The following is a 121,896-nucleotide window of genomic DNA, read 5'->3' on the forward strand; positions in this document are numbered from 1 at the left end:
TAGACCTGCTCCTCAGCGACTGCAGCTCTAGGAACCTCTGAACAGAAGCAAGTGAGCTCAACTGAGTCTTGTCAGCTCTGTCTTTAGCCACTGTAGAGGGGAGAGTCAAATACTGTCTAGGGCTCTTTAGGCAGAATCTGCAGCATGGAAGAACTTCTGCACACACCACCCTCCCACCTTCAGTGGGATCTGACATCTGCTTAGCAAGTGGGGTTCAGGTGAGGGTGACCCCCTCAATCAGGACACAGTTCTGCTGCCCTTTGCTCCTACAGTCAGGATAACATCACTCCCCCTGTGCTCAATGCTAAAATGATTTATAACTCAACACCAGCCAAAGTTGATCACTTTGGCAGCTGAGCGCCTAGGTGTGTCCATTGCAAGTCCAGTCTGCTCCTGACCTCTCTACTCCCAGGGCTCACTAGATGTCAGGGGAGAGCTCATCCTGACCCTGAGTGGGTTTGCTTTCAGATTTAGAATAATCCCCAGCACTAGATCTGAGTGGGGGATGGTCTATTTTAAGAGAATCCCATATGCAACAAAATCTAGTTCTCCGAGGCAGCCCCTCCCTATGCAGGTTGGCATGGAAGTGCAGTCAAAGTTACCAGTAGAGATTATAAATCCAGATTCTAAAGTGAATCCAGATTAAAGGCTCGTGCTCCTGGAATTTCTTTCTAGAATGGCTCCAGGGGATATTTCACTGCAGTTTAGGGTGACCAAGTGTCCAGTTTTGGACCAGAACACCTGGTCAAAAAGGGATCCTGGCAACTCTCATCAGCACCGTTGACTGTCCAGTTGTCGGCTCCGCCGCACAGCGGGGCTGGCAGGCTCCCAGGTTGGGAAGCAGCTGGCCTGTCTGGTACAGCTCCCATTGGCTGAGCCAGGCCAGGGGAGAACTAGCGCAAGCACGACTCGAGTGCTCAGCAGGCGGCTGTTGAGGGGTTGCATGGCTTGCACTTCTCTCGCTGCTGCCTGGCCCTCTTCTCCTTGCGCACCTCCCTTGTATGGCTGGGCTCGAGCTGCAGCCAGGGGCGGCTCTAGTAATTTCGCCGCCCCAAGCATGGCGGCATGCCGCGGGGGGCACTCTGGCGGTCACCGGTCCCACGGCTCCAGTGGACCTCCTACAGACATGCCTGCGGAGGGTTCGCTGGTCCCGCGGCTCTGATGGAGCATCCGCAGGCATGGCTGCAGGAGGTCCACCGGAGTCGCGGACCAGCAGACCCTCTGCAGGCACGCCTGTGGGAGGTCCACCGGAGCCGCCTGCCGCCCTCCTGGCGACAGGCAGAGCGCCCCCCACGGCATGCCGCCCCAAGCGCGTGCTTGGCATGCTGGGGTCTGGAGCCGGCCCTGGCTGCGGCACATGCCCTGTCTCTGGCCCCATTGCCAGCACCCAGGAGTTTGAGGTATGTGTATCCTCATCTCCAAGTGCTGGGAATGGGGCTGCACCGCCATCTCCCTCACTGCATCCTTCCTCATCCCAGCCCTTCCCCTTCATCCCCCTCACTGCATCCATCCCATCCTGTCCTGCCCCCCACACCTACCCATCCCAGCTCTGTACCGCTTAGAGTGCTCTCCCACACATCCTCTCCACCTCCCAGAGCCGCCACCCCCATGGCCCTCTTCCTCCACAGCCCTGCACCCCATTCACCTCCATACACTGCTGCACTCCCATTATGTCCCTATACACCCCTGTGCCCCCCACATCCTCATGCACCTGTAGCCTTCTGCCTCCCCCTGCATCTCCATCTACCCCACATGTCCCCCACACCCCTCCTCTCTCCTTCCCTGCCCCCTCTCACCCCTACCCTGCTCTCATCTTTGGCCTCTTTGTCTCCCCATCTCCTCTCTCCTCCACCCCCAACCCCCCAACTTTTCCCTTCCAGCCCACCCTCCTCCATTCCCGGCTGGGTGATTTAGGCAGCCCCTGGAAAAGTGTATGAAAAATTGTCTCTGTGTAGGCAAGTGTGTGCCTGCGTGCATTGTATGTGTGTAATAGACTGTGTGTCTTTGTGTAGGGAGGTGTGTGTATTGCCATGTGTATATACCTGTGTGAATAAAATTTGCAGCCTAACTCTTTGACTTTTATTCCTTTTGCTGGCTTGTGCACAAAAAAACCTGATGACATAAAAAATGTATAGATGTTATTTATTTGATCTCTAGCTCTAGGGCTCAAGCTGGGATGTTCGGTCAAGGGAAATGTAACTGCGTATGGAATAAAAATTTTACTTTTAGTTAATCTTCATATTTCACATAATGGACCAGATCCACAGTTGGTGTCAATGGGCATCGCTCCGTTAGAGTCAATGGGGCCAGATTCCCAGCTGGTGTCAATGGGCTGTAGCTTTTTTTTAATCAATGGGGCCAGACCCCCAGAAAGTCTCAATTAGCTATAGCTCCATTGGGGTCAATAGACCAGGTCCCCAGCTGGTGTGAATCGACATTTCTCCATTGGATTTATTGGTACAAGCACATTTTATAGCAGCTGAGATTTCAGCCCAATTTTTTTTCCAGTTGTCTCTTCAGTTCCCAGAATTTTACCTTGTTGCTTCCCTGGCTCTGATAGCAGATTCTCTAGAGGAAAGAAAGAGTGAAAGATGTGACATCCCATTGTATGTGTGTTATCAGACCTAGGGTTTTGTTAATAAGAACATGAGAATGGCCGTACCAGGTTGGGCCAATGGTCCATCTAGCCCAGTATCCTGTCTACTGACAGTGGCCAATGCCAGGTGCCCCAGAGGGACTGAGCAGAACAGGCAATGATCCAGTGATCCAGCCCCTGTTGTCTGCTGCCAGCCTCTGGCAAATAGAAGCTAGGGACACCCAGAGCATGAGGTTGCATCCCTGCCTATCCTGGCTAATAGCCTTTGATGGACCTAACCTCCATGAACTGATCTAATTATTTTTTAACCCTGTTATAGTCTTGGCCTTCACAACATCCCCTGGCAATGAGTTCCACAGGTTGACAGTGTGTTATGTGAAGAAATACTTCCTTTTGTTAGTTTGAAATCTGCTGCCTATTAATTTGATCAGGTGATCCCCCTGGTTCTTGTGTTATTGGAAGGAGTAAATAACACTTCTTTACTTTCGCCACACCAGTCATGATTTTATAGACCTCAGTCATATCCCCCCTTAGTTGTCTCTTTTCCAAGCTGAAAAGTCCCAGTCTTTTTAATCTCTCCTCATATTGAAGCTGTTTCATACCCCTAATCATTTTTGTTTCCCTTCTCTGTACCTTTTCCAATTCCAATGTATCTTCTTTGAGATAGGGCAAATAGAACTGTGCACAGTAGTCAAACATGCCATTATGATATTTGCATTATGATATTTATCCCTTTCCTAAAGGTTCCTGACATCTTGTTAGCTTTTTTGACTGCCACTGCACATTGAGTGGATGTTTTCAGAGAACTATCCACAATGAACGCCAAGATCTCTCTCTTGAGTGGTAGCAGATAATTTAGACTCCCATCATTGTATATGTATAGTTGGGATTATGTTTTCCAATGTGCATTACTTTGCATTTATCAACACTGAATTTCATCTGCCATTTTGTTGCCCAGTCACTCAGTTTTGTGAGATCCCTTTGTAGCTCTTTGCAGTCTGCTGTGGACTTAACTATCGTGATTAATTTTATATCGTCTGCAAATTTTGCCATGTTGCTGTTTAATTCTTTTTCCAGATCATTTATGAATATGATGAACAGTACTGGTTGCAGTACAGACCCCTGGGGGAAACCACTACTTACCTCTCTTCATTCTGAAAACTGAAAAAAAATTCCTACCCGTTGTTTCCTGTCTTTTAAGCAGTTGTTGATCAAGGAGAGGACCTTCCCTCTTACCTCATGACAGTTTACTTTGCTTAAGAGCCATTGGTGAGGGACCTTGTCAAAGGCTTTCTGCAAGTCTAAGTACACTATATCTGCTGGATCACCCTTGTCCACATGCTTGTTGACCCCCCTCAAAGAATTCTACTAGACTGGTGAGGCGCAATTTCCCCAACAAATCGTGTTCATCTATGTGTCTGATAATTCTGTTCTTCACTATAGTTTCAACAAATTTGCCTGGTACTGAGGTTAGGCTTCCTGGCCTGTAATTGCCAGGATTGACTCTGAAGCCTTTTAAAAATATATATGTTTATAAGCTATCTTTCATTCATTCACAGAAGCAGATTTAAATGATAGGTTACATACCACAGTTAGTAGTTCTGCAATTTCACATTTGCGTTCCTTCAGAACTCTTGGGTGAATACAATCTGGTCCTGGTGACTTATTATTGTTTAATTTATCAATTAAATATAATAAATACAATAATAAAATAATAATAATAAACAATAATAATATCTCTTTTACTTTCATTCCTGAGAAAGAAAGGACTGAGTTTTATAGATTGATAGAGTCCAAGACCAAAAGGGACCATTGTGATCATTTAGTCTGATCTCCTCTATAACACAGTCATAGAAACTTAATCAGTGAGTCCTACACCTAGCCCATAGTTTGTGACTGAGCTAACGCTTATCTTTTGGAAAGAGACCTCCAACCTCAATTCATGCTGGGATTTTAAAAATTTGCCCAGCTTCCTTAGAAATCCCAGGCTTCAAATGAATCCAAATTGGATGTCTTTCTAAGGCCTTGTCTACACACAAATATTGTACTACCTAAACTACACCCGCATAGTGAAAGTGACACACCACTCCTCTAGTGTGGAAACAGTTAAATCAATAGTTTATTCGTGTATTTGATGAGGATAAAGCAGTACTCATCTAACTGTGTCTACACTAGGGGTTGAGATGATATAACTAGAAAAATCATACTCTTAACTGAAATAGTTAAACCCATACAAAACCTGTGTGATCAGACCTAAGAAATACAATAAAGAGAGCCAGAGTCCGATCTTTCTAGTGTCTAGTTTGCAACTGGTAAGTTTCCAGAGCTTGCCAAAGATTATTAGTTTGGTGTCACCTTTAACCATCATTTTTTTTCTGCTGACTGGGAAAGACATGTATGGAGAGACTGCAGCTCTCCACTGGTTGCAGTTTGTTTGGGGTATTGTTTTACTTATTAAAAAGCAGCATTCTGGGTGATTTAGGTTGGCGTAGATTGGAGAGCAACAACACATGCTCCGTTGCCAGTGTTTCATTGTTCCTTATGTAGGAAAAAAAGAAGTTTGTTAGAATAAGCAAAAATGTATTTATGGGTGATAATTTGATAATTGTCCTGTTCTATTCATTCCCTCTGGGGCACCTGGCATTGGCCACTGTCGGAAGACAAGGACATTGGGCTAGGTGGACCTTTGGTCTGACCCAGTATGGCCGTTCTTATGTTCTCAACCATGAAAACTTAAAAAAATTTCAAACGCTTTCCATTTCCAAAGTAGATTCATTTTTTCCCTGAAGTTTTCTGTAGATTTTGTTTTCACTCAAATGTTGTTCTTTTCCAACACTAGTCAATCACAGAAACTGAAAATATTTCCATTTTGGGAATAACCCAACAAACGATGTGACTGAGCTAGCCAATTGAAACTGGCAATCTGAAAACCAGAAATGGCTGTAGATAGCCAAAGAATAGCCAGAGTTATGCCAGCTGGTGCTACCAGCCATTTTTGGAAGGGATATTGAACCTCTTGCTCCAGAGTTTGGGCCGATCTTTAGCTATTAGAGACCAGGATGAGATCTAAATCGGGGGGCAAATTATCCCATGTCTGCCACTGTGGAGTTCTTACACTTTCCTCTGAAGCAGCTGCCGCTGGTCATTATCAGAGATGGGATATGGGGCTAAATGGGTTGTGGTTCTCATCCAGTCTGGTGCCAGATACCTATGTTTCTATGCCAAATCCTTCGCCCATCCAGAAAGGGGGGGAAAAGTCAAGGAAATCTTAGTGGGTTTTGCCAAAACATAATTCCTTTTTTTGGGAGGGGAGGGGAATGCAGCCTTTCCCCCCCAAATTTTTTAATACAAACTTTCAACCACCTCGTCTTGCCAATTTTTCTCACAAGTGTCATGACACTTGGTGTTTTCTTAAGCCCCTTTCCCATTCACCTCCTCCCTGAACTCCAGGTGTCAGGTGAGAAGCTTTAGGAAAGTAGTTTGTTTCATGCTGTGCAGGGGCAGAAAAAAGTTTCACAGCACAACTGTTACAGGCTCACAACCTGGAAGATAACTAAACAGAATCCAACATTAATTATTTTGAAAATGTCTTGATCTCTAAGCCAATGTCATGATTTTTGCGGGAGCTGGCTCATGACTTTTGACTGCTTGGGGTTAGCAGTATTGCAGCTCTGCTACTGATATGTACCTAGGCCTGGCTCACCCCTTCCAATGGAAATTGCAATAGGAGCAGGTGGACAACTCCTGGAGGCTCTCCTTGCAGAGTTGTCCTCTGAGCATTCTGTTGGAGGTGCACTCTTTGATGGTGCCAATCTTCAAGGAAATTCTGTATGGACACAAGAGTGACTCTGAATCCATTCAAGGGTTTCATCAAGGAAGCTATGACCTTGATTCCGTCGCAAAAGGCCAGTGATATGTCATTTAATATTAGGACTGGCCCCAAACTTCAAATTAACCTTAACCAAGAATTTCACATGCAACAAAAAACTTTTCTTTGGTTTGAAATTTGTTGTGAAGCTTTTTAAAAAAAAATGGGAAAAACATGGAAACAAAATGAATGCTTTGGGTTTGCCTCAAATTTTTCTATTTATAATAATCCACACACACAAAAATACAAACAAAACAAAACTTGTTCACTTTGTTTCACATTGAAAAGGTTTGGTGCTGCTTTCAATTTGCAGAACAGGCTTATTCCTGGTTTACACCAGGGTGAGAGAGGAATTGGCCCCAGTGACATTACTCCTGCTTTACACCAGGGCGATTGAGAAGAGAATGGGGCCCAGTGATTCCAGTGGGGTTACTCCTGATTTACACCAGGGTGAGGGGAGGGGAATAAGCCCCAGTGACTCCAGTGGGGTTACTCCTGATTTACACCAGGGGGAGGGGAGGGGAATAAGCCCCAGCGACTCCAGTGGGGTTACTCCTGGTTTACATGAGGGTGAGCAGGAGAGGAATTGGCCCTGGTGACTCCAATGGGATTACTCCTGATTTATACCAGATGAGTGAGGGGGAATTGGCCCTGGTGACGCTAATGGGAGTTACTCCTGATTTACACCAGGGTTAATTAGAGGGGAGTCGGTCCCTACATCTGCACACAGATACTGCGTCTGCCAGGCTGAGCTGCCCAACTCTGTGAAAGACAATGCTTTAGCTGCGGCCTAGTTACCCAGGTAGGGTTGGGCCCGCTGGAGAGCAGGTTAAATGACCCATTGGAAGTGCGACACTGCAGGGTCATTCCCTACAACTCCACCCCCCTGGCTGGGGACCACGGTGAGAGCCCTGTGATCCCTGCAGCTGACATTGATGGGGGCTTGATCCTCCTTGGAGAATAGCTTCAACCCCTCTCTGTATCTATCTCACACACTCTTCCCTCGGGCTTTTCTGCTGCTGGCTACTCACTAGCTCCAGCATGCTCGCCAGCTGCCTGTCGGGCCTCAGCTGTCTATGCTGGGTGGTTTCGCCACACTGGGGACATTTGTCTCCCACTCCTCCCAGCACTGGCTGATGCAGGAGCAGCAGAGGATGTGGCCACACTGTCTAAAATGACCGGATCTTGGAAATACTCCAGACAGACGGCGCATGTAGCCTCGTCTTGGAGACAACCTGACAGGCCGACAGCAGCATCACTCCTTTCCTAAGGGCAGCACGCAGCTGATGTTCAATTTCTTACTCGGAGGCAGGGGGGAGTCGGCACATGCTCTAAGCCAGTGTCTCTCAACCTTTCCAGACAACTGGCCCCCTTTCAGGAGGCTGATTTGTCTTGCGTTCCCCTAAGGTTCACCTCACTTAAAAACTTCAGCTTTGGCCCCGGGTGGCGGGGTTCGGTCTTTGGCTTGTTGCCCTGGGCCCCAGCGAGTGTAACGCTGGCCCGGGCGAACCCGTTACACAAACTCGCTGACAGTTTGAGAACCGCTGATCTAGTACATAGAGCAGTGTAAACAAATCATTGTCTGGATGAAATGTTAGTTTGTACTCACTTCGCTAGTGCTTTTCAGGTAGCCTGCTGTAAAACTAGGCAAATATCTAGATGAGCTGATGTACCCCTGGAACACCTCCTGGGTTCTCTCTCTAGCTCTGGGAGGGGAGCGGGATCTAGTGGGTTGAGGAGGGGCTGGGAGCTAGGACTCCTGGATTCTATCCCTGGCTCGGAGAGAGGAGTGGGGTCTAGTGGGATAGAGGTGGGGGGGCTGGGAATCAGGACTCCTGGATTGTGTTCCTGGCTCTGGGGGAGGGGAATGGCATCTAGTGGGTTAGAGCAGGAGGGGCTGGGAGCCAGGACTCCTGGGTTCTATCGGTGGGATGGGGGGGGGGGAAGGAATGTGAGCTAGTTAATAAAAGTGGGGGAAGGAGATGAAGAAGCCTGGGTTTCTCTATCACTGAGCATCACCTAGACCCTTATTTTCAATAGCCAGAGAGCGGCTCTCATTGCACCAGCGAGCTCCCCAGTACGTTGCTATAGTCACACCAGTGCAAATGCCCCTAGGGTAGCCAAGCCCAAATAGAGCAGGTACTGGCTTAGCTTCTCCAGGGTCCAAGGACGTCTCCTTTAGCTCTGTTCTCTTCTTTGGCACGTGGCAACAAGGGGCTCCAATAAAGCTGCCTCCACAAGGTTGGGGACAAACAGATAAAAAGGTCAAGTTTATTTATTTACAGGCTCTAACGCTACCGCTTGGGCTATTTACAGAGGATACAAAAGCAGAGCAAAATGGAAACAGGCTCAGAAAACAAACAGCAACACTCATAAAAACACTCCAAAGGGCCGACATGTAAGTAAAATACAGGACTATCAAAATGAAACTCGTTTGCTTCTATAACCATCAACCAGCTCCGCATCTAGGATCCTAGTCCTGGAGATAGGTTGTTCCCAGGTAAATACACAACCCGGCCTGCCTCTGCTGTCCAGGAGGGGCACATGAGAGCATTTAGGGCGAATACTGAGACCATGTTGACATGGGAGAGATTTCCTGGCATGGCTATTCCACTCTGGTCTAGTTTAGCTATTCCATCCTAACTCCCCCAGGTGGAATAATTTCAGAATAATTACATGGAGTCCTGACTCCAGAGTAAAGTCACTTTTTATTTCCCAATAGTGTGTCCACACTGGAAAGTTATTCTAGAAAAGCTATTGTACAATAGTTATAGCACTACAGCTATGCTGGTCATTTCCCCTCCCCCATAGACAAACCCTCTGCTGGGCCAGTCCTTCAGCCTTCAGCAAAGATGATGCCCAGACGAACCATTAAGTGCAGTATTGCTCTCAAGAGCAGCTTTTCAGGGAGCAAGGATGGCCCAGTGGTTAGATCACTGACTTGGGACTCCCCAGCTCTTGGTTCAGGTCCCTTCTCTACCACCACCTTTCTGCATGATCTTGGGAAAATCACTTAGGCCTGGGCTATGCTACCAATTTTTCCAGCAAAGCTTTGTCAGTTGGGAGAGAAACAAAATCATGTGCCGGCAAAACCCCCATGTAGCTACAGCTTACCCTGGCCAATGAGCCCTTTTGTTGGCATAGCTTATGTCATTCGGGGAAGTGGTTTAACTATACCAGGAAAACAGCTGCGTCTCCACGGGGTGGTGGGGACTCAGTGGGATACTAGAGAGATGTATGTAGTGTGGTCTGTGCCCTAGCGTCTCTGTGCCTCTGTTCTCCATCTGTAACATGGGCATGTTAGCATTTACCTACCTCACAGGGGCGTGTGAGATGCTACAATGACAAAAGGATTAGACAGAGTTTAAACAGGCCTCTTCTTACTGCATCATCCTATTCCCCATGTATGTCTTTACTTTTTCCCCACTTTATACTCCTGATAACACGACGAAGGGATATAGCGATTTACAGGCTCAAAGTGCAGGGCAGATGTTATGCAATTCACCCTCACAGCCCCAATGCAAGGTGAGTGGGTAGCACTGTTATCCCCCCCATGTTACAGATGGGGAAACTGAGGCACAAGAGGGCAACAATGACTAACCCCACCTGAGACAGAGATTTCCAGCAGAGTGAGGATTGGAAACTAGGGCTTCCCCAGGCTCAGCCCTGTGCTCAGTCCCCTCCAGCCCACCCCTCTCCCATACTTCTCATCTGGCTTGTGCGTCATCTCCAGAACTGAGTCCAGTTGCAGACTCACTGTCAGTGTTGACGATACAAAAAGAGCCCAGCTCCACACTCAGTTCCCAAGCTGAGTTTGCGGGGCTGGCATTTCAAAGCAGGATCTTTCGACTTCTCCATTGAGGAGTCACTGAGAGACAACAAACCCAATACAATTTTGCAATCACGTCCCCAAGTTAGAACCGCACTTCAGCTGCCTCTTTGTTCCCCTCGAGAGAACGGGCATAGTGCATTTCTTTGGCAGTGCACGTGGCCAGAAATCTTTGTCACCCGCCTATCCATTTTCATCCCTCCGTTTTTGTTTCCATGGCCCCACTGGCTTAGATTTCCTATGGCCCCAGGACATATTTACAGCGCTGCCAATCCCAAGATGTTAAAAAATCAAGAGCCAAGCTCCAAAAATCATCAGACTGATTTAAAAAATCAAGAGCTTCTGTTTAAAAAAATAATCAATTTAGGGATTTTTATTTTGCTTTCGGTTCACATTCGGGTCCAATTTTCAAGTTTTTCTCTTCAACCACAAAGGCTAGAAACTGTTTTAAATGAAAGCTCAGATTCACCCCTAATCACATGCCTCCAGGAGCTGGGGCTTAAAGGAAAACATCAAATGTCACAAGACTCATACTAAACTTGTGAGAGTTGGCAACCCTATGTTTAGTATCATTCAGCCCCATTTTCACAGCAACTCATCGGTGTGCGAAGTCATTGTATTATCTTGGAATAGCAATGCTACAAGGACCCTGACACCAGCTCTGCTGAAAAGGTTTAACTAGGGAATAGGGCTTTTTGGTCTTGACACGGTATTTCAGTAATGTTGCCTACAGAGGTGTCACAATCTCTGCCATTCACTTTAGTGAGTTAAAACCTGCTCATGCCCTAGAAATGGAGGAATTGCCACACTGGATTAGGCTCCACATAGTCCCGTACCCAGTCTCTCACAGTGACCAATGTCAGCAACTTTAGATGAAGGTGCATTTATACAATTCCCTTCCCCAGGGGGAATTTTGTTCCTTACCTCCATCAGCCAGTGACTGGTTCATGCCCGGTAGCAGGAGCATTATAACATGCCCACATTTTTCGCCTTGGTCGTGGAATGGCAGAGCTTGTTACCTGCAGCAGGCCTGACTTTTCTGAAGTGACTATTGATTTTGGTTGCCTCCATTTTTGGAAGCATGACTTGAGACCCTTTCTGGGGACTGCTTTTCAGAGAGTGGGGGCTCAGCACCTTTCTGAAAACCAGGCCACTTTCAAAGGCGTCTTAAGCCACTTTGGAAAATGTAGCCCATTCAAGACTAAAGTTTTTATGAAACACTTACTACTCAGCCCATTGCCACAGTAATACCAATGGGAATGAGTTCCACAGGTTAATTACACACTGGGTGCAACTACTTTTTTTCTTTTATCATCTTTAAATAGGTGGCTTTTAAATTCCACCGTGTGCTCCCTATAGTGGTTGTGTTATGGGAATGGCATGAAGGGGAGCACCCACTGTACTGTTCATTCTCTCCATCATGCCACCTCCCCTCTACACTAAGTCCTGACCTTTATAAATCTATCCAAGACCCTGATATTCTTCTTTGCTCTTCTGCATCACATCTCTATTTGTGCCGTATCCTTTCTCCTGTGCGTAGAAGACAGTTGGCTGCAGTACCCAAGATGAGGGGTGGGTTGACCCTTTAGGGCGTGGCCTTAGAGGCTGGCATTTTCAAAGGCAAGTGGCGTTGACCGAGCTTCCTAGTCTTCCCATTAATTTCAGCAAGAGCAGACTCAGGGAATCATTTCAGAAACCACCCCCATTCTGTTTCCAGTGATACTCTCAGTACAGCCTTCGGCTGGATGCGGTTCAACGCATGCTGTTCTGTGTCAGGTGCTCCCAATGGTACTGCAGCAGTAACCCCCCTGCTCCCAAAAAGCCTTCTTCATAGTGTACCAGTCTTTAGTACACCCCACCCTAACAGGCTCACCCCCACCTTGCCCACTTTAGCACCCCAGCAACAGGTCTGCTGCTCTAGGTAGCAGCCTCGTAGACAGAGTTGGTTCATGGTTTGGGCATACCTCACACCTCTTGCTGCAGACAAATGTATTCCCATTCAGACCTGGTGCCTCTTTGTTGCCCATCCTTTGAAATGTCACTGGAGCATTTATCATTCCAAAGGGAAGCACCAGCAGGCAAACTGGCCGGCGTTTCCAAGGGCTGACTGTGCCACGGAGCCCTTGGCAGATATGATACCAATCTACCATCCCATCGGCCTTTCCGATTGGTTCAGCTTTCAGACTCTCAGATCCCTGTGACATGCCCTCAAACTGTCCACGAAGAGATACATCTCACAGTTTTTCTAGGGAGACGCCTCTGACGGCTTCTCAGAGTCACTGGCATGGAAACCCTGCATACAATTTGTACCAGCCCCTTTACTGAGCAGGCAGAAGCATCTGCACTATGCTTCCATCACCAGCAGAACAGCGCTCATTGTAGCACAAGAGCTTGTTCTAGCATCAGCCTTATGCGCTTCCCCAGAAACAGTGGTGACAGGTGAAAAACTCCTGTTTCTTCTTTCAATTTGCACCATTCACAAACTTCCTAGAAGGCACATAACAACCCCACCCCAGATCAGGCATCCTTCAGCAGTGTGTTTACAGAATAACTGTTTAAAGCTGTGGAGGTTATTCTTCATCTTTCACCATCACCCTCAGGTGAAAGACCAACAGCTGCTGTAACAGTCTCTATGCTCATGACTGCGACAGCCCTGTGGCTCTTCCTGACAATGCCATCCCTTGAGATCTTGCTCCTTGTCAATGTAACATTCCTCCTGGAACTTCTCTGGTTCCTGCGGGTTCACTCCATGTGTAACATTTCGAGTTCCAGCTGCAATACCACACACTGGTCTCCCACCAAAAAATACCCCATCCTTATTGCTGAACAAGATCATGAGTCTGAATCTTTTGGTCTTCTAGTTCACAAATGAGGTTGAGTCTCAGGTTGCACAAAGGCCTCTGTTATGTAGGCTATACCTCTCCCGATGCAGTTCCTTCTTGATATCCCATGTCTTTCCACCTGTCTTTCTATTTAACAGGTCTAAGTATCTGTCTTCAAAGCATCCTGTCATCGTGGAACCTAAGGTGCTAGCACAAAATTAAAGGCTGCAAATAATTTAACATCTAAGTTTAATGTTTGTCACTTAATCAGGTTAATTGATTTTATGGTTCCTCACAGTATGCATGAAATCAAACTTCAAACCAAAAACAACAAAGGTTTTCTTCTGTCACTTCAAGTGTCTATTTCTTTAAGAACAAGGAACCTCCTGGACCAAGTAACTCTGAATATTCAAATGGAACTCTGGATCAGCTGACACTTGCATTCCGGTTCCAAGTTTCCCATCCTGATGATGCAAAACCCATTCATAGACTTCATGGGAAGATTGTTTTTTTCACTGGGCTGTGGGGTGTTTATACTCTGAAGCGCCAAGCCCCACTCTGTCAGAAACAGACGCTCCAAGCCAAAACCCAAATTTGAAAATGCTTGGGGATTCCAAATCTCATTTTCCTTTTCTTTCATGACCCAAGAAAAAGCTAGGATCATTCCAAAACACAAGAGTCCAAATGAAGCCTGGTTCTTTAGTCAGCTGTACAGTACAGTTTTCTGGGTCTTTTTATGGGAGGGTTAAAAACATATATTTAAGCCCGAATTGTTAGACCTCGGTGCCTAAACTTTTAGATATTAGACAGATGTTTAATGCACTACTGGAAGGCACTCAGATGCTACGGTGATGAAAGTGGTATAAAAAACACTCGGATAGAATAGTATCAGAGGGGTAGCCGTGTTAGTCTGTATCCACAAAAACAACGAGGAGTCCGGTGGCACCTTAAAGACTACCAGATTTATTTGGGCATAAGATTTTGTGGGTAAAAAACCCACTTTACTAGAATAGAATTCTCAGTTGGAGTTTTTCACTGCCTTCAGGTCAATGACACATTGACGCATCTAAATGAAATCTGCCTTGTTCTCAGGGGCACTGGGCAGCCATAAAGACTATCCATGTCAAGGAGAAGCAGCAGTATTTCATTTATTACTATCAGGGGTGTAATACTTGGAGCCCCAGTCATGGGCCAGGAGCACAGCAGCTCTGAAAAATTAGGCCACTCATTTAGGCTGGAGTTTTCCAAAGATGTAATGATGTATGCAGTGTTTTTGTAGCCGTGTCGGTCCCAGGATGTTAGAAAGACAAGGTGGGTGAGGTAATATCTTTTATTGGACAAACTTCTGCTGGGGAGAGAGACAAGCTTTCGAGCCACATGGAGCTCTCCTTCAGGTGTGTGAAAGGTACTCAGGGAAAGTCTACACTTAAAACTCTGCATTGGCACAGCAGTAATGCGTCAATGAAGACGTTCTACTCTGACAAGAGAGAACTCTCTCAGTGGCACAGTTAATCCACGACGCCAACATAGCACTGTCTACACTGGCACTTAGGTCAGTGTAACACCACTTGGGGTGTGAGCGATGTAGTTATACCGAAGTAATTCTGTGGTGTAGACCGGGCTCAGAGTGTCACAGCTAAATACAAGATTGAACAGATAGTTCAGCATAAGTAATAAGCCCTTATTCTAAGGGACCATTCAAGGCAGAGTGTAGCTAACACCCTTGTAGTCACAGAACAAAAAGGGGGTTAGTGGGTTACATAAATATAATAAGTCATAAATCCAGTGTCTTTATTAAGACCATGATTTTAAGTGTCTAGCAAAGTTATGAATTTAAACTCCCAGGCTCATGTTTTGAAGGTGTTCAGCAGGTCAGATATGGGGGGATTACTTTGTGACAAGTGTTCACACATTGGTGATAGAGTTGTTGTCTTTTATCATTTTTCTGTGTGAGTTCATTCGAGAACAAAGTGATTGTCTGGCCAGTACAACTATGTCGCTTAGGGGTGTGGATCATTCACACCCGAGTGATGTAGTTGATATCAAGTAATACTGCAGTGTAGACCCGGTCTAAGTTTCTCAGATCTGAAGACGGGCTCTATGTAGTTTATAAGCATGTCTCTCTGACCAACAGAAGTTGGTCCAATAAAAGATATTACCTCCCCCACCTTGGCTCTCTAATGATTTAATAAGTTAATCTGCATGCTTGCAACCACTTTGCATGTCATCATAAACTGCAGCTTCTGGCGAACAGAATCTTGGGGATCATTAAAAAAGGGATAGATAATAAGACAGAAAATATCATATTGCCGCTATATAAATACATGATACGCCCACATCTTGAATACTGCGTGCAGATGTGGTCGCCTCATCTCAAAAAAGATATATTGGAAATGGAAAAGATTCAGAAAAATGATTAGGGGTATGGAACGGCTGCCATACAAGGAGAGATTAATAAAACTGGGACTTTTCAGCTTGGAAAAGAGATGACTAAGGGGGGATATGATAGAGGTCTATAAAATCATGACTGATGTAGAGAAAGTAAATAAGAAAGTGTTATTTACTCCTTCTCATAACACAAGAACTAGGGGTCACCAAATGAAATAAATAGGCAGCAGGTTTAAAACAAACAAAAGGAAGTATTTTTTCACACAACGCACAGTCAACCTGTGGAACTCTTTGCCAGAGGATGTTGTGAAGGCCAAGACTATAACAGGGTTCAAAAAAGAACTAAATAAATTCATGGAGGATAGGTCCATCAATGGCTATTGGCCAGGATGGACAGGGATGGTGTCCCTAGCCTCTGTTTACCGGAAGCTGGGAATGGGCAACCAGGGGATGGATCATTTGATGATTACCTGTTCTGTTCATTCCCTCTGAGGCACCTGGCATTGGCCACTGTTGGAAGACAGGATACTGGGCTAGAGGGACCATTGGTCTGACCCAGTATGGCCATTCTTATGTTCTTATCTTCTGACACTGCTGTGCCCCCAGCAATGATGGGGCAGGACATGGGGCTACACAAACCTTGGAAAGCTGCAGGGAGATGGGTGGAGTGTGTTGTTGAGTGTGGCGAGAGTGTCTCCGTGCTGTCTGAAGGGCGCTGAAAATGCTGGGGAGGATGGATGCTGCAGTGTCAGGGCTGCTGTCTGCGAGGCAGCCAGGGGATCATGTGGCTTGTACGGAATCTCCTCATATTCCATCCCTGCCAGCTGGGCCCACTGCTGCTGCCTTCTGCTTTTCCCATGCATTCCTTCCCTGCTGGGATCCAGTGCCAGGGGGCAGCGAAAGGCAAGTCAGGGAGGCGCCTTGCCTGCTCACATGTGGCAGAAAGAGGGAGCTGAAGGCAAACACTTGGGGGTGGGTGTGTGTGCATGAAATTCCAGCTGGGATGTGGGAATATGTGACAGCAGTTGCAAAATGCAAGGGTGATTTGGGATATGCTGGACACTTGGCGTTTGGATACATCAGCCTAAATATGGATTTAAGTAGCCTCAAGTATTTGCTGCTACCTGCTACCACACCGACTCTTTCATTTCTTAAATGGTCTGGGACTGAAGGGGAATCTCTCTTTGGGTATCAAGTAGTGTGCTGGGAGGGCGGCTAAGTCTGGATCAGTCCTCCCAGACTCCCTCCTTCTTCATTAAAGTACAGCAGGTGTTTAAAACACAGCATTCTCCTCTACGAGTAACAGGAAAATAGATTTTTAAAAAATATTTACAGAGTCTAAAACTATCACCAGTCTATTTACAAGGTTACAAAAATTTTAAAAAAGAAAAATCGAAACAGACTTGGAAAACAGAGTCGCAAGAGCAGTCAGAGATAGTAATTGATCCAAGATGGAAGCAGAAATACGGGACAAGCCAAATGAAATTAGTTTGAGTGATAACTGTTACCTAGCTTTTCACTGATGATCCTAACTAGAGGCAGTTGAAAAACAGGGTGGAAGGGGAGGGGAAGCAAAAAAATAAAAATAAAAATGTCAGGTCCAGTTTTCAAAATTCTAAAATTTGCCCAGAAGTTTTGAAAGTCCAGACAATGTTGGCCATGCTCTAGAGATGTTCAAAAAGAAGAAGGAAAAAAAAAAGGGGGGGGGGGAGATTCACAATCAATGTTGGAAAATTAAATTCTTGTCTTTTCTTTTTCATCAAAATTCAAAAGGTCAACATAATTTTTCATCAAAATGTGACAAATGTTGACCAGCTCTAACTCTAACCTTCCCCCACCAACCTATGCTTGGTCTACAGGTACGGAGATGCCAGCCCTCCAGTAGCCCACGCAGTCAGAGGCTTGGCTTGCTAGGCAGTTGTGTCTCTGGACACTTGAACTCTGCAGGGTAGGGATTTAATTGTTCATTCCACTCACCAGAGGAGCATGGGACTTTGCTGCTGCTCTCAGCACAGGATGCTTCCAGTCTCGGCCTATCTGCCTTTCCATTCTGGCCTGGGCCTCCTAAGATTCCTTTTACAACAGCACCGTGATCCCTGTGGGGATCACACAGAGTGAAGACGGAGAGCATCAGAGATGGAGAGGGCTCAGCAACCGCCTTGCCCAGAGAGGGGCCAAAGCTGGTGACAAGCCAGGGAGGGGATCTGGTCCAGCCCTGCAGGGCTGAACAAGGATGTCGTGCGGCAGAATCGGAGGGGCCACTGGTACAGGCATTGGGGACATGGAAGGGAGAAGTGGAGGAACCAGAAGTGCCTGGGGGAAAGGCCAAAAGGATGGTAAGGAGAGAGAAGGTTGATGGCGTGAATGCCGAAGGAAGAGAAGGACTGGGGAAAGGAGAAAGACAAGACCATAGCCATGGCCCCATTGCAGTATCACCAACCCCACGCCTTTGCAGGCCCCAAAACAATCAGGAAGTTGGCTTAAAAATACTAAATTCAGCATTGGGATTATTTGCCTTCTGGTGTCTGAGTCGCCAGGGATCATGTTTTCCTGCCTTTCTCTACAACCAGGAGGACGAGAAACTTTCAAAGCTGAGAGTCTCATGAAAATCCCCTGACTCCAGGAACTGAGGCTTTAGGGAAAACGTCAAATATCACGAGACTCACCATGAAACTGCAAGAGACTTGGCAGTGCTGGTGGGGATGGGGGAGGGGAGGAGTGGGGACAATGGGAGTGTTGGAGAGAAATGCGAGATTCATGGGGTACCAGGAGGGGGAGAGTTGAGATTATGTGGTGCCAGGTGGGAGATTGGAGGGGAAGAGGCAAGATTCATGGGGAGTAAGGAGGGATGCAGGCAAGAATTAGGGGGAGCGAGGGGGAACAGTGAAGCTGCGGGGGGCGGTTAGTTTATCAGTGATGAGGCTGGGGCCCCGGATGGAGCAGGCGAGGGGAAGGAAGGGTGGGGGAAGCCACGGGATGGGAAGGACAGGGCCCAGGGCAAATCCAGCGGGTTGCTGGAGAGGGCGGGGATGGAGATGGGGGAGGGGGAGGAAGGGAAAGAGGGTAGAGCGGGGAGGGGGGCAGAGGAGGTGCCCAGCGGGGAGGAGAAGGAGGCAGAGGAGAAGGCAGAGGAGGCCTGCAGGGGGTTGCTGGTGGCAGCGGTGGAGTTCTTGGTGGTGGAGAGCAGTGAGGGCTTGTCGCCGGCGTGGGTGCGCTGGTGCCGGTTGAGGTGGGAGCTACGGCTGAAGCACTTCCCGCACTCGGGGCACTTGTAGGGTTTCTCGCCAGTATGCACACGCTGGTGGATGGTGAGCTCCGAGCGCTGGATGAAGCTCTTGCCGCACTCAGAGCACTGGTAGGGCTTCTCGCCCAGGTGGGTGCGCTGGTGGGTGATGAGGTTGGAGCTGACACTGAAGCACTTCCCGCACTCAGGGCAGCGGTAGGGCTTCTCCCCGGTGTGCATGCGACGGTGGATGGTCAGGTCCGACTTCTGGATGAAGCCCTTTCCACAGTCGGGGCAGGCGTAGGGCTTCTCACCCGTGTGGATCCGCTGGTGTTTCACCAGGGCCGAGCGCTGCCCGAAGCCCTTCCCGCAGTCTGTGCACTTGAATGGCTTCTCCGCCGGTGGTGGTGGGGGCTTCCCCGCTGCCAGGCTCTTCCCGCAGTCCATGCACTGCTGGGCGCGCAGTCTGGGGTGCAGCACAGGGGGTGAGATGCCACCCAGGCTCTTTCCGCAGTCGGAGCATTTGTGGGGCTTCCCTCCAGCTGCTGCCTGGGCCTTGGGGCCAGCGCCGCAGGCCACATAGCTCTTCCCGCAGTCCGTGCACTGGTGGGGCCTCTCGCTGGCATGCACCCGCTGGTGTTTGATCAGTGCCGCGCTCTGGCTGAAGCAGCGTCCACAGTCGGAGCACTTGAAGAGTTTGCCATGCTGGTGGGCGGCCAGGAAGCCCTTGAGGTGCTCAGGGCAGCGGTAGGAGGCCTGCTCAGCAGCATGGATCTTCTGGTGCCGGTCCAGGTGGGAGCTGACACTGAAACTCTTGCCGCAGTCGGGGCAGGTGTAGGGCCGCTCGCCGGTATGGACGCGCTGGTGCCGCTCCAGGTCGGAGCGCTGGATGAAGCGCTTGCCGCAGTCGCCACACTGGAAGGGGCGCTCGCCGGTGTGGATGCGCTGGTGCTGGGTCAGGTTGGAGCTGCGGCTGAAGCGCTTGCCACAGTCACCACACTGGTAGGGCCGCTCGCCGCTATGGGTCTTGCGGTGCTTGGAGAGTGAGGCCCGCTGGGCAAAGCACTTCCCGCACTCGGGACACTGGTGGGCAGCCACTGCCTCCTCCTCCTCTTCCTCCTCAGCCTGGCAGGCCCGGTGCCGGGCTGACGGGCCGCCGCTGCAGCCCTTGCTTCCTCCGCAGGCATGGTGGCGGCGCTGTTCCCCCAGGTGGGTGCGCCGGTGCCGGTCCAGGTGGGAACTGACACTGAAGCACTTGCCACACTGGCCGCACTGGTAGGGGCGCTCGCCGGTGTGGACACGCTGGTGCCGCTCCAGGTCCGACTTCTGGATGAAGCTCTTGCCGCAGTCGCCGCAGTGGAAGGGGCGCTCGCCGGTGTGGATACGCTGGTGCTGTGTCAGGTTGGAGCCGCGGCTAAAGCACTTGCCGCAATCGTCGCAGCGGTAGGGCTTCTCCCCCGTGTGGATCTTCTGGTGCTTGGCCAGGATGGAGCGCTGGCGGAAGCAGCGCCCACACTCCCCGCACTGGTGCGGCTTCTCCGGCGTCTGCACCCGCTGTGCTGCCCGCCCGCAGCCGTAGTCCTTCCCGCACTCGGTGCAGACGCCTGCCCCCCGCTGCTGCTGCGACAGTGGGGGCTCTTTCCCCTTCTTGAGGCCGGCGCGGCGAGTGGCTTTGCCCTCTTGCTTCCCCAGCGCGGGGCTCTTCTGCTGCGGTGGCTGCCCTTCCGACCGGCACTGGCTCCCGCTGGCTTTACCCTGATCAGGGCCCTCGGTTTTTCCTGGCAAGGCCTCAGGTGACTCCGCCTTCTCAGAGCCTTCCTGTGGGGGAGTCTCCTCCTCATTGTCACTTGGTGCCCCGTCACCTGCTGGAGAACCCAGACACAAGTCAGTCCCTGCACCGAGGGGGAAGGGAGATCAGCCAAGGTGGGGATCAGCCCAGAGAGCTGCTGGGGAGATGGAAAAATCAGGAGCTGAATCCCACCCCTCCCCAGTGGAGAGAGAGGAGGGGACCTACTCTGCATCCACACCCCATACGAGCTCTCAAGGGGAGGGGACTACTCCCAGGTGTTGTGGGAAACTGTGAGTGATGGCTGCCAGGAGGATCCAACAGCTGCTGGAAACAATCCTGACCTGGGTGAGATGTGGCAGAACTGGTGGTGGTGGTAGGAGGGTGATGGGGGAACCACCCATTCTGCCTTCGTTTATTCTGCACCTCAGTTGTCTACAGCTGCCTGCTCACTCTCGCTTAAAACCATCTCTCCCTGTCTTGAGCTGGGACGGTGCCCACCCGCTTCTCTGTGCTGTCTCCAATCCCCACTCACCTTCTCCAGGTCTGCAGGACTGCCCAACCCAGCCCCTGCCCTCATCTCGCTTCATACGACCCCATTCCCCTAGTCAGAGCTGCACGGACACCAAACCTTCCACCTTCCACAGTGGTTTAAAGCAAAGGTGGAGATTCCAGGCTAAGAATGGTTGCAACAAGGTTTTGATTTCAAACTAATTCTCAAACCACTCTGAAATCCAGACGAACAGCGAGATCAGCTTGAAAACTGGCATGCGAGCTAGGGTTGCCACCTGTCTAATTGCTGGTAACTGGACTCCTGAGGCCCTGCCTCTGCCCCACCCATTCCCCACAAGGCCCCCCCCCTTGCTCCACTCATCCCTCGTGGCCCCACCCCCTTCTCTGCCTCATTCCCCAAGGCCCTGCCCCCATCTCTCCCTCTCCCCTGTCGCTTGCTGGATCATTGCCACCTCTCACGCCAGCTGGGCTCCCTCTGCTTCGAGGCTAGGACAGGAGCTGCTGCATCCTGACAGGGAGCTTGCCTGCAGGTAGGAGGCAGCCCCAGCTGAACAGGAGTTGGCACAGGTTAATCATAGAATATCAGGGTTGGAAGGGACCTCAGGAGATCATCTAGTCTAACCCCCTGCTCAAAGCAGGACCAATCCCCAGATTTTTACCCCAGTTCCCCAAATGGCCCCCTCATGGAGGAAACTCACAACCCTGGGTTTAGCAGGCCACTGAGCTATCCTTCCCCCTATCCCTCCAGTCAGTACATCTGACCAGACACTGCCAGGTCCCTTTTTCTCGACCAGACTTTCAGGCACCTGACAACCCTAATATGGCACCTGGACACAGAAGCCAAAAACCAGACTGTCCAGGTAAAACCTGAACGGGTACCAACCCTAATGGCAGCTCAGGGTTGAGGGTAGAATCTGTGACAAATTTGGAGTCATTTGGTCCAAGGGTTCCCAAGAGAGAGAGCTCCCCCGGAATTCCCTGTTTGTCAAACATCACCTTTCTCAGAACAGGCACAACAGAAATGCAGCACAACGAACAAGCCGCCAAAACCAGTTGCTACAAAGCTCTTAGCCAGTGGCTCTCAAACTTTTGTACTGGTGACCCCTTTCATATAGCAAGCCTCTGAGTGCAACCCCCCTTATACATTCAAATCACTTTTTAATATATTTAACACCATTATAAATGTTGGAGGCAAAGCGGGGTTTGGGCTGGAGGCTGACAGCTCACGACCCACCATGTAATAACCTCATGACCCCCTGAGGGGTCTCAACCCCGTTTCAGAAAACCTGCTGTTAGCTATGCCTCCAGGAGGGGAGGACTGAACCACTGCAGAGCTCACAGAAAGAGAAGCTACTTTACAGAGGAGCCTGTAGCCTAAGGGGAGGGGTTACGGGCTAAGAGCCGGAAGGCTAGGAGGTCAAGTTAATATTTCTGTGTGCTTCAGAGCTCTTATTGCCAAGGGCTCACAACCTTAATCAGAGATGGCGGAAGCTTCCTAACAGTGGAGGGGGTTTCCCCTTCCCCCAGCCCTGCCCCCAAACCGCCTCTTCCCCCCAAAACCCTGCCCCCTCCCTGCATCCTTGTCCTTACACAGTCAAGAGTGGTTGCAACAAGGTTTTGATTTCAAACTAATTCTCAAACTGGTAAAAAGTGGGAGGGCTATTAAAAGGGCTTTTTAAAGTGCAGGGGGGGGGCATAGCCCCTGACCTTAACCCGAGGGGAGATAACAATCGTTCCCCTAATTTTACAGCTATGATTGCTGAGTTTGCACAAGGTCACTTCAAGCAGAGTTGGGAACAGAACCTAGGTCTCTAATACAGCAGCCTCCCCGACTCGGGGCCTGTCTACATGGCGCTGCAGGGCAGACTACGGGGATGTCAACTGCAGAGCGCATCAAAATGTTGCGTTCTAACTGCCCCACTAACTAAGAAGTGCCCAGCGTGCGCTGATGTAATCCTGTTCCAGAACAGACGACGTTAATGCGGACTAGGTACCTTTTAGCTCGCACCAGCATAGGGCGCAGTGCAACATTTCAGTGCCCTCTGCAACTTGCACCCCTGTAATCAGGACTGTGGCCCGTGTAGACAGGCCCTCAGACACACTGCCTTTTAGAATGAATATGCCAAATCTATGTGCTGTTCTATTCTCTCTGTAGCCACTTCTCTCCCGACTAGTTCACACCCTCTGCCGGAGCCCAGAGCTCCTGACTCCCAGCCCTGCAGCACTGCCTGGCACGCACCCAGTAAGCCTGTCAGCACATCTGGAGATGCCACGCAAATTATGTAATTAACTGATTTGAATATTTGATTAATGTACTTGAATCCTATCACCACCAAAGCCATCAACTCTATGCTTCTACTGTCTCTGAAATGTCCATTTCTTCCCAGCTCTAAATACATAAATTCTATCAATAAAATAATTCCTCCTCAGTTCAGAAAGCTCTCAGCCACCCCTCCCTGACCCCCCCAACCCCGTCACAACTCTCCTCAAATCCCTCCTTGTTCCGCTGCCCCTCCCCTCGCATCCCCACAAATCTCCTCAAATCCCCCCTTGTTCCCCTGTCCCTCCCCTCGCATCCCCACAAATCTCCTCAAATCCCTCCTTGTTCCGCTGCCCCTCCCCTCGCATCCCCACAAATCTCCTCAAATCCCCCCTTGTTCCCCTGTCCCTCCCCTCGCATCCCCACAAATCTCCTCAAATCCCCCCTTCTTCCCCTGCCCCTCCCCTCATATCCCCTGAAATCTCCTCACACCCCCTTTGTTCCCCTGCCCCTCTTCTCAGACCCCCAAATCTCCTCAAATCCCCACTTGTTCCCCCTCCCCTCCCTCATACCTCCCAAATCTCCTCAAATCCCCCTTGTCCTCCCTCCTCCCCTCATACCCCCCAAATCTCCTCAAATCCCCCGTCTCTGCTCCAGACCCTGCCTGCGATAGTCCCGAGACTGCAGCTTCTGACTCTGGTTTGTCCTGAACTTTGCTACTGGGTGGCTGATGCCTGACCCTGATCTCCTGGTAACCTGGCCCCGTCTGCCTCCTGACACCTGACTCTCGGTTTGCTCTGTGGCCCGTCTCAGACTCTGACCTTCCAGTAGCTGACTTGGCCTGACTACTGCTCTGTCCACTAGGCCTGACTGCCCTCATCCCTGTCATGACAGTATGCTCAGACCATTTTTGCTTCTCCCCAACATCCATCCAACCCCTCCACAGATGATGAGAGGGGCTGGCCACCCTCCAATCAGCCGCTCCCCCCCGATGGCCTGGGACCTGCAGGATCAAGGCACCTCTCTGCAGGCGGAGGACCTCGCACTACAGACCCACGCTGTGCAGCGTGCCCTCAATGCACAGACCCTAGGTGAGCAGCTAGCGCACTCACAGGGAGAAGCAGTGACACTCTGTGCCCAAACAAACCACCCACCACTTGAACCAGGCCCCACGGCGCCACTGCGCGAACGGTTTGATGGGGATCTTCGGAAATTCTGGGATTTTCTAGACCAATGCAGGCTGCTTTTCCTGATCTGCCCCCGAGTGTACCCACAGACCAGACTAAGGTGAGGCTAGTCTTCAGCCTGCTTTCTAGCAAAGTGCTCCATTGGGTTTCCCCACTGTTGGTGCGGAACAGCCCTGCACTCTCCGACTGGGATGCCTTCTTGCAAGCCTTCGTGGCCCTCTTTGATCTGCACAGCACAGTCTGCCCTCAAGCTTTGCCAGGGGCAAGAGCTGGCCACCTCCTACACCTCCCATTTCCGACGGCTCATGGCTGATGTTGAATGGAAGGAGACAGCCCAACTTTACTAGTTCCATTGTGGACTCAATGATGGGGTCAAAGACTAACTAGCCCATGTCGAAAACTGACGCACCTAGGTGCCTTTATTGACCTAGCCAGTCTTTGTTTAAAGGTCTAAATAGAAATAGATTCAATTGGTGTAAATAGAAATAGATTCAATTGGTGTAATGACCCAACCATTCCCAGTCTTTGTTTAGAGGTCTAAACAAAGACTGGGAATGGTTGGGTCATTACACCAATTGAATCTATTTCCCTATGTTAAGTTCTCCTCACACCTTCTATGGGCCATCTTAATTATCACTTCAAAAAGTTTTTTTTCCTCCTGCTAACGATAGCTCATCTCAATTGATTAGACTCTGCCTGTTGGTATGCATACTTCCACCTTTTCATGTTCTCTGTATGTATAAATATCTCCTGTCTGTGTGTTCCATTCTATGCATCCGAAGAAGTGAGCTTTAGCTCACGAAAGCTCATGCTAAAATAAATTTGTTAGTCTTTAAGGTGCCACAAGTACTCCTGTTTTGTTTTTTTTTTTGTTACAGACTAGGGACCGAATGGCTAGGAAGCAGTGCTGCAGAAAATGACCTAGGGGTTACAGTGGATGAGAAGCTAGATATGAGTCAACAGTGTGCCCTTGTTGCCAAGAAGGCTAATGGCATTTTGGGCTGTATAAGTAGGGGCATTGCCAGCAGATCGAGGGACATGATCATTCCCCTCTATTCAGCATTGGTGAGGCCTCATCTGGAGTACTGTGTCCAGTTTTGGGCCCCACACTACAAGAAAAATGTGGAAAAATTGGAAAGAATCCAGCAGAGGGCAACAAAAATGATTAGGGGGCTGGAGCACGTGACTTATGAGGAGAGGCTGAGGGAACTGGGATTATTTAGTCTGCAGAAGAGAAAAGAGTGAGGGGGGATTTGATAGCTGCTTTCAATAACCTGAAAGGGGGTTCCAAAGAGGATGGATCTAGACTGTTCTCAGTGGTACCTGATGACAGAACAAGGAGTAATGGGCTCAAGTTGCAGTGGGGGAGGTTTAGGTTGGATATTAGGAAAAACTTTTTCACTAGGAGGGTGGTGAAGCACTGGAATGGGTTATCTAGGGAGGTGGTGGAATCTTCTTCCTTAGAGGTTTTTAAGGTCAGGCTTGACAAAGCCCTGGCTGGGATGATTTAGTTGGGGATTGGTCCTGCTTTGAGCAGGTGGTTGGACTAGATGACCTCCTGAGATCCCTTCCAACTCTGATATTCTATGATTCTATGAAAGGTATGTGGCCCGACACCCCGCACCCGCCCTCCACACCGAGGCCTGAAGAACTGAGTCCTGAACCCTTGTAGGTTGACCTAAGTCGCCGACGTCTGATACCGGAGGAGTGAGTGTCAACAACAGCTGAACCTCTGTTTTCACTTGTGGGGAGGGTGGGGAACGACCAGGACACACCTTTGCCTCCTGCCCAGCTCAGAATAACTTGGGAAATGGACCAGCCCAGGCCCAGTGTGTGTGTGTGAACTCCATGATCCAGAACCAACCCCACCCTCTAGTAGAACCCCACCTGGGAATCATGGTGCCTCTCTGTATTTCCAGTTGCTACTGAAGTTGCAGGTCTTGGGGCAAGCACAGTAGATCTCCCCATAGCTAGCGATGATAGACTCCGGGGCTGCTGCCAACTTTATAGCTGCTGAGGCAGCCAAAACCCTCTAGGTCTGGCCAAAACCCACACCAGACCTTGTGGAGATGATTGATGGGTCACCTTGATTGTTGGGCCCAGTGATTCAAGAGACCATCCGTAGTGGAAAGGCACCAAGCAACAATATGCTTTGATGTGATCTGCTCCCCATTCTTCCCGATAATACTTGGCATTCCTTGGTTGGAGCAGCATGACCCATGTATCTCCTGGTGGTGGAGGAACATTAGCTTCTCCTTCGAATATAGTCAGAAAGCATGTCTCCAATGATGCAACCAACCCCAAAATGACCCGTACCTAGGCCTTAGGATGGGAGGAGACTCTCAGAAGCAGAACACTGGATGGTGGGGTCTACCCAGATATGAGTGGCAACAGGCCAGAACCTCAGCCTCCCTGACAAGTACTGCAACTACCTGGATGTGTTCGAAAAGAAAAATGCAGACTCACTACCCCCACACAGAGACTTTGACTGCCTGATAGACCTACATGCCAGGGTAAAGGTGCCCTACTGGCAGATATACTCCATGTCTGATCCAGAGCTGGAGTTGCTATGTGTGTATATCCAGGAAAACCTCACCAATGGCTTCATTTGGCGATCCACCTCTCCAGTGGGGGCATCAGCCCTCTTTGTGAAGAAGGATGGGTCACTACACCTCTCCGTAGACTATTGTGCATTGAACCAAGTGACTATTCATAACCAGTACCCCTTACCCCTTATTCTGGAATTGCTGGACTGCCTGAGGACCACCAGGATCTTCACAAAACTAGACCTTGGAGGAGGGGGCATACAATCTAGAGCACATAAGACCTGGAGCCGAATGGAAGACCACTTTTTGTACCCAATATGGGCACTTTGAATACTTGGTGATACCATTTGGCTTAACCAGTGCTCCTACAACATTTCAGCATTTTGTGAATGATGTGTTCAGGGATCTCCTAGACCAGTATGTGATTACCTACCTCATCCATAAACTGGTATTTCCTGAGAACCTGGAGCAGAACTGCCACCATGTCCTGGGGAGACTATGGAAGTATGGTTTGTATGCCAAACTGGAAAAGTGCACCTTCAACCAAACCACCAAATGATTTTTGCAATGCATCATCTTTCCAGAGGGAATTAGGATGGATCCGCAGAAGGTGGAAGCCATTTGCAACTGGAGAGCACCCCGAACTCTCTGGGAACTTCGGCGCTTCCTGGGCTTTGCAAATTTTTATAGGAGATTCATCACTAACGTCTCTTCTCACTTAACTTCCCTCCTCCGCAAAGCTGTGTGATTTGCTTGGTCGCCCAAAGCCCAGCTCGTTTTTGACCAGCTAAAGGCTGCCTTCACCATGGTCCCAATCCCAACACACCCTGACCCAATTCATCCATCGGTAGTGAAAACATGCATCCAACGTGGTGCATGGGGTGAATCTTAGAATATTAGGGTTGGAAGGGACCTCAGGAGGTCATCTAGTCCAACTCGCTGCTCAAAGCAGGACCAATCCCCAGATTTTTACCCCAGTTCCCTAAATGGCTCCCTGAAGGATTGAACTCACAACCCTGGGTTTAGCAGGCCAATGCTCAAACCATTGAGCTATCCCTCCCACACAGCAACTCAGACCCCCGTCAGTTCTGCACAGTTGTGCAATCTATTCCTGAAAATTTACCCCTGCTGAGATGAAGTATGGACAAATAGCTGCTTACCATAAAAACTATTTGAAGAATGGCATCACCACCTGTAGGGAGCTCAGCACCCAGTACAGGTCTTCACCGACCATAAGAACCTCGAGCACCTTCCCAACGCCCAAACATTGAACCAGAGGCAGTTAAGTTGGGCCTTGTTCTTTTCTTGGTTTGAATTTACAATCATCTACTGCCAGGAAAGCAAAATGAGAAAGCCGATGCTCTGTCACAGAAGGGGGAATTCTACCGGGGAAGTGAAGAACTGACTTCTGAGCCTCCCTACCTCCTCAAGCCCGGTAACTTTGGTAATGCCACAATTCAGCAAGACCTGCTCTCTCTCATCCAGTCCTTCGTGAAAGAAGACCTGCTTGCCCAAGGGACACAGCCCATGCCACTGTGGCTAAGGTGCACCATGCGGGATGAGATAACGTACTTCGACAAGCACATATATGTGCCCCCAAAACACCCCTGACTGAAGTTGTAATGGCTGTGCCATGACACTCCAATGGCAGCTCATTCCGCATGGTTGCCCATTTTTTCTGGTAGCCCTGCACGTGGATTGAGGTCTAAGCAAACGTGGACTCCTGTGAGTGCTGTGCACGTACCAAGATACCCTGAACCAGAGCCCTTGGTGCCTTAGTACCCCTGGAGACTCCAGCTAGTCTTTGGTCTGCCATCCGCCCAGGTTTTACTGTGGAGTTCCCACTGTCAGATGGCACACCATAGTCTTAACGGGTGTGGACCGCCTGACCAAAATGGCCCACTTCATCTCCTGCAACCAGCTGCCCTCTGCTGAGGCTATGGCCCAAATCCTACTCCACGGACTCCGAGCCACATAGTTTCCGATCAATGCCCACAGTTCCCCACTTGCTTCTGGTGTGAATCGTTCAGGCTACTGGACATCCGCATATCCACCTCCACTGCATACCACCCCCAAATAGAAGGAAAAACTGAACAGGTGAACTAAATACTGGAGGATTACTTGAGGTGCTTTGTAAATTATCATCAAGATAACTGGTCTATGCTCCTGGCTTATGCAGAGTGTTCTTACAAAAATGCTGACATGCCTCCATAGGTTGGAGCCCCTTCTTCGCTAATTACAGGTTCCAATCCAGCGTTACCCAGCAGCCTCCCCAACCCCAGTCACCACCAACTGGGTCCAACAGATCCATCTCATTCAGGAAGAGCTCAAGAACCACCTAGAAGTGGCTAAGGCGGCCTACAAGAGGCATGCAGACCATCAGTGACAAGAAGCTCCAGTATTTACGGGAGGCCAGAAGGTGTGGCTTGCCACCATACACCTCCAGACCAGGCAACCCACTTGAAAATTGGACCACCAGCTCCTTGGACCCTTCCCAACATGCCAGCAAATTAAACCCCGTTACCTTCAAACTCCAGCTTCCTCAGTCTCTCAAAATACACCCAGTTTTCCATGTTCTCTTCTGAAGCCCTACATTGAGCTTGAACCACACCACTGCTTTCACCAGTTAAAATCCAGGGTCATGAGGAATGCGAAGTACATGCCTTCCTCAGCTCCCAATGGACACCTGTATTATCTGGAATGGCTATGGCCCCGGAGAATGCATTTGGGATCCTGCCTCCCATGTCTACAGACCTGATGCGATAGAAGAAATCCACAAGGCTCACCCAGACATGCCTGTGACGGCACCATAGTAAAGGGTTGGAATCTGGGCCCAGGGGGTTCTGGGCCTCTGACACCTCTGTGTCATCACAGGAGGCTTAGGCAGGGCTCCCATGTGAGGACCGTGTGAGGCTGTGCTCAGCGGTACATACCGCCCAGCAGGATGGCAGTGGGGGCCCCTCACAACTCCCTCGCTGGCTGATAACCAGTACTTAAACTAGGAAGCCATGAAGGGGAGCTGTCTGAGCAACCACACAGACTGCCTGTCTGTCTCTGCTCTAGACCATGCCTGCGATAGACCCTAGACTCCGGTTTCTGACCCTGTCTTGTCCTTGACTTTGCTACTCGATGGCTGTCTGTAACCTGGTGCCTGACCCCAATCTCCTGGTAGCCTGACCAGGTCTGCCTCCTGACACCTGACTCTGTTTGCTCTCTGGCCCGTCTTGGACTCTGACCTCCTGACTCTGCCTGACGCTTGCTCTGACCACTAGGTCTGACTGCCCTCTTTCAAGTCATGACAAGTCCCTTCTGGCCTTGCACTCTATGAATTTAAAGCTATTCCAAAATAACTCCATTTACACATAAGCCCAGAGCGTGTCTGCATAGGGGTTTACATTGGTTTAATTAAACCAGTTTAAAAACCAATTTAGTGCAACTTTGCTGTTTTGATATGGCTTAATTTTTGCCACATGGGCTCATTTTAGAGCACTGGATCTCAGAAATCCCTTGATCAATTGTCTTCAAATTTTCCCCACTCACCCAACAATTTTCAAGCTCATCTGACTTTATTTGTATGGAGATTTTACAGAGAGAGACAAAATTCTGGCCAGATCCTCTGCTGGTAGAAATCAGTGTAGACTCACATCCAGTCAAGGGAGGTATGCCAGCTGGGGATCTGTCCTTAAAACAGGGACTTAGCTACAGGTTAAATATTTAATAACCACACACCTCAATGCTGGAGGAATAGGGTCATGAACCCAGGTCATTCTGCTCCACAAACACAGGCCTTGCCTCCGTGAACTAAAGGGGAACTCCCACTAGCTGTAGCAGTAGTAGGTCTCTTATTTTCTCTGTCGGCCCAGCCTCTAGAGCAGTGGTTCCCAAACTTTAACAACGTGTGAACCCCTTTCACTAAAATGTCAAGTCTCGTGAACCCCCTCCTAAGAATAAATATTTCAAGGGATTTTCTCCTTTACCTGAGTATAAGTTATAAAAGCAGTGATCTTGGAAATATTAAATTTGTTTTTATGACATGCTTATTACACACTTTATTATTAATTGTTATTTATCATTACAATATTTGTATTACATTATGAAAACGGCAACACTCTTCCAAGATCTCCCTTTTGTAGCTTGTATCACTTTGAATAAGCCTGTTATAAGACAAGGCTCCTATGTTTCATCAAGGAGTATCAGATGTGAAACAGCAGGAAGGTATTTAAGAAGCCAACTCAAAGAGTTCCTCCTACACAAGCATTCAGGTCTTGAGAAGTCCAGGCAAACAACACACCTTACAACAAAGCTTAAACTTGTTCTTCATAATAATTTTAAAAACAGTACTAGCTGCCTATTTAATCTTAAAAACAGCAAAAAATATCCACCTCCCTTTCCATTACATATAAGGAGTCTTGAAGTTTAAATCTCCTCAGTGTGATAGATACGCTTGCTTTGAGCTGCTTAGCTCTTGGAAGTCCAGGGGCTCTGGGCTGCTGGCCCCATGCTGCCTGGGGTCCCTAGGGACAGCTCTGTCCACCATTAGGGAATTTTTCCCTGAGAACCCCCTGTAATATTTCACAAACCCCCAGGGGTTCACAAACCCCAGTTTGGGAACCACTGCACTAGAGTATAACACCACTCAGGTACAAATGCACATACACAGCATCTTTCTGCTCTCCACGCCACAGGCACCTCCCTCCCTCCTCTCCATTAATGCCCCCTGCCCTCCCATCTGCCACTGACCTCCATCCTTGGGACTCCTTGTGGCTTTCTTGCGAGCCTTGCGCTTGCCCTCCTGGCTCTGCTCCCTCACCAGCTCCCGCAGCATCTTCTCCACCTGGCTCCGGCCGGCGGTCTGCAGGATGAGACCCAGCTGCCGACGCAAGTCAGGGGTCATCCCTCCTTCGCTGGGCCCAGCCGTGGCTGAGTTCTGCACCTGGGCTGGCTCCAGCTGGCCCTGCTCTGACTCCATCTCTATACCTGAAAGGGAACCAGGCTATCAGCATGTTGCTCTGATGTGAGGGAAAGTGAAGGTAGCCTAGAGGGATCTGTGGGCTAAATTAGGAGTAATGCACTTGGGTTGCTGAAACAGATTCCCTGTGTGAATGAGGAGTGTTCTCCATGGGCCGCCCCTTGATTTACCCTGAGGAGCACTTCTGTAGTGTGAAGAATCCACAGGCATGTTTCTACCCTACCCAGAACAACTTACCGGACACCAATCCTCTCCTCCTGTGGGACTCGGCAAAAGCAGTTATCCGGGGCCAGCTGATCGCAATCTCCTCCGCTAAGGGAAACACAGATTGGACTAGCATTAGAAGGACAGCACAGACATCAGAAGTGCTTAGATACAAGGGCGAAAACCCAAACCCAGATTAATAGATGACATGGGTAAAGGAGACAGAGACAGGTGATTAGGTTAGATTTTCATGATTTTAAGGCCAGACGAGACCTTTATGGCCATCTAGTCTGACCTCCTATATCACACAGGCCAGAAAACCCCTCATATCTTGAGAGAGCCCATATCTTGTGGATGAGCTAGAATAACTCTTTAGAAAGAGAGCTAAGGTACTTACACAGCCTCCATTATCAGAATATCTGAGCATCCCTCAGCCTTCGCTGCTCTCATCCTCACAACACCCCTGTGAGGTAACACAATGCTATTATCCCCATGTTATAAATGGGAAACTAAGGCACAGAGAGAATAAGTCCCTAGGAAAAAATCTGTAGGAGAGCAGGGAACTGAATATGGGTCTTCAGAGTCCCAGGCTAACACCCTGCCTGCTGGACCATAAACAGACAGCCAAGCTTCATTCACAGACCCCAAGAAGTGGAGACTTCACCCCAGCCCTGTGTTACTATTCCAGTGGTTAATTCCCTTCTCTGTTGAAAACACGCCCCTTATTTTCCATTCGGACTTATCTAGCCTCAGTTTCCAGCTGCTGGATCTCTGCCTGCCTTTGTCTCCTAGATCAAGGAGCCCGTCCGCTATCAGAAATCTCCTTCTCAGATTGGTATTGATAAACCATGATCAAGTGACCCTCTTCACTTTGGTTATCAGCTACATAGAGGGAGCTCTAGAAAGCTGAGTAGGGAGCTCAGCATGGCAGGATCTAAGCTTAATCCTGTGCTCTCTGAATTCGTTGGAAAAATCCCCACTGATGCAAGAACAGACTTCTAGAAAATATGAGAGTCTGAAGAACTTAGCCCAGCTACTTGGATTCCTCCATGGCTTCCTACCAGTTATGCTAATGGAGGAAGCTGATGTAGCACCCTTTTTCCAGAAGCAGGAAAATCAAGAGGCTCCCTTCTGGCCCTGGAATCTGTGAGTCTAGGATGAATGGGCTGGTTACAGGCTGATCACATCCATTAACCCTGGTTTTATCATGCAGGCCAGGACAGCTGCTCCTAGTGAGTGTAATAAGCAGTGTGGCTGCCTAATGGATAGTCCACTGGTCTGGGACTCAGGAGACCTGGGTTCTATGCACAACTCCAGCCGACTGGCTGACCTTGAGTGAGTCACTGCCTTGTTCCATGCCTCGGTTTCCGCAATTGATAAAGGGGGATAAAAATAGTGGCCTCCTTTGGCAAGTGCTTTGAGAACTCCTGTTGAAAAGTGTGTGGTATTGAGTGACATTAATATTCCCTGCTCTCTCTGGTTGCTTGGTGGCTCTCATACAACATCCTCTGCGACGCTGAACAGTCATCGGCTCAGGTGGAGTAGCCATGCTCAGAGCTATGCAGCACAGGCACCTTGGGCCTGGTCTACACTACCCGTGTAAACCGATTTTAGGAGCATTAAACCGATTCAACGCCACACCCGTCCACACTAAGAGGCCCTTTATATCGATATAAAGGGCTCTTTAAACCGGTTTCTGTACTCCTCCCCAACGAGAGGAGTAGCGCTAATATCGGTATTGCCATATCGGATTAGGGTTAGTGTGGCCGCAAATCGACGGTATTGGCCTCCGGGTGGTATCCCACAGTGCACCACTGACCGCTCTGGACAGCAATCTGAACTCGGATGCACTGGCCAGGTAGACAGGAAAAGCCCCGCGAACTTTTGAATATCATTTCCTGTTTGCCCAGCGTGGAGCTCCTATCAGCATGGCTGGCGATGCAGTCCGAAAACAAAATCCAAAAAGAGCTCCAGCATGGACCGTACGGATGTGATCGCTGTATGGGCAGGCAAATCTGCTCTATCAGAGCTCCGTTACAGAAGACGAAAGTCCAAAGTATTTTTAAAAAATCTCCAGACAGACGCCATAGCAGAGACTCAGCACGCTGCTGAGTGACAAGCGTAACGGAAAGCCAAAGAATCAAATGGATGCTCATGGAGGGAGGGAGGGGGGACTGAGGACGCAAGCTATCCCACACTTCCTGCAGTCTCCGAAAAGCGTTTGCATTCTTGGCTGAGCTCCCAATACCTGTAGGGTCAAAACACATTGTCCGCGGTGGTTCAGGGCATAGCTCGTCAATGTACCCCCACCCCCACCCCCAGAAGGAAAAGGGAAAAAAATTGTCTCTTGACTCTTTTAAATGTCACCCTATGTGTACTGAATGCTGCTGGTAGACGCGATGCTGCGGCACTGTACTGTAGCATCCTCGCCCCCCCTCCTTGGTGGCTGACGGTACAATATGGCTGATATCTGTCGTCATCATCAGCCTTGTGGCAGATGGTGTAGTGCAATAGGACTGCTATCCATCCTCATCATCAGCCCATGAGTGCTACTGCTTCCCAGTAGATGGTACAGAACGGCTGGTAACCATCTTCATCATAGCAACAGGGGGCTGAGCTCTATCAGCCCCCGCCCTTCATGTGTAAAGAAAAGATTCTGTACTGCCTGGACTATCATAGCAGCAGGATGCTGGTCTCCTCTCCCCCACACTGCTTAATGTCCTGTCTGGACTATCATAGCAGCTGGAGGCTGCCTTCCTCTCATTTCATTTCACTAACAAGTCACGGTTTCTTATTCCTGCATTCTTTATTACTTCAGCACACAAATGGGGGGACACTGCAACGGTAGCCCAGGAAGGCTGGGGGAGGAGGGAGGCAACAGGTGGGGTTGTTGCAGGAGCACCCCCTGTGAATGGCATGCAGCTCATCATTCCTGCATGATCTGACACAGAGCAGCTGTGTTCTCTAGTTCTCTGATACACTGGATCTCTAGTACACTTGCCCCATATTCTAGGCAGGACTGATTCTATTTTTAGATACCATAAAGGAGGGATTGACTCGGGGAGTCATTCCCATTTTTGTCTTTTGCGTCCCCAGCTGATCTCAACCAGGGGCACCTATGACAGCAGCAGAAGGTATAGTGCAATAGGACTGGTAATCGTCATCTCATTGCCAATTTACAATGGCATGGTAGACGGTACAGAACGGCTGCTAACCATCTCTGCTGTCATGCAAAAGCAAATGAATGCTGCTGTGTAGCGCTGCTGAATCGCCTCTGTCAGCGGCATCCAGTACACATATGGTGACAGTGACAAAAGGCAAAACAGGCTCCATGGTTGCCATGCTATGGCGTCTGCCAGGGCAATCCAGGGAAAAAGGGTGCGAAATGATTGTCTGCCGTTGCTTACCTAGAGGAAGGAATGACTGATGACACTTACCCAGAACCACCCGTGACAATGATTTTTGCCCCATCAGGCACTGGGATCTCAACCCAGAATTCCAAGGGGCGGGAGAGACTGCGGGAACTATGGGATAGCTACAGAATAGCTACCCACAGTGCAACGCTCCAGAAATCGACGCTAGCCTCAGACCGTGGACACACACCACCGAATTAATGTGCTTAGTGTGGCCGCGTGAACTCGATTTTATACAATCTGTTTTACTAAATCGGTTTATGTAAATTCGGAATAATCCCGTAGTGTAGACGTACCGGACGCGGCAATACCCTTTTCCTTATGTAATTTGGCTCCTGAGCGGTTAACCCAAATGGTCCATTCCCTCTCCCGCCACCACGGCTGTCAAAATAGCCAAAAGTGACATCAGTGGGCCATCCCAGACCTAAAAGTCCTCACGGCAGCTGAAGAAACCGGCTCTAGCTTTTAGGACCCAGGTCAGCAAGGCACTTAAGTAGGTGCCAAACTTTAAGCGCATGAGTAGGATTCCAATGGGACTACTCATGTTCTGAGAACCACGCACACGCTTAAACACCTGGCCTTACTTAGGTGCTTCAACAAGGATTTAGGGGCTGAATTTTAACCTGGTGATTTTAAAGAGGTGGGGGGTGTTATCGCCTATCTCCAAATACTAAAATTTAATGGCAGGCGAATATCATTCCCAAACAAACAGCCTCAGATCTGGACTCACAGCTCAGTATGTTCATTGGTTTGCTAGGACATATGACCACCTCTGAGATGGCCTTCATTCCCTAGCTCCCTTTACTTATCCCTCCTTCTGTAGGGTACAGGAATTGGGTGATATCCCTTTAAATTGCTTGTGAGTGCTCACAAACATGACACTGGATTAATGACACACATGGCTATTTCATGGTGTTGCTAGAGGGCAGAGTTAAGGTTGTTTGGGTGACTTAACTGTGCATATCCATACCTCAATGTGTGTGCTGGATTTCTTTTTAAGTTTAACCTTAACAGAACCTCCTGGAATTATAATGTTTGGTTTTTGGGATAACATCCTTGTAATGCATCTTACCCTCAATTACTGGTATGTACTATTATCAACCATAACTTCATCTGGATGTAGTTTTTAATCACACCTTGACACAGAATTGTGGTTCAGAATCTCAGTGTTCATTTAGATAAAAACAAGTATTGAGTTCCTTATGATTGCGGAGAGCCCGGAGCAAATGAGCTCTCAGCTACTTCACTCATTTGGATCAGGGCCGGGTGGACTCCTTCATTCCATGGCTGTGAATATGGTATTTTCTCCAAGACAGCACAGAGTTCAGCATCTGGCTGCAGCTGGATACTGTTTTCTGTTTCCCTCCCCTGCCGGGACCTGTCGGCAGCTGCCTCTTGCTCTCTAGTTTTCACTGCAAAAGACAGTGAATTGGGTTACAGCACAGGAGACTGGGAACCGGAGCTGGAGTCCTTCTTGCAGCCATGAAGAGGAGGGAGACTGAAAATTGAAGGCTAGTAAGCGAGGCAGCTGGGAGAGAGATGCCTCTGAAGCTGTCGGCACCTCCCTCTTTCCCAGGCGCAGGTGGGGAAGAAGGGGTCTCTTAATTGCATTATCTAGATAACATCATGGGAGTGGAGCTGGGCTGCTTGGAGAGCACAGCAAAGAAATCCATCCTTGGAAATTACTGTCAAAAATAACCAATGGTCTCACTGACTTTAGTCTCACCTCGGTTGCTGGGTTGAGTGTGCAAGTGCTGGCAGCCAGTGATACACGTAAGAACATAAGAAAGGCGGTACCGGGTCAGACCAAAGGTCCATCTAGCCCAGTATCTGGCTACTGACAGTGGCCAATGCCAGGTGCCCCAGAGGGAGTGAATCTAACAGGCAATGATCAAGTGATCTCTCTCCTGACATCCACCTCCATCCTCTGACGAACAGAGGCTAGGGACACCATTCTTACCCATTCTGGCTAATAGCCATTTATGGACCTAGCCACCATGAATTTATCCAGTCCCCTTTTAAACATTCTTATAGTCCTAGCCTTCACAACCTCCTCAGGTAAGGAGTTCCACAAGTTGGCTGTGCGCTGCGTGAAGAAGAACTTCCTTTCATTTGTTTTAAACCTGCTGCCTATTAATTTCATTTGGTGACCCCTAGTTCTTGTATTATGGGAATAAGTAAATAACTTTTCCTTATCCACTTTCTCAACATCACTTATGATTTTATATACCTCTATCATGTCCCCCCTTAGTCTCCTCTTTTCCAAGCTGAAGAGTCCTAGCCTCTTTAATCTTTCCTCGTATGGGACCCTCTCTAAACCCCTAATCATTTTAGTTGCCCTTTTCTGAACCTTTTCTAGTGCTAGAATATCTTTCTTGAGGTGAGGAGACCACATCTGTACACAGTATTCGAGATGTGGGCGTACCATGGATTTATATAAGGGCAATAATATATTCTCAGTCTTATTCTCTATCCCCTTTTTAATGATTCCTAACATCCTGTTTGCTTTTTTGACCACCTCTGCACACTGCGTGGACATCTTCAGAGAACTATCCACGAAGACGCCAAGATCTTTTTCCTGACTCGTTGTAGCTAAATTAGCCCCCATCATGTTGTATGTATAGTTGGGGTTATTTTTTCCAATGTGCATTACTTTACATTTATCCACATTAAATTTCATTTGCCATTTTGTTGCCCAATCACTTAGTTTTGTGAGATCTTTTTGAAGTTCTTCACAATCTGCTTTGGTCTTAACTATCTTGAGAAGTTTAGTATCATCTGCAAACTTGGCCACCTCACTGTTTACCCCTTTCTCCAGATCATTTATGAATAAACTGAATAGGATTGGTCCGAGGACTGACCCTTGGGGAACACCACTAATTACCCCTCTCCATTCTGAGAATTTACCATTAATTCCTACCCTTTGTTCCCTGTCCTTTAACCAGTTCTCAGTCCATGAAAGGACCTACCCTTTTATCCCATGACAGCTTAATTTACGTAAGAGCCTTTGGTGAGGGACCTTGTCAAAGGCTTTCTGGAAATCCAAGTACACTATGTCCACCGTACATAGTCCCCTTGTCCACATGTTTGTTGACCCCTTCAAAGAACTCTAATAGATTAGTAAGACACGATTTCCCTTTACAGAAACCATGTTGACTATTGCTCAAGAGTTTATGTTTTTCTATGTGTCTGACAATTTTATTCTTTACTATTGTTTCAACTAATTTGCCCGGTACCGACGTTAGTCTTACCGGTCTGTAATTGCCGGGATCACCCCTAGAGCCCTTTTTAAATATTGGCGTTACATTAGCTAACTTCCAGTCATTGGGTACCGAAGCCGATTTAAAGGACAGGTTACAAACCTTAGTTAATAGTTCCACAACTTCACATTTGAGTTCTTTCAGAACTCTTGGGTGAATGCCATCTGGTCCCGGTGACTTGTTAATGTTGAGTTTATCAATTAATTCCAAAACCTCCTCTAGTGACACTTCAATCTGTGACAGTTCCTCAGATTTGTCACCTACAAAAGCCAGCTCAGGTTTGGGAATCTCCCTAACATCCTCAGCCGTGAAGACTGAAGCAAAGAATCCATTTAGTTTCTCCGCAATGACTTTATCGTCTTTAAGCGCTCCTTTTGTATTTTGATCATCAAGGGGCCCCACTGGTTGTTTAGCAGGCTTCCTGCTTCTGATGTACTTAAAAAACATTTTGTTATTACCTTTGGAGTTTTTGGCTAGCCGTTCTTCAAACTCCTCTTTGGCTTTTCTTATTACACTCTTGCACTTAAGTTGGCAGTGTTTGTGCTCCTTTCTATTTGCCTCACTAGGATTTGACTTCCACTTTTTAAAGGAAGTCTTTATCTCTCATTGCTTCTTTTACATGGTTGTTAAGCCACAGTGGCTCTTTTTTAGTTCTTTTACTGTTTTTCTTAATTTGGGGTATACATTGAAGTTGGGCCTCTATTATGGTGTCTTTAAAAAGGGCCCATGCAACTTGCAGGGATTTCACTATAGTCACTTTACCTTTTAACTTTTGTCTAACTAACCCCCTCATTTTTGTATAGTTCCCCCTTTTGAAATTAAATGCCACAGTGTTGGGCAGTTGTGTTCTTCCCACCACAGGGATGTTGAATGCTATTGTATTATGGTCACTATTTCCAAGCGGTCCTGCTATAGTTACCTCTTGGACCAGCTCCTACGCTCCACTCAGGATTAAATCTAGAGTTGCCTCTCCCCTTGTGGGTTCCTGTACCAGCTGCTCCATGAAGCAGTCATTTAAAGTATTGAGAAATTTTATCTCTGCATTTCGTCCTGAAGTGAAATGTTCCCAGTCAATATGGGGATAATTGAAATCCCCCACTATTATTGTGTTCTTAATTTTGATAGCCTCTCTAATTTCCCTTAGCATTTCATCATCACTATTACTGTCCTGGTCAGGTGGTTGATAATAGATCCCTAATGTTATATTTTTACTAGCGCATGAAATTTCTATCCATAGAGACTCTATGGAACATGTGGATTCACTTACGATTTTTACTTCATTTGAATCTACACTTTCTTTCACATATAGTGCCACTCCTCCCCCTGCACGACCTGTTCTGTCCTTCCGATATATTTTGTACCCCGGAATGATTGTGTCCCATTGGTTGCTCTCAGTCCACCAGGTTTCTGTGATGCCTATTATATCTATATCCTCCTTTATCACAAGGCACTCTAGTTCACCCATCTTATTATTTAGACTTCTGGCATTTGTGTACAAGCACTTTAAAAACTTGTCCCTGTTTATTAGCCTGCCTTTTTCTGATGTGCCAGATTCTTTTTTATGTGACTGTTTATCATCTGATCCAGCCCTTACATTATACTTTTCAGTCCTCTGCTCCTGACTATAACCTGGAGATTCTCTATCATCAGACTCTCCCCTAAGAGAAGTCTGTGTCCGATCCACACGCTCCTCTGCAGCAGTCGGCTTTCCCCCATCTCCTAGTTTAAAAACTGCTCTACAACCTTTTTAATGTTTAGTGCCAGCAGTTTGGTTCCACTTTGGTTTAGGTGGAGCCCATCTCTCCTGTATAGGCTCCTCCCATCCCAGAAGTTTCCCCAGTTCCTAATGAACGTGAACCCCTCCTCTCTACACCATCGTCTCATCCACGCATTGAGACTCTGAAGCTCTGCCTGCCTACCTGGCCCTGCGCGTGGAACTGGAAGCATTTCTGAAAATGCCACCATAGAGGTCCTGGATTTCAGTCTCTTCCCTAGCAGCCTAAATTTGGCTTCCAGGACATCTCTCCTACCCTTCCCTATGTCATTGGTACCTACATGTACCACGACCACCGGCTCCTCCCCAGCACTACACATAAGTCTATCTAGATGCCTCGAGAGATCCTCAACCTTCGCACCAGGCAGGCAAGTCACCATACGGTTCTCCCAGTCATCACAGACCCAGCTATCTACATTTCTAATAATCGAATCTCCCATTACTAACACCTCCCATTACTAACACAGGAGCTCAAACTACGATCTGATGGTCCCATCTGGTCTTAAACTCTGTGACTCTAAAGGGATACCACCCAGTTCCTAGCCACTTCCCCTTCTGACTGAATAGCCCCATGATTTTTTGTTAGAGTTGAAAGAAAGTGAATGATTTTATAAGGCAGACAAGGAGACGTAGGCTAGCTTTATGTTTAAAGGCATTTGCTGCAATTCCAGAGAGCAGGGTTTTGTTCCCAGCTCTGCCTCTGACCCCTTCTATAAATTGCCTTACCGCTTGGTGCCTCAGTTTTCCCATTTGATAATAATTCTTGTCTATTTAGCTCTTCAGGGAGGGACTACCTCTTATTGTGTGTCTGTGCAGCGCCCAGCATGACAGGGCCCTGACCTCAGTCACAGTGTGTCTGTGCAGTGCCTGGTGCAACGGGAACCTGACTTCGGTCACTGTGTGTCTGTGCAGCGCCCAGCATGACAGGGCCCTGACCTCAGTCACAGTGTGTCTGTGCAGTGCCTGGTGCAACGGGAACCTGACCTCGGTCACTGTGTGTCTGTGCAGCACCCAGCATGACCGGGCCCTGACCTCAGTAGTCTCTGTGTGTCTGTGTAGTGCCCAGCGTGACAGGGCCTCAATCTTGGTTACTACGTGTCTGTTCAGCGCCCGGCGCAACGGGGCCCTGATCTCGGTCACTATGTGTCTGTGCAGCGCCCAGCGCAACGGGGCCCTGATTATGAGCCTCTGTACTATAAAAAATAATGATGTGGGTATAAAAAGCCTTGGGTAGGATTTGAAATAAACACCTCTGCCGGCTCACACCTGCATAAAACTACAGCTGCCAAACGTGGAGAGGTTAAAATCTGCAGCTTGAGAAAGGGCTGTTGGTATCCGGGGTAAGGTCACGGAAAGCCACAGTCTTCCAGGAGGCCCCTGGCTCTCAGCCCCTGTTGAGAATGAAGGTTTAATGAAAAGCAGCTGGGTCTGGAATCTGGCTAGAAGGCTGAATTGGAGCAGCTGCCCTTTTGTCTTGACCTACATTTCGGCCTCTTCAGAAGTGTCATGCTGCTCCTATGCAGGTCGGACAGCTCCAGGCTGCTCTCTGGGGCTACACAAATGCAACTTCAAGAGGCCAGATCCCCAGCTGGTGTGACTTAAAACAGCTCCATTGAAGTCAAAGGCCTGATGCTGATTTACACCTGAGGAGTATGTGGCGTCAGTGGCTTACTCCTGATATACCCCAGGGTGAGCAAGAGGGGAAATGAAGCCCAGTGGGAATTTTCTGTAATATTTTTATGAAGCCTCAGCATGCCTCAGTGTCCCTCTGCACATTGCATCGCTCCCCAATGGGTGCCAAAGGGTTAATACTGCTCCTGGAATGGCATAGAAGGCATGTGCGTGTCACCACCCAGTCTGGGGGGGAAATGCGTATGGTCATTAAAGAACAGTCTGAAACCGACCCAAATCAGAGGATCCAGCAAGACAAAGGAATGCCCCAACCACTGAACAATGAACAGCAGGAAAACCCAGCCCAACGGAGCAGGAGAACATGGTGTCAGGTGACTGGAAGGAGGCAGCTTTTTGGGGGGACAGGAGAAGGAGCCAGGAGTGGGGTCCATCACAGCTTGGCTGGCCCATCATGGCACTGCTTTGGCCAGCATGGACACAGCTCTTTGTGCTGCCCTAAGGACTTCCACATTCTGTAGCCAGGGGATTAATAAATTGGTACCTCGCTTTGCAAAGGCTGCTTGTGTTGCTGCCAATATTCACTGAGCTTTGCATCCTGAAGGCATGACCAGTGTGACCTGGGAGTGCTTTGTTCCAGCTGGGCCTGACTGTTATAAAAAGGCAGTTAGCTGCAAACCAGCTGAGAAGTGAACAGCAGAGAGGCAAACAGAAGGAGTTTGCCTGGGAGTTCGCCTGGAGAGAGCCTGGTGAGGCCCCCCCTCGCAGGTTTCTCTGAGTAGCGTCTGCCACAAGTAAGGAAGCTCTTAGAAGGAAGAGACCATGGATGCTGAGCGATCCGCTGTTGTGACCTGCACAGGATGCTCCATGTTCGTCTTCCTTCCACAGGATAGAAGCGACTTTGTCTGTACAAAGTGTAAGCTGATCTCCATATTGGAAGAGAAGATTCAAGGTCTGGAGAAACGAATGTCAACCCTGCGTTCCATAAAAGAAAATGAGGATTTCCTGGATAGACGTCAGGATCAGCTTCAGCGGGCACAATGTTCTGAAGATTCAGAGCAGGCTATGCAGCGGGGACAGAAGGCCAGCGAGGATAATTGGCGGCATGTGACTTCCAGAAGAGGAAAGAGTACCAGAAACGTCCATGTACCAGTAACACAGATGCAGGTGAGCAACCGTTTTCATGTTCTCTCCGCAGGTACTAGTGCAGAGGGTGGAGTGGATGATACATCTGAGGGAACAGAGCAGAAGGAGACTCCACTGATTGGAAGGCATGAGATGCACCGTCCTAGGGATGGGGGTTCCACGACCACCACTCCCAAGAGGAGGAGGAGGAGGGTGGTGGTGGTCGGGGACTCTCTCCTCAGGGGGACTAGTCATCTATCTGCCGCCCTGACCGGGAAAACAGAGGTGTGCTGCTTGCCAGGGGCTAGGATTCATGATGTGACGGAGAGACTGCTGAGACTCATCAAGCCCTCAGATCGCTACCCCTTCCTGCTTCTCCACGTGGGCACCAATGATACTGCCAAGAATGACCTTGAGCATATCACTGCAGACTACGTGGCTCTGGGAAGAAGGATAAAGGAGTTTGAGGCGCAAGTGGTGTTCTCGTCTATCCTCCCTGTGGCAGGAAAAGGCCAGGGTAGAGACCGTCAAATCGTGGAAATCAACGAATGGCTACGCAGATGGTGTCGGAGAGAAGGGTTTGGATTCTTTGACCATGGGATGGTCTTCCAAGAAGAAGGATTGCTAGGCAGAGACGGGCTCCACCTCACGAAGAGAGGGAAGAGCATCTTTGCAAGCAGGCTGGCTAACCTAGTGAGGAGGGCTTTAAACTAGGTTCACCGGGGGAAGGAGACCAAAGCCCCGAGGTAAGTGGGGAAGTGGGATATCGGGAGAAAGCACAAATAGGTGAGTGCAAGAGGGGAGGGCTCCAGCCCCATACTGGGACACCAGGATGATCAGTGAGTTATTTTACATGCCTATACACAAATGCAAGAAGCCTGGGGAACAAGCAGGGAGAACTAGAAGTCCTGGCACAGTCAAGGAATTATGATGTAATTGGAATAACAGAGACTTGGTGGGATAACTCACATGATTGGAGTACTGTCATGGATGGATATAAACTGTTCAGGAAGGATAGGCAGGGCAGAAAAGGTGGGGGAGTTGCGTTGTATGTAAGAGAGCAGTATGACTGCTCAGAGCTCCAGTATGAAACTGCAGAAAAACCTGAGAGTCTCTGGATTAAATTTAGAAGTATGAACAACAAGGGTGATGTCGTGGTGGGAGTCTGCTACAGACCACCAGACCAGGGGGATGAGGTGGACGAGGCTTTCTTCCAGCAACTAACAGAAGTTGCTAGATCACAGGCCCTGGTTCTCATGGGTGACTTTAATCACCCTGATATCTGCTGGGAGAGCAATACAGCAGTGCACAGGCAATCCAGGAAGTTTCTGGAAAGTGTAGGGGACAATTTCCTGGTGCAAGTGCTGGAGGAACCAACTAGGGGCAGAGCTCTTCTTGACCTGCTGCTCACAAACAGGGAAGAAATAGTAGAGGAAGCAATAGTGGATGGGAACCTGGGAGGCAGTGACCATGAGATGGTCGAGTTCAGGATCCTGATACAAGGAAGAAAGGAGAGCAGTAGAACAGAGACCCTGGACTTCAGAAAAGCAGACTTTGACTCCCTCAGAGAACTGATGGGCAAGGTCCCCTGGGAGAATAACATGACGGGGAAATGAGTCGAGGAAAGCTGGCTGTATTTTAAAGAATCCTTATTGAGGTTGCAGGAACAAACCATCCCGATGTGTAGGAAGAAAAGTAAATATGGCAGGCAACCAGCTTGGCTTAACAGTGAAATCCTTGCTCGTCTTAAACACAAAAGAACAGCTTACAAGAAGTGGAAGATTGGACAAATAACCAGGGAGGAGTATAAAAGTATTGCTCAGGCATGCAGGAGTGAAATTAGGAAGGCCAAATCATGCTTGGAGTTGCAGCTAGCCGAAGATGTTAGGAGTAACAAGAAGGGTTTCTTCAGGTATGTTAGCAACAATAAAAAAGTCAAGGAAAGTGTGGGCCCCTTGCTGAATGAGGGAGGGAACCTAGTGACAGAGGATGTGGAGAAAGCTAGTGTACTCAATGCTTTTTTTGCCTCTGTCTTCACAGACAAGGTCAGCTCCCAGACAGCTGCACTGTGCAGCACGGTATGGGGAGGAGGTGACCAGCTCTCTGTGGAGAAAGAAGTAGTTCGGGACTATTTAGAAAAGCTGGACGAGCACAAGTCCATGGGGCCGGATGCACTGCATCCGAGGGTGCTAAAGGAGTTGGCCGATGAGATTGCAGAGCCATTGGCCATTATCTTTGAAAAATCGTGGCGATCGGGGGAGGTCCCGGATGACTGGAAAAAAGCTAATGTAGTGCCCATCTTTAAAAAAGGGAAGAAGGAAGATCCAGGGAACTACAGGCCAGTCAGTCTCACCTCAGTCCCTGTAAAAATCATGGAACAGGTCCTCAAGGAATCAATTTTGAACCACTTAAAGGAGGGGAAAGTGATCAGGAACAGTCAGCATGGATTCACCAAGGGCAAGTCATGCCTGACTAACCTAATTGCCTTCTATGATGAGATAACCGGCTCTGTGGATGAGGGGAAAGCAGTGGATGTGCTATTTCTGGACTTTAGCAAAGCTTTTGATACAGTCTGCCACAATATTCTTGCCAGCAAGTTAAAGAAGTATGGGCTGGATAAATGGACGGTAAGGTGGATAGAAAACTGGCTAGATGGTCGGGCTCAACGGGTAGTGATCAATGGTTCCACTGGCAGCCGGTATCAAGTGGAGTGCCCCAAGGGTCGGTGCTGGGGCCGGTTTTGTTCAATATCTTCATTAACGATCTGGAGGATGGTGTGGACTGCACCCTTAGCAAGTTTGCGGATGACACTAAACTGGGAGGAGTGGTAGATATGCTGGAGGGTAGGGATAGGATACAGAGGGACCTAGACAAATTAGAGGATTGGGCCTAAAGAAATATGATGAGGTTCAACAAGGACAAGTGCAGAGTCCTGCACTTAGGACGGAAGAATCCCATGCACTGCTACAGACTAGGGACCAAATGGCTGGGAAGCAGTTCTGCAGAAAAGGACCTAAGGGTTACGGTGGACGAAAAGCTGAATATGAGTCAACAGTGTGCCCTTGTTGCCAAGAAGGCTAATGGCATTTTGGGTTGTATAAGTAGGGGCATTTCCAGCAGATCGAGGGATGTGATCATTCCCCTCTATTCAGCACTGGTGAGGCCTCATTTGGAGTACTGTGTCCAGTTTTGGGCCCCACACTACAAGAAGGATGTGGATAAATTGGAGAGAGTCCAGCGGAGGGCAACAAAAATGATTTGGGGGCTGGAGCACATGACTTATGAAGAGAGGCTGAGGGAACTGGGATTGTTTAGCCTGCAGAAGAGAAGAATGAGGGGGGATTTGATAGCTGCTTTCAACTACCTGAAAGGGGGTTCCAAAGAGGATGAATCTAGACTGTTCTCAGTGGTAGAAGATGACAGAACAAGGAGTAATGGTCTCAAGTTGCAGAGGGGGAGGTTTAGGTTGGACATTAGGAAAAACTTTTTCACTAGTAGGGTGGTGAAGAACTGGAATGGGTTACCTAGGGAGGTGGTGGAATCTCCTTCCTTAGAGGTTTTTAAGGTCAGGCTTGACAAAGCCCTGGCTGGGATGATTTAGTTGGGTTTGGTCCTGCTTTGAGCAGGGGGTTGGACTAGATGACCTCCTGAGGTCCTTTCCAACCTTGAGATTCTATGATTCTATGATTCTAAGGTGTACTGTACAGGCCTCCTGCAGGAATCTGGCTGGGCTGGATTCACTGCCAGGAGCCCTGGAGAGAGACAGGGAGCACTCGTGCCAATGCTCCAGTCTGGGAGTCTTGGAGGACCCGGTGGCGCTGTGCAGGTCCTTGGGGCCCAGCCCACTAATGGGGTCACTCCCAGGGGACTGGTGAGAGGCTGGGGCATAGACCAGACTGTGTGATAGCAGGGGACGTGATGGCGGTCATAGACGTGGGGGCGGGGGGGATGATAGCAGGCTTCAAATACTTGAAAGGCTGCCCCGAAAGGATGGAGGAAAAGTTGTTCTCTCTTGCCACAGAGGGCAGGAAAAGAGACATTAAATCATATAATATCAGGGTTGGAAGGGATCTTAGGAGGTCATCTAGTCCAACCCCCTGCTCAAAGCAGGACCAATCCCCAGACAGATTTTTGCCCCAGATCCCTAAATGGCCCCTCAAGGATTGAACTCACAAGCCTAGGTTTAGCAGGCCAATGCTCAAACCACTGAGACCCTCCCCACAATAGGTTCAAACTGCAGCAAGGCAGATTTACATTAAATCTCTGGACAAACTTCCTCGCTGTAAGAACAGAAGGACAATGGCACAGACTGCCTAGGGAGGTTGTGGAAGCTCCTTCGCTGGAGGTTTTCAAATGGAGGCTGGATAGTCATCTCTCTTGGATGGTTTAGATACAACAAATCCTGCATCTTGGCAAGGGGTTAGACTGGATGACCCTTGTGGTCCCTTCTGACCATATGGCTCTATGATTCTATGACACCAAGTGACTCCAATGCAGGTACCCCAGGGTGGGGGAGAGGCGAGCCAGGCTCAGGAGATGATCAGACGTTCTTATCTGCTGACATCTGCACAAAATGCTCCATTCTTTGGTTGTCACCGTACGGACTGTGGCTGCACCATGTTTGGCGAAGGGCCTGAGTCTGTTGACACTCTTCACGCTGGCTGCCTGTTCACTGCTACGGACATTTGTCTGCTTTAGTACATGCAATTACATGCTCTGTCCTACTTGGGAGCCTAACATCAGGCTCCTAAATCCCTATTTTGGGTCCTGAATGGGCAGCCTTATTGTCACTCACTTCTCTTTCTCTTGCCCAGCCCCAAATCCAGACAGGTGTGTTTAGAGTCCACATGGATTTAGAAGCCTCACTTTATGTCTCCGGGTTTCAACATTAAGGCTAAAGTGCTGCTCTTACACCTTGTGGGCCAGCTCCCCAGCTGGGATTAATGGGCCAGAGCTCCACTGGAGTCAATGGGGCCAGATTCCCAGCTGCCGTCCCTCAGCCAAAGCTCTGTTAGAGTCAGTGGGGCCAGACCCCAGCTGGGGTCAATGGGCCATAGCTCCATTGGGTCAATGGGGCCAGATCCCCAACTGGTGTAAATCAGTGTTGCCTTGTTGACTTGAATGGATTATGCTAATTTGCACAAACTGTGTGTATTGGGTGTCTGGTCATGGCTTATCCACTGGGAACGCCAGGCGTCTGTGGTACTGTGCCCCCTATAGGAGAATCAGGGATTTACAACCCAGAGATGAAACAACAGCTAAGGTAAAGAACAAATAATAAGCCACTACTAGCCTACTGATTGTTAGTGTGTTCTAGTATAATGTCGATCCCCCAGCTGCAATCAGGACCACATCGTGCAGGATGCTGCCTAGACACAGACACACGGTGAGACACAGTCCCTGCCCAGAAGAGTGGATCCTCTAATTAGAGAAGACAAAGGATGGCAGAAGAAACAGAGTCACAGAGAAGGATCAGGATGTGCCCAGAGTCCCACAGCAGGGCCCAGAAAAGAATCCAGGTGCCCTCAACCCCAGCCTCTCTCCTCGGGGCCCAGGTCCTCTCTGAAGAGGCAGCTTGTTCTGGGAAGATGTGTATAAAAATGAACCTGGAAATGCAGCTCTGCTGCCCCATGGAAGGCCCTGGGCATGCAGAGCTCAGCACCGCTGATGTGGGAGGACATGCGGAGGGGACCACCTCCCCTACACAGGTTCTGGAGACGATGGGGCTGACCAAGGGACCAGGGAAGGGCCATGATCAGAAGCTGAGCCGGGCACTTCCCATGCCTCCTGGAAAGCAGCATGGGCAGGATCCTTACCCAGCGAGATCACGTTCTCGTAGTTCTCCTGCATGGCGAACCTGCAGGGGGCCCTGCGGTGAGATGTGCCTCTCGGTGGAATACACAGCCGCCTCCTCAAAGGTCACCAGCTCCTGAAACAGTCAGAGACCTCCCTGAGTCAGAACCTGCTGCCCCAGCCACAATCTCCCCAGCCCAGTCACAGCTCTCCTCTACTAGAGGCGATCCCCACTGCACAGTGACACGGCGGCATGACCACATTCATTCCTCTGCCAAACCGCTGCCTCGTCCATGTCCCCGGTCTGCTCCTTTGCGTTGTGTTTCCCCCACCCCGGGGGTGAATTGGCCCCAGCTGCTACACTGGGACACAGTGAAAGGGAAAGGCATGCACAGACTGACAGCGATGAAATGGGAATGTTCTGCGAGATTTTCATGGCTCAGTTTCCCTCTGTACTTTGCATCACTTCTCAGCTGTGGGGAGGGGATGAAGTTTGCTCTCAGGGCAGGACTAAGAGACTCAGGTGTTAGTGTGAGTCGTCATGGACTGCATGGGTCATTAAAAGGCCGACCCATCACAATGGAAAACACAAGAAAACGATGGAAAACCCTAATGGGCTGCACATCGACACCTCACAACCAGCCACCCAGAGAAAAGAGTTGGACCGAGCCTCGCAGCAGGACTAGGAGTTGACCAGCAGGGCATGGAGCAGGATATTCTGGGAGAAGTTACCTTTGCTTCTCCGTGCTAACTTCAGGACTTCCAGGGCTGTGTTCAGGAGAATAACCAACCCTGCTCCGGTTTGAAAATACTGCTTGGGTGTCACTGCAAATCCTGCATGAGGTGCGCTGGGCCCTGCTGAGTGGACAGAGACGAAGCCCTGGCTGGGATGATTTAGTTGGGGATTGGTCCTGCTTTGAGCAGGGAGTTGGACTAGATGACCTCCTGAGGTCCCTTCCAACCCTGATCTTCTATGATTCTATGACAGGTCTCTGCCCAGGAGCCTGGCTCATCTGCACTCGGATGTGCAGCAGGGAGGCTGGAGCCCAGAGGCTCAGCCTGGGAGGAAGTGAGACTCTGAAGGATGAGTGGGACCCCCTGGGGGTCTGGCCACTGAAGGGCTCCTACAAGGAACTGTTGAAAAGCTGGGGCGTAGCACCGGTCCCGTAGATCTGTGACACCGAGTACAGCAGCTAAGGCACTAGGGCGTATGGCAGGGCCGAGGGGTGGCGCTCGGGATGCAGCAAAGGGAAGCTGTGGAGGCAGCCAGCTGTAATTGTAGGGGAAAGAGGAGGCTGGTAAGAGGCAAGGGCTGCCCTATAGAGCTGCCTCCAGTGAGGCAGAGGGCTGGCTCCAAATAGCAGCTACAAATGTGAATTCCCCCATTGGCTGCAGTTCAGCTCTCTCCAGCTCAGCTGGAAGCAAATTTGGATCCCTCGCACCTCCATGAAGCATGGGGAAGAGGGCGGATGGAGTAGGTTCCAGGAAGGACTTTGGTCCATTTCTCACCCCAGTTCCCCCAGGGCCTTTCCCTGCAGACAGACCGGCTAGACTCTGATGCTGGGAAAACCCTGGCTCACTTTATTCCAGCACAGATCCAGCCCCTTCCACCGGGACCAAACCACCCAGACATGGGTACCCCCCTCCCAGGCACAGAGCCTCCTAGCCAAGTGCAGAACCAAAGGAGCCGGTCTGGGGGATCCCCCGACACTGTCCCCAGGGCAGCGCATCCCCCCAGCAGCGCCGGCACCAGGCAGAGGCGGGAACTGGCTTTTCCTCTCCCTGCCCCTCCCCTTCTCCCCAGGAAAGTCCATGTGCCCCGGGGTGCTGCAGGGAATGGGGCTGGGCAGGGCTGGGAGCCGGGAACCTCCCTCCCCACTGATCGCTCCTGCTGCCCCTGCCAGGCTCTGCCCCTGTCTCCCTCCCGCCCCCTCCCCTCGGGCTGGGAGACTCGGTCCCTGGCCCGGCCCGTTCGCTCGGCTCCTGCAGGCGCTCAGGGGGGCAGAGCCGGGGGGTGGGGAGGGTCAGGGCGGGCAGCAGCTCTGGGACTCGCAGACCCCCTGGGAGCAGAGCTGGGGCGGGGGGGGGGGGGCTTTGGTGCAGAGTCACTTTCCTGCCCGGCCCCAGCCCTTCCCCCGGGTCTCTCCCCTCACCTGCAGGCTCCGGCTCAGGGGCTGGTGGCGGCAGAGCCCGGGGCTGCCCCAGGGGCTGGTTCCAGCCCCCGCAGAGAGTACCCCCGGCTGGGCACCGAGGGCGGTTAGTGCAGGTCTCTCCCCGCATACACCCCGCTGGGGAGCAGCAGCGGCACAACCTGGGCTCCCGGCTCACTATGGATGCAGCAGCCACAGTGCGACCTGGGAAGTGCAACCCCGGATACAATGAGCAGAAAGAGAGACAGAGAACAGCTTCCCCTCCCGCGCCACATCCAGAGCCCTCTGCTGGTAACAGCTGATGGAATCCAGGCCCTCCCCCCCACTCCTTCCCGAGGAAGAAATTGGGCACACGAACCAAGCCGCTTTTTAAAAGTGCAACAGCAGGGGGTTGTGGGGGGAACTAGGCAGAACTCTAACAGAGAGGCAGAGAGAGCCGCTGTGGGATTAATGCTGCTCCTCTGACTGTACCAAAGCCCCTGGTTCAGTGTTAGACAAAAGCCTTTCCTAGCACTCTTTGCCCTGGTCGCAGGACAGTACCAAAAATTGCTGCACCCTAAGTACAGCTAGCATGACCCAGCAGCAGGTCCAAGAAAGAAACCAACAGGACTCCACTGGCCATCACATACAATCCCCAGCTAAAATCCCTCCAACGCATCATCAGGGATCTACAACCCATCCTGGACAATGATCCCACACTTTCACAGGCCTTGGGTGGCAGGCCAGTCCTCGCCCACAGACAACCTGCCAACCTGAAGCATATTCTCACCAGTAACTGCACACCGCACCATAGTAACTCAAACTCAGGAACCAATCCATGCAACAAACCTCGATGCCAACTCTGCCCACATATCTACACCAGCGACACCATCACAGGACCTAACCAGATCAGCCACACCATCACCGGTTCATTCACCTGCACGTCCACCAATGTAATATATGCCATCATATGCCAGCAATGCCCCTCTGCTATGTACATCGGCCAAACTGGACAGTCTCTACGGAACAGGATAAATGGACACAAATCAGATATTAGGAATGGCAATATACAAAAACCTGTAGGAGAACACTTCAACCTCCCTGGCCACACAATAGCAGATCTTAAGGTGGCCATCCTGCAGCAAAAAAATGTCAGGACCAGACTTCAAAGAGAAACTGCTGAGCTTCAGTTCATCTGCAAATTTGACACCATCAGCTCAGGATTAAACAAAGACTGTGAATGGCTTGCCAACTACAGAACCAGTTTCTCCTCTCTTGGTTTTCACACCTCAGCTGCTAGAAGAGGGCCTCATCCTCCCTGATTGAACTAACCTCATTATCTCTAGCCTGCTTCTTGCTTGCTTATATATACCTGCCCCTGGAAATTTCCACTACATGCATCCAGGGGCGGCTCTACGATTTGCGCTGCCCCAAGCAGGGTGGTCGCCTGCGGATGCTCCACCGAAGCCACGGGACCAGCAGACCTTCCGCAGGCACGTCTGCGGGAGGTCCAGCGGAGCCACGGGACCAGCGGCCCCTCTGCAGGCATGCCTGCGGGAGGTCCAGCGGAGCCACCTGCCGCCCTCCCGCTGGGACGCCGCCCCAAGCGCGCGCTTGGCGCGCTGGGGTCTGGAGCCGGCCCTGCATGCATTTGACGAAGTGGGTATTCACCCACGAAAGCTCATGCTCCAAAACATCTGTTAGTCTATAAGGTGCCACAAGACTCTTTGCTGCTTTTACAGATCCAGACTAACACGGCTACCCCTCTGATACCAGCAGCAGGTGTGAGAAATTGGGACACTTTTTTTGCAGAGGCTGGGGTGGATATAGTTGCAAAGCCCCTAATATCGGGTCGGTCCCGATAATTACAGCCCTGCACGGATACACAATTTGTATCCACATCTGATCTGCAAATATGGTCCTCGGATATAAAGCGGATAGCCTCAGATTTGCAGGGCTCTATTGATACTATCAGGACGTCTGCTCACCCCGTGGCTAAAGGAGGGTTTGCATGCACAAGCAGCAGGAAGCCTCTTAGGGTTGCCAGTTGTGGTTGAACGTATTTCTGGAGGTTCCATCACACAGGGCCGGATTAACCTTTTGTGGGGCTGGCACCAAACATATTTGTGGGGTCCCATGTGGGCAAAGGAGCATGGTGTGGGGAGGTCTGTCGGTCCCCAGAGCAAGGGGCCAGCCAGGGGCAATGAGGCATAGCATGGTGGGGCCAGCCCTGCTTCACCCAGCCCAGTGCAAGGGCATTGTACAAATCGGCAGTTGCCAGATGCACACTGGCCTGCCCAGCCCTGTGCTGCCAGCGTGCCCCTTCCCCTCAGGGCTGAGCCCATGCCGTGCCACACAGCCCCCAACTCCCTATGCCCAGCATCCCCCGAAACTGCTATGCCCAGGAGCCCCACACACAGACCTTCCACCACAAATGCACGTGGCCTGCACACCACCACCCCTGCCCAGCACCCCCACACACAGCCGCACCACTACTGTCCAATGCACTTCCCCACAGCCCACCACCACAACTACACAGCACTCACTCAGATCCCCCACTGCCCCGCATCCCAGCACACAGACCTCCCCCACTGTCCCCCAAGAGACCCCCTACTGGCCAGCAGCCCCCAACACACCTCCAGAGACCCACTCCCTCACACCCTGCTCCTAGCCACACTCACCGGCCCTGCTGGAAGGTGACAGCGTCTGCCAGGCAGAGCTGGCAGCACGGCCAGGGCCAGTCCAGTGCCAGTCCAATGCCAGGGCAGGGAATCACTCCAGGGTCTCGGGAGTGGCACAATTAGCCAGGCTAGCATCTGTCCCTACTCTGGCCAGACTCCCTCAGGACCCTCTTGCCTGGAGATAGGCTGACCATATGTCCCTGTTTGGCCAGAACAGTTCCCTTTTTAAGCTCTGTCCCAGCCATCCTGACTTTTTTTTTTTGACAAAAACGGGCTTTTATCCCGTTTGTTCTTTCCAATTGGTCAATTGGCAAAAGCAAATGAACAAATGCCCAGTTTACCAAAAGTCCGGTGTGCCCCCGTAGCGAGGATGGAGGAACGTGTGTGTGGGGGTGGTGATGTGAGGTGTTAGGCAGCAGGGCTTGGGGGGTCAGCCCCAGCCCCAAGTAGAATGGAGCTTGGGGAGGTTAGGGACCAGCCCAGCCCTTGGCAGCAGTGTGGGAAGCTGGGGGAAGGAAGGGATCAGCCCCTGTCCTGGCAGCGGCATGTGGAGCTCAGGGGGCTCAGCCTAGGGTGACCAGAGAGCAAGTGTGAAAAATCGGGACAATGGATGGGGGGTAATAGGAGCCTATATAAGAGAAAGGCCCAAATATCAGGACTGTCCCTATAAAATCAGGACATCTGGTCACCCTAGGTCAGCCCCAGTGGCTGATTTAGAGTTAGTGGGGCCTTGTGCTCAGCTTCATTTTTGGGGTCCCCCCTTGGGACCCAGCCAAGAAAAAGAACATCCTCCTATTTTCCTCCCCCCCCCCCGACACGTTTTTCGTTCTTTTTTCTTCATCCTCCTCCTATAAGTAATAGGAAGTAAATGAAAATAAAATGAGGTACCTTGACTGTTTTTGTAGTCTAACTTATTTTTCCACAGACCACTTGAAAATCGCTGGGGGTCTCGGCGACCATTTAATGATCTTTCCAAATATTGTTTGTACCGTGAGCTAACTATTGTAAAGTGCTTTGGATAAGACCGCTTTATAATTTTTTTTTAAACATTAGGGTGTGGAGTCTGGCCAGGATTTAGGGTGCAGGAGGGGCTTCAGGGCTGGGGGTGCAGGGTCTGGGAGGGAGTTAGGGTGTGGGAGGGGGCTCTGAGCTGGGGCAGGAGGTTGGGGTGTGGAGCACTTACCTGGGGCAGCTCCCATTTGGTGCGAGGGGTGCAGGTGGGGATGTGGGGAGTCAGGGAGGGCAGGGGGCTGAGGGGGTAGGGGGTGTGGGGTGTTCCAGGAGTCAGGGAGGGCAGGGGGCTGGGAGTGTGTGAGGGGTGCAGGAGTCAGGGCTGGGAGTGTGTGAGGGGGGTGCAGGAGTCAGGGAGGGCAGGGGCTGGAGTGTGTGAGGGGGTGCAGGAGTCAGGGCTGGGAGTGTGTGAAGGGGGTGCAGGAGTCAGGGAGGTCAGGTGGCTGGGGTGATGTGAGTTCCACAGGTTAACTGTGAAGAAATACTTTGTTTTAAATCTGCTGCCTATCAATTTCATTGGGTGACTCATAGCTCTTGTGTTAAGGGAAGGAGTCAATAACACATCCTTATTCAATTTTTCCCCATGATTCATGATTTTGTAGACCTCTTTTAGCCATCTCCCCTTTTAGTCATCTCTTTTCCAAGATGAAAAGGCCCAATCTTTTTAATTTCTCCTCGTATGGCAGCTGTTCCATACCCCTAATCATTTCTGTTGCCCTTCTCTGTACCTTTTCCAATTCCAGTTCCAATTTTTTTGTGATAGGGCGACCACATCTGCACACAGTATTAAAGATGTGGATGTACCATGGATTTATGTAGAGGCAATATGATATTTTCTGTCTTATTAACTATCTCTTTCTTAATTATTCTCAACATTTTGTTCACTTTTTGACTGCCGCTGCACATTGAGTGGATGTTTTTAGTGAACTACCCACGATGACTCCAAGATCTCTTTCTTGATAGGTAACAGCTAATTTAGACCCCATCATTATATATGTATAGTTGGGATTATATTTTACCATGTGCATTCATTTGCATTTATCAGCACTGAATTTTCATCTGCCAGACACCCAGTTTTGTGAGATCCCTTTGTAACTTTTTGCAGTCAGCTTTGGACTTAACTATCTTGAGTAATTTTGGCATAAGCTTTCGTGGGTAAAAAAATGCACTTCTTCAGCTGCATGGAGTAAAAATTATAGATACAGACATAAATATACTGGCACATGAAGAGAAGGGAGTTACCTTACAAGTTGAGAACCAATGCTGACAAGGCCAATTCAGTCAGGGTGGATGTGGTTCACTCCCAATAACTGATGAGGAGGTGTCAATCCCAAGAGAGGGAAAATTGCTTTTGTAGTGAGCCAGCCACTCACTGTAGCTCTGCAGTTTCTCTTTGAAGTCTGTTTTTGAAGTTTTTTGTTGAAAGATGGCTACTTTTAAACCTGTTATTGAATGTCCAAGGAGATTGAAGTGTTCTCCTACTGGTTTTTGTATGTTATGTTGTATGTTGATTTTGTCCTCACCCACAACCATTTCAGATTCGGCGACCTTCAAGTCAGCGGCACTGCTATGAGTATCCACATGGCCTCAGAGTATGCCAACATTTTTATGGCTGATTTAGAACAACGCTTCCTCAGCTTTTGTTCCCTAGCACCCCTCCTCTACTTGTGCTACATTGATTACATCTTCATCATATGGACCCACGGGAAGGAGTCCCTTGAAGAATTCCACCTGGATTTCAACAATTTCCACCACACCATCACCCCACCATCAATCTCAGCCTGGACCAGTCCATGCAAAAGATCCATTTCCTGGACTCTATACTGGAAACCTACTGACTGATGTACTTACCTACATGCCTCCAGCTTCCATCCAGGACACATCACACAATCCATTGTCTACAGCCAGGCCCTAAAATACAACCGCATTTGCTCCAATCCCTCAGACAGAGACAAACACCTTCAAGATCTTTATCATTCTTAAAACTACAGTATCCACCTAGGGAAGTGAGGAAACAGATTGACAGAGCGAGACGGGTACCCAGAAGTCACCTACTACAGGACAGGCCCAACAAGGAAAATAACAGAGCACCACTGGCCATCATGTACAGCCCCCAGCTAAAACCTCTTCAGCACATCATCAAAAATCTACAGCCTATCCTGGAAAATGATCCCTCACTCTCATGGACCTTGGGAGGCAGGCCAGTCCTTGCTTACAGACAGCCCCCCAACCTGAAGCAAATACTCACCAGCAACTACACACCACACCATAGAAACACTAACCCAGGAATCAATCCCTGTAACAAACCCCATTGCCTACTCTGTCCCCATATCTACTCTAGCGATACCATCAGAGGACCCAGTCATATCAGCCGCACCATCAGAGGCTCATTCACCTACACATCTACTAATGTGATATATGCCATCATGTGCCAGCAATGCCCCTCTGCCATATACATTGGCCAAACCGGACAGTCTCTACGTAAAAGAATAAATGGACACAAATCAGACATCAGGAATGGTAACATACAAAAGCCAGTAAGAGAACACTTCAATCTCCCTGGACATTCAGAGAAACTTCAGAGCTACAATTCATTTGCAAACTTAAATTAAATTTTTGGAGAGTGGTGGGGACAACTTCCTGGTACAAGTGCTGCAGGAACCGACTAGGGGCCATGCTCCTCTTGACCTGCTGCTTACAAACAGGGAAGAATTAGTAGGGGAAGTAGAAGTGGGTGGCATCCTAGGCCAGTGGTCTCCAAACTTTTTTGATTGTGCACCCCTATCAGTAAAAAAATTTTGAGCACCCCCCGCCCCCCGCCATGCCGGGTCTACCATTTTTGCCAAAATAAAAAAAAAAAAAAGCCACTCAGACTCCCGCCCGAACTGATGAAGCAAAAAAGAAATAGCACTTTTCCTGCTGCACACCTCCAAGGATCCTCGCGTGCACCCCACTTTGGAGACCACATCCTAGGCAACAGTGACCATGAGATGGTTGAGTTCAGGATCCTGACAAAAGGAAGAAAGGAGAGTAGCAAAATATGGACCCTGGACTTCAGAAAACCAGACTTACACTCCCTTAGGGAACTGATGGGCAGGATCCTCTGGGAGGCTGTTATGAGTGGGAAAGGAGTCCAGGAGAGCTGGCTGTATTCTAAAGAAGCCTTATTGACAGCGCTGGAACAAACCATCCTGAAGTGCAGAAAGAATAGCAAATATGGCAGGCGACCAGCTTAGCTTAACAGTGAAATCTTCGGTGAGCTTAAACTCAAAAAGGAAGCTTACAAGAAGTGGAAATTTGGACAAATGATTAGGGAGGAGTATAAAAATATTGCTAGAGCATGCAGGGGTATAATCAGGAAAGCCAAGCACAATTGGAGTTGCAGCTAGCAAGGGATGGGAAGAGTAACAAGAAGAGTTTCTACAGGTATGTTAGCAACAAAGAAGAAGGTCAGGGAAAGTGTGGGACACTTACTGAATGGGGGAGGCAAAATAGTGACAGATGATGTGGAAAATGCTGAAGTACTCAATGCTTTTTTTGCCTCGGTCTTCACAGACAAGGTCCTAGACTGCTGCACTGGGCTATACAGTATGGGGAGGAGGTCAGCAGCCCTCAGTGGTGAAAGAACAGGTTAAGGACTATTAGAAAAGCTGGACATGCACAAGTCCATGGGTCCAGATCTAATGCATCCAAGGGTGCTGAGGGAGTTGGCTGATGTGATTGTAGAGCCATTGGCCATTATCTTTGAAAATTCATGGTGGTCAGGGTCCCAGATGATTGGAAAAAGGCAAAGATAGTGCCCATATTTTAAAAAGGGGGAAAAAAAGAACCCGGGAAACTACAGACCAGTCAGCCTCACTTCAATCCCTGGAAAAATCATGGAGCAGATCCTCAAGGAATCCATTTTGAAGCACTTGGAGGAGAGGAAGGTGATCAGGAACAGTCAACATGGATTCACCAAGGGCAAGTCATGCCTGACCAACTTGATTGCCTTCTGTGATGAGATAACTGGCTCTGTGGATATGGGGAAAGTGGTAGATGTGATATATCTTGACTTTAGCAAAGCTTTTGATACGGTCTCCCACAGTATTCTTGCCAGCAAGTTAAAAAAATATGGATTGGATGAATGGACTATAAGGTGGATAGAAAGCTGGCTAGATTGTCGGGCTCAATGGGTAGTGAACAATGGCTCAATGTCTAGTTGGCAGCAAGTATCAAGCGGAGTGCCCCAAGGGTCAGTCCTGGGGCCAGTTTTGTTCGACACCTTTATTAAGGATCTGGATGATGGGATTAATTGCACCTTCAGCAAGTTCTCAGGTGACACTAAGATGGGGGGAGAGGTAGATATGATGGAGGGTAGGGATAGGGTTCAGAGTGACCTAGAAAAATTGAAGGATTGGGCCAAAAGAAATCTGATGAGGTTCAACAAGGACACATGCAGAGTCCTGCACTTAGGAAGGAAGAATCCTATGTACCGCTACAGGCTGGGGACCGACTGGCTAAGCAGCAGTTATGCAGAAAAGGACCTGGGGATGAGAAGATGGATGGATGAGAAGATGGATATGAGTCAGCAGTGTGCCTTCGTTGCCAAGAAGGCCAATGGCATATTGGTCTATATTAGTAGGAGCATTGCCAGCAGATTGGAGGAAGTGATTATTCCCCTTTATTTGGCACTGGTGAGGCCACACCTGGAGTATTGCGTCCAGTTTTGGTCCTCCCACTATAGAAAGGATGTGGACAAATTGGAGAGAGTCCAGCGGAGGGCAACGAAAATAATTAGGAAGCTGGGGCACATGACTTATGAGGAGATGCTGAGGGAACTTGGGTTATTTAGTCTGCAGAAGAGAAGAGTGAGGGGGGATTTGATAGCAGCCTTCAACTATCTGAAGGGGGGTTCCAAAGAGGATGGAGCTCGGCTATTCTTAGTGGTGGCCGATGACAGAACAAGAAACAATGGTATGTGAGAGGTCAAGGTTGGAAATTAGGAAACACTATTTCTCTAGGAGGGTAATGAAGCACTGGAATGGGTTACCTAAGGAGGTGGTGGAATCTCCATCCTTAGAAGCTTTTAAGGCCCGACTTGACAATGCCTTGGCTGGGATGATTTAGTTGGTGTTGGTCCTGCTTTGAGCAGGGGATTGGGCTAGATGACAGAATCACAGAATATCACGGTTAGAAGGGACCTCAGGAAGTAGCCGTGTTAGTCTGTATCCACATAAACAATGAGGCATCTGGTGGCACCTTAAAGACTAACAGATTTATTTGGGCATAAACTTTCTTGGGTAAAAAACCCCACTTCTTGAAATGCATGGAGTGAAAATTACAGCTATAAGCATAAATATACTGACATATGAAGAGAAGGGAGTTACCTTACAAGTGGAGAACCAGTGTTGACAAGGCCAATTCAATCAGGGCGGATGTGGTCCACTCCCAATAATTGATGAGGGGGTGTCAATCCCAAGAGAGGGAAAATTGCTTTTGTAGTGAGCCAGCCACTCCCACTCCCTATTCAAGCCCAAATTAATGGTGTTAATCATAGACTAGAATATTTTTATCTCAGACAGACTTTTACCCCAGTTCCCTAAATGGCCCCCCAAGGATTAAACTCACAACCCTGGGTTTAGCAGGCCAATGCTCAAACCACTGAGCTATCCCTCCCCCTGAAGTCTTTTCCAAACCTAATATTCTAGTCTATGATTCTATGATTAACACCATTAATTTGGGTTTGAATAGGGAGTGGGAGTGGCTGGCTCACTACAAAAGCAATTATCCCTCTCTTGGAATTGACATCCCCTCATCAATTATTGGGAGTGGACCACATTCAGCCTGATTGAATTGGCCTTGTCAACACTGGTTCTCCACTTAATAATGGAGATATACCTATCTCCTAGAACTAGAAGGGACCCTGAAGGGTCATTGAGTCCAGCCCGCTGCCTTCACTAGCAGGACCAACTACTGATTTTGCCCCAGAACCTCAAGTGGCCCCCTCAAGGATTAGAGCTAACAACCCTGGGTTTAGCCGGCCAATGCTCAAACCACTGAGCTATCCCTCCCTTTTCTTCATATACCACTATATTTATGCCTGTATCTGTAATTTTCACTCCATGCATTTGTGGGTAAACTTTTTTTACTCACAAAAGTTTATGCCCAAATAAATCTGTTAGTCTTTAAGGTGCCACCAGACGCCTTATTGTTTATGTGGATACAGACTAACATGGCTACCCCTCTGATACTTGAGTAATTTTGTATCATTTGCAAATTTTGCCACCTCACAGTTTACCCCTTTTTCCAGATTATTTATGAATATGTTGATTAGGACTGGTCACCTGGGGGACACCACTATTTGCCTCTCTACATTCTGACCATTGACCATTTATTCCTACCCTTTGTTGCCTTTTAACTGGAGTGCCTGACAATGCTTTCAGGATCATCTAATGAGCCTTAATTTAATTTAATAACAAGTCCTTTGTTATCTTAATTGCCCAAATTCCCTTCCCCAAGGGCACAAGCTGGGAGCAGCACAGAATTTATCACATTCCACACTCAAGCTCCATCTGGGGTTAGGGTGTGCAGTGTGAGCAGATCTTGGGTACAAAACTTGGCGGGAGGCAGGAAAACAGTTTCTCTGAAACCATGTGAGTGACACTGATTTATACCGGCTCACGAGCTGGGGTGTCCTGTGCCCGGTAGGTTCTCTGCTGCTTGGCTCATGCACGCTTGTCCCACTGTTGCAACACTGAAGAGCAGCAAATCCTGTTGCCGTTGTTGTTCTTGCAATCTTCATCTTTGCAATTTTGTGTGACATCAGAGCTGCCTGGCCCCAGCTCAGGTCAATGGGACCTAGCATCCATTGTCCTGCCTCAACAGAAGAGAGTACATACGTACTTGATCATGCATTCTGCTGGTGTTGTGAGCCCCACCAGCCCTCCTGCTCTGGGTGTGCACAGAGCACTGTACACAGCCACCTCTGCACCCAGTTCTGATGGCACCTACCCTACAGTGCCTGGCATGGCTCCCGGAACCTGAGCACCTATGGACTGGAACGGGGCCTGTCCATTTCATTGACTGCTTCTGTTATTCTGCAATGTGCGAAGAAAGGGATATGCACATCAGGGGTGATGGAAGCTCCCTAAAAGAGGGGGCCACTGGTGCCTGAGCCATGGCTCCACCCCTTTCCCCAAGGCCCCGCCCTCACACTGCCACTTTGCCTGAGGTCCCATCTTTGCATCACCCCTTCCCCTGAGGCCCTGTCCTCACGCTGTCTCTTCCCCCCAAGACCCCACCCCTGCTCTCTCCTCTCTGCCCCCCCCCACAACACTCCCCTTTATGTCTGGTAAAAAGTGGGATGACATGACTGACCCACTTTTAAAAATGATGGAGCCACGGCCCCATCTCCCCACTCCCCCCTATTCTGGCACCCCTGATGCACACCAGCTATGCCCCTGCATTTCCAGCTGCCAGGCTGTGGTGGTGGAGGGCACAGTTTCCCCAAGTCACTTCCAGATGAGCTCGGGGACTAAAGGAGAGGATTTAGAGAAGAGCCACAAGACTGATTAAAGGGTTGGAAAACAGGCCTGACAGTGAGAGATGCCAGGAGCTTCATCTGTTTCTCTTAACAAAGAGAAGGTTATGGGGTGTGTGACATTGCACTCTATAATGCTTTATAAAAATATGTTTATATGTGTGAATATGATGTAACTGGAATATGCTTTATGCAAAAAGTCTCTTGTAAAGTATCATTACAAAGCTTATAATCTACTGAGTGTGTTCATCCTATTTGTATGTATGTATCATTCTTGTATCTAAAACTAGAAATATGAAGTATAACTCTGAAGTCCTATTGTAATTATGCAAAGTGTGGGCCATTAATGGTGGCTTGGAATCTGGATGGCTCCCATTAACTAGGACAATTGGTTGTGAATGGCTCTGTTTACTTGCAAAACTTCCTGGGTACCTGCAGACCAGTGCTTCCTGGGTACCTGCAGACCATGTGATCATGTCACCTGAACTGGAATCCATCTTTAACCTGGTGCTTTTCCATTTAGAAGGAGGGGTGGGAACCCAGAGAGAGACAAAGGATTCCCGCATTGTGCCAAAGCTATAAAAGGGGGTGGAACAGAACAAAGAGGGCTGCCAGTCATGAATAAAACCCCTAGTTACCACCTGAGCTGGAGCTAACAAGGATTTTACCGGGGAAAGGATTGGGCCCAGACTAGGAAAGAGTCTAGTCTGTGAAAGAGGCTTATTGGAACATCTCTGAGGGTGAGATTTCATCTGTAATCAATTTTTTAATGTATTAGGCTTAGACTTGCGTGTTTTGTTTTATTTTGCTTGGTAACTTACTTTGTTCGGTCTGTTATTACTTGGAACCACTTCAATCCTACTTTTTATACTTAATAAAACCACTTTTGTTTATTAATTAACCCAGAGCAAGTGTTTAATACTTGGGGGAGCAAACATCTGTGCATTTCTCTCTGTCAGTGTTATAGAGGGTGGACAATGTATGAGTTTACCCTCTATAAGCTTTATACAGAGTAAAACAGATTTATTTGGGGTTTAGGTTCCCAGAAAGAGTAAATACTGGGTGCTGGGAAAGTCCCTGTTGACTGAGAAGCCCCTGGGCTAAGTGAATCTTAGTTTCTGTGAACTGCAGGGTGGTGTGGCCCAGCCTCTGGGTCTGTGCTGGAGCCGACTGGTGTGTCTAGCTCAGCAAGACGGGAGTGGAGGGAAGCCTTTTCTGTCAGGGAGGTTTGTTCTCAGTGGTATCCCATCACATCTAGTGACAGTCTTGAGGGAGCTTCTGTGACCCAACCCATCACAGGTTGACTTGATCACAGTCTGTCAGTAGCTACAGCGGGAAGAGAAGTGTGATCATTATGGACTCTTCAGTCTAGCAGACAAAGCTACCACAAGATCCAATGGCTGGAAGCTGAAACAAGACAGATTCAGATAAGAAATAAAAAGTACATTGTTAGCAGGGAGGGTGATTAACCATTGGGACAAGAGAGCAAAGGTCATGCTGGGTTCTTCATCAGCAGCAATTTCTACGTTGGTTGGATGTGTGTAAGCAGAGTCAAAATGAGCTCTCCCCTGACATCTGGTGGTGAGCTGTGGAAAAGAACTTCAGGGGCTGATCTCGTTTGCATGGGCACACCCACCCTGCCTAGCGTGATGGAGGGCTTACCCAAATGGTCACTTTGGCTGCTGTGGGATCCCCAGTCTCTTTGTTATTGGGGCAGGAGTAATAAAGTGTTGCTATCCTGGATATGTGAACCAAGGACAGTAGAACTGTACTTGGCAGTTTATGATGGAGGGACTCGCCCTCAACTAAGTGGCACTTGCCAGGCAAGGGACATGGGTTCTAAAGCCCGCTACTGGGGCTGTTTGTTTGTTTGGCGAGCTTTGCTGCAGCACTTTGACCACTGGTCTCTACATGGTGTAATTTTTCAGAGCATGGCTATACTTGTAGATATAGAGCACTTTGAGTTAAGCTAGCCTTTGTAGTGTGCTGTAGGGAAAGCACTCTAGTGTGTCCATGCTGTGTGTATGTGGTGGAAAGGAGCAGGGCAGGCACCAGTACAGCAAGCAGGTGCTTGGGGTGGCAAAGGAGAAGGTCCTGCAGTGGAGCTGTCCCCCATTGCTTGGGGTGGCAAAAACCCTGGTCCTGGCCCTGGGAGAGAGAGTGGGTTTTTGGGGGGCTGAGCGCATGTCAGCATGCTGCCTTGTAAGTTCAGACAGCAGCAGACCTCTCCCTCCCCGGCCTCTCTCACACACATAGCATTCCACAGTAATGGTTGCGTTGTCCCAGAGCAGATAAGCAGCTGGCTGTCAGAAACAGAGCTTTCAAAGGGCATATCTGCATTCTTCAAGTGATTACAAAACAATGGTAAGAGTGGCTACTTGATTTAAAGGGATTATGAGACGTTTCCAGAGGCTGATCAGAGTATAGTAATGCAACACCTCGTCCACACTGGTGCCGCTGCAGTCCATTGGGGGCACAGCAAATGTTATTCTGCTCTCTGAGGTGGAGTACCAGCAGCGCTGTAGCCGTGGAGTCAGAGCGCTCTATGTGCCTTATCAGTGTGGATGGGTAGTAAGCTAGGGCGCCCAGGGCTCCTTTATAGCAACGTAACTCACAAGTGTGCCAAGCCCTCAGTTAGGAGTCTTATTAGGTGCTGCAGAGCTGAAATCACTACAGAGCTGAAGTTACTGAGAGCTGAAATCACTGAGAGCTGTATTAAGTTGGGGGGGGGGCTGAAGACAAATTGGTGAATAGGTAGTGGAGAGGCGTGGCCAGCAGGATGGTTGGTGGAGAGGCGCAGCTGCCGGTGAAGACTTCAGCAGAACCCCACAGAGAGGTGTGGCAATCAGCAGAGCATGTAAGCTGCCCCCATACTTCCCACCACCACCTCCACCCAGGATGGGAGGTAAACTCTGCAGATGAACTTCTTAACTCTGGGGGCTGCACTGACCAAGGACAGAAACTGTGGGTGGAGGTGACTGTTGGGTTGCTGGACTTAAGACCCTGAGGGGAAAAGGACACTGCCAAACTTACTTGGGGGTGGGTCTTTTGCTCATGGTTTGTGTTATGAATCCTGGTTGTGGTGTTTCCCTAACATAATGCCGCATTATTTCCCTCCTTTATTAAAAGGCTTTTGCTAGACTCAGACTCTGTGCTTGCGAGAGGGGAAGTATTGCCTCTTAGAGGTGCCCAGGGGGGTGGTATGTAATTGTCCCAGGTCACTGGGTGGGGGCTCGAGTGGGTTTTGAATTGTGTTATTGAAACGGAACCCCTGAATCCGGCCCTTGTTGCTGCCAACTCTGATGGGCAGGGGTTACATGTGTTTCTGAAAGATCTGATCTAAATCAAGCAGGAATTCACGCAGAGGAGCCCATGGTCCTGTCTATCCTTGAACTGTATGACTCTAGGCCTGGGTGCTGTGGGGAGAACACTTCTGCCTGGTAATAAGGGAGGCCAGGAGAGGGACTGGATGACTTTAAGGCATTTGCTCAATGGTTTTGAATCAGCATTTTTAAGTTATTGTTGTTGCTTTTTCTCTTGCTGGGGTATTTTTTGGCCTTGATCTGTAGCTGACTGAATGGATTCCCCCTCACACAAGGCATCCTTGGGGACTGAACCCGGACCAAAGAGCATGCGGCTCAATGCCAACAGCTAAAAGCTGGATTGTCATTGGCTTTGCAGCCATGGACAGCTAGTGATATTACTGGTGCTGCACCACTGTAGACCTGAGCCTCTGAGCAGGGGGCTGGAGCAGCCCTACTTCCTCTGTGGGTCAAGCTAGAGTGGGGAACACTTAGGCCTGGTCTACACTAAGGGCGGGGGTTGAACTAGGGTACGCAAGCTCAGCTACGCGAATAGCGTAGCTGAACTCGAAGTACCCTAGTTCGACTTACTTACCTGTCCAGACGCGGCGGGGTCGAACTCCGTGGCTCCAAGGTTGACTCCGCCACCGCCGTTCGCGGTGGTGGAGTTCTGGAGTCGACCGGAGCGCGCGGGGAGTTCGAACTATCGCGATTAGATGCAATAGTTTGAACTCGGAGAAGTCGAACTCACCGCGTCGACCCGCATGGTGAGTATGGACCTGCCCTTAGAATTCACTGTGCAGCTACCTTCTCTCTTCGGGTCCCAGAGATGGCAGTCACCCAGCCCTGGGTCAGGAAGGGCCTCATCCTTCTAGCCCCCTCCCTGTGGCCCTTAGTAGCCCTTCCTCACCTAACGCAGTGGGGGAGACAGGGAAGGAGGAAGAGGTGCAGGAGCACTGTGCAGACGGAATTGATGGGGGGGAGGTTCGCCCTGCATCTGGGCAGCTTGGGTTGAGTATCATTTAACGCCGTGTTTCTTGGCCTTTCCAAGGGAGCGACCCCCCCCCGCCCCTAGTTCAGGTCAAACATTGTCACCAATGGAGGAGGGGGGGGGGAGGGATAGCTCAGTAGTTTGAGCATTGGCCTGCTAAACCCAGGGTTGTGAATTCAATCCTTGAGGGGGCCACCTAGGGATCTGGGGCAAAATCAGTACTTGGTCCTGCTAGTGAAGGCAGGGGGCTGGACTCAATGACCTTTGAAGGTCCCTTCCAGTTCTAGGAGATTGGTATATCTCCAATTATTACCCTTTTTTTATTACCACCCTCCTTACATTTACTGTACAAGTAGAAAAATGTGTTGGTGATGAGCCTGTTGCAGAGAGGAGCTGGCTAGTGCAGTTGGTTGCAGAACCCACCAGGCATTCAGGGAACACTCTGCTGGGATTGTCTCTGCCCTGTGCTCAGGGGCTGGTTTCTCCATCCTGCATAGCCTCCACACCCACCCCTCTTAGTCCTGCCCTTTGCTTTCCCTTCAGCCTAGCCCATCCGAACTAGCTTCCTTGCCAAACCCATGGCACTAACAGGCTGTTTGCTCCCATCCCGTTGCTCCCTCTGCTGGTGCATTCTACCGCTTTCCCCGCCCTGGGTCTGACCAGTTTATTTCCATTGTCGGCTGTTTGGGGCAGGGACCATTGACTGCTCTATCTTTGTACAGCACCTAGCACAGTGCAGCCCTCATCTGCTCCCATAAGAAATGTGACTGATAAATAAACAAGTCTAGATAATTGGTTTGTGGGCATGTTTTGGGAGGTTGGCAGAGAATACTGGACTGTGGAGGATAAAAGACAGAGATTTGTCTTTGCTTGAGGTTGTGATAGAATTTTCAATCCCTGGCAACCTCCCCGATTGCCTTTCATGACTCCCCGCCCCCAGAGAATCACAATGCATCACTGCCTGACAAACATTGTAACTAAGGGCTGGTGTACCCTGAAAACTGACATTGACAGAGCTCCGTCCCCCAGGGGTGTGAAAACTCCACAGCCCTGAGGGATGGAGCTGTGCTGACTGAACCCTGGTGTAGACAGTGCCAGGTGGATGGGAGAATTCTCCCAACTCTTGGGGAGGTGGATTAACTACAGTGATGGGAGATGCCCTTGGGTCACTGCCCAGAGTGCCTACACTGCAGCATGTGCAGACAGCCTGGCATTCCCTGTTGTTCTAGGTTTGCTTGCAGTACAGTATTTAGTCACTAGATGTCTCTGCGGGCCAAGCAGCTGTCCAGAAAAGGTGCACACAAAGGCCCTGACCCTGGGCTATGAACCATGCAGAAGCCTGGCTCGTTGGTGGCTGCAGGATGGAGTTAAAACGAGGCGTCCATGCTCCAGAGAGGAAGGAGGGTTCTGTGGGGAGGGTGATAAGCTATGTCCTAGGAGAGCGGCAATCAGTGCCCTGCTCTGTCCCAAACACCGGGTGTGACCCTGAGCACTGACCCGCTCTGCCTTTCCTCCCCAGGGTGGGTGGCTGGGTGAGGAGAAATGCATGCAGGATATTACCTCACCCAGCCTGTCTCTCTGAAGGTGGCGAGTTACTCAGCTGCAATGGCGATGAGGGCCATGCAAGTGCCCACCATAGCAGCCTGACTCTGGGCTCAGCTGCTTCAAGAGCCTCCAGAATGGCGGGACTAGAAGCCCCCATGCTCTGCAGTGTGGGAGGAGCCTCCTCTGAGGCGGGGTCTCCCAGGAGCCAAACCCCCTGAGCTGGTTTTCCGGCTCTGTAATGTACTTACCTGGCCCCCATTACCGGAAGATCCAAGCACCTCACAAGCTTTAATGTAATTCTCCTCACAACACCCCTGGGAGGTACAGCAGAGCTATTGTCCCACTGGACAAAGGGGAAACTGAGGCACGGAGAGGCTAGGTAACATGGTCGGGATCACACAGGAAGTCTGTCAGGGGATTGAAGCTGAGTCTCACCCATCCCACATTAATGCCCTAAACACAAGGCCAGCCTTCCTCTGCTGCCCTGCACAAACTTAGCTCCTCCCCCACTTTTATTGCAACTAGAAACAGCACATCATGAGGGTGCCATAGGGCTGTTTGCATTGAAGGCCAAGTCCCACTGAGTAATGCAATGGGATTGCAGCTAGAGGCTACGGCTCATGGTGTCTCATCAAATCGCAGTGTGTACCCGAAGGTTGTTTCACTCTCTGGCCTCTGGTCTCTCACACAGACCAGGCTAGCCCCAGTGGGGTCCCGGGAGCTAACTCCAGCTGCAGCAGACAGACCTGAGCAAGCTGGACCTAGTTCGCTGTGGTGTGAGCACACGGAGCAGGCACCAGCTAGCAATCTATTTGTGCCCCTGGTGATTACCTCAAGGGAGACTCATTGCTGCTCTGGGAATTGGGGTAGCAGAGGGGAGAAAAGGCACAAACCACCTCAGGGCTCTTGGGCCGACCCTTCTGAGCCTAACTTTGTCCTCTCTCGGCCCTGTCTGTAGCTGGTGTGTGACCTGACAGGTGGCAGAACCAGTGTGCAGAGCTGTCCCGGAGGGCAGGGCAGAAGCATTGTGCTTTTTATCCAGGCTGGCAGCACAATGGCACAGGGTGCCCCGGGGTCAGATGTAGCAGGGGTGAGACTCAGTGGGCGCAAGTGCGGCGGTAACAGGGATGTGCGAGGAGCTTTGTAGTGTGGAGTGTGTCACAGGTTCAGTATAGCTAAGGCTTCATTCTGGAGCGGGAATCCCAGGGTCTCCTGTAATTGCCACCCCCCTGCCCTGGGAATAGAATCCAGAACCTTCACTGTTACTGGCCTCTCTGTGCCTCAGTTACCTCTCCATACAATGGGACAATAGTCCTGCTGTATCTCCCAGGGGTGTTGTGAGGAGAAATCATAGAATCATAGATGATTACGGTTGGAAAGGACCTCAGGAGGTCATCTAGTCCAATCCCCTGCTCAAAGCAGGACCAATCCCAACTAAATCATCCCAGCCAGAGCTTTGTCAAGCCAGGCCTTAAAAGCCTCTAAGGATGGAGATTCCACAACTTCCCTAGATAACCCATTCCAGTGCTTCACTGCCCTCCTAGTGAAATAGTGTTTCCGAATATCCAACCTAGACCTCCCCCACTGCAACTTGAGACCATTGCTCCTTGTTCTGTCATCTGGTACCACTGAGAACAGCCGAGCTCCATTCTCTTTGGAACCCCCCTTCAGGTAGCTGAAGGCTGCTTTCAAATCCCCCCTCATTCTTCTCTTCTGCAGACTAAATAACCCCAGCTCCCTCAGCCTCTCCTCATAAGTCATGTGCTCCAGTCCCCTGATCATTTTCGTTGCCCTCCACTGGACTCTCTCCAATTTGTCCACATCCCTTCTGTAATGGTGGGCCCAAAACTGGACACAGTACTCCAGGTGTGGCCTCACCAGTGCCGAATAGAGGGGAATGATCACTTCCCTCATTCTGCTACATTAAAACTCCTGAGGTGCTTGGATCTTTCAGTGATGGGGGCCAGGTAAGTAAGTTACAGAGCCGGGAGCTTTGGGACTTTAAAAAGAAAACTAGCTCAGGGTGTTCAGCTCCTGGGAGACCCCACCTCAGAGGAGGCCCCTCCCACAGTGCAGAGAATGAGGGCTTCTAGCCCAGCTGTTCTGGGGGGCTCTTGAAGCAGCTGAGTCTCGTGTCTGGAGTCAGGCTGCCTATGATGGGCACTTGCATGGCCCCCATCACCATTGCACCTGGGTGACTCGCTGCCTTTAAAGGAAGGCTGGGTGAGGTAATATCCTGCATGCATTTCTCCTCCCCTACCCCAGCGAGGAAGGGCAGAGAGCTTCTCTTCCTTTGACATCTAGGAAGCTGAAGCACAGAGAGGCCATTTACGGTGCTCAGGGTCAGTGGAAGAGCAGGGCACTAACCACAGCTCTCCTAGGACATAGCTTATCACCCTCCCCACAGAACCCTCCAGGGATTTCCCTAGACCCTCCCCCCCCCCTGAATTTCCCCAACATGCAGTGTTGCCAATTTAGTAATTTGTTTCAAATTTGAAATGAAATTGCAACATTAATACACACTTTAAAAGCATGTACAGAGTATGAGAAAATACTTGTACCTGAGAAAGCATAATGGGTTTGAAAAGTCTGAACAAAGACTAGCGTCCTCATAGAGCTGTTATTTATGACAATGTCGGCACACTTGTGTATTGGCCGACCTAATAATTTCAAATTATTATTTATAAGCAAGATCTGACTGAGCTCTCCCCTGACAGCTCGTAGTGAGCCAGGGATGGATGTAAAGGTTTCAGGACCAGACTGTATTTACATGAACACCCCTAGGTATCTGCCCAGGTATCCAACTGACAGAGCTGTGTTGTCCAAGTGATCAATTTTGGCTGGTGTTGGGTCACAAATCTCTTAAGTATTAAATGTGGGGGTCGTGAAATGTTGTTATCCTGATTGTATGAGTAAAGGGCAGCAGAACTGTGCTTAGCCTGCCTGAATGAGGGGGTCTCCCTCAGGGCTTAATTTGTGCTAGGGCTTGCCAGGGCTGAGCCCCAGCACCTCTAGGCTTGGCAGTTTGTAGCCCTGGGACCTTTGGGCTTGTCACATCAGTTATGAAAGTAACAAACTTGCTTGAGCCCTGGCACCTCTTTCATTACAAATTAAGCCCTGGTCACCCTCAACTGAACTGCACTTGCTAAGCAGGAGGTTTGGATGCCAGATCCTAGTGAAGAGAGAGAGAGAGAGAGAGAGGGTAGGGTGGGCTGGGCTCTGCCTAAAAGTCACAGGCACTATTTGACCTGCCTCTCTCTACTGTTTAGAGATAGAGCTGATTAGGCTCCATAGAGAGTCTTTTCATAGAATATCAGGGTTGGAAGGGACCTCAGGAGGTATCTAGTCCAACCCCCTGTTCAAAGCAGGACCAAACCCAACTAAATCATCCCAGCCAGGGCTTTGTGAAGCCTGACCTTAAAAACCTCTAAGGAAGGAGATTCGACCACCTCCCTAGGTAACCCATTCCAGTGCTTCACCACCCTACTAGTGAAAAAGGTTTTCCTAATATCCAACCTAAACCTCCCCCACTGCAACTTGAGACCATTACTCCTTGTTCTGTCATCTTCTACCACTGAGAACAGACTAGATCCATCCTCTTTGGAACCCCACTTCAGGGGGTTTAAGTGACCACTGCAGCTGAAATCACTGATAATCAAGTCTAAGTGCTTATACCTGTTGTGGGACAGTGTCTCTGTGGAAGAGACGGCCCAGCCTGCACTAGCAGCAAGGTTCCCCCACTGAGATCTGAAATCACTGAGAGCTGGGTGGAACCACGAGAGACCCACTCGCAGAGATCACAGTAGCAGGTGGCAGCAGACAGTGACAGTGCAGGGCCATTGGGGATTGAGCGGTAGAGTGAACGGTGGCACGACAAACAACAGCGGCCAGAGCACTGGACTATGTTTTAGTGACTTCATTCCGGAATGCTAGATTTGTGACTTGGAAACATATATAAATATATGTTTCCTAGTAGGCCAAGATTTTTAAAATGCATTATTTGACAAGGTCGTTATGCATCCCTGTCGTTCACTCCCAGCTTCTAGCGAACAGAGGCTAAGGACACTCAGAGCATGGTGTTGCATCCTTGCCCATCCTGGCTAATAGCCATTGATGGACCTATCCTCCATGAACTTATCTAGTTCTTTTTTGAACCCTGTTATAATTTTGGCCTCCACAACATCCCTGGCAAAAAGTTCCATGGGTGACTGTGCGTTGTGTGAAGAAGTACTTCCTTTTGTTTGTTTTAAACCTGCTGCCTATTAATTTAATTGGGTGACCCCTGGTTCTTGTGTTAAGTGAAGGGGTAAATAACGCTTCCTTATTCATTTTCTCCACACCAGTCAAGATTTGATAAGCCTCTATCATATCCTCTCTTAGTCATCTCTTTTCCAAGCTGAAAAGTCCCAGTCCTTTAAATCTCTCCTCTTATAGAATCTGTTCCATACTCCTAATCATTTTTGTTGCCCTTTTCTGTACCTTTTCCGATTCCAATATATCTTTTTTGAGATGGGGTGACCAGAACTGCACGCAGTATTCAAGATGTGGGCATATCATGGATTTATATAGTGAAAGTAGAGGAGCTTGGTTTGCCAGACTGATCAGCTAAACCAAGTGGCAATCTATATGAAAAGGCTGAAAAACACCATGTCTCTGGACTGCATCAACATGCAGAAAGCCTTATAAGCCAGTCACTGTCAAAGCCAATTTTATAAGAACTTAATGAGGCTGTTAAGAATGCTGGAGACACAACTCAGTTTATGTAAACCAGCATGGCTGTTGCATCATATCACACACTACAAACTGGAGGCCAGGGATACGTCACTTGTTAATCCTGAACTTGGACACTGGTTTAGAACAAGACTGGCAAATGCTCGCTATCTTCCTGAAATAACTCTCTAGAACAGGGGTTGGCAACCTTTCAGAAGTGCTGTGCCGAGTCTTCATTTATTCACTCTAATTTAAGGTTTTGCGTGCCAGTAATACCTTCTAAAAATGTTAAAATGTCTCTTTCTACAAGTCTATAATATATAACTAAACTATTGTTGTATGTAAAGTAAATACGGTTTTTAAAATGTTTAAGAAGTTTCATTTAACATTAAATTAAAATGCAGAGCCCCCTGGACGAGTGGCCAGGACCCAGGCAGTGTGAGTGCCACTGAAAATCAGCTCGCGTGCCGCCTTCGGCACACATGCCATAGGTTGCCTATCTCTGCTCTAGAAGCATGTGATGCCACAGTGAAAGACTCAGCAGTTGAAAAAGTGAAGAACTCTCTCACCATATTCAAAATATGTGCATACATGGCTGATGAATGCTCCAGTGCAAATAGGCATCAAGTATTAAGTATCAAGTATTAAGCCATTGCGTATGTCATTGATGTCCATGGTAGGCCAGTAGATGCATTCTAGATGTTCAGGTTATAGAAGACACATCAGCTGCATCTGTGACATCTTAGCCCTGGTCTACACTACAGGGTTAGGTCAAATTTAGCCGCGTTAGGTCGATTTTATAATGAACTGCGTTGTCGACCTAAAGGGCTCTTAAAATCGATTTCTATGCTTAAAATCGATTTCTATGCTCCTCCCTGGTGAAGGAAGTAGCGCTAAGATTCACTTTGCTGGGTCGATTTTGGGGTAGTGTGGAATCAAATTGATGTTATTGGCCTCTGAGAGCTATCCCAGAGTGCTCCAATGTGACCACTCTGGACAGCACTTTCAACTCCGATGCACTAGCCAGGTACACAGGTAAAGCCCCAAGAAATTTTGAATTTCATTTCCTGTTTGGTCAGGGTGGCGAGCACAGGTGACCATGCAGTCCCTCCAGAATCGCAAATGAGTTCCAGCATGGAGCAAAGAGGAGACTCTGGATCTGATTGCCGTATGGGGAGAAGAATCTGTGCAGGCAGAACTCCGATCAAAAAGAAGAAATGCTGATATATATGCCAAAATCGCACGGGGCATGATGGACAGAGGCTACAACAGGGACACACAGCAATGTCGTGTGAAAGTCAAGGAGCTCAGGCAAGCCTACCAAAAGACAAAGGAGGCAAAGGGTTGCTCTGGGTCAGAGCCCCATACATGCCATTTCTATGATCAGCTGCATGACATTCTAGGGGGGACCCTACCAGCACCCCATCACTGTCCATGGACACCTGAAAGGGGGGAGTCTCATGCAACATGGAGGAGGATTTTGTGGATGAGGAAGAGGAGGAGGAGGAGAATGAGCAGCAGGCAAGTGGTGAATCCATTCTCTCTGGAAGCCAGGACCTTTTCATCACCCTGGCTCTAATGCCCTCCCAAGGCAGGATTCCCGACCCTGAAGGTGGAGAAGGCCCCTCTGGTGAGTGCACATTTGTAACTACAATACAGGTTTTAAAAGCAAGCGTGTTTAATGTTTGATTTGCCCTGAAGACTTGGGATGCATTCGTGGCCAGTACAGCTACTGGAAAAGTCTGTTAATGTGTCTGGGGATGGAGCGGGAATCCTCCAGGGACATCTCCATGAAGCTCTCCTGGAGGTCCTCTGAAAGCCTTTGCAGAAGGTTTCTGAGGAGGGCAGCCTTATTCCGTCCTCCACGGTAGGACACTTGACCACGCCAAGTCAGTAGCAAGTAGTCTGGAATCATTGCAGCACAAAGCATGGCAGCGAATGGTCCTGGGTTTTGGTCGCATTCAAGCAACATTTGGTCTATATCTTTCTGTGTTAGCCTCAGGAGAGTGATATCATTCATGGTCCCCTGGTTGAAATACAGAATTTTTTGTAAGGGAACAGTAAAAAGAGCCCGTTCATGCTGGGCTGTTTGCGCTTGGCTAAAAGGGATCATCCCAAATAGCGACACGGAGGGGTGGCGGGAGGCATGTGCTGCACATCCACCCAAAAACCACAGCTCCTCCTTTTAAATGGCAAACCCAATTGGCATTGCTTGCTATGGGAAAGGAGGGTGCTGCAGTTTGAAAATATTCCTACATGTTATCAGGGCATTAGAATCCAAATGCACATACCCTTTGGCTTACCATGGCTGCCTGGAAACTGAATTCTGTTGCCCAGCCATGTGTGATGTGTCACCATATTGGCAGGTGCTGAATATAAAAGGCAAAATGCAACCTTGTACCTAAAGCACATGTGCTGTCTGCTGTGATTTGCTTGATTCACTATGAAAGAGTCTCCCTTTTGTTCTCAGAAATGTATCATCTTAAATTTTACTCTCCCTTTTTATACCTCCACAGGTGCAAATGTTTCTATGCTCCACCTATCATCTCCATCCCTGAGGTTATTGCAGATTAGAAGGTGAAAAAACGCACTCGCGATGATGTTTTCTGAGCTCATGCAGTCCTCCTGCACTGATAGGGCACAGCTGAATGCATTGAGGCATTCAGTGGCAGAGTCCAGGAAAGCATTAAGTGACTGCAATGAGAAGAGGCAGGAGGCAATGCTGAGGCTAGGGGGGGAGCAAACGGAAATGCTCAGGCGTCTGGTGAGGCTGCAGGAAAGCCAACAAGAGCACAGACCACCGCTGCATCCACTGTACAACCGCCTGCCCTCCTCCCCAAGTTCCATAGCCTCCTCACCCAGATGCCCAAGAACGTGACGGGGGAGGCTCCGGGCACCCAGCCACTCCACTCCAGAGGATGGCCCAAGCAACAGAAGGCTGTCATTCAAACAGTTTAGATTTGTAGTGTGGCTACAATAAGCAATGTGGCCTTGTTCTTCCCTCCTCCCCCCCTCCCCCACCCCACACTACACCACTTATCAGTTATCTCTCCTTTTTTTAAATTAATAAAGAAAGGATTAATGGTTTCAAAATGATAGTGACTTTATTTCCTTTGCCAGCTTTGATTGAAGAGGGGAGGGTGGTTGGCTTATAGGGAGTTAAAATCAACAGAGGAGACGGGTTTGCATCAAGGAGAAACACACACAACTGTGACACCGTAGCCTGGCCAGTCATGAAACTGGTTTTCAAAGCCTCTCTGATGCGCAGCACGCCTAGCTATGCTCTTCTAATTGCCTCGGTGTCTGCCTGCTCAAAATTGGCAGCCAGGCGATTTGCCTCAACCTCCCATCCTGCCATAAACGTCTCCCGCTTACTCTCACAGATATTATGGAGCACACAGAAAGCAGTAATAACAATGGGAATATTGGTTGAACTGAGGTCTGACCTAGTCAGCAAACAGTGCCAGTGAGCTTTTAAACGTCCAAAAGCACATTCTACCACTATTCTGCACTTGCTCAGCCTATAGTTGAACTGCTCCTTACTACTGTCCAGGCTGCCTGTGTATGACTTCATAAGCCATGGGAGCAAGGGGTAGGCTGGGTCTCCAAGGACAACTACTGGCATTTCAACATCCCCAAGAGTAATTTTCTGGTCCGGGAAGTAAATCCCTTCTTGCAGCTGCTCAAACAGCTCCTAAAGATGCGAGTGTCATGCACCTTTCCCGGCCATCCCACATTGATGTCGGTGAAACATTCCTTGTGATCCACCAGTGCTTGTAGCACCATTGAGAAGTACACCTTGCAGTTTATGTACTGGTTGGCAAGGTGCTCTGGTGCCAAGATAGGGATATGCGTTCTGTCTATCACCCCACCACAGTTAGGGAACCCCATTGCAGCAGAGCCATCCACTATGACCTGCACATTTCCCAGAGTCAGTACCCTTGATAGCAGAACGTCAGTGATTGCATTGGCTACTTGCATCACAGCAGTCCCCACAGTAGATTTGCCCACTCCAAATTGATTCCCAACTGACCGGTAGCAGTCAGGCTTTGCAAGCTTCCACAGTGCTGTTGCCACTCGCTTCTCAACAGTCAGGGCAGCTCTCATATTGGTATTCCTGTGCTTCAGGGTGGGGGAAAGCAACTCACAGAGTTCCAGGAAAGTGGCCTTATGCATGCAAAAGTTTCAAAGCCACTGTGAATCATCCCATACCTGCAACACTATGCTGTCCCACCAGTCTGTGCTTGTTTGCCAGGCCCAGAATTGGCATTCCACTGTATCAACCAGCCCACTGCCGCCATGATGTCCCAATTGCCACATCCCAGGCTTTCAGGAATGTCTGTGTCCATATTCTCATACAATCGTCCTCATGCTGCTGTCTCTTAGCCAGGCTCTGCACATACTGCAGTATAATGTGCGAGGTGTTTACAATGCTTGCAACAGCAGCGGTGAGCTGAGCAGGCTCCATGCTTGCCATGCTATGGCGTCTGCACAGGTAACCCAGGCAAAAAGGTGTGAAATGATTGGCTGTAGTTGCTTTCATGGAGGGAGGGTGGGAGCCAGGAGAGAGTGACGACATGTACCCAAAACCACCTGCGACAATGTTTTTGCCTCATCAGGCATTGGGAGCTTAACCCATAATTCCAATGGGCAGTAGAGACTGCAGGAACTGTGGGATAGGTTCCCACAGTGCATCACTCTGTGAGTTGATGCTAGCCACGGTAGTGAGGATGCACTCCGCTGATTTAATGTGCTTAGTGGGGACATACACAATCAACTGTATAAAATCAATTTCTAAAAATCAACTTGTATAAAATTGACCTAATTTCATAGTGTAGACATATCCTTAGAAGAGTTAAAAGTGTGTAAATTGAACCCCAAACAGATGGCTGCTTGTGCATTTGATGGCGCTACAAACCTCTCTGAAAGATAGAGTAGAGTACAAGCTTTGCTCAGAGAAAAGTGTAACCCTAATCTCTCCTATACACACTGCAGAGGCCATCTACTTCAGCGAGAGCTAGTACAAGCTACAGAATCTTCAAAAGACATTAAAAAGCCATAAATGTAATGGCTTTTTATAGTCTTTTTTTTTTTTTAGCAAGAGTCCAAAAGGACTGAACGTCTTGGAAACAAATAGAAGATACACTGGGATTGAAGTTCAAATTAGTCCAACCTGGGGAAACCTGCTGGCTTTCTCATGACCGATCCTTGGCTGATGTCTTAAAATTACTGCAACCGTTATTACTGGCTTTGGAACGTATCCACTAAGATAGGACGGATCTGAGTAGTGAGGCTGGTGGACTACTTTTGCTACTATTTTCAGAAAAGACCATCACCATTCTCTCTCTTGTAAGTCTACTGTTGAAACCACTTGGGTCATTAAACAATGTCATCCAGGCATCGGTTACAACAGTAGTAGATCTCTGTCCAGCAATAGAAGCTACCCTTGGATCATTCAGAGATATCTATTGAAAATGTACTGGAAGAAGCAAAGACTCCAGTTCAGAAGTTAACTAATGAAGGTACTTATATTGACTCCTTAAGTGAAGAGGACAAGAAGTGTTTGCTAAGCCAGCTGAAAAAGTACACAGACTTGATTCTTACAAATCTACAATAGTGATTTCTGGATTCTATCAACCTCCATGTAGTTTTTACAGATGCCTGCCTTATAAAACACCGACAGTTGAGTGGAGTGAGGCACTACCAGCAATGGGGTTTCCATGTGATCAGGACAGAATAGAGACTTTGAACACAGAGTGGAATATCATATGACGAACGAATGAAGATTTAACTTCAACTTCTTTATTAGAGGACAAGAAGTGTTTGCTAAGCCAGCTGAAAAAGTACACAGACTTGATTCTTACAAATCTACAATAGTGATTTCTGGATTCTATCAACCTCCATGTAGTTTTTACAGATGCCTGCCTTATAAAACACCGACAGTTGAGTGGAGGGAGGCACACAGAAGCCCAAAACCAGACTGTCCAGGTAAAACCAGATGGTTGCCACCCATCTGGTTTTACCTGGACAGTCTGGTTGCCTAGGGTTGCCACCCATCTGGTTTTACCTGGACAGTCTGGTTTTGGGCTTCTGTGTCCAGGACCCTGGCAACTCTAAATGGCACCCAAACCAAAAATTCAGTTACCATGGAGCAGGGGGAGGAATCAGGTCATTAACCTGCACCAGCATCTGCTCAGCCAGCCTCAGGAAAGGAAGTTAAGGGACTTGGGGGGGATATTTGGGGGAAACAGGAACTCCAAGTCGTCCTTTTCCTGAATCTTTGTCTAACTCAATTGGTGTTGACAGCAATACCATCCCAGGGCAAGGAACTTGAGCCTTGGGGAAGTTTTTAACCTAAGCTGGTGAAATATAAGCTTAGGGGGTCTTTTATGTGGGTCCCCACATCTGTACTCCAGAGTTCAGAGTGGGGAGGGAACCCTGACAGGGTGATACAAATTGCAGGTGCCTAGGAACCAGCCCTGACATCATAGGGCTGCTATAGTTGCTGGTCTGTGTCTGTGTGCTGGTCTGGTGCTGGTCAAAGTTTCTACCCTCTTTCTCTCCCAGAAATTTAGACAGAATCTTAGAGCCATTTCCATAGGATTTTGTCACCTTCTTTACCAAACCCACTAGATTTAAAGGCCTCTAGTCTTACAAGTGACTAAGACCATGGGTTATGAGCTGGGTAAAACCTTGTTGTGGGTTTGGGTTAAAACCCCATCGAGGTTGGTAGGTGTCAACTCACCCTTGAATTAACATAATTGTGAACATAAGCCCCACCTAAAACACAAGGTGTGTGAGAACCTACCCAAGAGCTTTTTGGCTGCATTTTACGGTGGCTTGTCTACACTTCAAACTCTGCAACTGTGCCTCTGTAGAGGTTCAGTAACAATGCTACCTACGCCGACAGGTGGGTTCTCCCATCAACGTAGACACTTCACCTCCACAAGAGGCAGGAGCTAGATTGAGGGAGAATTCTCCCATCACCTGAGCACTGTCCACACCGGAGTTGGGTCGGTTTAATTGCATCAATCAGTGGTGTCGATTTTTCACGCCTCTGAGCAACATAGTTATACAGACCTAATTTCCTAGTACAGATCTGGCATGAGTGAGACGCAGGCAGAGGCAAAAAGCAAGAAAGCCTAAGCATAGCCTCTAAGCAGAGTTTAACCTTGGCAAAAAAGCTACAGGGAGAGCTTTGGGGACTATTGGCTAAAGAGGCTTGGGGCTGGAAACTAAGAAATTGCTCTTTTTCTTCTTGGTTCCTTCTGTGTTCAGAGACAGGGGACTTTGCGCATCCTCTGTAAATAAATAAAACTGAACCAGTGAAAATATCAGACACCATCAGTTTCCATTTCCAACAGGAACATCCTCAGGGCCTGAACTTTGACTAGCCGTTCAGATCAAAAGGGGACACAGCCAAGATGAGACACCGTAAAAGGGCAGGATTTGCAGAAAGTTCTATTATCTGTCTCTGCAAATCAACCTTCTTTAGGGGGATATTTACAAAAGTACCTAAGGGGTTTAGGAACACCAGTCTCATTGAAGGTCAATGGGATCAGTGCATCTGAAGCTGAGTGTCTCCTGCTGTGCAACAAAAACTGAAGCATCTAAAAATATTTGCCATCAGATTATTTTGTTCTGATGCTCTTGAAAGGTATCAAATTTGTTTTAGAAATTCTCCCGCCTTTGATTGTTTTTTTTTCCTTCTTTAAAATAATTTTTTTTGCCACTGAAACAAACCAAAAATATGGTATTTTTGGTCATTTGCAACAATCCCACCAATATGATTAAGCTGACCAATCAAAAATTGCAACAAGGGGAAAATAACTCCTTCCCCCCCACCATGGGAAATAAAATCTGAAAAACAAACAAAAAAGTAAATTAAAATGGAAAATACTTAATGCTAAATGAAAATGTTTCCATCAAAAAATTTCAAACAAATGGATAATTTTGAGAATGTCAAAATACTTTTGAGAAAATTTCTGTAATTTGAGTAATTTCACTGGAAGAAAATTGGAATGAAACATTTCTACCAGTTCTAGTTATGATTCACTCTTCTGGAAACAGAAGAATCCCTGTGTTAATATTCTTGATCTTTCTTGGACAAATAATTAAAGATCCAATCTGTTCCCTGAGAAGCAGAGTCTTTGAAAATTACTTTACCATGAGCTCCCAGTGTGATGTTATAGCTATAAGGGCTAATGCGATCCCTGAAAGTATGAACAGGAATAGCAAGTAGGTATAGGGATGTGATATTATCTGACATGCTGCATGAGTGAGATCACTGCTGGGCTGCTGAGTCCAGTTCTGGTGTCCACAGTTTGAAAGGGATGTTGAATGGTCACGGAGGATGTAGAGAAAAGCTACAAGAATGATTCAAGACCTGGAAAACAGGCCTTAAAATGGGATGCCAAAGGAGCACCATCTGTTTAGCTTATTAAGGGGAGGGTTAAAAGATAGTGATCATGGTCTACGCCATCTCAAGGCAAATTGAAATCCAATGGCTGAAAGTTGAAGTTGGCAAACTTCAAACCAAAAATGAGGTGCATGTTTTTAACCCTAATAGCAATTACCCATTCTTGAAGGATGCGGTGGATCCTCCATCACTCAGACTAGGTGCTTTTGTAACTATCCCCCTAAAGATGGTTGATTTGCAGAGAGCAGATGATAGCAGTTTAGGAACACCAGTCTTATTGAAAGTCAATGGGATCAGTGTGCCTAAATCTCTCTGAGGATACCTCAACCCTGCAATTGGTGGTGTAATTACAGCCTGGTAAACAGACTTAGTGCTAGCTTTAATTTAGCTAGAGAGGATAACAACAGCTGTGAAGGCATGGCAACCTGGACCCTGGGGCAGGCTAGCCACTTCGTAGTGGGCTTGTACTGGGGCTGCTGTGTCTTCACTGCGACTGTTAGCCATGTGTGGGTATGCCTTCCCAAGCTGCAATCACACCTTAATTTGCAGTGCTGACCTGCCTTGAACGATCTGTTCTAACTCTACTGCAAGTTATGGACTGGATGCAGGAATCCCCAGGCATGATGCAGGAGATGAAACTACATGATCAGAATGACCCCCTTCTGGCCTTAAAAATCTATGGCTATATAAATCAGATCCTCTTTTTGACCCTGATTCAGCAAGGTATTTAGCACACCCCTAACTTAATGTGTGGGAACAGCTTCATTGAAGTCAATGGGCTTCCTCATGTGTTGAATGAGGGACTTTCCTTCAGTTATGCTGCCCTCTAGTGTTCAAAGCGAGTGAATTGCTCTATCTTGTGAATATTGGGAGCAATTCAGACATCGACATGGCATCGCTGTGTCTATGGCCTGGTCTACACTGGGGGGTGGGGGTTGATCTAAGGTACGCAACTTCAGCTACGTGAATAGCGTAGCTGAAGTCAAAGTACCTTAGCTCGAATTACTTACCCGTCCTCACGGCGCGGGATCGACGTCCGCGGCTCCCCCGTTGACTCCGCTACTGCCACTCGCTCCGGTGGAGTTCCGGAGTCGACGGGAGTGCGTTCGGGGTTCGATATATCGCATCTCATGTAGACGCGATATATCAAACTCCGAGAAATTGATTGCTACCCGCCGATCCGGCGGGTAGTGAAGACGTACCCTATATCATGCATGCTGACTGCTAACGTCACCACCACCTAAACATCACCCCCTTTGCTGAAACAAATCTCATGGGATTTTTATTAAGTGACTAATGTTTAGACATGAGCTGCCTTTACACTGAAATAAGAGCATCCACACAGGGTTTTGCATTGGTTTAACTAAACCAGTTTATATGCACACCTTTAATTAAACTGGTTTAGAGCAGCTTAGTGTAAATAAGACTCAGGCCCAAAGGAGTCCTCTTTGAAAGCTGCTGTCTGTACGTATGAAGTCACTGAGGACTTGTCTACAACAGAAAGCTGCACCAGTATAACAAGGTGTGAACTGAAACTGGTTTTGATAGATGAGTGCAAACCCTGGCATGGGAACTCTTATTTTGAAATAAGACTGCCTTATTCTGCTAACCATCCAACCACAGTGGGGAAATCAGGCGCCTTTGTATCAGATCCTCAACTGGTATAAACTGGCACAGTTCCGTTAAGTAGCTATGCCCATTACACCCACTGGCCCTTGTTATAAATATGTACTTCCTGAGTAGCTCACAGACATTAAGTTCTCCACACAGCACCCCTGAGAGTCAGGGAAGTATTATTCCCATTGTGGGGAACTGAGGACCCAAGGAGTCAAAGACACACCCAAGGAGTCTGTACCAGAGCCAGGATTTAAACCCAGATCTCCTTAGTTCTAGGCCAGCCGTTTAACCAGTGCTGCTAGTCTGCCCTGCAAGGTGCTGTTAGGAAAGTGGGGCTAATCCCTTCTCTAGCAGAGAAATAACTGAACACAGACCCAGGATATTTCCCCCCTAGTCTATTTTATTCACAATACACACACAGTCCCAGCTCCCCTTGACCAGAGATGTACCGGACAGCAAGGATGGCAGTGGAGCTTATGTCAAGTGAACATCATTCTCAGAACTCTAGCTAACGGGCTCAGGGTTCAAGCCCCCATGCCAAACTACTTCTCTGCCTGGGCTCCTTGCTCCGGAGCTGGGATTCTATGGCTGAAAGGAGACCTGCAGTGGATTGGAAAACAAAACCAGCCCTGTGTCGTCGTTTCCTGGTGACGTAGAGCAAAGGCTGGAAAGATTGTATTTTTTGTAACTACACCTCTACCTCGATAGAACATTGTCCTCGGGAGCAAAAAAATCCAACCGCGTTATAGGTGAAATTGCATTATATCGAACTTGCTTTGATCCACCGGAGTGCGCAGCCCCCTCCCAGAGCGCTGCTTTACCGTGTTATATCCAAATTAGTGTTATATGAGGTCGCGTTATATCGAGGTAGAAGTGTACATCTTTCTTTTTGGCTGCTTGTTTTTTACCTCTGAAATGTCAGGCATGTCAAGCCACATCTCCCCTGGCTAGGCTGGATGTCTTGTTGGGGCCTTGGAGATATCGACAGCGAGTCTTCATTGCAACATTTCTGAGCTGAGATGCCTAAAGCTGGGCTCCGGAATTCACATTTAGGCACCTAAAAATTACATTATTAAATAATATAATTATTTAGGTGCCTAAATATGTACAGAGGAACCCACTGTTAGGCAGCCCCATTTGAAAAGCTTGCCCATAATCGTTAACATCAATACAGGTGTTGTATGGGTACTGGAGTGAAACAGTTATTAATGAAAAAAGAAAGTTTTACAATAGGTTGATCAAAAATCCCTTCTCTTTCCAATTGCTCAATTTCCATTTTCTTGGGATGTTCTCTCTTCACTGGTTCCCCAGGCACTGTAGAGTCTTTCAGGGTAAAAAAGACAAGAATTTGTAATATAAAAAACAAGCATAAAAGAAAGCAAAATCCCTTTGCAGGTCACCTTTAACTCCAGTCAATAGCCCTTTTCTGCTTGGGCCATCGCTCAGTAGCATGTGTCGCTCCAACCCAGCCAGGTGACCAAGCGTCCAGCCAAAGCCAATGCCCAGCTAGGGTCACCCAATCTGGGGCTTCCCAACCGGCCTCGTGTGAAAGGGCTGCTGCCTCCATGAAGGACATAGGCTTTGTTGTCCAACATTTCCCACTATTGAGAGCCAGTTCAGCTCCACCTGTGGTAACAACGGGGTGAGTGCTACTTTAGGCAGGGCTCCAGGAACAGACCAGCATTTGAAGCACTGTGTTGACATGCACAGAACTGGCTTACACAGAACAGTGCTTAACATGCTGGTAGCCACAAGCACTGTCTACATTAGGGCTCCCACTGCTCACACCAACAGAAAAGCAGAACCAGTGGTAGAAGCGGTGGGACATTTTCAGGCTTTGTCTACACACAGTTTTTGGACTAGATTAGCTATATGGGATAGGGGTTTGATTTTCCATCAGAATAGTACAGTGGGAACAACCCCTAGTGCGGAGGAAGTTATATCGGCATAAAGATGTCTTATGATAGTAAAGTTTATTCCCCTTCCTTTATGGGAACAGTTATACTGAGAGAGGGCACCTTTGTTCCAATACAACTCACATGATCTTCGCCAACTGCTCCATCTCAAGTGTTGAGACGATCAGCAATGAGGATATTTGTAGCCAAACCCAGCAACTGCTTCCATCAGTCCTGGTTCAGTTTTGGTGGCTTTCTTGGTACTGATGTATTATTAGGATGAAAGACTAATGAATACTCCTGGGGGAATTCTGCACCACTGCACATGCACAGAATTTGTCCCCCACAAATTTCTTTGCTTCCCTGCAGAAAAATGACTTTCTGATGGGGACGCAAAAGGAAGCTACAAGAAAGGTCACGAGACCTTCCCCTGCAGTATGTTTTGGGTGCCCAGGGCAGCCGGCAGAGAGGTAAATCACTGTGGGGCAGGAGGCAGAACTGAGGAAGACCCGGCTGGTGACTCCTACCCTGTGCCTGGCTCAGCTGCTAGTCTGGGCTGGGGAGGACAGGACTTCCCCTTCCCCTGCATGGCATATGGACTGGCTCAGACCCACCCCCAGATTTCTCCCCCAGCTGCAAGAAGCTCTGCAAACTCCTCTCTGCCCCCCACTTCCTACACTCACTGCTCCTCAGCTGCAGGGGGAGGGATCATTGTACAGGAAGCTGCTCCCCCCATTTGCCCAACCAGACCCCCTCATATCCAGATCTTCCCAAGACTCACCCCCCCACTCCCAGAAGCCCCAATGAGCCCCACTCCCCCTGCACCTGGACCACCCCAACGAGCCACCCACACCTTGATCCCTACCCCACCAAGTCCCAACCAGTTGCACCTGGATCCCCACCCCACTGAGCCCCACTCCCCCAGCATCTGGACAGCCCACTGAGCCCCACATGCCCAGACCCCCCTGCTGAGCCCCAACCACCTTCATCTGGATCCCCCTGCAGAGTCCCATTACCACTGCACCAAGAAGCCCCCAACAATCCCGTGCATTCAAATCCCCGCCACACCTGGATCTCCCACTGAGCCACCCACACCCAGATGGCCCCACACAGAACCCTCTCAACCCACACCTGGATTCCCCCACACACTAAGATCCTGTCTTGCTTAGCCTACCTGGTACATCTGGCAAAGAGGGGCAGGGCCATGGGGTGTTTCTGGGGCAGGCCCTGTCCTTGCGCTGTGTCAGGGTTGGGTGCAGCCTGACCGCTGAGTCTGTGTCTTGGGAGGGAGCTGCACAGTGATTTCCCACCTCTGTGCAGCCAGTGGCCGGTGCTCCCCAACGCCATGCTGGAGCCTCTACATTTATCTGACAAATAAAATTTGCAGAATTTTAAAATATTGTGCACAGAGTTTTAATTTTTTTTGGTGCAGATTTTTTTTTTTTTTGGCACAGAATGCCCTCAGGAGTAATAATGAATTACAAAGTACAGTTACCAAGGAACACTGCTACACAGCCAGCGATCACATGGTCGTCAAAGACTTTGATAAGCTCACCAGTGTACACTGACCATCCAGCCAGACCATCCTGAGGATCTAGCTATAAATTAATTTGAGTAGCGCTCAATCTGCAGGGAGGTTACATCCCTTTGGGTTACATCCAAGGGGTGAGGATTGTACTGCTTTAACTGTACCCATCGAGTTATAAAGCAAGTCAACTTTGATGTGTAGACAAGGCCCGAGCCTACTGTAGAGAAAGGGTTAACTTATCACCTGGGATAAATGGGAAGATGTCCCTGGATGCCAACTGACACCAGCAAAGAATCTGACCTCTAACAACAACAGATTTCCTGGTATGTAAATACCTCCCAGATCCTTCCAACGAGTGTAGCTGATGAAGCTCACGACTTTCTGAGCCCCCATTTGGATAGCTTATTTCAGGAGTGATTAGCTTCCTTCCTTTACAGAAACTCGCCCCCTCCATATCCCTAGACCAGGGGAGAGCAGGTTCTTGTTCCTCATGCTCTGAATTAGGATCGGGACTTGGGGGGCTTGTGTCTAAAGGAGATTTTCACACACGCAGGAAGTCAACAGCCCCAGACTGCTCCATGGAGCTGGCAGAGGCTTTGCTGAGCTGTTTGCCCCAGTCATCTCCTGTAGCTGTGAACTCTGCAAGTTAATCACATGCTACTCTAAGGTTTTCTGTCTCACTCCTGCTGGAGTCAGGCGCATTACACACCAAGCTCTCTCCCTCTTCCAGGCTCTCTCCATGCTGAGTCCCCTGCATTTCCCCTCCTGGATGGGATGGCTTGCAGGGGGTTCCATGTGGCATGGTTTCTTCTCCTCCTGGGTCCTGTTGATCAGGAGGCAGGGGATAGGGCATGGAAACCCAGAAAAGGAGTGGCAGTAAACTTGGTCCCGTCCTCCTCAGCTTGGAGACCCCTAGCAGTGCCATTGTCTGCGCCACCAGCCCAGTCCAGAGACATGCCAGTCCTCCATCTGCCACAGCCCTCTCTTGTGCCCACCACACAGCCACCCTGATCCCCAAACACTTCATTTCCCCTCCCCCTCTGGCTCCCATCTTTCTTGCCATCTCCCGCCCCACCTACCTGATCCCCAGATACTATCTCCCGCCCCAGCTCTGATCACTCATTCGCCCCAGCCTGCAGGTGCTCAGTGCCTGATCCGCCTCACACTCCTGTAACTGCACTGACCCCAGTGGGGTTACTCCTGGTTTACACCGGGCTGAGCGAGGGGAATCAGCCCCAGTGACCCCAGTGGGGCTACTCCTGATTTATACTGGGGCGAGTGAGAGGGGAATCAGCCACAGTGACCCCAGTGGGGCTACTCCTGATTTATACTGGGGTGAGCAAGAGGGGAATTGGCCTCAGGGACTCCAGTGGGTCTACACCTGATTTACACCAGGGTGAGGGGAGGAGAACCAGTCCCTGTGACCCCAATGCAGTTACTCCAGATTTACACTGGGGTGAGTGAGAGGGGAAATTAGCCCCAGTGACTCCGGTGGGGTTATTCCTGATTTACACCAGGGGGAGGGGAATCAGCCCCAATGACTCCAGTGAGGTTACTCCTGATTTACACCAGAGTGAGCGAGAGGTTAATACACCCTCAATCCCACACCATTTCCCTCTCTTATTTCCATCCCGCCCAGCCCCCTAGCACTGCCACCACTCTGCTCTACCTCCTACCTACCCTACCTACCTAATCTACCTATATCCTCAGGGCCTGATCCAGACACCATCGATGTGGAGCCCTTCAAGGGGCTCCAGATTGGGACCTTACACTGCGCCCGTCCCTGTAGCCCCAAGGTGCCCACAATGGGGCTGCCCGCTGCTCTCCTAGAGGTCTCACCTACCCCTGAGGGTCAGCAATCCCCATGGCCAGGTCCCTGTGAGGTAAGCACCACTAACAATCTGGCTGGTAGCGCATGGAGTTCACTCCCGTGCCCAGAGAGGGGCGGCCAGGTCCCGGTGAGCTGAACCTCCAGCATGGGGGGATTCCTCTCCCAGACAAAGGGGGAAGAGGAGCTGATCTCTAGTAGGACGTGATCTCCTCCAGTGGCTTCTCCTCAGCATGACTCCTCAGGTGGCGGTACAGGTGGGAGCTGACACTGAAGCGCCGGCCACACTGGGGGCAAGGGAAGGGCCGCTCTCCGGTGTGGGTGCGTCGGTGCTTGGCCAGAGCAGAGCCGTCGGCGAAGGTCTTGCCGCAGTCGGGACAGGCGTGGCAGGGGGCTTCACCAGCGTGGGCCCGCCGGTGCTTGTGGAAGTGCAGCGTGCTGTTGAAGCTCTTGCCGCAGTCAGCACAGACATGGGGCTGGCCACCGGCATGGGTGCGCTGATGCCGGTAGAGGTGGGAGGTGCGGCCAAAGCGCTTGCCGCAGTCACTGCACTGGTAGGGGCGCTCCCCGGTGTGGATACGCTGGTGCCGCTCCCAGTGGGAGCTCCAGGAGAAGCTCTTGCCACAGTCGCTGCAGCGGTAGGGCTTCTCGCCACCGGTGCTGCCGGTGGCAGTGCCGTGCAGGCTGCGCCGGTGCCGGGCATACTGCGCCCTTGCCCCAAAGCTCTTGCCGCACTCTTCACAGTGGAAGGGCCCGTCCCCCAGATGCAGGCGCTGGTGCTTGACCAGGGCCAGCCCATCACCAAAGCCCTTGCCGCACAGGGTGCATTTGTAGGGGCGCAGGCCAGTGTGGGTGCGCTGATGCCGGTCGAAGTGCAGGGTGCTGTTGAAGCTGCGCCCGCAGTAGGTGCAGATGTAGGAGCGGCCCCCGGCGTGGGTGCGCTGGTGCCGGTAGAGGTGGGAGCTGCGGCTGAAGCACTTCCCGCACTCGGGGCACTGGTAGGGCTTCTCACCGGTGTGGATGCGCTGGTGCCGGTCGAAGTGGGAGCTCCAGGAGAAGCTCTTCCCGCAGTGGGAGCACTGGAAGGGCAGGCGCCCCGTGTGCAGCCGCTGGTGGGTCACCAGTTCCGTGTTGCGCCGGAAACTCTTGCCACACTCCTCGCACTTATAGGGCAGCCCCCGGGGCCGAGGGGTGGCGGGGGCAGGGGCGCTGGCTGGCACCGGTGGTGGGGAGCTCTCGGGGCGTGGGCAGGCCCGTTCGGCGGCGTGGGCCCGCTGGTGGCGGTAGAGGTTGGAGCTGACGTTGAAGCTCTTCCCGCAGTGCAGGCAACGGAAGGGCTTCTCGCCGGTGTGGGTGCGCCGGTGCTTGCTGAAGTGCGAGCTGCAGCTGAAGGTCTTGCCGCACTCACCACACTCGTAGCTTTTCTGCAGCACAATGATGCTCTTGAAGTTCTGGAAGCCGGCACCAGCTGACTTGCCCCGCCGCTGCATCGGCTTTCCGGGAGAGTCGATCTGCTGCACCACCGTCCAGCGCAGGCTCTCGCAGGCCGGGCCCTGCTCCTCCAGGCTCCTGGCCCCAGCCCCCTCCGGCCTGCCCAGCAACGCTGGATCCAGTTCCACGATCTCGGGGCCTTCCTCCCCAGGATTCTCCTCCTCGGTCTCACTTGCTGCCCTGTCCCCGGCTGGGGTAGGGAGAGAATACGCACAGGAGTCAGGCTCTGCACCGGGGAGTGGAGGAACAAACCCAAATAACTGCTGAGGCATGCTGAAAGACCAGAAGCCAAATCCACCCTCCCCCCACCCCAAACCCTTCCCTAGAGCAGAGAGAGGAGTGGACACCCCCTCTACCATTTCCACTTCCCATCTGCAGCTTCAGGGAGAAGGGAGCTACTGCCAGGTGTCAGGCTGGGCGGATGGGAAGCCCGGAGGATACACCTGCTGGAGACATTATCCTGGGGGAGCTGAAGGGGAATCCCACATTGATTTAAGTCTTTCCTCACCTCTTGGGCTCTTTTCATTGAGCCCTGGGACACATGGTTCTTCCCCTTGTTCCCTTAGAGAGACCTCAGTCAATAGCAGGACTGGATAGGCATTTGCCCTGTCTTCTCATCCTCACTCTTGCCTAGATGTCCCACAAACTCTGCTTCTCTTGTGGAAGCCTGTCCCTTTCCTCTGTCCTCAGGAGTCCGTCCCTTTCACCGCACAACCATCCTCCTTCCCATTGTTCTGTGCTGAGTTCTGTGGAAGGGTCCACAGCAGAACCCTGCTCAGAAACTGACCCAACAGCTGCAAAGACCCCACAGCCTCCATGGGATACTTACTCAGAGTCACCAGGGGATCATCGTTCTCCTGTATGCCACCTCTGCACAAAGGTTTCTGATCAGGATCCACAGCAGCCCATTGATCCATGGTAAGATACACAGACATCAAAGGCCACCAGCCCCTGAAACAAGACACATCCCCCCTCTCAGTTCCGGGGATAGCTCAGTGGTTGGAGCATTAGCCCGCTAAACCTAGGGTTGTGAGTTCAATCCTTGAGGGGGCCACTTAGGGATCCAGGGCAAAAATTGGTCCTGCTAGTGAAGGCAGGGGGCTGGACTCGATGACCCTTCCAGTTTTAGGAGATTGGCATATTACCTTATTACCATAAGGGCCTGGGATTGCTGCCCCCTGCACCAGTCTGAGGTATGCATTGACCTCCAGTGGGGCAGAGCCCATGGCCTTTCACCGTGACCCAACACCATTGAAACAGATGGCCATTGACAAAAGTGTTCGCAGATGCTGCCTGATGGAATCTGTGAACATTTAAAGGTTTATAAAAAGGTTTAAAAGTTTTTGCAGGTTTCATACAGTGAGAGTTTGTGTGTCTATAAAACATTGGGGGCCAGATCCCCATCTGGTGTAAATCAACTGTGGCTGCACTGAAGCCAAGGGAGGCAGACTGATTTACACCTGCTGAGGATGTGACCCGGAGGGACAAGGCAAGTGGTGAAGCTCATGCATGCATTTTAATGGCAGCTGGAAGAGGGGAGAGGATTTGCTAAAACAAGTACCTGAAATCTTTACAGGCAGGCAGCAGGAGATGCAGGAAGGGCAGGTGCAGGGATTGGGGCATAAGTGGCTTTAGATTCCAAAGGGGAAGAAGACACAGAGGTGCCCAACTCTCCTTGAAAGACAATGGGAGTCGGGCGCCGATCTCCCTAAAGTCTTCAGAAATCCCAGCCTTTCTACCGAGCTAGGCTATTTCCTAACAGGGCGGCTGAAGAAGAAAAGGATCAGTGCCGAAAGGAAGCCTCCGAACAAAAGCCCTAGCACGCAGGAAGGAACTTTGCCACCAGTGACAACGTGAGCTCAGGAATCATTCCCCGTGGGGCAAGTTTTTACTAATACCAGTGGGAGTTACCAAACTTTTGGCTAATAAACCAGTGGCTAACGGCTATTGTTCCGCTGGCTGGCTCGGCTCCTGCAGGGGCGCAGGGGAGCCAGAGCCTGGGGGTGTCAGTGAGGGGACTGGCAGAGAAGAGGGATCGTGTTTGTTTCCTGCCCAGCCCTTTCCCCCCGGGGTCTCTCTCAGTTACCTGCAGGCTCCGGTGGGAGCTGGTGTCGGCAGAGCCCGGGGCTGCCCTAGGACGCCAGGGCGAACAATTGCAACAATGAGAAAGTCCCTGGCTGGCAAGATCCCACGTCCCCGGCACAGCCCAGCTTCCCGGCTCACAATGGAGGCAGCTGGATTTCTTTGCAGCTGTAATGAAAGAGGGGCAGCCCCACCACGGGCTAGGGGGATCCCTCTGTTCTGTATTATCCCCCCTTCCTGTCTCTCCTCCTCCTCCTCCCAGCCAGCACCTAGCTACAGCCACTCTCAGCTGCTCCATCCCCTTCCTGTGTCCTTCCCCATACCCAACCCGGGCTGCAACAAACCCGGGCGCTGGAGGACTTATTCTCACGGCGCTGAGCTGCCCGGGGAAGCCCCGGCCCCTGCCGTCCGACATCAGCTCCCTGAACCGGAAGCTCCAGGTAATTGAGAGCGAGCGAACTCGGGGAAAGTGCTGGGGATGGGCAGGAAAGTGACTCGGGCAAGGGCTGCTTTCCACCGCCCCGGAGTCCCAGCACCGCTGCTGCTGCCCGCCCGGACACACCCCGGCTCTGCCTGCCCTTAGCTCCTGCACCAGCCCACCCTGCTCCGGGCAGAGCCAGCGCGCCCCCGACCAATGCAACAATAAGCCAGCCCCCCCCCGCCAGAGGAAGGAAGAAGGGTAAGGAGACGGGAAGGGGCAGCAGGAGCAATCAGTGGGGAGGGAGGTGCCCAGCCCCATTCCCTGCAGCACCCCGGGGCAGATTGACTTTCCTGGGGAGGGGCAGGGAGAGGAAAAGCTAGATCCTGCCTTTGCCTGGTCCCCGCGCTGCTGAGGGGATGCGCTGCCCTGCCCTGGGGAGGGTGTCCCTAGGGGAAGGGGTTCTCAACCTTTTTCTTTCTGAGGCCTCCCCAGCGTGCTATAAAAACTCCACCACTCAGCTGTGCCACAACAACTGTTTTCTGCATATAAAAGTCAGGGCCAGCGTTAGGGGGTAGCAAGATGGGCTATTGCCCAGGGCCCCACACCACAGGGGAGCCTATGAAGCTAAGTTGCTCAGGTTTTGATTCAGGTGGCAGAGCTTGGAACCCCAGGCTTTAGCCCCATGCGTTGGGGCTTTGGCTTTCTGTCCTGGGCCCCAGCAAGTCTAACACTGGCCCTGCTTGGCAGCCCCCCTGAAGCATGCTTGTGGCCCCCCAGGGGGCCCCGGACCCCTGGTTGAGAACCACTGCCTAGGGTTGCCAACCTTCCAGGAATTAAAGATTAATTGTTAATTAAAGATTCTATCATGTGAGGAAACCTCCAGGAGTACCTCCAATGAAAATTGGCAGCCCTAGGGATTGCCCAAAGTGGCACATTCGATTCTGCACTTTTCTAGCATTTGTTTCAGACACTCTGTTACTGGGGGGGAGGGGTATGTGTTAATATAGGGAGAGGGGGTGGATCTGCTCTGTAATAAAAGGACTGAGCATGGTCCCAGGGTTGCAGAGAAAGGACGGGGGGAACCGGGGGTGTGAAATTGACTAAAGCCCTTTCTGAAACCTCCTCAGTCACCCTTCTCCCCATGACAGGCTGCAGAATTACATCCACTTTTTGTTCCAGCTCCTCCCTGGCAGGTTGGGCTCACTTAGAGCATCATCACTAGGAAGTTTCAGCCCAAAACTTCTCAGCCCTGCCATAGCCCAAACATGGTTCCTACCGCTACCAAGAGAAAGGAGACGAGAGAAATGGGAGTGCAGAGAGCTCATGATGTGCCTGACTGTGCTTCGTTAGAATATAGAGCCTGCCCCGATCATGTATCCCTGCTGTCAGTGGTTTACTATGTTGATAGGGCCAGATCAGCCGTTCGGGGGAGATGACTGTCTGGTGCTCTCACAGAAATGAGGGTTGGCTTGGTGGGGAGGCTAGAAAGAATCATATGGGAATGTATGACCATCACTTTAAGGGAGGGACATGTAGGAGAGAGAGAGAGAGCAGAGGGACTGATTTAGGGTTCCTGTGGCTGAGCTGGTGGGATTGAGGCTGGGGAAGCAGGTTCTGAGTGAGGGTCTCTGGCTGTTTCAGGGACCGGTTACTATCGAGGAGGCGGCTGTGTATTCCACCGAGGGGCAGTGAGTGAGCGAATCTGGATCCCACGGACGAGATGCAGGAGAACTATGAGAATGTGATCTCACTGGGTAAGGATCCCTGCACCCTCTGGTGTTAGAAGCTGGGGTGGGGTGGGGAGGAGGAGATGTCTCTCTAAAGTGCCTGAGTTAGATTCTCCCCTCCTCCGTAGCCTTCAGGGGGATCAGCCCTGTAGTCCCCAGAACCCATTTGTGAGAGTCTGTTCCCTCCACACCTCTCAGATTCAGGAACATAATACTGGTGGTGCTAATATATGGACTGATCCCTGGGTGAGGTTCTCTGGTCCGTGTTAGGCAGGAGGTCAGACTAGATGGTCATAATGGCCCTTTCTGGTCTTTAAATCTGTGAATCTCCTCCTCTCCAGGGTTTTCTATGGCGGGGCAAGCGTAGCTACTTGTGTACGCACACACACAGTGTCGCAGTGCCTCCCCTTCCCAGGACTGGTTCCATCCATGGGGGCAGGTTTAGACACAGATATGGGGTTAAACACCTAGTGCTGTGACTACATCGTCATATCCCCTGGTCTACAGGGATGCTGGAGGAATGACCCTTCCCCCAGCAAAATCTGCCCCTCCCACTCCATGAGCAGATTCTTATCTGTTTCGATGCCAGGTCCCCCCAGCCCAGAGTTAAAATAGTGGAATGGTCATTGTAACAAATTACTATATCTTCAGCATCATTGGGATGCTTGGTACTTTATAGAAATAGAAGGAGGGACGGTCCTTTGCCCCTAGAACTTTACAATATGCAACCCAGAGAGGGGAGTAACAACAGACAAAGGGCGGAGGAGAGCTATGCTAAATAAAGATTTGGAGATCTATTTAGCTTTCATTGCCTTTGGATCATTTTAGGGCAAGATTAATTTGTCCTTCCCCTTGGTTTCTTATCCTGGGAGGATTATACAGAGTTTTGCTTTAGTAGGTTAGAGATTCCCTAGGTTACTAGTTTAGCCCTCCTCTCCCCCTACACACCACCACCACTGTTAGGAGGAGACGGTTAAGGTTGAAGGTGTATCTCAGATGAGAGGCCCTGATTCCCAGAAAATGGATTGTAATTAATTTCCACAGGCTAATTCTTCTACCTCCAGAAGGAGCTCAGAAGAGTGAGGGTCAGATCCTATTTAAATTGGAAACTCATCACAGCATGGGCTATATCTTATTCTGTGTCTGTTCAGTGCCCAGCACAGTGGGGGACCCTGATCTCATTTGGGATCCCTAGGTGCTACTGCAATACAATTAATAATGATTAATGAAGTTAGCAAGCTAATCCTGACAGTTGCTGTAAATCAGCAGGCGCTTGCCAGTTTACATTAGCTGAGGATCTAGCCTTGAAAGTCTCAAGCTTCCTGGTTACTACTGGCAGGACTTCACTACTGCTGTATATTTCATCTATATTAGCTATCGCCCCTGCTTCTTGCACCTCTCTAACCAGCCTAACTTTAACCACTTTTCATTTGCACAAAATACATGTAAGTTAGAGAGCATATTAGTAATGATTGTAAAATCCCATCTCCAATAACTATTTCCTAATGTTTTTTGTTCAGCAGTTTTCCACTTGTTTTAGTGTTGATTTCTCTCTTGCCATATTTCTTTATATTATTTTATTTTCATTTGCTTCCGAATCATGAATGGTGCCCAGACACTGGCTCTGAACCTCCTGAGAATGATTTAATGTTACAAACCCAAAACTACATTTGTACCAAGTGGCAGATCATAATCATCCATATATCAGCCTCTACTGAGGCCTTCTACCTCTCTTCATAGTCCAGGAGAAACAAATGCAGCATGTCTTGAAATTTAGCAAATCTAGGCCGTTTTGGAGTTTGTATATGTATAATTAATGTGTGAATGAAGAGTCGCCATACAGCCTGAATGTACAGAGACAGCCTTATTTTTCCTTGATGTCCCTATGTCCTGAGAACTTCTTTTGGAATTCTAGACATGTGCCAGACTTTAATTTCATCAGACAAAATATTTGGGTCCATTTATAGTTACAAAGTGTTTGTTCTAGATGCGTTGCTCTAGTGGTAGAATTGGCTCTGCATTTGCCTGGCGGGCGGAACCAGGTTTCAGGTGATGAATGGTGTTTGGAGCAAGGAGAAAAGTCAAATGAGCGTAGATGGTCTCAGAGCTGTTCTTTTGCTCAGAGTGAATGCTAATGACACTTGGTCAGAATCTCATGATAAACTCATGCAGACACTGAGTTACTGAGAACAATCCTTGATTCCCATGTGGCTGTTGAGTTGGAAGCAGTCAGTAGCCAAATCAGCCCATTTAAAAAAAAAAATCTCTGGTTTTTGCAATAACTATTTTGTGACTCTAAAAAAATTCACCACAAAAGTGCCCTGGTTTCTGATTTTTTAAAAATATAATCCGCTTAAGGCATGAGGTATAGAAAGAGTTGAAAAGTAAAAAATAGAAATACTTAAGACTAACAATTACTAATAAAGAAATATGAAGTAAACAAATAGAGAGATCATATACACTGGAAAAGGGCAAATATAGTGCCCATCTATAAAAAGGGAAAAAAGGATAACCCAGGGAATTACAGACCAGTCATCTTAACTTCTGTACCCGGAAAGATAATGGAGCAAATAATTAAGCAATCAGTTTGCAAACACCTAGAAGATAATAAGGTGATAAATAACATTATGGATTTGTCAAGAAGAAATCGTGTCAAACCAACCTGATAGCTTTCTTTAACAGGGTAACAAGCCTTGTGGATGGGGGGAAATGGTAGATGTGGTATATCTTGACTTTAGTAAGGCTTTTGATATTGTCTCGTAAGACCATATCATAAGCAAACTAGGGAAATACAACCTAGATGGAACTACTATAAAGTGGGTGCATAACTGGTTGGAAAATCGTTCCCGGAGAGTAGTTATCAGTGGTTCACAGTCATGCTCGAATGGCATAATGAGTGGGGTCCCGCAGTTCTGGGTCCGGTTCTGTTCAATAACTTCATCAAAGATTTAGATAATGGCAGAGAGAGTGCACTTATAAAGTTTGTGGGCAATACCAAGCTGGGAGGTGTTGCGAGTGCTTTGGAGGATAGGATTAAAATTCAAAATGATCTGGACAAACTGGAGAAATGGTCTGAAGTAAATAAGATGAAATTCAATAAGAACAAATGCAAAGTACTCCACTTAGGAAGGAACAATCAATTGAACACAGACAAAATGAGAAATGGCTGCCTAGGAAGGAGTACAGTAACTCCTCACTTAATGTTGTAGTTATGTTCCTGAAAAATGCAACTTTAAGCGAAACAATGTTAAATGAATCTAATTTTCCCATAAGATTTAATGTAAATGCAGGGGGTTAAGTTCCAAGGAAATTTTTTGGGGCAGACAAAAGGCATTATATACTGTACTGTGGTGGGGAGGTGCCCCGGCTTACCCCTGGGGCTCAGGACTGGGGGGTGCAGGGTCTGGGAGGGAGTTAGGGTGTGGGAGGAGGCTCAGGGCTGGGGCAGGCAGGAGGTGCAGAGCACTTACCTGGGGCAGCTCCTGTTTGGTGCAGGGGGGGTGCAGGTGGCTCTGCGCAGCACAGCACCGCCCCCATGTCCGCGATTCTGGGAGCTGCCCCCCCCCCCCGACAGGTAGGGCCACCCGGAACGCAGGGGCTTTAGGGGCTGCAGGGCCTTGGGCTTAGGGGGCCCCAGGGCCCTGGCCTGCAGCTCTAAAGCCCCTTTTGGAATGTGGCCCTGCGAGCACAGGCCAGAGGACTCAGGAGGAGCAGGGGCAGCCAGCAGCTGGAGGGAAGCTTCTCTCCGGCCGCTGGCTGTGCGGCTGCCCCTGCCCTCCTGAGTCCTCTGGCCTGTGCTCGCAGGGCCCCATTCCGAAAGGGGCTTTAGAGCTGCAGGCCAGGGCCCCAGGGCCCCCTTGGCCCCGGGGCCCAGCAGCCCCTAAAGCCCCTGTGTTCCGGGTGGCCCTGTCTGCAGGGGAGGGCAGCTTCCCCGCTCGCACTCTCCCTCCCTCCCTCCCTCCTCCCAGAAAGTCCTAAGCGCCACCAAACAGCTGGGGAAAGCGCTGGGAGGGAGTGGGAGGAGGCGGAGGAGAAGAACTTGTGCAATTCTCCCTTGTAAAGTCAGCTAAACGATGTTATAAGGGAGCCTTGCACAACTTTAAATGAGTATGTTCCCTAATCGAGCAGCGACATAACTTCAAAACATTAAGTGGGAGGACGTTAAGTGAGGAGTTACTGTACTGCGGATAGGGATCTGGGGGTCATAATGGATCACAAGCTAAATATGAGTCAACAGTGTAACACTGTTGCAAAAAAAAAAAGCAAACATCATTCTGGGATGTATTAGCAGGAGCATTGTAAGCAAGACATGAGAAGTAATTCTTCCTTTCTACTCCATGCTGATTAGGCCTCAACTGGAGTATTGTGTCCAGTTCTGGGCACTACATTTCAGGAAATATGTGGACAAATTGGTGAAAGTCCAGAGAGGAGCAACAAAAATGATGAAAGGTCTAGAAAACATGACCTATGAGGGAAGATTGAAAAAATTGGGTTTGTTTAGTCTGGAGAAGAGACGACTGAGAGGGGACATAACAGTTTTCAAGTACATAAAAGGCTGTTACAAGGAGGAGGGAGAAAAAATTGTTCTTCTTAACCTCTGAGGATAAGACAAGAAGCAGTGGGCTTAAGTTGCAGCAAGGGTGGTTTAGGCTGGACATTAGGAAAAACTTCCTAACTGTCAGAGTGGTTAAGCACTGGAATAAATTGCCTAGAGAGGTTTTTAAGAGCAGGTTGGAGAAACACCTGTCAGGGGTGGTCTAGGTAATACTTAGTTCTGCCTTGAGTGCAGGGGACTAGACTAGATGACCTCTCAAGGTCCCTTCCAGTTCTATATATTTCTGAATGACCAAAATAATAGAATCATAGAAGATTAGGATTGGAAGAGACCTTAGGAGGTCATCTAGTCCAATTCCCTGCTCAAAGCAGGACCAACACCCACTAAATCATCCCAGACAGGGTTTTGTCAAGCCGGGCCTTAAAAAACTCTAAAAATAAATGTTATGGCCTTAATTCTCCAAAGATTTATGCATGTGCTTAACTTGGTTCACTGTGGGTCAGATCCTCAGCTTGTATAAATCGTCACAGCTCAGTTGAAGTCTATGAAGATACAACAGTTTACTCCATCTGAAGATCTGTCCCTGTGAGTCATTCCATTGAATAACGGGAAAGCAGCATTTGTCTTCTGCAGAGTAAAGTTTCAAAGCTGTATTAAGTCAATGTCCAGCTGTAAACTTTGAAAGAACAACCATAACATTTTGTTCAGAGTTGCGAACATTTCAGAGTTACGAACAACCTCTATTCCCAAGATGTTCATAATTCTGATGTTCTACTGTAATACTATCAGTAAGGCTGCGAGTTTGTCGTGGAGATCATGGAAATCACGGATTCTGAGACTTTCCGGGACCTCCATGACTTCTGCAGTGGCTGGTTTGGAGGCCGCCTGAGCAGCTTGGGCAACCCCTGGGCCAGGTGCTCTGCCACTACCCCTCCCCCGCCCTGAGCAGCAGCGGAGGTCTCAGGCCACGTGCCGTGCTCTCCCTGCTCCCCTCTGAGCACCAGCAGCAGTCTTGGGCTACCCCCTGCCCCAGAGCACCCATGGCGCCCCCTCCTCCTGAGCACCCAAGATTTAGTCAGGGGTATGTAGTACAAGCCATAGACAGGTCACAGGCCGTGAATTTTTGTTTACCGCCTGTGACCTGTCCATGACTTTTACTAAAAATACCCATGACTAAATCTTAGCCTTAACTATAATCAGCCAAGAGTCCAGGGGGCTACCTACATATATCACTGATTTACCAGTGCATTTAAGACCATGCTTCTTTCATAGATTTAATAGATTATCAAGCCAGAGGGGATCATGTAGTCTGCCCTCCTGTATAACATCCTTCTTCAGCAAATCACATAAACACGTGCTTAATTTTAAGCATATGAGCAATCTCAATGGCCTAGATTCACAAAAGTGCTTAGGTGCCTAAACAATTTAGGCTGTGCTGAGATTCACAAAACTTCAGTGCCATAGGTACTTACGTTTCTGCCTCTGAGTGTGAGCACTGTTGCTTCCCTCTAGGTGCCTGTCTGCTGCCTAAGCCCTGGAGAGATCCACAAACCAGGGGAAGATAGGTTTTCAGCTACCTAAATCATGTGCAAGGTCCGATCTGGTCTGAGTACGCTGACTGTATCGGGGCCCTGTAGGCGAGTTTCCACAAAAGTGGAGAGGAGAAGGAGGGAGAGGAGGCACCTAATCTGCTTAGGCACTTTTGACAATCCAACTAGATGCCTATCTGCATCTTTAGGCACCTAAATACCTTTAAAAATCTGGCCCAAGGTGAGTCCTTAAGAATGGTGACATGATCTTATTGTTTCCACTTGCTATGTTCCAAGAGCATTTTGCAACTTTCATATTGTCTGGAAGTCTGCGTTCAGTATTACAAATTGTATCCTGATACTCAGACCTTTCGTAAGGCTTTCATACAGGGCTGGCTCCAGGCACCAGCTTATCAAGCAGGTGCTTGGAGCAGCAACTCCGGAGCGGGGCGGCACTTTCAGGTATTCGGCGGCAATTCGACAGAGGGTCCCTCACTCCCGCTCGGAGCGAAGGACCTCTCGCTGAATTGCCGCAGATCACGATCGCGGCTTTTTTTTTTTTTTTTTTTTGGCTGCTTGGGGCGGCAAAACCCCTGGAGCCGGCCCTGCTTTCATAACCCTGTCATACAATGTCCCGTAGCTGTATTTTGGTCCTTGCGGAATACAGTTCCGTCATCTGCCTATGAAAACTCACCCCTCTGCAAAGGGCCACTTAAGCGGTGCTTAGATCTTATGCTGCTGATGGCTAGATTTCTTAAAGGGCCCAATTATTATTAAATATTTATGTTATGGTAGTGCTCAGAGATGGGATCAGAGCCCTATTGTGTTGGGTGCTGTACAAACAGACAGAGAAAATTCCAGCTCTGAAGAGCTTACAATTAAATGACACAAGCAGACAAAGGGGACAGGGGTTCAACCTAAAAGTGAGTGAACCTGGCAAAGAATTTGCACCGTTTAATTAGTATTAGTATTTCAATCAGAGCTGTGCAAATAACTGACTGTTTGGTTCACAGTCAGTTCCAAAAAAATCAAAACAAATTTTATTTCAGATCCAATACAATGTTTTGTTTGACCTGAACAAATGGTTTGTTTAGATTTTGAGCATTTTTTCAAGTTCTTAATTTTTCTAAAATTTAAGGAAATTTCTAAAAGAAAAGTAATTTTGCATAGAAAAATGGAAATGTTTTGATTTTTTTTTCTGGTTATTTTTTTCATGACTGAAAGAATGTGGGGAATTTGACATGAATTTGTGAAATGTTTCAGTCGAACCAAACATGCTTGTTTCACTGGAAAATGTTTTGGTCCAAAAATTGCATCAAGCTTGGACTTCAATGGCATTTACATGCCGAAATCCTTTTGGCTGTTTTGAAAAATCCCAAGCTACTTTAGGCATCCAAGTTTGAAATCTTTGGCCATTGTACTTAACAGTGTCTAAATCGACTAATACAACCTTTATGAAGGTTCTGAATATACCTCTTTTATACTCCTTCCCCAGCCCGTGACCTTATTAATGTGTTGTGTCCTATGTGTTGTGTCTATCCTTGGATTGTAAGATCCCTAGGGCTGGGGCTTTTCCCCTACTTGTTTCTAAAGTTCCTATCGCAGTGTGGCCCTGCAGACATAATAATAACAAAGTCTAATACAATAAGCAATAACTTGATCTGACTTGTTAGTGAATTGGCCAAATGAACATGACCGCAGGCCTCAGCTGGAGCAGCATGATTCATATGGGGTGTTTTCTTTCCTTTCCCTCAGCCCACACAAAATCATTTACCATTGACAGAAACTGATTAGGTTTGGATGGGAGTGGGGGGCTCGATACAGGAATCACTGGATGAAACTGTGGCCTGTGTTGTATAGGAGTTCAGACTAGATGGTCCGTTCTGGCTTAACATCTCTGAATCAATGAAGAAGCAAAACAGCTGGACAGGTATAGAGGCACTATGGAGGAACAGTGTATTAAGACCAATGGAGGGAGGGGAAAGTGTGCACGGGGAGGGACAGATGGACCAAGGGAGAACTGGCGTGATAGAGGGCGACTGCGGCTGTGGTTACAGCACTAACGTAAGTCTTGGGAAACCTGGGATCAATTCCCTGCTTTGCCCCAGACTTCCTATGTGACAGCCACATCCCTTAGCCTCTCTAGGCCTTGTCTCCCTCCTCGGAAACACAGAGACAGTGGAAGGGCCCCGCTTCCCAGGAGTGTGGTGGGGCTAAAGATTGTGAGTAGTCCAGATATTTTGGTGATGGGGCCGCATAAGTACCTTAGATAGCTGCGGGGCAGGATGGCTAGAGGCTGTATATGACTCTGCTTTCCCTTTAGACCTCCACATCCAGGTTCTGTGGGACTCTTGCCATTTTCCCCTTACACCCAAGCTCGCTCTCTCTCCATGCCCTTAACCCCCTTCTCTCTGTCCCCATCAGACACAAAGCCTCTCTCCCCAGGGTCCCATTTCTCTCTCTTATTCCCATTGGTGGCAGAGGATGGGTGAGGAGTGTGCTAGGCCCTGTCTCCATGGTTACAGTGCAGAAGGGAAGCTATAGGGCTCCAAACCACGGAGAGGTCTCCAGGGCAGCGAGATAGAAGGGAGATGGGAACCAATCCATGGGGGAATTCTGGGGGCCAGCCAGAAATGCTGGGGGAGCTATGGTGGGTAGCCAGAGAGAACAGGGAGTGAGGATGGGGGAAGTTGAGGAGGCGGGAGGGAGGCAGAGATGTAGGTACTGTATGTATGGGGCTGGGAGAATTTTTGAAAAAGGAGGCTGGTTATGCAAATGAGTTGATGCATGTTTATCATTTATGCAAATATGATGTTACCTTGTTTGCATAGAGACTCCCACTCAGTGCCCCAGAGCCAGCCCCTTCACCGGCTTGCATGGAGCTAGACCAGGGATGAACATGGCCTGTTCATTTTGAAGCCAGGTTTGTCACCATAGGTCCGGATTGTGTCAGAAAGAACCAGGAGCAGGCTCTGAGGAGCAGAGTGAAATAGGATTATTCTTCGAGTGATTGTTCACATTGATTCCAGTCAGGTGTGTGCATGCACCACTTGCACAGTCATCGGAAACTTTTCCCCTCAGCAGCTCCTGTTGGGTTGGCTAGGGAGCCCCCTAGAGTGGGCCCTCATGGTGCTCAATATGACCCTGCTGACCCGACCCCCTCTTCAGTTCCTTCTTACCATCCGTGGCGGCATTGGAACTGCATTTTACTTGCTTGCAAGTGTTCCCTTAGCTATTACTTAGTCCTATACAGTTTTTTGTTTTATGATTAGTTTATTGTTCGGTAGTTCAGATAGTCTTGGTGAGTGGGTCGTTCTCCCCTCACCCTGCCTTGGGCTTTGGGGCATGCTCAAACCCAAGGATTTAAATCTTGCGGTGTATGCAAGAAGCCTATGTCCAATAGCAACTCTCATGACTCATGCCTGAGGTGTCTAGGGGAGGCGCATCAGTCCGAGTGCTGTAATATCTGTAAGGCTTTCAAGCCCAGGACTAGGACAGAACGCGACTTCCGTTTGAAGCAGCTATTAATGGAAGCCGCACTCGGTGCAGCGGCAACCAAATGCCAAGTCCAAGTCCCAGCCCCAGCTTGGCACGGCGTGCCCCTGCGTCAGTCCGCAAATCGGTACAGGAAGGACTCTGGTGCTAGAGATCCTCAGTACCGGAGATTCCTGACACCATAGCATGAAGCAGCGCCCCGGCACCGGTCAACATCCTTGTGCCCCACAAGTGCCATAAGAAGGCGGACAGGACACTCTCCTCAGAGAGCCAAACCATCCGGAGAGACTTTGCTGCCTCAGAGGAAGGACTCAGCTTCCAAGCAGCAAGACCTTGTGCTGTCGACTCCGATGCCCCAGTTGGCACCGTTTGAGCCCAGCACTTAGTGACTCTCCAGCGAGGCAGTGCTTGGTGGAGGAGTTGGAACTCTCCTCCACCCCAGATACTTTCGAGGCTACAAAAGAGCTTATAGAAAGTACTGCACCTCAGCCCCTTGCTGCTAGAAAGAAGCCTTTAGCACCACCTAGACAGGTGCCATCTAGAGACAAACCTGCAATGATGAGGCCCTGAGCGCAATTATTCCCTCCCTGGATCCAGGGGAATGGTACACTGCCCTCGACATGAAAGACGCGTACTTTCATATAGCCATTTGGCCAGTCCACAGATGTTTCCTGAGGTTCGTTGTCAACCGCATACATTATCAGTTCAGTGCTCCCATTCAGGTTATCAACAGCCCCCCAGGTGTTCACCAAGTGCATGTCCGTGGTTGTGGCTTTTCTCCACAAGAGGCAGGTGCGGGTATATCTCTACCTCGACCACTGGCTGCTGTGGGGGTGCTCCAGGGAGCAGGTGGAGTCCCAGGTCTGGTTGGTCAGAGAGACCTTCCAGAGGCTGGGTCTTCTCCTCAATTTGGACAAGTCGACGTTGTCACCCACCCAACAAATAGAATTCATTGGGGGGTGGGGTTTGCTGGACTCAGATCAGGCAAGAACCATTCTACTAGAGCCCAGATTCCTGTAGGCTGGTGGTTGGACCCTCGCAGGGTCTGTGAAGGAGTCCCATTCAGCATCCCTCAACCATCATGACCTTAGTAATGGATGCATCAGACCTGGGGTGGGGGGCACACCTAGGAGACCTACAGACTCAGGGCAGATGGCCGCAGTCCGAGATCCCACTACACATCAATATAAAGGAACTCAGAATGGTGAGACTAACCTGTCAGACCTTCCATACCATATTGCAAGGACAGTGCGTGGCGTTGCTGACTGACAACACCACTGCCCTGTTTTACATAAACAAGCAGAGTAGAGCCCATTCCTTCCCTCTATTGGGAGGCCCTCCACCTGTGGGAGTTTTGTATAGCCCACTTCATTCACCTGGAGGTGTCCTATCTCCCGGGAACATGGAACAAACTTGCGGACCACCTCAGCAGGTCGTTCAGCAGTCAAGAGTGGTCCATCCATCTGGATGTTATACATTCCATCTTCCAAAGGTGGGAGTTTCTCCAGGTAGACCTGTTTGCCACCAGGAGCAACCGGAAGTGTCCAACGTTTTGCTCCTTCCTAAAGCACTGTCTGGGCTCTATCTCGGACACATTCATGATACACTGGGGGAACTGTCTACTGTATGCTTTCCCTCCAATACCACTCATCCACAAGGCTCTCCTCAAGATCCGCAGGGACAAGGTGGAGGTAATTCTGCTGGCTTCTGCGTGGCCACACCAACATCGGTACATCATGCTTCTGGAGTGGTCAGTGACACCCCGATCGCGCTGACGCTCCTCCCCAATCTGATTACACAAGACCACGGCCCCCTGCTTCACCCCTCCATCTCGTGATTTCCTCCATCTCATGGCCTGGAAGCTTCATTGTCCACTGACTGTATGGTACTCGGTGCATACGTTTGCCACCCACTATGCCATCACAGCTCTCATTAGAGCAGTGCTCCAGTCAGTGCTTCCTTAACTCTGATCCCACCCTCATGGGAGAGCTTGGGAGTCTTCTGATTGGAATCGACATGAACAATCATTTGAAGAAGAAAAGACAGTTACTCACCTTCTTGTAACTGTTGTTCTTCAAGATGTGTTTTTCACATCCATTCCAATACCCACCCTCCTTCCCTTCTGTTGGAGTAGCTGGCAAGAATGAACCGAAGGGCAATTGGGTCGGCAGGGTCATATATTGAGTACCATGAGGGCACCATTCCAGGGGTCTTCCTGGCCAACCCGATGGGAGCTGCTGAGAGAAGAAGTTTCTGACGACCATGCATGTGGCTCACACACACCTGATTGCAATGGATGTGAACAACACATCTCGAAGAACAACAGTTACAAGAAGGTGAGTAACCATCTATTTTCCTCAAGTATAAAGACACCACATGGGGGCAGGGGGGAGAGAGAGAGCTCAGTGATGTCAGGCTGTTATTAATATTAGTTGTGAGCATTATGGTGGCATATAATGGGCCCCAGGGCCCCATCGTGCCTGGCGCTGCACAGACACACGGTGACCGAGATGGGGCCCCCTCTTGCCTGGCGCTGCACAGACACACGGTAACCGAGATCGGGGCCCCCTCGTGCCTGGCGCTGCACAGACACACGATGATCGCGATCAGGGCCCCATTGCCCTGGGTGCTGCACACACACGATGACTGAGATCAGGGCCCTGTTTTGCTGGGCACTGCACAGACACAGTGGGAGACAGTCCCTGCCCCAACAAGCTCGGTCACTGTGTGTCTGTACAGCGCCCGGCACAGCAGGGCCCTGATCTCGGTCACTGTGTGTCTGTGCAGCGCCTGGCGCAACGAGGTCCCGATCTCGGTCACTGTGTGTCTGTGCAGCACCCAGCACAATGTAGCTCTGGGGCCTTTATGTGCCACCTTAATGCTCACAACTAATATTAATACTTTAAGTCTCACATGACCTACTCATATTCAAACTAGGGAAATGCAGCCTAGATGGAGCTACTATACAGTGGGTGCAAAACTGGTTGGAAAACCGTTCCCACAGAGTAGTTATCAGTGGTTCACAGTCATGCTGAAAGGGTATAACAAGTGGGGTCCTGCAGGGATCAGTTCTGGGTCCGGTTCTGTTCAATATCTTCATCAAAGATTTAGATAATGGCATAGAGAGTACACTTATAAAGTTTGCGAATGATACCAAGCTAGGAGGGATTGCAAGTGCTTTGGAGGATAGGATTAAAGTTCAAAATGATCTGGGCAAACTGGAGAAATAGTCTGAAGTTAATAGGATGAAATTCAATAAGGATAAATGCAAAGTACTCCATTTAGGAAGGAACAATCAGTTGCACACATACAAAATGGTAAATGACTGTCTAGGAAGGAGTACTGCGGAAAGAGATCGGGGATAATAGTGGACCATAAGCTAAATATGAGTCAACAGTATAACACTGTTGGGGAAAAAAGCAAACCCATCATTCTGAGATGTATTATTAGGAGTATTGTAAGCAAGACACGAGAAGTAATTCTTCTGCTCTACTCCACGCTGATTAGACCTCAACTGAAGTATTGTGTCCAGTTCTGGGTGCCACATTTCAGGAAAGATGTGGACAAATTGGAGCAAGTCCAGAGAAGAGCAACAAAAATGATGAAAGGTCTAGAAAACATGACCTATGAGGGAAGATTGAAAAAATTGGGTTTGTTTAATCTGGAAAAGAGATGACTGAGAGGGGACACAACAGTTTTCAGGTACATAAAAGATTGTTACAAGGAGGAGGGAGAAAAATTGTTCTTAACCACTGAGGATAGGACAAGAAGCAATGGGCTTAAATTGAAGCAAGGGAGGTTTAGGTTGGACATTAGGAAAAACTTCCTAACTGTCAGAGTGGTTAAGCACTGGAATAAATTGCCTAGGGAGGATGTGGAATCTCCATCATTGCAGATTTTTAAGAGCAGGTTAGACAAACACCTGTCAGGAATGGTCTAGATAATACTTAGTCCTGCCATTAGTGCAGGGAACTGGACTAGATGACCTCTCGAGGTCCCTTCCAGTTCTATGATTCTCTGCTGGAGCAGGGCATAGTGAAATGAACAAGTTGCTCCTACCAGTTCATGTGTTTTTATTCTTTATTTTATCTTTATATTAAAAAAATAAACTAAACAAAAAGCACTCCATTTCTATTTTCTTTTTATATTTTTATTAAACCACTTTTCCATTAATTTTGTAATTTTTAAAAACTTTTCTATTTTTCTTCATTTAAATTCTCCCTCCCCCATCTCTCTCTCTGTATATATACACCGCTACCCCGATATAACGCGGTCGTGGAGAGCCAAAAATCCCTACTGCATTATAAGTGAAACGCCATTATATCAGGGTAGCAGCGGCAGGGCTCATGATGATCCTCCTCATCATCATGTTTATTGTGGTAGGGCCCAAGGACCAGCCAAGAATGGGGCCCTATTGTGCAAGGTGCGGTACAAACAGAGAAGTTGATAGTCCATGCCATGAAGAGTGAACGTTTGAAATAGACCAGACAGACCCAGGGTGAGGGAAAGGGTACAACACACCGGCAGAGTGAGCAATGGGATGGGAGCAAATGACACGTTAGTGCCATGCGGTATTTTTTGTCCCGGGAGGGGGGTGGGGAGGTGGTTAATTAGGAGGGGATCAGCTAGATGGAAAGAAAAGGGAAGGGAGAGGGGACATGGAAGGGAAGAGGTAGAGAAGAGGGGGGACGGGGCAGGTGTGGAGTGAAGCAGGTGAAGAGACAGTGAGGATGGTGGTCAGGTGGGGAGAGTGTTTGGAACAGCCTCTCAGCACAGGGCAGAGGAAGTCCAGTCAAAGCCGCAGTCAGTTCCCTGAATGTCCAAAGGTCACTGCTGTGACTGGAGTCTTTGGCTGGCTTCTCGCCGCAGTTTTCCCTAAAGGCCACATGGCAGGAGGGGAGGAGAGGCACCACCTGGGTACTATGGCTCCCAGAGTTTGTCCGTGTGTGTAGGGGTCCCTCTGCACAGTTCTGGGTCCAGGGGGTGCTGAGCCCCATTTTATCCCCTTCCTCAATTGTAGCCCTGCTTTGGCTGCTTCACTCAGAGGCGGTATTTATTTACTGATATGATTATAGTAGTGTTTATGCAGTTATGTGGCTATAAAGGTGCCTTATACCAGGATAGCTTATTCCCCTTCCTGTACATGAATAAACTGTACCAATAATATGCACCTTTAGCCCCATAATACTGTGTCCACACTAAGGAGTGTTGTACTGCTTTAACCACACTGGTAAAGATACAGTGGTACAACTTTCTAGTATAGACAAGACCTTACACTGACTTGCTCCACCAGAAGTCATCTGCTCGGGTAGGAACTTTTGGGGGAGGGTGCTGTAGCTAATCCTCCCTGCAAGGCAGTGGCTAGGTCAGCTCAGTTGCATCTACACCGAGGGTTAGGTTGACCTAGCGACGTTGCATAGGGCACAACATTTTTCCCAGCCTTGAGCAATCTTGATCTAATTTTGTAGGTGTAGACCAGGTGTATGTACTTAATGTTTCTTACGTGTGTAATGAGTAGAGTTAAACATGTGCACAAGTGTGGGCAGGACGAGGGCACTCTCCGCTAGAAGGCCCAATGGATTAGATGATGCCTGTGCACAGGAATGACAGACCCCCTCGCACTGCTCCGTGGGCTCAGAGGAATTGATGGGTTACCTGCCCATTGATTCCCTCTCTTGAGCAGGCGATGGGCGTAGCCTTGGCACCATCACCTGGCTGCTCGCTGAGCCAGCATGGGGTGGGGTAGTAATTGATTGCCGCTCTAGGCTGCCTGTAAATTACTCCCCCCTCCAGGAGCAAACGGGGGAGGAATTGTGACTCAGAAGGGTGTGTCTGAGGCGCAGTCTCAGGGCTGGCATGACACTCTGGTCAGGGCTGGGCCTAAAGTTACAATCTTGCCTGCCAAAGCCAGGAAACAAGGCTACTACTCAAGGGCTGCGATTTTCTAAGGAGGCTAAGGCCAGATTTTTAAATGGGTTTAGGCATCTAAATACCTTTTTAAAATCTGCCCCTGATGGCCTGCCTCCAGCAAGAGGGAGACTTGCTGGTGCTTAGCTGGTTGTCAGCTCCCTGATGCCCCCACACCTGTTAGCCATCCAAACAATCTCCTCCGGGCTGTGCTAGCCCATACTTTGCCTGGCAGGGTAACAATCAGTGTACCCACGTCCCCAAATCCCTTTGATGCATCCCCTTGTAGTGTCCAGCCCCTTGTCCCCTCACAGAAATCCTAGGTCGACTGTCCCCAAAAGACCAGCTTGAATGATTCAACTCAGGATCAGTTCCTTGATAATACTGTGTACTGAGATATATTTGTAATGAAAACATCAGTACATTTATTTTTTATCAAAGACCAAGATTCAAGAGATAGGGAGTCAGTATAACGGAAACAGAAGGGTTACATATAAAACAAAATCTATAGGCACTTTCTAGAGACTAAACTTAAGAGGCTAACCTCCTGTCTAGGGCAGTCTTATCTCACCCAAAGCCTTCTGCAGGGTTTCCAACCAAGTCCCGTTGGCATCCTGTTTTTATGAATGTAAACGTGCTGCCCGTTAACTTTCTAGGTGCAGGATTAAGAAGTGTGTCCTCTTGCATTCCTCTTATGTTCCCCAAAATTCACTGCCTGCCCCATAGACAGGACAACTCCCTGGAGTTCATTTTCTGGTCCTGTGTCTCCTGTTGACTTTGTTTGTAAATGGCGCTTCCATTGTGTTGGCTTGCCATGCTTAATTTACGCGTGAATGAGCGATCCGGGGTGAATATACGTCCTTGGTCTGGCAGAAACCTGTTTGTCAACCCAGCCTTGATACAGGTTCTAGGAACATATTTTCTTTACACATCCATAAGTCTATACATAAAGTTTGTATGCACATTTCACAATGATATTAATGACCAGAGTGATTGTGGCTTTCATTTGCGATCCTACATGACGTCCTTCGGTGAACCAGAATGTGTGTATCAGGATATTAGAATAATAGACCCATAGGGCTAGAAGGGACCGCAAGGGTCATCTAGTCTAACCTGCTGCCAAGATGCAGGATATTCTTGTAACCTCCTTGACCTTTTGGCATTGAAGGGCTCTTAGGCTCATGGGGCCATATCCCAGTGGTACTGAATGGGGTTTGGGCTCCCAACTGTGAGGTTGCTTGGAAAATCCCAGGCGGGTGCAGGTGGTTCAGTTTGGTCCTTTGTAGAGCTGTGGTCCTGATTTGCCAACTTCTGTGCACTAGCTCGAAAGTTGGTTTTGTTGAGGAATGTTGGATATGTGTTCATAGAGCATAAGGCCAGAAGCAGCCATTAGACCATCCAGTCTCCCCTCCTGCATAACACAGGCCATTCAGTTTTGCCCAGTTACCCTAGCCTTGAGCCCAATGACTATCGTGAAACCAAAGCATTTGGGTCCTCGGGAGACTACACCGTTGCGCTCCAGGCAGACACCGGGAGAGACTGAGGTGTTTTGTTGATATTGGGGCTGGAGGGGAGAGGGTGGCTGCTTTCCACATGGCACCCGTGCATACCCTGCCACACATCTAACTCGTGTCCAATCCATGTTTCGCCTAGCGGAGGAGATTGCGATCAGCTGGCCCCGGATAACTGCATTCGCCGAGTCACACAGGAGGAGAGGATTGGTCTCTGGTAAGTCGCTGTGTGTGAGGCAGTCAGAAATTGCAGTGCTTTGCTCTCCTGGACTCTGCCCCACCCCTCTGGCTGAGGCCCTTGCTACTTGGGGGCAGGGGGGGGGCGGCAGGTGAAATTCCCCACTCCGCAGAGGGCCAGCAGCACAAGGAATGGCGGTGGGGAAGGGGGGAATGGATGGACTAGCAGGAGCTCAGTTCACAGCTCACCAGGACACCTTTCTGTCGCATTAGTCTCACTCCAAGACCCTGATCCTGCAAACGGGTGAACAGGGGCACAGGCAAAAGGATCCAGCAGCATGGACCTGAGGAAGCATGTGTCAAAAATGCAAACTGCAAAGAACAAGGAAAGGCAGAAGAAGTGTTTTTAAATAAATCTTTAACCACACACAGACTAATATGCAAAGGTTGCTAGACAATTATTTTTCCTTTGCAATTGCCCTGTAATTGTCTGTAAATGTAGGGCTGGGATTCACCAGCAGGCTCTGGTTGCTTTGGGCTATTCTGGTGACACAAATCAGCCAGAAACAAAGGTTAACTGGCTGGTTACGCACTGAGCAGAAGCCAGGAAGTTACTGATGAATCCGTCCAGATGCAACCCCAACAGCATTCATGGGACACTAGAATGGGGCCCTAGTCTGAAAGGTGACCACCTTCCTCAACAGCCCTGCTCCTTGTGTGTCAGCCAGAGCTGCTGACTTCACGTAAATAAGTTCTTACCGCTGTTTACCCCTGCATGGACCTCACTACAGGACTGAGACCTTGTACGGAGCTATTGTTCTTTATTCCTGCTAGCCCTGAGCAAACCTAGCTCTAGCTCACCCATGATCAACAGCCTTGGGAATTAAATTCTGACTGCACATACTTTGTTGTTGGTGAGGTGAACAGCTTGGTTTTCAGACTACAGGCTCACTTTATCTAGCTAAGCGTTAGGAAAAAATACATAGGACTAGCATGGTCTAATGGTTAGAGCACACAGAAGAATTAACTGTAATCTGGGCTCCGCCGCCACTGATCTTTTGGGTGACTTTGAGCAAATCTTTTCCCTCTCTATCTATCCCCTCTCCCCCTTTGTCTTGGGCATTGCAGCGGTGAGCTCGGTGGGCCAAGTCTCTTACTATGTATATGTGCAGCATTGGGCACCATGGGGCCTTGAACTCATTTTTAATAACTTTAGCTCAACAGATTTCATCTGAGAAATCAGACACTATAAACATGGGCCCTCTTGGGGCTGTTTTCATGGATCTCTTTAATGATGTTGTGCTAAGTACTCGAAAGTCAGGAATTGCCCATGTGAAGGTTGATCATGCATCCGTCTCTCTGTCTCCTTTGTGCAAACACATTGCAATCCAGTCTTTAACCACCCGGTCACTTGCTATTTCCCATCAAATACAGTGAAACACACCATTTTTCTGACATTCTTAGATACTTTGGGGTGAGTCGGGTATTTTTTTTTTTTTTAAATAGATGAGATTTTCACATATGTGCTTGGCAGAGCAAGTCGTTCTGCAGCTTCACCTGTGGGTGAAATCAGTGTTTTTCAGCGACTGGTCCGTGGACAAGTGCCAGTCCCTGAGGTCTCCCTGACACAGTTTAGAAAGGCAGCAAGCCAGTCCCTGGTATCAGCAAGGTTGAGAAACACTCTGCAAAATAAAGTGTTTTTCTTTTGAGATAAGTGCATTTCCGTTCAACTAACACATTCTGCTCTGAAATTCTCTCTTGCAATTTTTAATTCACTGAAACACTGTGTTTTCCTTGTGCAAAGGTGAACAAAGCTGGAATAGCTCTGAAAATAAGCTAGCATAGTAACATGTCTTGGTTGGTGCGCTTCAGCGTCCCACGTAGTCTGCAGTTTCTAATAGGCCTGAACAAACTCCCTCACTGGAAAATATGTCTGCAAATGATGGCTTAGCTCTGCCAGCACCCCAGCTGGTGCACATCGCTGGAGCTCCGCTGAAGCCAAACTTTAATTTGAAGTCAGTGGCGCTTTGCCAATTTACACCAGCTGAGGATCTGGCTGAAGGTTGTTTTGCAAGCTATCTCCCCTCTGTTTGCAGATAGGTTCTGATTTGCTGTTTTGCAAGAATTCACATCCCTTTACATAGCTCTTTGCCTTTCTGTATCGTCGCGACAATGAAATGCATTAACCCATCTGCCCAGACTTCCTGCTCCAGAGGAGATTCCATGTTCCTTGTCCATCTGAGTCCGGTGTGATTACAGAAGGCAGTCCTGTCTCTGAATTCTTCTTATAACTCTATTTCTACCTTTGTGCTGACTTTGTTAACCCTTTGGCTGTGCCTATACTAGATGTGCTTTACCAGTTTAGGAATATGGATGTACTATATTTGCAAAGTGCTCCTAATGTGGACCCAGTTATCCTGGCTAAGATATGTGCTGTCCACCCCTCGGGAGCGAAACCAAGCTTTTGCTTGTGTAGCTGTGTCCACACGACATATTTCTGCCAGCACAGCCCTGCTGGTCAGGGATCACACCCCTTTGTGCCCCTCACCGTCATAGCAATGCCAGCGGAAGTCTGTAGTATAGACATAGCCTTTGTTAAGATGCACTGGGAAGACCCTGTGGGACTTCGTTTACAGGATCTCACCCATGGCAGGGCAGCACACCTTTCTCCTTTTATGGCTCTATCTAGCTTTCTAGGGCCTGCACATATCTGGACTTTCACTATTGCGTTGTGGCTTAGGCTACAAACTGTCACTGTTAAAAACTATTCCTATGCCATTAGTGCCTAGACGTCCCAGCCAATATCAGAGCTTCTTTGTGCTGGTCACTGCAGAGACACCGTTTCTATCCTAAAGGTCTTACAGTCTCAGGGAAGAAGACCTACAGAAGGGGTATTGTTATAGGTGGGGAGCTGAGGGCCAGAGAGATGAAGGGCCTTGCCCAGGGTCAGTGAGCAAGTCTGTGACACGGCTGGCATTTGAATCTAGATCCCCTGAAGGCTGGGCTATGATTACAATGCCAGCCTTCCTGTTGCCCCTTCTTTCTCTACTGTTACCTGCGCTACACATGCTGGGCTCGGGCAGGGCGGAATTCCCCTTGGTTAGGCTGTTGCTGGAGGTGAGCCTCATGCTCTGTCACTTCACAGTCCTGCCTCTTGCAGTCCATCCGCACTGCCCCCATCAGCTGGGTTTGTGAGTACTCTGTGACGGGCTCAGTTTGTGCTCTCACCACACGGTAACCATGGTAGCTGCAGCCTGTCATTATTGCCAGAAGCCTCAGCTGGCACTTGACTCTCTTTCTGTAACCAGTTCATCCTGCCGCTTTGTTACAGTGCAGATGGGCCACCCTGGCAGAGCCCATGGGGCTGTGCCAGCTGCTGCTCCTTTCCCTCTCAGAGCCCTATGCATCCCTGGGTGGAGGGCCATTCCCAAGCATAGGCACCACTCGAGGGTGGCATGGCTGTGATGTGCTCTTCCTCTGCATGGGGGTGGATTTCACCCCATACGGATAAAATCCAGCAGCCACAGGCCTCAAACGGGACACGGCTCTGCTAGCTCTTCTTTGAAGTTGAGCTTAGTTTATCATAACAGTGATGTTGTAGTCATGTGGGTCCCAGGATATTGAAGAGACAAGGTGGGGGAGGTGATATATTTTACTGGACCGACTTCTGTTGGGGAGAGAGACAAGCTCTTGGATTACAAAGAGGTTTTCTTCCGGTCTGTGAAAATTCAAAAGCTTGTCTCTTTCACTAACAGAAGTTGATCCAATACAAGATATTGCCTCGCCCACCTTGTCTCTCTATTATGATAAGACATGCCTGAATCTGCTGCGAGATCAGAGCCTTTTAGTGGTACATTTAAATTAGCTTCTGGGCTGCTGGTTCTCCATGCCTGGTGGAAAATAGGAACACAATCTGTTTTACCAACTGCGAAGAGGGCCACATTGTGTCAGGTGCTGTATACACACCCATTGCAATCAGAGTTGCGACTGCAGTACAGGTAGCATACCTGCACTAGCTTTAACCTAGCTATCATGGCTAAAAATAGCAGTAAAGCCAGGTCAGCACAGACCCCAGTGTGGATTAGCAATGCCAATACATTGCTTGTAAAGCCCATGCTGCTGTGTCTTCACTGTTATTTTTAGCCATGCGGGTGAGATTAAAGCCAGAGTTTAAAGTATGTCTACTTGAGCTGCTGTCACACCTCCGGCTGCCATGGAGACATTCTATAGTGAGAGACACCTACAGTCTAAACAGACAAAGGTTGGGAGGGGAAAGAGAGGTGCAGTGACTCACCGCTGGGTCACAGAGCTAGGACTAGAACCCAGGAGAGCCTTCCTGCCTGTCCTGTGCCTTTTGCACTGCATCATGCTGCCTTTCAAGAATTGAGGGTTTCAGTTGTCAACAGTGAGAGGCTCAGTCCTGCTCTCATTAACATGGGGAAGTTTTTGCCATTGACTTTGGTGAGTGAGATTAAGCACTACGGCTGTTTCTCTGCACTTAGCCTTGTGCTTTATTTCTGTGATAGGGCTATGCAAGTGCTTAAAGTTAAGCAAGTGCATACATGTTTACAAGATCAGGGTCTGTATTTGTGTGCTAGAATACTACCCTCTCTCACCTGGTTTAAGTTTACAAAGGACACAAAGGTATTTCTGTATGTAGCAGGATTCTTCCTTTATGCTTAACATGCCTGTGTTTGTAGAGCCTCCGGAGCTGGGGTTCTCACCCTGGTTCGGTTGGGGTGTGTTTAACTATGGAAAAGAGGACAATCACTTCATAGGAAAGGTTGCAACCACAGTCCCATTGCTAAGGGTGATTTTGATCCCTCTCCTAAATCAAAATTCCTTGTGCTTCCACACGATTCGAGTTAATTCTCCTTGGCACGCAGTGCATTCCTGAAATATTTCATAAGTACTTTCTGACAGGAAAAAAACGAAAAATGGCTCCTTTAGAAAATTTTGGAAAGGGGCTAAAGGTTTGTTAGTGCCCAGTAAAATCACACAGCTCCACCAGAGCTGTCCAGAAAACAGGGTGCGGGGGGGAGATTTCAGCAAATTGGAAGTTGTTCCTCATCCCATTCCATGCCACAATAATTCCATATTTCATTTTCACAATTTCCTGTGGAATTTCCTACTTACAATACAAGCTGGTTGCAAACTTAACAATGGAGGGAGTCTCACCTCAGTAAAATGAGCCTTATTTTAGTCCCACTCTCTAACTTCACCTGGACTAAAATGATCCTTCTGGAATTTCATACAAGTGATTTTATTCCCAAGTAGAAAAATCTCTGGACAATCTGACACAAAAATGGTAAATCATTGGGGCAATCTGATTCAGAAAATGAAGTGATCTCAGTCCTTAAATCAAGGGTAGAAAAATGTTAATCTCATCACTTATGATTGGGCCAGACATAGCAATCACTAGGTGAAATCCTCCAGCATGTATTACGAGAGTTTAGACTAGTTGATCACAATGGTCCCTTCTGGTGTTAAGCCCTGTAAATCCAAAATCACTGCGCATAAAAACTCCAGATGTGCTTTAATCAGTGCTTTTGGTGAGGAGTGGGGCTGCTAGCTAGTTTGGGTGGCAGGAATTTGGGGACGGGGAGGAATTTAGATTATGATACACTTATATTACTCACCTTACTCCATGAGCGATCCCAGTGAAATTGTTATTGGATTCAGTAATTGGGTGGATTTATACAGGAGATCAGACTAGATGATTTAATGGCCCTTCTGGCCTTAACATCTATGAATCTATGCACAAGCAAACTATGTATTATAATATGGCTAAATGTAAGTGTATACATCTAGGAACAAAGAATGCAGGCCATGCTTACAGGATGGGGGACTCAATCCTGGGAAGCAGTGACCTTGAAAAGGACTTGGGGGGTCATGGTGGGTAATCAGCTGAACATGAGTTCCAAGGGTGAAGCTGTGGCCAAAAGGGCTAATGCACTCTTGGATGCATAAACAGGGGAATCTCGAGTAGGAGTAGAGAGGTTATTTTACCTCTGTATTTGGCACTGGTGCAAACACTGCTGGAATATTGTGTCCAGTTCTGGTGCCCACAATTCAAGAAGGAAGATCATAGAATCTCAGGGTTGGAAGGGACCTCAGGAGGTCATCTAGTCCAACCCCCTGCTCAAAGCAGGACCAAACCCAACTAAATCATCCCAGCCAGGGCTTTGTCAAGCCTGACCTTAAAAACCTCTAAGGAAGGAGATTCCACCACCTCCCTAGGTAACCCATTCCAGTTCTTCACCACCCTACTAGTGAAAAAGTTTTTCCTAATGTCCAACCTAAACCTCCCCCTCTGCAACTTGAGACCATTACTCCTTGTTCTGTCATCTTCTACCACTGAGAACAGTCTAGATCCATCCTCTTTGGAACCCCCTTTCAGGTAGTTGAAAGCAGCTATCAAATCCCCCCTCATTCTTCTCTTCTGCAGGCTAAACAATCTCAGTTCCCTCAGCCTCTCCTCATAAGTCATGTGCTCCAGCCCCCTAATCATTTTTGTTGCCCTCCGCTGGACTCTCTCCAATTTATCCACATCCTTCTTGTAGTGTGGGGCCCAAAACTGGACACAGTACTCCAAATGAGGCCTCACCAGTGCTGAATAGAGGGGAATGATCACTTCCCTCGATCTGCTGGAAATGCCCCTACTTATATAACCCAAAATGCCATTAGCCTTCTTGGCAACAAGGGCACACTGTTGACTCATATTCAGCTTTTCGTCCACCATAACCCCTAAATTGGAGAGGTTCAGAGAAGAGCCACAAGAATGATCAAAGGATTAGAAAACCTGCCTGATAGTGATAGACTCAAGGAGCTCAATCTATTTAGTTTAAGAAAGAGAAGGTTAAAGGGTGACTTGATCAGACTACAAGTACCTACATGGGGAACATATTTAATAACAGGCTCTTCAATGTAGCAGAGAAAGGCCTAACATGATCCAATGGATGGGAGATGAAGCTAGGCAGATTCAAACTGGAAATAAGGCATACATTTTTAACAGTCAGAGTAATTAGCCATTGGAACAATATACCAAGGATTGCAGGGGATTCTCCATCACTGATAACTTTTGAATCAAGATTGGGTGTTTTTCTAAAAGATCTGCTCTAGGAAGTATCTTGGGGAAGTTCTCTGGCCTGTGTTCTACAGGAGGTTAACCCAGATGATCACAATAGTCCATTCTGGCCTTGAAATCTATCACTCTCTGATTTAATGGGCCATTCTGGTCTTGACTTCATAGCTATTAATGGGACTGTTCGCAGCATACTCATTATGCTATGAGAATCTGGCCCATTTCTCAAAAGAGTTTCTCATTACATGTCGTGAGGTGGGTGGCTAGGTGAGGGGAAGCAGGGGGTGGGAGCTTGGGGGGTGGGGAGGGGGAGGGAGGCTGCCAGGGAGGGGAGGGGGCAATGGGAGCAGTCTGGCAGAGCCGGCTCCTGATTTTTTCCGTTGTGTTGATGGGTATTTGAATATGTGACAGACCCTCTCTAATTCCCTTCTCCAAAGTTTCCTTTCCTAGACCCAGGGAGTTACTGGATTCTCTCGTTGTTCCAGCAGATGATGGGATGGTGAGTGAGAATGAGGAGGAGGATGCTCAGCAGGGAGGCCTTGAGAAGGTGGATGCCCAGGGGACGATGCCGGGCAAGTCCAAGGGGAGCTCTCCCCAGAGTGCCGATGTGGGGAAAGCCAGCGAGGGCCCGCAGAAAGTGGAAGGACAGCCGAGGAAGCCCTCAGGCAAGAGGCAGGGCAAATCCGCTCACCGTGGTTTCAAGAAGTTCCACCAGCGGAGCCTGCTGGGGCACAGCCGGTGCCATGACTGCGGCAAGAGCCTGGGCTTCGGCTCGGGCTTCAACAAGCGCCCACGTCTGCGCAGCGCCGAGAAGCCCTACAAGTGCAACGAGTGTGGCAAGTGTTTCCGGCTCAGCTCCACTCTCATCACCCACCAGCGCCGCCACGCCAGCGAGAAGCCCTACAAGTGCGCCGACTGCGGCAAGAGCTTCAGCGTGGGCTCGGCCTTCATCCAGCACCAGCGGGTCCACACTGGCAGCGTCAAGCCCTGCCAGTGCAATGTCTGCGGCAAGAGCTTCAGTGCCAGCACCAGCCTGGTCAAGCACCAGAAGCTGCACCTGGAAGAGAAGCCTTACAAGTGCGACGAGTGCGGCAAGGGCTTTAACTGGAACTCGCACCTGGAACGCCACCGGCGCATCCACACCGGCGAGAAGCCCTACACCTGCCCTGAATGTGGGAAGAGCTTCAGCTGGAGCTCCCACCTGGACCGCCACCGCCGCACCCACCTGGGCGGGGAGAAGGCCTGCAAGTGCACTGACTGCGGTCGTTGCGTTGGCCCCAATGGCACCAAACCCCAGCGCGGAGCAGGAGGAGCCGCCGCCGCCGCCACCGAGAAGCCCTACCAGTGCCCCGAATGTGGCAAGGGCTTCAACAAGAGTGCCACGTTGGCCAAGCACCGGCGTTCCCACACAGGCGACAAGCCCTACAAGTGCGAGGAGTGTGGCAAGAGCTTCGGGCTGAGCGCCTCCCTGCTGCAGCACCAGCGGAGCCACGCAGCCGGAAAGCCCTACCAGTGCGGCGACTGCGGCAAGAGCTTCGCCTGGAGTTCCCACCTGGACCGGCACCGGCGCATCCACATGGGCGAGAAGCCCTACCGCTGTGGGGACTGCGGCAAAAGCTTCTCGCAGAGCTCCCACCTGGAACGGCACCAGCGGGTGCACCTGGGCTCGGAGCAGCCCTGCCAGTGCACTGACTGCGGGAAGAGCTTCCTGGCCAGCGCCAAGCGGCGCCGCGTGCTGAGCGGGGAGCGTCCCTGCAAGTGCACCGACTGCGGGAAGAGCTTCCTGTGGGGCTCCCGCGCCAGGCCTTCCCCTGTGGCGGAGAGGACCCACAAATGCACGGAGTGCGGGAAGAGCTTCACCTACCGGGCGGAGAACGTCAAGCACCAGGGCACGCAGACAGGCGAAAAGCCCTACACCTGCCCTGAGTGCGGCAAGAGCTTTGGGCAGAACTCGGCCCTGGTGAAGCACCGGCGCATGCACACCGGCGAGAAGCCCTACAAGTGCGGGGACTGTGGGAAGAGCTTCAGTGTCCGCTCCAACCTCATCAAGCACCAGCGCACCCACCTGGGTGAGAAGCCCTACAAGTGCCCTGACTGCGGCAAGGGCTTCATCCAGAAGTCGGACCTGACCAAGCACCGGCGCATGCACACTGGGGAGAAGCCCTACAAGTGCAATGTCTGTGGGAAGTGCTTCAGCGTCAGCTCCAACCTCATCAAGCACCAGCGCATCCACCTGGGCGAGAAGCCCTACCAGTGCTCTGAGTGCGGCAAGAGCTTCATCCAGCGCTCGGAGCTCACCATCCACCAGCGCGTGCATACTGGCGAGAAGCCCTACAAGTGCCCCGAGTGCGGGAAGTGCTTCAGCCGCAGCTCCCACCTCAACCGGCACCAGCGCACCCACACCGGCGACAAGCCCTCACTGCTCTCCACCACCAAGAACTCCACTGCTGCCGCCGCCAGCAACCCCCTGCAGGCCTCCTCTGCCTTCTCCTCTGCCTCCTTCTCCTCCCCGCTGGGCACCTCCTCTGCACCCCTCCCCGCCCTACCCTCTTTCCCTTCCTCCCCCTCACCCATCTCCATCCCTGCCCTCTCCAACAACCCGCTGGATCTGCCCTGGGCTCTGTCCTTCCCATCCCGTGGCTTCCCCCACCCTTCCTTCCCTTCGCCTGCTCCGTCCGGGGCCTCGGCCTCATCACTGATAAACTAACCACCCCCCGCAGCCTCTCTGTTCCCCCTCACTCCCCCTAATTCTTGCCTGCATCTTTCTTCACCTCCTCCATATCTCCCCCCTTTGCCCTGCCTTTTGCCACCCCTCTCACTCTCTCTGCTCCCAGGGCTGTGCAGTTGGCTTCCTACTCTCCTGCTCTTTCCTCCTTCCCCATTCCTTCTCCTCCTCCAAAATTCACACCATCCACCTCTTCTTCCCCTCTCCTTCCCCTTCACACATCTGGCTCCTCCCACTTCCCCTCCCTTCTCGGTGCCTCCAGCTTCCATGCTGGTGACCTATTCAACAGGACTGCAACTTGCTTCCTGCCCCCAATGTCCTCATCTGACTTGCAGCACTGGATCAGTTTCCTTGACTCTCTCTTGACCTGCTCCTCGCCGTACCCAGTTCCCTTTCTGGCCCCTCTTGGGCTCTGAATTCTTATTCCCCAGTAATCAGGTCACCTCTTTCCATACAGCCCTCTTCCCGCATACCGCCTGCCCAGCTTGATGTTCCTCCCATGATCTCCCGTCTGTGCTTTCCTTGATGTTCTCAGCCCCTTCCTCATCTCGCTACAAAAATTTGTAAATACACCTAGAAGTGTGAGATTCATTATTTACAATCCATTAGCCATGGAATCCCTCGCACCTCCATCCTTTCTTGTCTATATCACCACTCCCTGGTTTATGCTTCTATTCCAACTCCCTTGCTGTAGGGGGTCTCTGGAGAATATCCTATGATGATGCATATTTCCTCCACTGAAGGTTAATACTCATTCTGTTCTACCATCTTCCTTGCCTAACTCTGCCCATCACCCATCCTTCGATCTAGGTACCATCCAGTGCCTACT

The 121,896-nt window shown here is 49.4% G+C and overlaps 3 protein-coding genes across 19 annotated transcripts; 1 reads left to right on the forward strand and 2 right to left on the reverse strand.

The window, feature by feature from the left end:
- Positions 1-8,711: 8,711 nt before the first annotated feature.
- On the reverse strand, positions 8,712-51,589 carry LOC120382991 (zinc finger protein 665-like). Of its 6 annotated transcripts, none has more exons than XR_005588316.1 (7): positions 51,339-51,589; positions 49,918-50,040; positions 49,209-49,321; positions 32,225-32,299; positions 31,759-31,995; positions 17,481-20,591; positions 8,712-13,314 (listed from the first exon to the last, which is right to left on the reverse strand). XR_005588316.1 is itself a non-coding variant. In XM_039500539.1 (6 exons), the coding sequence occupies exons 3-6, from the start codon at positions 49,240-49,242 to the stop codon at positions 18,406-18,408; spliced, it is 2,529 nt and encodes an 842-aa protein (XP_039356473.1). In that variant the 5' UTR covers positions 49,243-49,321; positions 49,918-50,040; positions 51,339-51,589; the 3' UTR covers positions 16,009-18,405. The 6 variants fall into 6 exon arrangements, 4 of the variants coding, with proteins under 4 accessions (XP_039356473.1, XP_039356470.1, XP_039356471.1 ...); XR_005588315.1 differs by having other exon boundaries at positions 8,712-13,322; XM_039500539.1 differs by lacking the exon at positions 8,712-13,314 and having other exon boundaries at positions 16,009-20,588.
- Positions 51,590-83,503: 31,914 nt separating this feature from the next.
- On the reverse strand, positions 83,504-92,353 carry LOC120383006 (zinc finger protein 436-like). Of its 4 annotated transcripts, none has more exons than XM_039500595.1 (4): positions 91,941-92,353; positions 90,684-90,805; positions 86,871-90,080; positions 83,504-84,435 (listed from the first exon to the last, which is right to left on the reverse strand). In XM_039500595.1, the coding sequence occupies exons 2-3, from the start codon at positions 90,787-90,789 to the stop codon at positions 88,558-88,560; spliced, it is 1,629 nt and encodes a 542-aa protein (XP_039356529.1). In that variant the 5' UTR covers positions 90,790-90,805; positions 91,941-92,353; the 3' UTR covers positions 83,504-84,435; positions 86,871-88,557. The 4 variants fall into 4 exon arrangements, with proteins under 4 accessions (XP_039356529.1, XP_039356530.1, XP_039356528.1 ...); XM_039500596.1 differs by having other exon boundaries at positions 83,504-85,270; positions 86,182-90,044; positions 91,941-92,348; XM_039500594.1 differs by having other exon boundaries at positions 84,424-84,435; positions 86,182-90,080.
- LOC120382994 (zinc finger protein 345-like) lies at positions 91,525-121,639 on the forward strand. 9 transcript variants are annotated; one of them, XM_039500548.1, is made up of 4 exons: positions 91,525-91,707; positions 93,999-94,111; positions 111,224-111,298; positions 118,780-121,639. In XM_039500548.1, exons 2-4 carry the CDS (start codon positions 94,078-94,080, stop codon positions 121,047-121,049), a joined length of 2,379 nt encoding a protein of 792 aa, XP_039356482.1. In that variant the 5' UTR covers positions 91,525-91,707; positions 93,999-94,077; the 3' UTR covers positions 121,050-121,639. The 9 variants fall into 9 exon arrangements, with proteins under 9 accessions (XP_039356482.1, XP_039356481.1, XP_039356480.1 ...); XM_039500547.1 differs by lacking the exon at positions 91,525-91,707 and adding an exon at positions 92,265-92,376; XM_039500546.1 differs by lacking the exon at positions 91,525-91,707 and adding an exon at positions 92,383-92,615.
- The last annotated feature ends 257 nt before the right edge of the window (positions 121,640-121,896 follow it).

This window comes from Mauremys reevesii, linkage group 15 (assembly GCF_016161935.1).
Source record: "Mauremys reevesii isolate NIE-2019 linkage group 15, ASM1616193v1, whole genome shotgun sequence".
In the NCBI taxonomy this organism is placed as follows: Eukaryota; Metazoa; Chordata; order Testudines; family Geoemydidae; genus Mauremys; species Mauremys reevesii.

Coding starts and splice junctions, on each gene's coding strand:
- LOC120382994 (XM_039500548.1), top strand. CDS start 94,078: ATGCAGGAGAACTATGAGAATGTGATCTCACTGG. Junction 94,112..111,223: donor TGAGAATGTGATCTCACTGG/GTAAGGATCCCT, acceptor TGTTTCGCCTAG/CGGAGGAGATTGCGATCAGC. Junction 111,299..118,779: donor GAGGAGAGGATTGGTCTCTG/GTAAGTCGCTGT, acceptor CCTTCTCCAAAG/TTTCCTTTCCTAGACCCAGG.
- LOC120382991 (XM_039500538.1), bottom strand. CDS start 49,242: ATGCAGGAGAACTACGAGAACGTGATCTCGCTGG. Junction 32,300..49,208: donor CGAGAACGTGATCTCGCTGG/GTAAGGATCCTG, acceptor TGTTTCCCTTAG/CGGAGGAGATTGCGATCAGC. Junction 20,592..31,758: donor AAGGAGTCCCAAGGATGGAG/GTCAGTGGCAGA, acceptor TGGGTTCTCCAG/CAGGTGACGGGGCACCAAGT.
- LOC120383006 (XM_039500595.1), bottom strand. CDS start 90,789: ATGTCTGTGTATCTTACCATGGATCAATGGGCTGCTGTGGATCCTGAT. Junction 90,081..90,683: donor TGATCCCCTGGTGACTCTGA/GTAAGTATCCCA, acceptor TCCCCGGTGCAG/AGCCTGACTCCTGTGCGTAT.